The sequence below is a fragment of the Pinus tabuliformis genome, chromosome 1_2 (genome assembly GCF_031772625.1).
Source record: "Pinus tabuliformis cultivar Carrire ecotype Pingquan chromosome 1_2, CPIR1, whole genome shotgun sequence".
In the NCBI taxonomy this organism is placed as follows: domain Eukaryota; kingdom Viridiplantae; phylum Streptophyta; class Pinopsida; order Pinales; family Pinaceae; genus Pinus; species Pinus tabuliformis.
In genome coordinates this window covers 754742982-754887160 of record NC_142298.1, presented here as the reverse complement: position 1 = coordinate 754887160, position 144179 = coordinate 754742982, and positions in this window count along the sequence as shown.

Genomic DNA, 144179 nt, shown 5'->3' with positions numbered 1-144179 from the left:
AAACTATGATAGTCCTTATCCCGTTATGTATAAGGCCATTTTTCTTGTATTTCTCCATAGGACCAAGGGATATGATCGAGGGCTCATCCTCAAGGCAATAAGGCCTCCAGACCCTCGATAGGGGCTATATTTTCTTCATTAACTCTTTACACATGGTTTCACATGTGTTTCCTAAAACCAACATAAATACACATGGAGGCCCTTTATCAATGTTTTTCTATGTGTTCACCGATGCCAGCCACTAAGTATCACTGATGTGTTGATTTTCAATATGCGATAGGCACCATATGTTAAGCATTAGCCCTTAGTTCCCTTAAGCCTTCACAACCACCTACTATCTTGCATCCCGATGGAATTTCATTATGGCACATGAGCCAGCCATTGCAAACCTTTGATCCTTGATTGCCGATAGGCCCCTCTCTTCAGCCCTAGCCCTTGGTTCCTTAACATTTCACAACCGCGTGCTAGCCCACATGTTGGAGCCCTCTAATTGGTGATTTCCAAATGTGGACAATGTGCAAACCATCGCAAACCTTTGATCGCCAATTGCTGAAGTGACGTCATCACATGTCATGTGGCATCTTTTGACCAGTGACATGTGTCACTCAGATATGGCCCATTAGGCCATCCACAAACATAGAAACATCCTACCACTTGTCCCTATGTATCGTGACATCAACTTGATGTAAGCAGACACGTGTCCCTTATCAAAACCAATCAGATCCTGCCACTTGTCTTCGTCGGAGCCCATCACCAGTTGCCATGTGTCCTTATCAGACCCAATTGAATGCCTCCACATGTCGTCCTAGAGGAGAGAGAAAGAGGCCCACCAACCTTTTTGAAATGAATTCCTTTATATTTTCCTTTTTGGCTTTCCTTACTATTTAACACTAGAGGCTAAAATATCTAATTTGCGGGAGTTCTGATATGTGGGACCTACAATTGCGATTGTCAATTCGCCTGGATCACTAACGTGCAATCACCAATATGGCATGCCCTCCGATCTCTGATCATCTGATATGTTGGGACCTCTGATTGATAATATCGCAAGTCGTTAATCAGCGAAATGCATATGTTGTTGTGCTGCAACTTGGAACCTCCGATCGAGGATATGACGGGACCTCTGATCTTCGATATTCCTCACTACACAAGGCCTGATTCATCCTGAACTTGAACAATCCATATCTCTCGAACCACAAGTCCATTTCTGGACTTCTGCATACCATTGGAAATCTCTTCCAAGGCACTTTCCAATGAAATGAGTTTGATTAACCACTAAGCCTATCTTCTTCCTCTAAAGATGGCTCTAAATTCTCTACCTAAATGGAATCACAACCACCAAGGCATGAAGCCCCATGATCAGGCTGAGCCTTATTTGACATCAATGCCAACACTTACACAACCAACCATCTTCACACCAACAAATGTCAACAATCCCCCCTTTGGCATTGATGGAAATACTGTAGACTCCCCCTTGGCTTGGCATGGTCTTCTCTGATCCTAAATTTTTACCCCTTTGACATTAGCGGCAAAGAAAACTTCACTTGCACTCCCCCTAAACCAAAGCATCCTACTCTGCAATGAGTTCCTTTTGTTGAGTAGCTTCCACCTCCTACCAAAATTCAGTCATTTGGAGGGAGGAGTTACAACTCCTATCTGTTGCCTGAGATACTCAAATGGTTCTCTTACAAGTGGCTTGGTAAAGATATCTGCTAGTTGCTCTTTAGGTGGAACATATACAAGTTTAATAGTATTGGCTGCAACTTGTTCTGTCAGGAAATGATACTTGATAGGAATGTGCTTGCTTTTTGAATGGATGACTGGATATTTTGAGATGTTGATTTCACTAGTTTTGTCACACATTATTGGAATGGGATTAGAAAACTCTACTTGTATATCTTTTAAGGTTTTCTTCATCCTTAGAATCCATGTACAACAAGTTGCAACAACAATATATTCTGCTTTAGTAGTCGATAGAGAGATGGAGCCCTGCTTCTTGCTAATGCATGATACCAAGAAGTCACCGAAAAGAAAATATGCACCATAAGTACTCTTCCTGTCATCTAGAATTCCAGCCCAATCTGCATCTGTGTAGGCCTTCAGATTGAAGTCTTTACTCTTGGGATATCACAACCCATACTCTGTTGTAACTTGAAGATTACTGAAAATCCTTTTAACAATGACCACATGACTTTCTCATGGACAAGCCTGAAATCTTGCCACAATTCCCACTGCTTGCATGATATCTAGCCTTGATGTTGTCAGATAGAGCAAGCTTCCTATCATCAATCTGTATTCAATTTGATTTACCTTTGTTGTTGTATCTTCCTTACACATTTTATAGCCTATAGTCATGGGTGTGCTGATAGGTTTGTAGTCCCCCATACCAAATTTCTTCAAAGTTTCCTTGAGGCATTTAGATTGAGATATAAAAAATTCTCGTGGGGACTGAGTAATTTGCAAACCCAAGAAGAAGGACAACTCACCAATAATGGACATTTAAAACTCTGTTTGCATACAATTTTCAAACTGATGCCCCAACTTCTCCACATCACTGCCAAATATGATGTCATCCACATAGACAACAATTATTCGTAGATGATCATCTTCAGATTTTACATAGAGATTGTTTTCAACTGAGCCTTTCTTAAAAACTTATTGTTGGAGATACTTATCGAGCCTTTCATATCGGGATCTAGGGTCTTGTTTCAAACCATACATAGCCTTCTTTAATTTTCATACAAGCCCTTCATCATAGGAGAGTAGAAAACATTCATGTTGCTCAATGTAAACATCTTCTTCTAAGTCTCCATTGAGAAAGGTAAACTTTACATCCATCCGCTAAACTTTGATGTTCTTGTGAATGACAAGGGCAAGGAAGATTCTTATGGCTTCTAGTCAGGCTACTGGTGCAAAGGTTTGTCCAAATTATACAGCTTCTATCTGGGCATACCATTTGCAAACAAACCGATCTTTGTTCCTGATTACTTGACCTTTTTCAGTCAACTTATTCTTCAAAACCCACTATGTTCCAATAACATTTTTATCTTTTGGTCTAGGGACAAGATCCCATGTGTCATTCATTTCAATTTGGTCTAGCTCTTCATTCATCTCTTTCACCCAAAACTTATCTTCACTTTCTTGATCGAGGTTTTTGGGTTCTATTTTTGATAGTAGAGCCAAATTTGCATATCTTGTATTTCTCACAAGTCTCCTTTTGGTATGGACACCATTTCTTTGATCTCCAAGAATCTGACTCTCAGGATGTTACTTTTTCACATACCTAGAAGGCATTCTTGGCATTGAAGATGTGCTTGCTTCCTCACCTTCATTGTCTAAATTTGTTTCATTCAGATCTACGTCCCTCAACTCTGAACTCTCTTCATCATCTAAGTCCAAGTTACTTTCAGAGGGTTCAGGTTGTGAGCCTACTTCATCAACCACTATGTCAATGCAGTCTTCTATCTTCCTTGTCCTCTTGTTGTAGCATCTATGCCCTTTTCTTCGAATACAATATCCAAGTAGTATTCCTTCATTAACGCATGAATCAAGATGCCCAAGTTTATTTTCATTTCTTTTAATGAAGCACTTTCTCCTAAACACCTTGAGGTGTTTAATTGATGTAGGTCTAACCTTCCATAACTCATATGGATTTTTGTCACTGTCAGGCCTGAGATGAGTTTTGTTTGACAAGCATATTGCTACCTGAGATGCTTCTCCCGAGGTGAGCCACCTTCTTCATCTAACATCGCTTTGGACATTTCATGGCTTGAATTGCAGATGGTTTTATCAGGCCTTGACAATCTAGGTAATACTTTTACCGCGCATCTTATGCCATAATCATGCTTCATTTGTTTTTCTCAGGTAACTACTCACCCTTGAGTCATCGAACACATAAACGTTATTATGAGTCCTGACTTCCTTCCCCACTAGTTTTCCATTTTTTATATTCTGGATCTCACAATATTTAGACCAGAAGGTCACATCATAGACGTTGTCACACATCTCACTAACACTTAGGAAGGGTTTGCGGCCTTCGACATACAACACATTCTGTTCATTTTTCTTCTGATCAATATTGACCACTCCGTTTGTTTTGATTCTTGTTGTAACATTGTTGCCAAAGGTGAAATTGCCTCCTCTGTCTCTTTCTTTTAGTGTCAGAAACTTTTTCTTGTCTCTAGTCAAGTGTTTTGAGCAACCACTTCCTACATACCTTTTGTTTTCTTTATCATGCACCTATAAGATGAGCCCACATGGCATGCTCTTTTTGGTATTTTGTTTCTAGCTTCTTTTATCCTTTGTATGTGAGCCTGTCTGTTAGTTTGAGATTTAGACAAGTATTCAAACATGCTTCTACACTCGATGGCCTTGTGCTCGAAATTATTACATTTAAAACATTCAACTTCACTTTGTAGGAGAGTGAAGGCATTCTAATTGCTAAAAGAGGAATCTTCTGACTTAGCAGTCCAGTGTGAATTAAACCTGAGATTTTCATCTCTTTCAACTTTGGCACTTCTACAATTAATAGATTTGTGTCCAAATATATGACACTTGTAGCAGTGACCATAAAATAAGTAGGCACGCCTATTGTCAAAAGCATTATGAGGTTGTTGTAGTAGTTGCAACACCCTCCAAAATTTTGGCTTGCATCCAAATTTCAGAGCCTTCCTTGATTTTTCCTTTGATGGTTACAAACACTCAAGCTCACCCCATGAGCTCTTGCAAAGTGTTTTCATATTTTTGCTTATTTGACCAGCAGTCGTCTTTCGACATGTTGATTGCTTTGTCATGCTTGCGATCATATTCTGGTGAGTTTGAAGGTTTTTCTTTGTGTGTTTGGTTTGTCTTCACTATGTGAACACCTTTTGTACTCACACACAAGGTTGTAAGCACTATCGCAAAAGTGTCCTCACAGTCCTCCGAAGGTCTATCACAAGTGTCGTGCTTTCCTCTCTCAACTCCAAGACAGTCTCAAAAAGGGAATGTTTTATCTGGTTGTCATGGTGTTCTATGTTGTCTCATCGTCAAGTATGCTAAGTGTATGATCAAAATGTCAGTTTGCACAAGTTCACCTGCTTTTGACACTTAGCCATTTTCATGAAAATATGTCCAACCGGACAGCCCTCTTCCACCGGACCCTGACTGCACTGCACTTCGTAGTCTCACACCTCAGTGACCCTGCTCTACTACCTGGAACTGTGCAGTGCTTTAGGCTATCCTCCAAGTTAGTTGCATTGTGCAATCCCGAAGGTGACCAACCTCTTTTCCTCCTAGAATTGCGCAGAGACCGCCTCCATGACAAACCTGAACTACACATTTCTCAAGCACAGTCATCAACCCTCCTTCTCGCCTGCCAGAAGCATACAATTCTCTGAGACTTGGGCCTGCACTATTCTCCAAAATTGCATAGAACTGCCCAGCTAGTCCTCTGCTACCTTGCTCTGCACTATTCCCCAAAATTGCGCAGACATGCCTAGCTGACCCTTTTCTTCCTATCCTACATTGTTCCTAGAAATTGCACAGTCATGCCTTAGCAAGTCCTTTGCAACCCTATTTTTCACTGCTCTCAGAAACTGCACAGAGCTGGCCAATTGTCCCTCTACAACTCTGCTCTATATTCCCTCTGGAAACTGCGTAGAACTGCCCAATTGTACCTCTACAGCCCCACTTTGTATTCCCTATGGAAACTACACATAAGTGTTTCCCTTGAGGTTCCCACCTTGCAATTGACACTAGTTACTTTCACTACGTAATTTTGCCTCCCAGTGGTCACTGGACAATTTTTCCTGATAGTGTAGGTTGTCCTCCCAGAATTCCTCATTATAGCCTGAATTGTTCTCTGCGCTATCTAAGTGAGTTTTCCTCCCTCCCTGTCAATCAGAACAAGAGAATAATGCATCATGCTAGACTAGGAGGTTTTGTATTTGATGTTGTCTTGTCATGAGTGAATTGGAGGAACAGGTACATTAGTAGATGATGGCGAGATGACGAACAAGATGAAGAATGAGCGCACATGCTATGAGACTTGCTTGCATCTTAATGGATATACCAAGCATAGCAAGCAACAAGCGAAAGGAACACATGCATTGAACCATGAAGCAATACCAAGACCATCGAAGACCTAGCAACACTATACCATGCAGAGGAGAACACAAAGCACATCAAGAGTACATCCATCACTCAGCAACATAGTAGCTTGACATGGATACCACAGTCAGCCAATACATGTTGCATCATGAGATGTCTCATCCATATCAGCATTATGGGCCATGTCCATTGTAACCGAATGTAATGTAAAGTGAAGTCTAGTGAATAGTCACAAGGGTAGTCCAAGAGTCACAAGGGTCAAACATCATGCTTGGCTATATATAGCCCTCCCATTGTATGAGCAAGGTTGTTTCACCTTGGCTCCTCCAACAAAGCCTTGAGAGTCTATATTCTATTCTTTGAGGAGCGAGGAGTAGATCCAATGCCCCACTACTGGGACTAGTGATATATGGTGTATAGATGTGTCTTGCGAAATTTTCTTAATTCAGAAGCCTATTAAGGGCAACAGGTTTTCACACATGTTTTGTAGATGTTTCTAAGACTACTCTTTAAACATTTGTAATGCATGTTTGCTTAACCTATACTAAGATAGTAGAACTACATTGATTATTTTAGTGCTTACATTGTTGAAGATGTGTTGAAATGTTTATCATTGTTGTCTCATACGTGTGGACTACTCCGTAGGACATTAGACAAACCATTCTTGTTTATTGGTTATAACGACCGTCACCTCCATATAGACTACTCTTCTGGATGGTGTAGGTGTTTTCCCTTGCACTTTGGTTTTAATGATTACCGCATCTGTTGTGGACTACTCCACTAGATGCTAAACAGACCCTTTTTGGCTTGCATTTGTCTCTCCCTAGATGTTACTACTACCTATCATCTAGAGGCTCACTTTACTCTCTCCCCTTACAGTAAGAGAATCCAGACACAAGTTACATTACACACTCACGAGGCACACTCACCTTTATTTTGAAGATACAGGCATAATACTCTCATGTGCTGAACAACTAGAGCTAAGGAAAATCTCTAAGATAATGGAAACTAGGCCATTGTACCAAATGTGACTCCTACACCAAACGGTGTGAGGTCTAGTTGGGACTTCCTACCAGGGAGATCCCCTAAATTTTGTGGGGTCCAACACCGTTAACATTTTTGGTTCTAGAAGGAGGATCGCTAGGAGTTTATGGTTGAATGTCCTACCAACCCCACTTATCTATCACCTGGTCAAGGTAGTAACATGAACTCCCTCTCCCCTACGCGCAACTCTGAAGTTGGTTATTCCTCACCTCCCAGACCTGAACAAGAAATTTTGTATCATCACATCCACGTTGTACGTCCCATCACCCGTCAATTTTCTAAAGTTTTTGGACTCATTCCATGAGTACACACTCTTCCCTATTCACAGAAGAAGCAAAAGACTACTCCCATAAGGGTGGTAGTCTAATCTATGGAAGAAGAAATCCTCACCATAGTCTCTTTAAGAGCTGGCACAAGCTGTTGAAAATGAAGAGGAATTTCCAGTCTTCCGAATGGGAGAAAAAGATAACCTCTTACTCTTGGGCTCAGGTTCGGGTGCAGGAGGCGCAGAGGAAGGCGTCGGAGGAGGTGGAGGTGGGGACGAACGAATAGATTGAGAGGTAGAATCATTAGATTCAGAAGAAGAGGAGGACTAAGAAGAGGAAAACATGGCTGGCCAAAATCTCGAATGGATGGCCCAGGGCCCATTGGCACTCCCGAGTGTCTTGCACAAGATTCAAATACATGTAGAGAAGTTGTTAATGAAGTATGACCCTGACACGGTAGTGAAGGCAAAAGATCACTTAGAAACATTCTACCTACATCTGCAGACAGTTGAGGTACATTATGACGATGTTTCATGTAGATTGTTTCCATGTACCTTATGTGGCAGAGCAGTTGTATGGTACCACAACCTTCCTGTGAACTCCATTCAGAACTAGGGGGTGTTCAAGAGAATTTTCCTTGAGAATTTTTCTAAAGAAAAAACCCTTGCCATGTTGCTAAAAGAGTTGGGTAATGTGAAGATGGAGCAGAAAGAAAAAGTCAAAGACTCCACCACTATTGACTACTACATGTCTGAAATTTTTTACCAGAATTTTGCATTTCATCGAGAGAGCTTCGAAACCAACACTATTAGAAAATTTCCAAGATGAAATTCCTGTGGCGAAAGACCTGCACACTATTGGAGTCATTGTAGATGACGAAATATCTAAGGACTCCAAAGACATGGGAAGGAGGTCTCAGACTACTGTGAGTAAGGCAAAGGAAAAGGAAGAAAATGAAATTAAGAGCCTTACTCGTCTCGTCAATTCCTTGACAACTGAAGTTTTCGAACTCAAATAATGGAAGAGCCAGACAACTTGACCAAATATGTGCAGAGATCTAACCTTGTGCTAAACCTAATTGCGATCTCAATAGATCATTACTCAAAGTTCCATGATGAACAAAATTCAGGAAAGACTTACCCATGATGGTACCAAGGAATGAGTGCTCTCAATACACAGTTGACTGACCGATTTGCGACTAGTGAGAAGGCTCGACCTGAGGATGAAGATGAAAAAGAAGCTACTGCATCTGATGAAGCTCCAAGTGTTGGGCATATAATCAACACGTATCAATGTGCTCACACTTCTTAGAAGACGACCACTGAGAAGGAGCCTCTGAGCGACCAGCTGATGCCAAAGAAAGACAATTGATACAACTTGAGAAGTTCAAGGGGCCCCACTATGTTTGAGATACTGAAAGAAAAGGTAAGACAACATCTTCTCAAAGCAATTGATCTGTTGGTCAACTCAACACAGAAAAGTCAAAGAAAGTCTAGCAAGATAGCTACAACAAAAATTATGGCCGTGAATAGCAAAGACAAGAGCAACCCACCAGATAACATGAACACAAGTCTATCCCAGAACATCTCGGTGAGTCTGTTGGGTTGTGTTATATTCTTTCCATGACTAGCCACATAGTTAACCGAGGGGTTAGAAGGGGGTCGAGCCCCACCTTCATTGTGCCAATTGTGTAACAAGGGGAGGGGGGTCACAGGGGGTTTGAGGGGTGCAGGTAACCCCACTCTATGGGGTCCGGGGTAGCGCCATAGAAAATTTTGTTTTTGGACCCTATATTAGGTTGGCCGGACCTGCCTATGGTTTTGTGCATGATTTTTCACACATGGTTTTGGACGCGATCGTTTTCGGTCCATGGTTTTGGACGTGATGGTTTTCGGTCCGTGGTATTTGATGCTTTGGCATGTATAAATATGTATTGTAACATTGAAAGGAACATAATGAAAAGTCAAGCTGGTAGTCCCAGTTTTGGGATCCAGGGGAAAATCTCTGTGTATATGTGTTTAATGTGTTATGCTCTCGCATTGTTTATTTTCTGTGTTTCAAAATTCGTATGCAGGTAATTTCCGTACAGGGTTAAAACCTACAGAGTCTTCCCACTCTAGACTACAACATTGTTGAATACATGAAAAATACCCGTGTATACATATCTATGTATGAGTTAACCAAGATCACTGGTCAGCGGGACATTCTTTTGTGTGCATTAGGGCAAATTTTCGGAGACAGTTTTTCCTCATTCAGCAAGAGATCAAGAAAGTCTCCCAACCCACTTGCATTCATGCTCAACGCACTCCTTATGAAGGAATAAAGCTCACTCTGCCTACCGTTTTTGTTGTCATTCGAAATATTTAACTTCAATATCCACAACTGTTTGGTTGATTTTGGTCCGTCAGTCAATGTCATGCCACTCTCCATGGCTAAGAGGATCAATGTTCATTGGAGTAGCACAACTGCACTGATTATCCAACTTGACAAAACATGTGTGCCAATCATTGGTGAACTCCAAGAAGTGATCATCTGGTTATCATCTGATGAACAAGTTCACCAGTGCATTAACATTGTGATTATGAACATCCTAGAAGTGTATGGCTTATTTCTCAACAAATATTGTTCTAGCAAGCTACAAGGATACTTTGCTATGGACTAGTCACACTAATGGCTTCCGTACAAGGGTAGAAACAACTAGATTTGGGTGTTGTCGGAAAGATACATGAAACATAACGTGACTCTGTTGGATGGTTAAAATGAACCATTGGCTTTTGAAGAACTCATGTTCGACAATTTATTTCTGGAAACACAACTAGGGTGTTATCTTACACAGCCAACCCCCACCTGACCATACACACAATCGGGTCTCCTTCCTTGCCCAATTGGTGAAAATGAAACTTGTACCATAGATTGTAACAATAATAGCAGCAGAGATACTAGTACTAGTGTGGCAAGTGGCCCTTGTACAGATAATATGTGAACCTTATACTTCTACGAATCCAAGACACAAGAGGGCTCTGGAGCTGGTTGTTCTTTCATAGAACCATTGCAAAGGAAACATTTAGTCTCAAACTTCTTGGAGTTCAAGTGCATAAACAACACGGTCAAGTATGAAGCCCTCATTTTGGGCTTTAAGAAAGTCATCAGCCTCAATGTTGTTGTGCTAAAAGTGTTTAGTGACTCAAATATTATGGTGCGTCAGGTACGTAACATTATACACTATGTGTCATGTCATCTTAAGAGTTATCAACAAGAGGTATGGCGACTTAAATCTAACTTCCAAGCTTTCAATATTATTTCTATACCAAGAATGTGTAATGTAGCTGCAAATGCTCTAGCGAATACAACTGCTAGGAGGAAACCCTTGAGGGGTATATTTTCTATTGAAATTTTGTATAAGCCATCTATCCTTGATAACATCACTAATTTACATGTTTTTGATGATGACCAACAGATATTGCATTTCATGGTAAACACTGACGTCTTCAAAGACACAGTGATAAATTAAGACGAGCACGAGCAGTCTCTGCAGAACACAACTAATGATAGCAAAGGCAACCTCAGGTGTGGTATCACTCGAAAAGTTGTATGACCTATAGAACCACTTTCAGGGGCTCGTGAATGCGACAACCCACAGTTCCACAATGTTGTATGAACATATCAACTTGCGAATAGACAAATATCTGAAGTTCGTAAATCTCGGTACATGTGGTACACCAGAAGAGAAACAAGATTTTATCTGCCTGTTTAGACAGTATCATGATGTGTTCCCATGGATGTACACTGACTTGAAAACATATGATAGGTGAATAATCCATCATGTCATTCCAATCAAGGAAGGGGCCAAGATGTTTCAGCAGAAGCTAAGGAGAGTGCATCCATCACTTGAGCCCCTCATTAAAAAAGAATTGACTAAGCTGTTCGATGCTCGGATCATTTACAAAGTTCTTCATTCCACGTGGGTTTCAAATTTGTTACCTGTTAGAAAGAAGTCTAGGGAGATCCACCTTTGCATTGATTTGTGAAATCTGAATCGTGCCTCAGACAAAGATAACTACCTAGTGTCATCTATGGATCACATATTGCAGATAATATATGGAGCAGAGATGTTCTCTTTGCTAGATGGTTTCTCAGGATACAATCAGGTTTTGGTAGAAGATCCTGACAGACTAAAGACAACATTTTGTACCAAGGGGGTACGTTCGCTTATCATAGAATGTTGTTTTTGTTGGTAAACGTAGGAGCTACATTTCAGCGTGCAATGGACATCACTTTCAATGGGCTTGTTGAACAGAGCGTAGTGGTCTACCTTGAGGATCTGATCATCTTCTCTGGACAACGATTAGACCACCTCTGTCATCTAAGGAAAATGTTTGAGCAATGTTAGAAGTACAAGATATTCTTGAATCCCAAGAAGATTGTTTTCATAGTGTCTGAGGGTAACCTCCTTGGGCACATCATTGCTAAGAGTGGGATCGAGGTAGATCTGAATAGAGTTCGGACCATCACACATATTCCTTATCTCGTGAACAAGAAAGCTATGCAGTCTTTCCTGGCAAGGTCAACTTCCTCAGAAATTTCATCTCTGATTATGCGCAAATTGTCAAACCCATTCAAGAGATGACCAAGAAAGACGTAGTGTACAGTTGGGAAAAAATGGAAAAGGAAGTGTTTGCTTGGATTAAGCAAGCTACAGCACAGGCACCTACACTGTACAACCAAAACTTCAATAATGATTTCTTGATCTACACGTTTGCTTCCGATAATTCACTCACTAATGTGCTCACTCAGAAAGAAGAGTTCAACAATGAACAACTGATCTCTTTCATGAGCAACCATTGCATTATCTTTGTGCCACACCTAGCAATCAGATCATTGCTTGTTCAATAGGATTTGGGTGAGAGAAGGGCGAACTGGATGACATGATTCAAAGAGTATGACCGTAACATCAAGCTAGTTCACACTATTAAGGGTCGCGATATTTGCAAACTAGCAACGGAGGCAGTACATGTGCAAGAGGAAGAAGGAGAGCTCACTGGCTGGGAGAAAGAAATTGAAATGTATAATGTTGAGCGAGCCACCCCCCCCCCCCCCCCCCCCACAACTTCATATGAAAACTCTTGGTACACAAACATGCGCCAATACCTTGAGCATGGCACCATGCCCTCTCACTTATTTATGTAGAAGAAGAGGGCACTCCGACTAAAAGATCTATCTTAATAGTTGGTGCATGGAGTGCTTTACAAAAAATATCACAATGATGTTTTTCTCAGGTGCCTGGACACATATGATTCGAAATGCGTGTTACATGATCTCCATGATGGACCAACATGGGGTCTTCACGGGAAATACAACATAGCATAAGATCATGCGGACTGGTTTCTACTGGCCTACATTATTCAAATATGCACATGCCTATGCCCACAAGTGTCTGGTCTGTCAAAGATGTACATGAAGAAAACAAAGGTCAGCAGGCCCACTGTAGCCTATTGCAGTGGATGAACCATTCCAATAGTGGGGCCTTGACATCAATGGGGATATTTTCCCACATTTCTCAAAGAATCACCACTACATCTTAACTACTATAGATTACTTCATGAGTGTTATGAAACCAGCTCAAGAAAAGATAGAAAAGATAGATCAATGCCTTAGAATTCAGCCTCTTCGAGGGGGCAACCTCCTTTACATTACATAAATGAACAATTCTTGGATGATTCAAATGACAAAACCTCCTTTCTATATATAGGAGTCTAAGGAGTCACAATATAATCCAGCCGACCTAACAATAATAATATAAAGCCACAAAAATAACAATAGAGGGATTCTATGGGGCACAGTAATAACAATATGGGGGCAATAGGGGCACAACAATATTAATAAGGGGTATAACTACAATAGTAATGGGGTAATCACTAGTATTATAGGGACCCAACATGCCCCTCTCCTTCAAAAAAGTGTTGTCCTCAACGCTTGAGTAGTTCTGGATACTTCTGCATAAAATTCTCATCCTCCCATGTGGAATCTTCAGCGGATAAGTTCTTCCACTTGATAAGATACTCTGAAATTGATCGATTTCGTAGCTGTCGAGTTCTTGTTTCTGTGACTGCTTCCGGTTCCAATATAATTTTTCCTTCCTCGTCAAGTTCTGGCAATATTGTTTGAACTGGGAGCTTGTCGCCTATAACCTTCTTTAAACATGAAACATGGAAAACTGGGTGCAATCGAGAAGCTGCAGGAAGCTCCAATTTGTATGCCATAGTACCAATCTTTTGCAACACCTTGTACGGACCATAATACTTTGGTGATAATTTATTATCCTTCTTAGCTTGCTTGAGGGACATTTGCTTATATGGTTGTAGCCGTAGGAATACCCAATCACCTACATCAAAACTTCTTTCACTGCGATGTTGATCTGCCTGTTGTTTCATTCTATTTTGTGCCAACACGAGGTTATCCTTTAAGAGTTGGAGGACTTGTTGTTGATGTTCGATGTGATGTTCCACTGCCTGAACCTTAGAATTTTCTCTTAAATATGATGTGATGGATGGTGGTTGATACCCATAAAGTGCCATAAATGGGGTCATTTTTGTTGCTGTATGGAAGGAAGTGTTATACCACCATTCAGCCAGAGGCAACCATTTGACCCATTGTGTCTGTTTATCAGATACAAAGCAACGAAGATATCCTTCCAAACATTTGTTTACTATCTCAGTTTGCCCATCAGATTGAGGATGATAAGATGAGCTATGAGCTAACTGAGTACCAAGACAAGAAAATAATTCTGTCCAAAAATTTCCAGTGAAAATGGGATCTCTGTCACTTACAATAATCTTTGGGTTTCCATGTAGCTTTTGAATTGTTTCCATAAATGCAGTAGAAACTGTACTGGCTTTAAATGGATGTGATAATGCACAAAAGTGTGCATACTTGGTAAGTCTGTCAACTACCACCATGATGACACTCTTTCCCTCAGACTTGGGTAAACCTGTGATAAAATCCATTGAAACCTCCTCCCAACGTTGGCTTGGAATGGATAAAGGTTGTAATAGACCCGGTGTCTTAATTGTTTCAACTTTATTTTGTTGGCAAACCAAACATTCCGCCACAAACTTTTGAATATCTGATTTAAGGCCATCCCAAAAAAATTCCTTCTTAACCCTGTGGTAAGTTTTTAAAAATCCTGAGTGCCCTCCTAAGGGAGAAGTGTGCAATTCCATAAGAATCTTTTGTTTTAGCTGGGAATTCTTACAGAGGTATAAGCGATCTTTGTACCATAACGAATCATTTTGCCAGCTAAATGTATCAGACGTACTGGAATCTTGTTGTAGCTTTCGAATAAGTGCCCACACTTCTTCGTCATTCTTCCATTCCTCCCTTGCTTCGTTTATCCAATCTGGTTGGATAATAGAAATGGCGCACAACAATGCTTCCACATCCTCATCCTTTCTTGAGAGTGCATCTGCCACCACATTTTGCTTCCCTTTTTTGTAGATGATTTCAAAGTCATAACCCAACATCTTTGTGACCCACTTTTGTTGCTCTTCAGAGGATAATCTTTGTTCTAAAAAGTATTTAAGGCTATCATGATCCGTTTTTACCTTGAAGTGTCTTCCCATTAGGTAGGGTCGCCATTTCTTAAGTGCATGGAGTATTGCCAACATTTCCTTCTCATAAATAGCTTTGCTTAAAAACTTTCCCTTGATTGGACGACTTTCAAAAGCAATGGGTCTTTCATCTTGCATTAGAACAACACCAATTCCATTTCCTGAAGCATCACATTCCACAATAAAGGTTTTTGTGAAGTCCGGTGTAGCTAAGACCGGTGCTTGGCACATTGCCTCTTTAAGATGTTCAAAGGCCTTTGTTGCTTCCGGAGTCCATGAAAATGCATCTTTCTTCAATAATGTTGTTAGAGGTGCTGCTATTCTCCCATAATTCTTAACAAACTTGCGATAATACCCTGTCAACCCAAGAAATCCTCGCAGATGCTTTATGGATGTGGGGATTTTCCATTCCTTAATGGCTTTAATTTTGCTAGGGTCTACCTTAACTCCTTCATGAGATACAATATGACCCAAATATTCCACCTCCTGGACTCCAAAGAAACATTTGGATCTTTTTGCATATAATTGTTTCTCCTCCAATAGTTGTAGCACCCTGTCAACATGTTCAACATGATCCTTCCAAGACTTGCTGTAGATTAGTATATCATCAAAAAATACTAACACAAATTTTCTAAGGAATGGTTTGAAAATTGAATTCATCAAACCTTGAAATGTTGAAGGTGCATTGGTAAGGCCAAAAGGCATGACCAAAAATTCATAATGACCCTCATGAGTTCTAAATGTTGTTTTCGGAATGTCTTCAATCTTCATTCTGATTTGATGATATCCTGAACGAAGATCCAACTTGGTGAAGTAAATTGATCCATGCAATTCATCCAGTAATTCATCAATGACAGGAATGGGGAACTTATCTTTAATAGTGAGCTTGTTGAGCTCCCTATAATCCGGACACATGCGCCATGATCCATCCTTCTTGTGCACCAATACTACTGGAGCAGAGAAAGAACTTTGACTCGGTTGAATTATACCAGCCTCTAGCATTTCTGCAACCATACGTTCAATTTCACTCTTTTGGACATAGGGATATCTGTACGGCCTGATGTTTGGAGGAACACTTCCTGGAATCAGATGAATAGCATGATCATGATCACGCATAGGTGGGAGACCTTTGGGAGTCTCAAATACCTTGGAATGATTGTCCAAGACTTTTTGGAGATCTGGAGAAATAGATGATTCCAATGTGGAAACATCTAGCGAACATAATTGTGCAATTACACCTCTTTGCTCCTTTTTTAGAAGCTTTGTCATACCATTAGAGCTGATTATCTTTCCTGGTTTCCCTGCAATACCCCTTAATTCAACTTCCTTTCCTTCCGTAGAAAATTTGATGAAAAGTTCTTGAAAATTAAAAGCTATTGTACCCAAGGATTGTAGCCATTGGACTCCTAGTACAACATCAGCACCTCCCATTGGAATGGAAAGCATTGGGCTAGTCAATACATATTCTCCCATGGATAGCTTGATATTATGGCACTTTCCAGAGCAATTTATTGTTCCTCCATTTGCAATCATCACTTGACACTCTGGTGCTGGATATAGGAAGCAATTCAATTCTTTTGCTACCTTACAATGAATAAAATTGTGGGTGCTTCCTGAATCAATCAACACTATTACCTTTTTCTTCTTGATTTGTCCTTCTATCTTGATGGTTTGAGGAGTGGTAATTCCCGCCAATGCATTACAAGATATGGTCGGATTTATTTGTTCTTCATCTAGGCTTTGTTCCTGGAGTATATCCTCTTCTTTTGACCTTTCTTGCTCCTTTTCTTCTTCCTCTTCACAATCTATGTAGAATAATTTCTTCTCAGCACACTTATGACCTTTAGTGTATTTGCTATCACAACTGTAACAAAGCCCTTTTGCTCTTTTTTCTTCCAATTGTTGTGGTGTCAACCTTATAGGTTGTGGAAGACTAGGGGCAACAACACTTCCGTCTTTATAGTTGTGAGTGGTATGCTTCCTGGTTGCCATAATTTTGCTTTCCATTTTTCTTGCTAACCTGAATGCCTTCTCTAATGAATCAGGTTCCCAAAGGCGAACATCATGTTGGATATTATCCTTTAAAGACCCTATGAACACATCAATCCTATGCTCCTCTGGAATATCTTTTACCCTTATGTTCAATTTTTGGAACTCCTCAATGTGCTCCATTATTGAACCCTTTTGTTTGAGACTTATCAATTGGCTAAAAAAAGTGTTGCTTTTTGTATCCTCATAATGTGCTATCAATTCTTCCGTAAAAATTGCCCAAGTGATAAATTGTTTACGAGAGCAAAGCCATTGATACCATACAAACTGATTTGGTTCCAAATATAAAGTTGCCATACGTACCTTTTGTGTGTTTTGCACATTATTGAGATCGAAGAATTGCTCCATCTGTAATATCCATGTGGCGGGATCCTTGCCATCAAACTTCCTCATATCGATTTTTGGAATATGGTGAGTCTTCGATCCAACATTAGAGTCTATGGAATCATGATTAACATTTCTTTTGTTCTCATCATGAGTTTCCTTTAGTACCCTTTCACCCTTAGTGACCATTTCTTGTAGCAACTTATTCATATTTATCTTCAATTCTTCCATCTTATCATCCATGCCATCAATTTTAGCGTCCATGCCATTCACCTTAGCTTCCATGCCATCCATCTTAGCTTCTACGCCTTTCTTTAAACAATCCATCTTATCTTCTACACCTTTCTTTAAACCATCCATCTTAGCTTCTACATCTTTCTTTAAACCATCCATCTTAGATTTTGTTCCTTTTTGTGCAAGGGACAGTTGTTGCACTTGGTCTTGTAATTTTGATATATCATGTTGCATTTCTTCCTCTTCTTCATGAGTCATGCTAGAGCTTTCAGGTTCCTTACTAGGTGTTTGCATTTTCTTTCCTCGGGGCATCAGTTACCGATAATAATGCTCTACTATGCCCTTTGAATTCCTTCAAAATAAATTTTCAAACCAAGCTTAAGCAAAAATTTAAGAAAATCTACACACCTTTTTTCACTTTGTAGGAGCTTGATATTGCCTCTGATGTATCTCTGTACTTTCCAATCATCTAGTTCTGAATTTCTGACCTGTAGTAGCCCTCTGTGTCCTCTTTCCAATGCCACAAGTCTGACCCAAATTGGATTCTCCAAGGAAGAGTTATGTGAAATCTCCCACAGTGACTTGCTTATAGACTAGTTCAGTAGAGTGAAATTGTACGACGTGCCACGAGTCACTGTTTCGACCTTTGGATCTGAAACATGCATACAAGAAACTACAGTCCGTCCTCTTTCTGTACCTTCTTACGAAATTTCAATCCGATCCCCAGAGAGAAAGTTATGACGATTTTCCCTAGGTCACCTGTTTTGAATGTAATTCAGGAGTCTGCAAAAAGACCAACTTCCTCAGATCATATCTCCGCAAATATCTCGCGAAAAGCTCTGAAATTCGGACCCAAGGTTCAGCGCGATTTCTTCTCAAATGGGTTTTTTTTGCGACTTCTGAAACGTCACAAAAAAAAGTTATAGCGAAAATTCCACGATGACCTGTTTGGAGCAGCGAAACCCTAGAATCCAAAGCTCTGATACCAAATGTTATGAAACCAGCTCAAGAAAAGATAGAAAAGATAGATCAACGCCTTAGAATTCAGCCTCTTCGAGGGGGCAACCTCCTTTACATTACATAAATGAACAATTCTTGGATGATTCAAATGACAAAACCTCCTTTCTATATATAGGAGTCTAAGGAGTCACAATATAATCCAGCCGACCTAACAATAATAATATAAAGCCACAAAAATAACAATAGAGGGATTCTATGGGGCACAGTAATAACAATATGGGGGCAAAGGGGCACAACAATATTAATAAGGGGTATAACTACAATAGTAATGGGGTAATCACTAGTATTATAGGGACCCAACAATGAGTTGTATAGAAGCAGTTCCGCTGAAACAAGTGAATGACCAGGAAGTCATGAGCTTCCTAAGACAGAACATCATATTGAGGTTTGACATTCCTATTTCACTTATTTTTGACAAGGAAACATACTTTTCTTCATTAAAAATTTATGAATTTTCATTGAAAAATGGTATTGTGTTAAAGCATTCAGCTAACTACTACCCGTAGAGAAATGGTCTTGCCGAGTCTATTAAAAAAAAACTTATTCACATCATAAAAAAGACAATTTACTCTAAATAGCGAAATTGAAACTCCACTCTGGTGAATTCTCTATGCGCTGACCGAGTCACACCCAAACCCTCTCTGAATACCTCCCCCTACATCCTGGTATATGGAAAACAATCCATCCTCCCATCAAATATCTACTTTCTTGCTCTCCAATTGTCCCAAGAATCCCAAGGCAAGCCATGTCTATTAGTTTAGCATAGGATGGACACATTACACAAGCTACAGGAAGAAAGGGTGAAAGAAAAATAAAATATTATACTTCAATAGAACCGTATCAAGAGATGGTTCGACAGAAAATCTGTAGAGAGTACTAGTTTCGTTGTGTGTGACTTATTCTTGAAGTGGGATAAACCCCGTGAAGACAAAGGAAAACACATGAAGTTTCAATCCTTGTGGATTGTCCCATTCATTGTTCACGAGAAGCTTGGCCAACACATGTATCATTTATAATCACTTCACAGGAAAATTATCACTCTCCCTATCAATAGCCAAGACTTAAAATATTATTTTCAATGATCTGGGGCCGCAACTTGAATTGTGTACATACTCTTTTCATTGTTGTTATGTTCGTTGCTTTGCTATTGTGCTTTGATTTATTTCTTTGTTCTTTTACTTTTCTTTTCTTTTTTTAGTTGTTTTTTTTGTAAATAAGTGTTGTCTTGCACTACATTCTAGCTTCTGAATGTGTATGTGGCTAGAGTTTAAAGAGTCTTGTGAGACCATAGTGCTTGGCCAGTCTCGTGTCCATCTTCTTTGTGCTTGTTTGTAACTTTTGGCTAATGAAGTCTTGATGAAAAATACGATCTGTCTCTAAGGAAATTTTTGGTCAAACCATGAACCTGTGTCAAGTTTGGGAAACCTCATGCCTATACTCAACTTTCTACGATGTGTGTTCAATCTTATCCAACTAGTAGAAACAGAGAGGGGGAAATCTAAACGAGCAAACTTGAATCAGAGGTATTTACATATTTCTTTGAATGAACAACCTATTCTTATCTCAATAAGTCGGGATCACTCTTCTACCCCAAAAATAAATAAGTGCCTATGCATAGTCCTCTTTCAAAAAATAACAAAAGCGAAAGAAGAGAAATGTTTCCTGCGTAGAGAGGTGAAGCAAGCAACTCCACTGGGGTACTGTCTTGGCTCACTGGAAGTGGAGCAATTTTTGTGTTCCTGTGTGACTTCGTTGGGGTATTGTTCAGGCCTACTCACAGTGCGACAACACCAGAGATGAAAACTTATACTCTGAAAATCTTAAGTTCACAGGCCAAATTACCCTTCCTGATTTGAAACATTATGATTTGGCTAAATTTTGTGTTGTGTTCAACTGAGTCAGTACAAGGTGAACATTGTTCTTTCATGGGGTAAGTGGGGAAGCCTAAGAAATTTGCACAATGAATCAATACTCCCCAAAAGTCTAAGGCCCTACACTGAAAATAAACCAAAACAAAGAAGCTGGTATTCAACGAGTGTGTTGCCAAGTGTTGTAGCAGCTGCAACACCTTCCAAAATTTTTTCTTGCATCCAAATTTCAGAGACTTCCTTGGTTTTTTATTTGATGGTTGCAAACACTCGAGCTCACCCAATGATATCTTGTGAAGTCTTTTCCCATTTTTTCTTATTTGACCAAAGGTCATCTTTCGGCATGTTGATTTCTTTGTCATGGTTGTGATCTTATTCTGGCAAGTTTGAAAATTTGTCTCTATGTGTTTGGGTTGTCTTCACTATGTGAACACCCGTTGTACTCACAGAAATTTTCTTAAGAATTGTTATGGTTGTCCAAAGGTTTATCACAAGTGTCACGCTCGTCACTCTCAACTCCAAGACAGTCTCACCGAGGGCATGTTTTCTCTAGTTGTCATGGTGGTCTATTATGTCTCGTCATCAAGTATGATAAGTGTATGATCACAATGTCAATCTGCGCAAGTTCACCTACTTTCGATACTTAGCCATTTTCCTACAAATATATCTGACCGGACAACCCCCTTCTAGTAGACCTCGTCTAAGATATGATACACAGTCTTAGCCCTCATTGAACCTGCTTTGCCGCTTGAAACTGTGCAGTGCTTGAGGTTGTCTGCTAGGTCAGCTGCACTATGCAATCCCGAAGGTGAGAAACATGTATACCTCCCAAAATTGTGCAGAGACTACCTCCATGACCACACTAAAATTTTCATTTCTCAAGCACAATCATCAAACCTCCTTATCGCCTGCTGGAAGCATGCACTACTCTAAGACTTGGGTTTGCACTATTCTCCAAAATTGCATAGAACTACCCAGCTAGTCCTCTGCTTCCTTGTTCTACATTGTTCCCCAAAAATGCGTAGACATGCGTAGCTGACCCTTTGCTGCCTATCCTCCATTGTTCCCAAAAATTGTGTAGTCATGCCTCAGTAGGTCCCTAGTAGCCATGTTTTGCACTAGTCATAGAAACTACACAGAGCTACCTAATTATCCCTTTGTGGCCCCGCTATGTCTTCCCTCTAGAAACTACGTTGAACTGCCCAGTTGTCCCTCTACAACCCTACTTTTTCTTCCCTCTGGGAACTGCAAAGAAGTGTTTCCCCTCAAGTTCCCACCTCGCAGTTGACACAGGTGACTTTCACTGTGCAATTATACCTCATAGTGGTCACTGCGTATTTTTTCCCGATAATGCAAGTTGTCCTCCCGGAATTCCTCATTCTAGCTTGAGCTACACCCTGAACTGTCTCAGTGAGTTGTCCTCCCTCCATGTCACTCGGAACAAAAGAAAAATGAATCATGATAGACTAGGAGGTTTTTGATTTAATGTCATATCATCATGAATGAATTGCAGGAACAGGTACATTGGTAGATCATGGCAAGACGACAAACAGGATGAAGAAGGAGCGCATGTGCTAGAAGACTTTCTTGCAACTGGACAGACCTACCAAGCATATCAAGAAATAAGTGAAAGGAACACATCCATTGAATCATCAAGAAATACCAAGACCATCGAAGGCCCTGAAACACTAAATGCTGAGGAGAAGACAAAACACACAATGAGTACATCCATCATTCAACAACGCACTAGCTTGACATGGACACCACAGTTAGCCAATACATATTAGCAATATCATGTTGAGTTGTGTCCTGAGCTCTCTCGGCCACATCACCGTTATGGGCCATGTCTGCCATAACTGAATTTAATGTAAAGTGAAGTGTAATGAATGCACACAAGAAGTTGAAGAGTCATGTGAGTTGAAAATTCATGGGAATTTTAATAGTCACAAGGGTAGTCCAAGAGTCACAAGGGTCAGGCATCACCCTTGGCTATATATACCCCTCCCATTATATGAGCAAAGACTTTTCACCTTGGCTCCTCCCATATTTCCTTGAGAGTCTATAGTCTATTATTTGAGGAGCGAGGAGTGGCTCCAATGTCCCACTATTGGGAATAGTGATGTATGGTGTACAAATGTGTCTTGGGACTTTTGCTTAATTTAGAAGCCTATTAAGGCTAGTACTTTTTCACACATGTTTTGTAGATGTTTGTAAGACTACTCTTTAAACATTTGTAATGCTAGTTGAACTACTTTGATTATTTTAGTGCTTACATTGTTGAATATGTGTTGTATTGTTTATCACTGTTGTCTCGTCCATGTGGACTAATCCGTAGGACATTAGATAGACCATTCTTGTTTATTGGTTATAATGACCATCACCTCCATGTGGACTACTCTACTGGATGGTCTACATGTTTTCCCTTGCACTTTGGTTTTCAAAACTACCGCATCCACTATGGACTACTCCGTTGGATGTTGGACAAACCAATGTTGGCTCACATGTGTCTCTCCCTCGGTGGTACTACTACCTCTCATATAGAGGCTCACTTTAATATATCCCCTTACAGTAAGACAACCCAGACAGAAGTTACATTATGCACTCACCAGGTATACTCACCTCACTTTTGAAGATACAATCGTAACACTCCCATGTGATAAACAACAAGAGATAAGGAAAATATCTAAGATAATGGCAACTAGACAATCATACCAAATGGGACTCCTACACCAAATGGTGTGAGGTCTAGTTGGGACTTTACACTGGGGAGATCCCCTAAATGTTGTCAGGTCCAACAACGTCAACAGAGGTTTAGTAGAGAAACACCTTGGTCAACTGTCAGTTTTACTCATCCTACATTGATGGTCTCCTCTTTATTCGACTACTCTTTTGTCTTCATGAACACTTTCATGATGATTCCTCCTATGACTATGTGGTACTTCAACTCCTGCAGACCTGAAGTTTATCTCCTTCTTCCCGATAGAATATTCTTGTTCCTTTGAGTAACCCAGTCTGGTTTTGATTCCTGAGGGCCTTTGATAGTTGAGAATATGATTTAGTCTTATAGTCCCTTCAATAAATCTCTCACTTAGACCCTTCTTGGTCTTTTCTTTCTCAAGTTCACATCTTAGAGAGACCACCTCTGCGTCAAGATAGTGACAGTTTTCTTCCCATTCTTGAATCATACCTTGAAGTACCTCTTATTTTCATCTGGCTTCCTCCAACTCAACCTTTAAAGACAAAAAATCATCTTTGCATATTTTTGAGGTCATTTCCCTTTTCATCTTGGGTAGCTCTTATTTCAGCTACTTGTTCTCATCTTCTAGCTTCTCGTGATTTCCTTGTTCTCCTTTTAGCAGAAGAGCTAGACTACCCTTGCTCTTGATAACCTCTTCAATTTCTTCTTTCTGATATGAAAACTCTTGATTATCTAAGTTATACATTCCTTCTTCCTCATGTTGAAACTGTTCCTTCAACTTCTTGTTTTTCTTCCTTGTTTTCTTCAAACTCATTAAGGGCACTGATGAGTTCTCCCTCAAGATCTACCACTCCTTCATCTTCTTCCTCTTTAGAGTCCATAAGACCCTGTTTCTTGAGTCTATTTTGAGGGCCATAAGAAGATACTCATTCGACTCATTTTCCAATGAGTCTTCACAGTCTGATTCCGGGTCCGAATTATCCTCTTTGGTATAGAACCCTTCTTCTTGTAGGGTTTCTTCTTCTGAAATGTCTGAGACTTATTTATAAATTTCAAATATTGTTCTCTTTCAGTCCCCTCTTTGTAAGGGAATTTGGAAGAGAAATGTTGAACTCTTCCACAGTCGAAACACTTAAAGGGAAACCTCCCTTTATATTTACCAGAGCCTCGCTTCAGTTTTTTAGTTAGTTGAGCCAAATACTAATCAAATTCACTGCTAGAGCCATCTTGATGAACTCCATGTTTCTTTCTATTATTAGATACTCTAAATGGAGCTTCCTTTTGTTCATATTTCTCCATTCATACTCTCATCTCATGGGTTGTCAGAGTACCATGTAGCTGATCCATCTTGAGATCCTTTAGGTTGACCATCTCCTCTATAGGTGATATTTTGGCATTAAATCTCAGGGGTAGAGATGTTAATACCTTTTGAATGATCAATTCTTCCTTGACTTCCTCACCAAGTCCTGTAATCATATTAACTACTTCATGAACTCTGAGAGTGTACTCAGCTATGCTTTCATTCTCAGTAATTTTCAAGCTTTTAAACCTCATTCTGAAAGTCTGAAGTTTTGCTTGCCTCACTTGGTCATCTCCTTCATGACACTGATTAAGCTTGTCCCACATCTCAGAGGCAAACATACAATGCATAACCTTCACAAGTTCTGACTGATTGAGACCAGCAAGAATGACATGCTTGGCTATATCATTGCTTAGATGTAGTTTATTGCCATCTGCTTATGTGGGGGGAATATCTGGGACATTGTAATCTACTAGTACTGAGGTCCAAACATCCACCCCGAGGGACATAAGATATGCCTCCATTGTTCCTTTCCAAAAGGCATTATTGCCTCCATCAAAGATCGGTACCCTAATCGACTAAACTTCTTGACTCTCTTGCCTATTCATAATTCCTTAAGGGTCTCCCTTATAGTGGTTAAACTATTACTGAAGGAACTTGGCTTTGATACCAATTGTCAAAATTAAGGAATTATTGAGAGGGGTGTGAATTGGTAATTTAAGAAACTCTTTATTTTCTTTTCTTACTATGATTATAGTTCCTTCTTATGTTCTTTCATATGTGAAAGAATTCATTCATAACGCAGTAAATCTTATAAACTTTCAAAACACATACTCAAACAACAATATCATGACCAACATACATTTGACATAGTGTTTTCATGTGGAAACATAGAGGGAAAAAACCACCAATTTGTTGTTTGTTTGTGAGCACCCACTCACTGAAGGCACCAACCCCCTTTTGTTTAGCAAGCATCAACTTTCCAAGAGGCACCAACCTATTTTATTTAGCAAGCACCAACTTGCCTAGAGTCACCAACCTCTTAAGTTTGTAGATCCCAACCTGTCACTGCCAATGCTTTACTATTTCATACAATGTTCATACTGAAAAAATAGGCATACAAATTACAAGTAAAATACCAACTTAATGGTTGTGTGCAGATTCAACTTCTCCACTCTTATTTCTAAACACTTGTGGCCATCTACCTCTTGCTGCCCACTGCAACACTTACTCTGTTCTCTGCTTTCTCTTCTTAGGGTTCTCTATTGTTTCACCACAACACTACCCTTGCAACACTCTGCTCCAATTCATAGCTCGCTGCTTTCTTCTCTCGCAAGTATGCTCCCACACCTCCATTAGGTAAATGGAGGTTCATAATTTTCATCGTGTGCTTCTCTTGGCTCGATGTAGCCAATGTCATCATCAATTCTACCCATGCATGTACCCCAAGAATGGAACCCCATTCTTCTACTAATTTACACAAACTCCAGTTCAGTCATTGCATTAAACTCATAATGATGGGTGACGATCACTTCTCTATCATACAACTAACTCTCTATGTTATGTAATAACTCTTAGTCCTTACATAATTCATAGAGGCTCCCCATGCTTCTTTATGGTTCATAGAGATCTACCTGTACAATTTCATGGAGTCTCTTTTCTGCATTCAAGACCAGAACTGTCGATTCATACATATTTAATACACCTCTATACTACTGTTCTATCGATGGATTTACATTGCAGAACACTATCGGGGTTTTTTCCAAATTGACACTTTTACACATAAAATCCATAAAAAACAATGAACTGCGACAGTCCTTAGCCCCTTATGTATAAGCCCCTTTTTCCCACTTTTCTCCGTAGGACCGAGGTCTATGACCGACAGCTCATCGTCAAGGTGCTAAGGCCTCTAGACCCTTGATAGCGACTATATTTTCTCCCTGAACCCTTTACACACATTTAACATGTGTTTCATGAAACCAATGCTAAATACACATGGAGGCCCTTTATCGGCATTGTTCTATTTGTTGCACCGATGCCAACCACAAAGGATTGTTGATGTGTCAATTGTCAATAGGTGATATGCACCTTTTGTTAAGCCTTGGCCCTTCATTACCTTAAGCCATCGCGACCACCCACTATCCCGCATCCCAACAAAATTTCATTGTGGGACACGAGCCAACCCTTGCAAACCTCTGATCGTTGATTGCCGAAAGGCCCCTATATTAATTACTATCCCTTGGCTCCTTAACACTTCGTGACTGCATGCTAGCCCCAATGTCATAACCCTCTAATCGGTCATTTACAAATGTGGCCAATGTGCCAACCATCACAAACCTATGATTGCCAATTGCTGAAGTGATGTCATCTCATGCCATGTGGCATCTTCTAACCAGTGACACATGTCACTCAGATATGGCCCATTAGGCCATCCATAAACAAAAAAACATCACGCCATGTGTCCCTCCATATCGTGACGTTATTCTGACATAAGCGGCTACATGTCCCTAATCGGAACCAATCAGATCCTGCCACTTGTCCTCATCAGAGCCCATCACTAGCTACCATGTGCCCTTATTAGAGCCAATCAGATACCTTCCACGTGTCCTCCTGGAGGATAGAGAGAGAGAGGCCCTACAACCTTTGTTTTGCAGTGAAATCCTTTATATTTTCCCTTTTGGCTCTCCCAACAATTTAACACTAGAGCCTCAAATCTCTGATTTGCTGGAGTTCCATTGTGAGGGATTTCTGATTGCGATCACCGATATGACATGCCCATAGATCTCCAATATACGGTATGTCGGGACCTTTGACTGCCAATATTGCAAGTTGTTAATCAACAAAATGAATACGCAGTTATGCTGCAACTTGGAACCTCTGATTGCCGATATGTCGAGACCTCTAATCTTCGATATTCCTCATTACACAATGCCTAAATCATCCTTGACTTCAATATGCCATACCTCTCGAACCACAAATCCATTTCTGGACTTCCACATGCCATTAGAAAGCTCTTCTAAAGAACTTTAGAATGAAAGGAGTTTGATTAGCCGCTAAGCCTATCTTCTATCGTAAAATATGGCTCCAAAGTCTCTATTTTTGGACATTTGATGGTATGAAGGTGGCTAGCTGTGTAAGTGTTGGCATTAATGTCAAACAAGGCTCAGCCTCATGATGGGGCTTCATGCCTTGGTGGTTTTGATTCTAGCTAGGTAGAGACTTCGGAGCCATATTTTAAGGTAGAAGATAGGATTAGCGGCTAATCAAACTCCTTTCATTCTAAAGTCGATATCATAATTGATAAATATATTTGACTTTTTTTTTTTATTTAAGATAAAAATAAATGCTTAATGATAATAATATTTAAAATGAAAAATAACGTTACAATAAATTACATATATTATAGTTAAATGTGTTTGTGTGTTTGTTTGAGGATAATATGGATGTATAATTTAATTGAACTTAAACTATTTAAATTTGTAAATTATAATCCATTATAAGAAAAGAGGAAAACAAATGAAGAATAATTTATATGTAAAACAAAGTTATAGTATTTTAGATAATTTAAATCAATCTAGATCCATATTAAACATGTATTTATCAAACATTTAGAGGATCAAATCTCTCTAGATACAAATCTCCTTTTGAGTGAAAATATTTCAAGTACAAGATTTCAAGAAATGTTTGCACCTTAAAAGATTTGATCTCTCTCAACACTTGATAGAGCAAGGTTTAAAATGGATCTAGTCTAGTTTTATACCATTCAAAACTATTTATTCAAAATTTTTTTTAAGAGTAACCATCCACAGTCACATAGGAATGTTATCAAAATATAATTTAAACTTTATAGATAATTAAATTTAATCCAATAATAATTAAAACCCATTTTACAAGATTCTCATGACTTTTAACTAGAAAATGTTAATAGAGACTCTTATGTGTTTCAAGTGGATAAATGGCTACTTTGAATAAATAAACATGTTTTAGTTGTATTTCCAAGATGTTATCTTATTATATCATTGAAGTGTACTTTGTGGTTGGCATGGTAGGTTCTTTTGTCTAGTATTTGGTTTGAGAAATGGTTGGCTAAGAAGTAAAGTAATTTTATAAAATAAAGTTTTTTTATAATTTTTTATTGAATTTTATTTAAATTTAAAATAAAATATATTGTGCTTGAATTAATTTTGTATACTATAATATTTTGTAAAATTGGATGAGCTTGAGAGAAATATCATGTAAAATATAAGTAATGGATGGAAATGATAAAATTGGATGAGCTTGAGAGAAATATCATGTAAAATATAAGTAATGGATGGAAATGAGGAGATATTATAACATGTTCTGCATAATAACTCCCACATCCTCATTATTATGATCCTTTATTATTATATATTTACATAAGATGGGGGAAAATATTATACAATATTATGTTCCTTCATTATTATATTTTGCATCAAGGTGCGGGTATAAATTATAAAACTTTATTTTCCTTCTTCATTATTATATTTTGCATGAAGGTGTGGTAGATATTATGCAACTTTATGTTCTTTCATTATTATATTTTACATCAAGGTGTGAGTATAAATTATACAACATGTTATGCGCACAATGCATAACCTCATCCCCACATTCTGTATTATTATTTGCATAATAATTTCAACACCACACTTGTTATTTATTATGATTTGCATAATATTCACCTCATTCCCACTCCCACCTTTAGTATTATGTTCCCTCATTATTATGTTTTGCATTATGGTGAGGATGGAGACAAATATTATGAAAAGCATATTATGAGCATAAGGGTGCATACCCCAACCTCATTACGTATTATGATTTCCATAATATCTACTCCCATCGCCACCCTCACTATATTTTTTGCATAATATTTTTCACAACCCCACTCCCACCATTATTATTATGTTTAATATCAAGGTGGGGGTGTTGGGTATATATTATGTAAAACATATTATTAGGGTGGGGATGAAAACCTCCTCGGCGATGATATATTATGATTTGCATAATATCTCCTTCCATCCCCAACCTTACCCTTTTTTATTATGTATTATGATATACATAATATCTTCGGCCACCCTCAATCTCTGGGTAGTGGTTGGAGAGGAATACTATATAAATCACAATACATAATGAGGGAGGGTGAGATTATAGGTTGCCACGGGGAGGAGGAGTGTGGTGAGATTATGAAAATCATAATAGTTCATGAGAGTGATGATCGGGCACTAGAAATATATTATTAAAATGATAACACATAATAAGGGAGGATGGGGTTGGGAGTAGAGAGAGTTATTATATAAATCATAGTAAATAATGTGGCTGAGGTTGGGTTGGAGAATATTATATAAAGCATAATACGTAATGAGGGAGGCTAATATGAGGGAGGGGATGAGGGTAGTCATTGGTGATATTATGAAAATCATAATAAATAATGACAACGAGGGTAGGGGTGTTGCTTAGATGATATGAAAATCATAATAATAATAAGGGTGGGTGAGGTTTGGGGTACGGGGAGATATTATGAAAACCATAATACATAAGGTTTGTGGGTATACACCCCCACCATCATAAACAATTTGTTCAAAGTTATTTTTTTTAAAGAGTATCCATCCATGGTCACATAGGAATGTTATCAAACTATTATTTTAAATTTATAGATAATTAAATTTAGAATGATAATAATTAAAACTCATTTTACAATAATAATAACTATTTGTTCACAATGACAATGCTTCTAATATTAAGTATTCAAATACAGGATCCTCATGGAACTAAAAGGAAGTTTTATTAGACTCTCACAACTTTTAACTAGAAAATGTTAATGAAGAATCTTATGTGTTTCAACTCAACGCAAGGATTTAATGAATAAAACAATAGGTATTAGTTGTTTTTCTAAGATATTATATTATTACATCATTAATGTGTACTTTGTGATTGGCATGATCAGATTTTTTGTCTAGTGTTTGTTTTGAGAAGTGGTTGGTTAGGAAGTAAAGTTATTTTATATGATAAGGTTCTAATATAGTGTTTCAATGAATTTTGTTAAAATTTAAAGTAAAATATATTATGTTTGAATTAATTTTGTATAATATAATATTTTGAAAATTCGGTGAGGTGGAGAGAAATATCATGTAAAAAATAAGAAATGGATGGAGATGGGGAGATATTATAACATGTTTTTCATAATAACTCCCCCACCCTCATTATCATGTTCCTTCATTATTATATCATTATCACGTTCCTTCATTATTATATTTTTCATAACTTGGGGGGAATATTATACAATTTTATGTTCCTTCATTTTTATATTTTCAATCAAGGTGGGGGCATATATTATACAACTCTATGTTCCCTCACTATTATATTTGGCATCAATGTGGGACAAATATTATATAACTTTATGTCCCTTCATTATTATATTTTTCATCAAGGGTGGGGCATATATTCTATTTTATACAACATATTATGATCACAATGAAGACCCCCACTCTCATTATATATTATGATTTTCATAATATCCTCTTAATCCCTTCATTTATATTATTATTTGCATAATAATTGCAACCCCACACTCATTATTTATTATTATTTGCATAATATCCACCTCATCCCCACCCTCACCCTCATTATTATGTTATCTCAATATTATGTTATTTTTTATGGTGAGGATGGAGGCACATATTATGAGCATATGGGTGCATACCATAACCCTCATTATGTATTATGATTTCCATAATATCTACTCCTATCACCAAGGTCACAATATTTTTTGCTTAATATTTTTCATAACCCCACCCTCACCCTCATTATCATGTTTAGTATCAAGGTGGGTGTGTGGGTAGATATTATGTAAAACATATCATGAGGGTGGTGATGAAAACCCTCTCCCTAATGATCTATTATGATTTTCATAATATCTCCCTCCATCCCCAACCTCACCCTTCTTTAATATGTATTATGATATGCATAATATCTTCCCACCCCCACCCTCATTATGAGGGTGGTGGTTGGAGGGAAATACTATATAAATCATAATACATAATGAGGGAGGGTAAGATTATAGGTTGGTTGGGGGAGAATGAGTGTTGTGAGATTATGAAAATCATAATATATAATGAGAGCGATGGTGTGTTTGGTAGGGAGATATTATGAAAATCATAGTACATAACAAGGGAGGCTCAAGTCAAGGGTTGGAAGATATATTATTCATCTCATAATACATGACGTGGGTGGGGATCGATAACCCAACCATCATAACATGTTTTCCATAATATCTTAGGGAATATTATGCAAATCATTATAAATAATTCAAGTGATGATGGGGGTGCTAGAAAGATATTATGAAAATCATAATATATAATAAGAGAGGGTGAGTTTGGGAGTAGAGAGAGATATTATGTAAATAACAATAAATAATGTGGGTGAGGTTATAGGGTAGAATATAATATAAATCATAATACGTAATGAGGAAGGCTAATACTACAGGTTTGACGGGGGGAGAGGTTGTGGGTGGAGGTTGGGGATATTATGCAAATCATAATAAATAATGAGAGTGAGGGTGGGGGTGTTGGTTAGATATTATGAAAGTAATTATAATAATAAGGGAAATAAGGTTGGGGTTAGGGAGAGATATTATGAAAATCATAATATATAATGTGGGTGGGGGTATACATCCCCACGATCATAAACTATTTGTTCAAAGTTAAATTTTTTATAAAGAGTAACCATCCATGATGACAAAGGGAGGCTATCAAAATATGATTTAAAATTTATAGATAATTAAATTTAGACATATAGTAGTTAAAACCCAGTTTACATTAATAATAACTATTTGTTCACAATGACTACGCTTCTAAGATCATGTATTCAAATACGAAATCCACATGAAAATAAAGGAAAATTTTATGAGACTCTTAAGGCATTTTACTCGAAATTTTTAATATAGACTCTTATGTATTTCAACTGGATACGTCAATATGTTTTAATTGTATTTCCAAGATGTTACCTTTTTACATAATTGAAGTGTACTTTGTGATTGGAATATTGGGTTCTTTTGTCTAGTGGTTGGTTTGAGAAGTGGTTGGTTAGGAAGTAAAGTAATCTTATAAGATAAAGTTTTATTATAATTTTTTAATGAATTTTATTTAAATTTAAAGTAAAATATATTATGTTTGAATTAATTTTGTATAATATAATATTTGTAAAATTAGGTGAGGTGGAGAGAAATATCATGTAAAACATAAGCAATGGATGGAAATGGTGAGATATTACAACACGTTTTGTATAATGACTCCCTAATCCTCATTATTATGTTTTTTCATTATTATATTTTGCATAATCTAGGGCCATATATTATACAACTTTATTTTCCTTCATTATTATATTTCGCATCAAGGTGGGTTAGATATTATAAAACTTTGTGTTCCTTCATTATTATATTTTGCATTACGGTGGGGGAAGATATTATATATTATACAACATATTATGAGCACAATGTAGACCCCCACCCTCATTATATATTATGATATTCAGAATATCCACCCCATCCCCTCCTTTTTTCCTCTGGAAAAATCAATATATATTTCATTAATGAGCAGTTTACATATGAGTCTGTTAGAAACAGAGTTTTTCAAAAGCTGTCTGTGCAATACCTCGCAGGGCATGCTTATCAGTTCATTCTATATATGCTATACATCTTAACAAAATACCAAAAATTGCAGTATTGTCTGTAGAGAGCTGTCAAAAAACATAAATATATTTAGTTGTCTATTTGCTGATCCAGGGTTGGGTATCCTGGATCTATGTAAGGCCGATGATAGTATTTTTGCTCCCGCTGATCAATAGCCTCTGTAATCTCCCATAGTCCTCGATCCATCAGCGCTGCCTCCTTGGAAAGTTTGTCGGCACCTTTATTGTGCTCCCTGTAAATATGAGAGATAGAAATATGGTTAAAAGCTGCCTTGAGATCGAGAGCTTCTTGTAGAATAGTGCTGAGAGAGTGCATGTGACATATAGCTGTGCCATTCATCCAATTAACAATGATCTGAGAATCTCCATAAATGTTGATGTTTATGCAATGGTGACTTAATGCAAAGTGTAGAAGATGTCGAAGTGTAATCAATTCAGCGAAGTTGTTTGTGCCAACTCCCAGGCCGGCCTTGATGTTATAATGATGGGTCTCTGATACATAGAGAATGATTCCACCCCCGCAGCTTTGTTGGTTTGCCGCTCCGTCAAAGAATGCCCAAGGCGTGCTTGTGTCGATGAGGGGAGGCGGGGCAGGCTGTCGAGGAGGCGGAGGGGAGGGATCAGGCAGCTCCTTCAGGTCAGCTACAATGCTAGCTTCTAGTAAGGGCCAGTGGATGGGCTGTTCATCAAAGATGGCTCGATTTCGAGCTTTCCAAATAGCCCAGTTGATTATGATGGGAAGGTTTATCAATTTGGATCCTTTGTTTTTCTTTTCCCATTCATTCCAAGCCTTAATGACGTCCTGTCCCTCCCATTCTCCATTGTAATTTATATGCGCACGGAGGTTTCGCCACAGGTCTGCTGTTGCTCGGCATCTCATGAATATGTGATCTGTGGATTCCGAGTCCTCTTTGCAGAGCACACACCTAGTAGGTCCGTGTATAGCCCTCTTCGCCAGCTGTTCACCTGTGGGGACTTTGTGCCTTAGTATGCACCAACTAAACAATTTCGATCGGGGGGAGGCTGTACATTTCCATATATTTTGCCACCAGTTTGAGATTTCTCCAGGTTTTCGGTGTTCAATGAGGTATATATAACCTTCCTTTGGAGTGTATACCCCGTGCTCTGCGCGGTGCCATATCAATTCATCCGGTCCCTCCAAGATGCGGATGTGTGCTTCCATCAAGGCATCTCTGAACTCCTCCCATATGGTATGCCATCTTCTCGGAATGTTTAATTGATCTGCCGATTTCCATGCTTGGTGAAAAATATCAGTTTGTGCCGGGTCAGCTATCTGCGAGATAACCTTTATGTTTTGTGCTGCTAGATGTGCGATTAAATCTTGTGGGAGTGTATGTCTGCCCCCACTGCCGGACCAAGGATCCATCCCAATTCTTGCACTGTTACCGTCCCTGATGCGCCAGACAAGGTTATCCCTGATGAGTGGTAAGGAGTGCAGAAGAGCTTTCCAGATCGATGATATGCCTACTTTGTTCCAAGAAGGCAATCTTGCCCAGTCTAAGATGCTGTGGGGCCATATATACTTATGGTAGGTGATGTTGGTCCATAGGCTGTGGGAGGTAAGGAGAGCCCATCCCATTTTACCAGCCAGAGCTTTTGCAAATATCGGTAGGTCCTTCAGCCCCCACCCTCCCCACTTTTTGGGCAGGGTAATCTTGTGCCATCCGATCCAAGCGAAGATTCGTTTATCTTGATTCCCTGCCCATAGATATCGATTGCATAACTGTTGAAGTTTAGCCAATATGTTTCGGGGGATCCAAGCCATAGCCATCCAGAATACCGGGGTAGCTTCCAGAACAGCTTTTATCAGGATTAATCTCCCTGCCCTAGAGAGATACCTGTGACACCAGCATGATAGTCTTTTTTCGATCTTCGCCACGAGCCATACCCAATCAGCAATCCTCTGATTTGTTGGTTTGAGCCAGTACCCAAGATATTTTAGTCCTCTATCCAGAGGCTGATGGGCATAAGGAAAAGCCCTTCTAGCAGCAAGTGATTCATTTACAGATGTGTCAACCATGGTGATGGTGGATTTTGCTCGGTTTACTTCCATCCCTGTTGCTTTTGAGAACAGATCGAGCAGGCGAGAGAATGCCGTCGTGTCCTGTATACTTCCATCCAATAATATCAAGACATCATCTACAAATAGAAGATGTGTAATATAGCAGATGTCTGATATTTTAAGGCCTCGAATAGAATTCTCCCTGCTAGCAGTAATCAGGAGCCTACTAAGAGCTTCAATTACCAAGAGAAAGAGTAATGGCGAGAGTGGGCAACCCTGACGGAGACCTCTTTCAGAGTGAAAGAAGTGGGAAGCCGATCCATTGATCAATATACTGAAGGTGGGGGAGGTGATGCATGCCATTATCCAGGTTATTAGAGAGTGAGGAAAACCGACTTGAATGAGGATCATTTTGATGTACAGCCAACTAACACGATCAAAAGCCTTGGAGAGATCAATTTTCAGCAAGATGCATTTGAGGTGTTTTGTCCAGATGGAGTGGATTGCTTCCTGAGCGGATCCAATGGCTTCATGTATCTGTCGATTTTCGAGAAAGGCAAATTGTTGAGGAGATATATGCCTGGAGAGTATGGGCTTAATCCGGTTAGCTATGATCTTCGATATGATCTTGTAGAGCACATTACAGAGAGATATGGGACGGAAGTCATCGAAAGATGATGGGTTGTCAGATTTAGGGATGAGGGCAATAAATGTGGAGTTTATGGCATGATAGATGCTTCCTGAAGATCTGCTCTCCTCAACAACTTTGAGAATATCTTCTCCCAGGAGTTCAAAAAATGCAGAGTAAAATTCTATGGTCCATCCATCCGGGCCCGGACTCTTCTCCTTTTTGAACCATTTAATGGTGCTTTCCAGTTCTGCCATGGTGACAGGAGCTTCCAGATCCCCTAGATCTTCTTCTTCTACAAATCTTGGGAATTTGGTGGCCACATTGATGATTTCCGCCAGATTTGCACCCCCAGGGCTCTTGTATAGATTTCTGAAATGAGTGGTGCCCAAGTTGGATAGCTTATTGAATGTATCAGCTTGTCCTCCCTCAGGGAGGGGGAGGTTCCAGATGGTATTTGCCACTTTTCTCCCCTTAGCAAAATTGTGGAAAAATCTGGAATTCTCATCTCCAGCCTTCAGCCAAATAGCTCTGCTGCGGAGTCTGTTAGATTCCTCCCTGCCCTTAAGTATTGTATTCTTCTGATTTTCCAAATCCACCAGTCGGGCCTTGTCATTCTGTGTAAGGAAACCAAGGTTTCTCTCGTCCAGTAGGCCTTTCAATTCATCTTCCACCTTGGTAAGCTGCTCGTCTTCAGTCTTCTTTTTCGCTTTTGCCCAATTGATCACTAAATGTTTTAATTCTGTAAGGTTTTTAACGAATCCCCTTGCCATTGTAGATTCTCTATCAATGGGATGATCCCTCCAGAAGGATGTGATCAGAGCGATGAAACTGGGATCTTGTAGCCACAGATGGTTGAATTTGTATGGCGCTTTTGGCTTCTGTTCTGGTCCTCGAATTTCCAGTGCTATAGGAGAGTGATCTGAGATGCCACCGGTACTAACCCACTGTTTAAATGAGTGCAGCCGGTGGATCAGGGGTTCTTTCATGAGGAATCTATCCAATCTTCTTGCCAAAGCTGCCTCCCCTGTTCTTCTATTTCTCCAAGTAGGCTGCAACTTCTGAACAGGGGTATCAATGAAGTCATGCTGATCCAATAATTGACTCATGTAGTTTGTAATGGGATCGATCTGGGCCGCCTCTCCCCAAGATTCATTAAAGCCCAGGGAGAAGTTCAGGTCTCCCCCGATGATGGTGTGCTCGAGTGATAGAAGATTGCAGCTGAGCAGTTTCCTCCAGAATTCTTCCCTCTGTTGACAAGGTCCGTATATATTGATTATGCGGAGGGGAAGCCCTAGATCGATGGAGATGATGTCTGCTCCTAGGAATCCCTGTCCGCCCCAGGATGATATCAGTTTGATCGAGCTAGGGTTTAAACCGAGCGCCAGACCCCCCGATCTACCCATGGCATCCATAGCTATGAAATGCCATTTAGCCCCTACAGAGGCTAGTGTGCGAGAGCATTGCTCTGCTGGTCCAAGGGTTTCTTGTAGCATAATGATATCCGGATTCTCGACCTCAAAAAGTCGATTTAGGGCAAGCTTTTTTGGGGCGCTTGCCATCCCCCTACAATTGAAGGAGATGATCTTCATGGAGGCCCATCCTTGGGGGGGTTCGTCGCTCTAAGGACCCCTATAATGGTGGCTTGACGCCCAGCAGCAACTTCTGCGCCCGCATGTCTAATGGCTTTATTGAGGTTTGATTTACGGCCCCGGGAGGAGTGATATCCAACATCAAGTGGAACAATACCCAGTCCAGCAATGGATTCTGATGCCCCCGGGCGGGGTGCCCGAGGACGAAGGGAGTAGGGGTGTGATGAATTTGACCGGGGTGATCTGGGCGAGAGAGGAGAAGAGGAGAGTGGCAGGGAAGGTGGAGCAGATGAGATCGAAAGGGGAGGAGGAGGGATATCACAATGTGCCATAGAACATGCAATCGAATCAATGAACACAGGAGAGGTAGATGAGATAGGATGAGAGGTAGTAATATTACCCGTATCCTTTGCTGCTGCTGCCGCTGCCCGCGCCCGAGTCAGTGGAGGTGCAATCGGGTCAATAGAAAGCTCAGTTACTTTTGCAGAAGTTCCTCGGGACTCCATACTGGACTTTGGCGAAAGATGAGTTGTTGGTGGAACAGGATTCCTTGGAGGAAGCGGCGAAGATGGGTATGCCCTGACCGAGTCCGGTTGAGTTTGATGAGTTGCTCTGTTCTGACTGATGATTGATGGGCAATCCTTATAAACATGACCAACTTGGTGACAGTAGTTGCATCTGAAGGGAACGCCTTCATAGTCCAGTATCTGCGTTCGGCTGCAATTCCCCCATCTCAGGTTCATTTTACCCACGAGTCCTTCCCTGGTGTCCAAATGTACCAAAATTCTGGCCATGAGCTGGTCATTTGACTCCTTGTATGATCGGTCATGGTCAAGATATGTTCCCAGAGCATTTCCAATCTTGATGAATGCCTCCTCCTTCCAGTATTGAAGAGGTAGCCCAGGCAAACGAACCCAGATAGGTCCTGCACCGATCTGCTCCCGCTCTGGGTCGAAGAGAGGGTTCCATCTTTTCAGAAGTACTGGTGCCAATTCGATGTGCCAATACTGAGCCAGGACGGTGTTCGTATGCTCCTCTTTCGCGAAATGGAGAGAGAACCAACCTCTGGGATGCCTCTGTACCTCGGGCAACTCCTGGAACATATCGCCCCAAATCTCTTTTACCCACGATTTCAACCGTTCAGCCGTGAAAATTCGTCCCCTCACGTGACCTACCAGGGTCGTTTGGGCCAGTGCCATGGACTCTTCAAAATTGGAGGGATCACCGAATGTGACCGAAATGTCCTTTGCAACTTCTCTGATACACTTAGTCTTTTTTGAACGCGGAGCAGTAGGGTGATCCACTAGCGGATTTGATGACCCGGCCCCCACTGAGGTTTTACATGGATGGGGGTGGATGGCTGGAGTGCCGAAACTGCCCGAGGGCCTGATATCCGCAGTACTCAAGGGAATTTGCCCCGTCTGCCTGCTATCCCGAGGGAGACTTGTTTGATCGGCTTCGGAGGGGATCGATGCATGAGCATCAGGTTTGTGTTGATCGGCCCGAACCCCCGCGGAATCGACGACAGGAATGCTATCAATTGTAGTGATAGGGGGATTAACCTCTGCCCGGGTAATCAATGGAGCGGAGGGTTCAATGCTGTGGGGCGGAGAGGGGAAGTTGATAGCGAAATCATCGGGCAGGTAGGATGATAGGAGGAGAGCGGTACCTGGAGAGAGGGGTGGAGCCTCCAATGCGAGCGATGAGGGCGATTCTTGCAGGGAAACTACCGGATTTGCTTGCTGAACGGCGGGGCTTGGAACAGTATATGCAGGAAGCAATTTAGGGTTTCCAAAAATGGTGAAATCTTCGAGTGGGTCCGCTGAGTAATCGACCAGCTCCATTTCCTCGGTATTCTCCATGCCGGTCAACTGTTGGATAACCGCCGTCCCTGTCAGCTGTCGGGTGCTCAGGCTTCCAGCTCGCCGCTTCCTCCTGTCCGGTTCTTGTGCTGTCCGGTCGGCGAGACTTTCGTGAGCCTGTGTTCCCCGCGACGGGTATCTAAACCCAAACCCGAAGCCCTAAGTCTGGTCGACAATGTGTCCGGTAGCCTGCTCCTCCTGCGGTCTAGATCGCGCCTGCGGCTATGCTAGCCAAACCCTCGACGGTAGCTCCGCGCCATCCTCTAGAACCATAAGGCCCATCCCACCCCATCCCCTCCTTATGTATTATTATTTACATATTAATTTCAACCCCACATTGGTTATTTATTATGGTTTGCATAATATTCACCCCATCACCACCATCACTCTTAATATTATGTTCCCACATTATTATGTTTTGGATTATGGTGAGGGTGGAGGCACATACAATGAAAAACATATTATGATCATAGGGGTGCATCCCTACACCCTTATTATGTATTATGATTTTCATAATATCTACTCCCATCACCACTTTCAGAATATTTTTTGAATAATATTTTCGATAACCTCACCCTCACCCTCATTATTATTTTTAGCATCAAGGTGGAGGCAAATATAGATATTATGCAAAACATATTATGAGGGTGGGGATGCAAACCATCTATTATGATATATTATTATTTGTGTAATATCTTGCTCCATCCCCGATCTCACCCTCCTTTATTATGTATTATGATATGCATAATATCTTCTCACACCCCCACCCTCATTATGAGGGTGTTGGTCAAAGGGGAATATTATGTAAATCGTAATACATAATGAGGGTGGATGAGATCATAGGTTTGTGGGGGTGGTTGGGAGTGGGGGGGAGGAGTGTGGTGAGATTATGCAAATCATAATATATAATGAGAGTGAGTGCAGGATTTGTATGGAGATATTATGAAAATCATAATACATAATAAGGGAGGGTGAGGTTGGGGTTAGAGGGAGATGTTATGCAAAGAACAATACATGATGTGGTCGGGGGTCTACAACCTCACCGTCATAACATTTTTGCATAATTTCTTAGGGAATATTATGCAAGTCATAATATACAATGAGGGTAATGATAGGGGTGCTAGAAAGATATTATAAAAATCCTAACACATAATAAGAGAGGGTGAGGTTGAGAGTAGAAGGAGATATTATATAAATAACTGTAAATAATGTGGGTGAGGTTGGGGGGAGAATATTATATAAATCATAACACATAATGAGGGAGGCTAATATTATGGGATTGGTGGGGGAGGTACGGGAGATGAGAGTTGGGGATATTATGAAAATCATAATAAATAATGGGAGAGAGGGTGGGGGTGTTGGTGAGATATTATGAAAATGATAATAATAATAAGTGAGGGTGAGGTTGTGGGTAGGGTGAGATACTATGCAAATCAAAATGCATAATGTGGGTTGGGGTATACATCCCCACAACCATAAACTACTTGTTGAAAGTTATATATATTTTTAAATAATAATCATCTATGGTCACATAAGAAGGTTATCAGAACATGATTTAAAATTTATAGATAATTAAATTTAAAATAATAATAATTAAAACCAGTTTTACATTAATGATAACTATTTGTTCACAAAGACTGTGCTTCTAAGATTATGTATTCAAATAAGAAATCTTCATGATACTAAAGGAAAATTTTATGAGACTCTCACAACTTTTAACTTGAAAATGTTAATGGAGACTCCTATGTGTTTCAACTTGATACACGACTTCATTGAATAAATCAATAGGTTTTAGTTGTATTTCGGAGAAGTTATCTTATTATATCATTAAAGTGTACTATGTGATTGGCACGCTGGGCTATTTTGTCTAGTGTTTGGTTTGAGAAGTGGTTGGTTAGGAAGTAAAGTAATTTTGTAATCTAAAGTTTTATTATGATTTTCTAATGAATTTTATTTAAACTTAATGTAAAACATGTTATGTTTTAATTAATTTTCTATAATATATATTTTGTAAAATCGTGTGAGGTGGAGAGAAATTTCATGTAAAACATAAGCAATGGATGGAGATGGGGAGATGTTATAACATGTTTTTCATAATAACTCCTCGACCCTAATTATTATGTTCCTTGATTATTATATTTTGTATAAGTTGGGGGAAAACATTATACAACTTTATGTTCTTCATGGTTATATTTTGCATCAAGGTGAAAACATATATTATACAATTTTACTTTCCTTTATTATTATATTTTGCATCAAGCTGGGGAAAATATTATATAACTTTATGTTCCTTCCTTATTATATTTTCCATCAAGGTAGAGGCAAAAATTATATATTATAAAACATATTATGAGCACAATGCAGACATTCACCCTCATTATATACTATGATTGGCATAATATCCACCGCATACCAACCCTCACCCTTAGTATTATGTTCCCTCATTATTATGTTTTGCATGATGGTGAGTGTGGAGGCACATATTATGCAAAACATATGACAATCATAGGGGTGCATACCCCCACCTTCATTATGTATTATTATTTCCATAATATCTACTCCCGTCACCACCCCTAGAATATTTTTTCTTAATATTTTTCATAACCCCACCCTCACCCTCAATAGTATGTTTAGTATCAAGGTGGAGGTGTGGCTAGCTATTTTGTAAAAAATATTATGAGGTTGGGGATGCAAACCCTCTCTGTGATGATATACTATGCTTTTCGTAATATCTTTCCCATCCCAGACCTCGCCCTCCTTTATTACATATTATGATATGCATAATATATTCCCACACCCCCCTCGTTATCATGTTGGTGGTTGGAGGGGAATATTATATAAATCTCAATACATAATGAGGGAGGGTGTGATTATAGGTTGGTCGGGGGAGGAGTCTGGTGAGATTATGAAAATCATAATATATAATGAGAGTGAGGGTGGGGTTGGTAGGGACATATTATGAAAATCATAATACATAATAAGGGAGAGTGAGGTCATGGGTAGGGGGGCGATATTATGCAAATCATAATACATGATGTGGGTGGGGGTCTATAGCCCGACCATCATACCTTGTTTTGCAAAGTATCGTAGGGAACATTATGCAAATCATAACAGATAATGAGACTGATGATGCAAGTGCTAGTGAAATATTATGAAAGTCATAATACATAACGAGGGAGGGTGGGGTTAGGAATAGAGAGAGATATTATATAAATCGCAGTAAATAATGTGGGTGAGATTGGGGGGAGGGGGTTTGGGATATTACAAAAATCATAATAAGTAATGAGAGTGAGGTTAGCGGTGTTGGTGAGAAGTTATGAAATCATAATATTAATAAGGGAGGGTGAGTTTGGTGGTCGGGGATATATGATGCAAATCACAATACATAATGTGGGAGGGTGTATACACTCCCACCATCAAAAACTATTTGCTCCATGTTTTCTTTTTAAGAGTAACCATCCACCATCACATAGGAAGGTTATCAAAATGTGATTTAAAATTTATATGTAATTAAAAATAGAACAACAATAATTAAAACCCATTTAGCATTAATAATAAATATTCATTCAAAATGACAATGCTTCTAAGATTAAGTATTCAAATACCGAAACCTCATGAAACTAAAGGAATTTTTTATCAAACTCTCATGGATTTTAACTCAGAAATGTTAACGGGGACTTTTATGCATTTCAACTAGTGTACTTTGTGATTGGCATGCTCGGATCTTATGTCTAGTGTTTGGTTTGAGAAGTGGTTGCTTAGGAAGTAAAGTAATTTTATAAGATAAGGTTTTATTATAGATTTTTAATGAATTTTATTAAAATTTAAAGTAGAATATATTATGTTTGAATTAATTTTGTATAAGATAATATTTTGTAAAATTGGGTGAGGTGGAGAGAAATATCATATAAAACATAAGCAATGGATAAAGATGAGGAAATATTATAACATGTGTTTGCATAATAACTTCCCCACCCTCATTATTATGTATCTTCACTATAATAGTTTGCATAATTTTTGGCAAATATTATACAATTTTATGTTTCTCATTATTATATTTTACATGAGAATAAGACAGATATTATACAACTTTATTGTCTTTCATTATTATATTGTATATACAATGCTGCATATATTATACAACTTTATATTTCTTCTCTATTTTATTTTACATCAAGTGAAGGCAAATATTATATATTATACCATAATTTTTAGCAAATATTATACAACCTTATATTTCTTCATTATTATATTTTACATCACAATAAAGCCGATATTATACAATTTCATTTTCTTTCATTATTATATTTTGCGCATATCTTATACAACTTTCTATTTCTTCTCTATTTGATTTTACATCAAAGTGAGGGCAAATAGTATATATTATACCACATATTATAAGCACAATGCAGACCCCACACTCGTTATATATTATTATTAGTATAATATCCTCCCTATCCTTTGATTATCCTTTCATTATTTTCATAATAATTACAACCCGACACCCACGCTCAGTGTTTAGTATAATATCCTCAACCTACTGTTTCACAATTCTGGTGCTGATTCCGACTTATATCTCGGTCCATCTTCATTCGCATTGCCCAGCCTTTGGTTTTCATTGTTAATCCTAGCAAGAGGGAATCCCTAGACTCCTCCTTAGCAAAATTCTAAGTGTAGCCACCTCGTTACTCTGGTTCACTTCCATGTTCTATGTGAAAATGGCACTTAATCTACCCGTGCACTCTCCCTAATTGTCACTCTACAAGCCAAACCCTAGGCACTTGGGTCTGGCATACTCACACCAAGTGACTTCAGCAATGACCGGAAGTTGAGACTTGAGATGGGCCCTCGAATTTCAACGGCTACAATCTAAGCAATGAAACAATGGTGCAAATGACGTGAGTTGCCCCTTCATGTGAGCCTCACTTTGACATCCCTAGTGGCCCTCCTCATCTAATCAATGACAGATTTAAAATTACAAATCCACTAATATGGTGGATTGTGGAGAGGGGGTCTACTCTCTTCACTCCAATGCGATGTCCCACAAACAAATCGAATGACAAGGGTTTGAAAAATGAGATCGACGGCTTACACGGAGGAAACGACCATGGTGTGGGGCTTCTACAGTCTTCATTCCAACGCGATATCCCACAAACAAATCGAATGACAAGGGTTTGAAAAATGAGATCGATGGCTTACACGGGGGAAACGCCAATGATTTAAGAAAGGACGGGGGTGGAGGGTTCACACTTGCAGTTGCACGTGCCCTAGACGTAGTCTTAACCCTCTTTTCAATGGAATCGTCTCTTTTGAATGGAGTCGTCTAACGAGGCGGAGGGGACTGTCAAAAGTGGTTGGAATCCAGGTAAAAAAATTCAAAATTTTTTGTAGAGACAGTGTTGGAATCATGTTTTTATGGTGGAAATGGATTCAGCACCATCAAAAATGTTTAACACACCTTAAATTTTGAAATTTAAAAACTATAATTTACATTTACAAAAATCCTTGCCGCATTTTCTCTAAATATAACCGGAATTTCCATAACTTTCTAGGCAACTCCTCCGCCTAACGGCTACACACTGTAAGAGTTCTGACACGTTCGACATACTTTTAACTCTGGAACTTTGCGCGATACTCATGCGTCAACCTTGAATTCCGTATAAATAATTCCGGCGCCATCTCTCCGCTTTGGAAATTGAAATTGTGGCATTTAATGCTGGGATTTTCTTCCTTTGATTTTCAACAAATGATATGGACCAATCCCAAATCTTCTCCAAGAGCCATGGCCTCGAATTATCAGCTCCCAACGAATCTTTTCTCAGCAGGGTTTTCCTTCTACTCACAAGATTATTTTTATTACATTGTAGGTTAGAATATTCAACAATATTTGACATAGAGACCCACCATTTATTCTCCAAGGAAAGGATATTCACATAAACGAATAAAACACGCTTTCCTGCCGCTCAGAGACGACCAAATCACACAGAGAGTATATATGCAAAAACATGAGTTTACGACTCTTCCTATTAACCAAAAAAGCATATTTACACGAAGGATTCATATGGGCTCTCAGCCTGAGTTCTCTTGGCGGTACCGCCCCTTGATGTCAGTGTTTCTAATTCCAAATCCTGTCCTAACCTACTATACACAGGCATATATCTAATCATTGGACATAATATATGCTAATAGATTGAATATATTTTTTGGTGATCCATCCCTATATATTTAATTGTTGGACATAATATCTTTTAACAATTCAGTTGGGAAGTTGTTATTTTTTTATAAAGGTTCATTTGACTATAAAACATCACTTCATCAAAACAACCTAATAACCTTAACAACCCACCCATATTCTTTTTAGGGTATGGACACTTGTAATTACATAAAATTTCTTAATTTTATACCAATAAATATTAGACAAAATATCTCGGTGTTGGAAGATCTTATCACCCTCTTGGATCTAGGTAAAAATGGTTTCTTGGTAGTTGATGGCCCTACATAAATCATAATCTCCATACATAAGTTAATTCAATTTTTGGAAAATCTTATCACCCCCTTGGGTCTAGGTAAAATAGGTAAAAATAGTTTCCTAATGGTTGATGATCATGCATAAATCATAATCCCCATACATAAGTTAATTCAATTTTTTAGTGGTTGATGATCCTGCATAAATCATAATCCCCATACATAAGTTAATTCAATTTTTTTTGTAGGATGACGGAGGATCTCTTCCACACCTACTACTCATTGGGCTCCATTTTCACGAGGCTTGTTGTGTGGTTTCTTAATTATTTACATTTCTTCATTTTCAAATTGATATTGAAATATTAGATGGCATACATTTAATACTTATTATATTATGAAAGAATATTTAGTTTTGAAAAAAGGATAACACATCTACAATAACACCTCAGAATACTCACTCACAACTTGTAATACACATGGAACACATCACATGGAAGCATTACTTCCAATACTCCTACACATGGAAACATTACTTCCAACACTCTACACCAGGTGAAAAATATAATATATTATTAAACAATTTAGTTATTATTTGTATTTCATAAAGGGATTTTCCAAAAGCATATTTATAATTTGCTAAGAGTTTATCAAATTTTAATTGTAATCAGTTAATCAAATTTCAATTATAATTAATTCAAGATTAAATATCATGAAATTTAATCAATTTAGAGTTGAATTAAATAACATTGATTAATTAGCATTGCAAAAATGATATATTTTACCTAAAAGATTTCCCTTAAAAAATTTACCCAAAAATACACAACAAAATATAAATAAGATATCAATTGAATTCATAATAAATAAATAAGAAAAAAAAAATTATAAAAAGATATCCATTGAACTCATAATAGATAAATGAATCCACATAAACTAAAAAATGGCTCCATTTTCACATTAACATTTTCAATTACTTGAGCATGTCCTTTGAAAAAATGTATTGTGTATATGGAATAAATCTAGTTAAATGTTTGCGCATTAATTTCAATGTTTGTTTCATTGAATATTTATTTCAGTGTCTACTTATTGCTTTATATGTTTGTTGTATTGATTTTTATATATTATCTTCATTTTAATATTCTGTAATTGTTTTCATATCCATTACATTGATTTCAATATATTACCTTCATTTCCATGTTCATGTATGGGTTTCTATGTATGTGGCATTGATTTCATCCATCAACGAAGATGATAGGGTGCATTGGTTTCAATGACAATAGCACTAAAAATGAATGAGGCAAGAAAATTGATTAATCTCTCTTATCAAGTGAAATGGCAAACATATTTCAAAAAAACATATTATAATATTGTAAGAGATATTTTAGATATGATAAATTGAAGTCTAATATATTATTTTATTGCAATGTTATATATATATATATATATATATATATATATATATATATATATATATATATATATATATATATATATATAGCTTTAAAAACATGTAAATGAGTGAAATATAATTGAGTATGAGATTGTATAAAGAAATTGTTAATATTGCAAGTTAAGAGAGACAAGGTATGCATATTATTATTTGAATGGTTTTCAAAATCAAATTACTTTTTGATTTTTGTGTCAAGTTGTCTGTTTTCTTGAGAGATGACTATAAGGTTAAACTTTGGCTTGTGAAACCGCAACCGATGGCATCTAAACCGTAAGAATCACCTCTAGATCACACTAGCCCTTAAAATGACTAGATTTTTGTCCAAGGAGATTCAAACTTGTGAACTTCACATCACATACTGACTTAACAATACACCCCATCACCATCTGTTCTACGCCCAGTGGACTAAATTATATTCTCATATGATCGGGTCTTAGTAAATGGAAAAACTAATATGTATGGATATGGATAAAAGAAGATATCATCATTTAAGGTTTTGATGCATATAGTTTTGAAGTGGCGTTCTTGATAATACTATATATATTATGCATAGTACTTAGTAAATTTAAAGTGATTAGATTTATCAATGGCTATTATCTATAATTTTCATGGGACTGCCTACTTTTAGAACTCATCTAGATCCATCTTAATTTTAGATTTACCAAATGTTAAGAGGCATCAAATCCATCAAAGTGAAAACTTTTCCTTGAAATTTTCACTCTAGAAAATTGTTTCTACCTCAAGATATTTAATTTCTTTTGATGCTTAGTAGATCCAGGTGAAGATAAATCTAAGTTGGTTGTATTTAAATGCATTTTTTTAACACAATATGTAGAAAATATATCATTTTTTCAGTTCCCAATTTCAAACTAACATAAATCTCTCTTAAACATTAATAATAACTAATTTAAAATTTAAAATCAACTATCAATATATATATATATATATATATATATATATATATATATATATATATATATATATATATATATATATATATATATTATTTAACATCAACCATCTCATTAGAACATCTTAGATTAGGCCCATGGGCTTTGGATTGACGGTGAATGGGTGCATTGTTAAGGCACTCCATGTGATAGGTCATTGGTTCAAATCCCCCATGGGTGTTACCTACCAAAAAAAAAAATTATCTTAGATTAGATTGAAGATCTACGAAAGGATACAAGTAATCTATTGAATATTATCAAACATCTATATAACAGTGTAGCATCAAACTCAATGTAGTTGATACAAACATATAAAACACCTTGATATTACAAGGAGACGATGTTCACGATATGATCACATTCTATTGCCTTCAATGACAACAATTATTGGAGGTGTTTTTCCAGTTGTGAGCAGCAGCGATAAGTGGTGGTTGAGATCCCTGCGGGATGACACTACTACATGTAGGGGGGTTTTAAGACAACATTTAAAATAATATTTGAGTCAATTGTCTTAACTTAAGACAAAAAGAAACTTGTGTATTGTCTTAAATATTGTCTTTAAGCGGGTGTCTCAAAATATAATGTCTCAAAAATTTGTCTCTATAAAGACAATATAGAACACATATTATTATTGTCTCTATAAAGACAAGAATTATTGTCTATTAAGAGACAATTTCATTTGTCTCTCTAGAGACAATTTCATTTGTCTTTGTAGAGACACTTTCATTTTTGTCTCTTTAGAGACAATTACATTTTTGTCTTTTTAGAGACAATAGCTGAGATTAAAAACATATTGTCTCTATAGAGACTATATGTCCATAATTCAAACTATTGTCTCTCTAGAGACAATATAAAAAATATTTAAAAAATAAATAAATAAAATCATTTTAAATGTTCTTTCAAAGTAGTTTCAACATTCAAAGTTCCCAAATAGTGATTTTAATTACCTTAAATCTTTTTTGTTTATGGATACCAATAGAATAAAAAATAAATAAATCCATTATTTTTAACACTAACAACAAAGTAATTTTAAATCTAAATGAAAAAACAATTCTCGAAAGCAACATTGAAAATAATAAGGAAACACACGTATATTTTCTGAAAATGCATTCACGTCATTTGAACATGCAGGATCCTCAGTTGGAACTTCATTTTAAGACATATTATGAGTCGAAAAAGAAATGTTCTATATTTCTCCATCCTACAAGAGGGTTTACTCTCTAACATAGAAATTCAAAGCTTCAATCACATTAAATGGTGGAAACTAAATTCATATCTAGTTGTTAAGCCACAATTTCAATACCCTTGTATAATTGGAATTGGCTTCCTTGATAACAAAGAATTGCAATAATGTATATGACTTTGAATTTACAATTGACTGGAAATTTTGTCTTCATGAAGGTTTTACAAAAGATGAAAAATTGACACAGGTACTGGCAACATGATATATGCCAATTCTCAATCTATTGGTGGCCTACATAATTATCTTCTCCACTATTGGCTTTCACAATTTGAGTTGGCTCCATCTCCTGTTTGCAGCCCGAGAATTGCTACAATTGGTATCCAAATTGGTGGTGATATAGTTCCCGAGGAAGCTTCATATCCAATGAATCTAATTCAGGTAATGAACTATTATGATCAACTTCATAGCAAGCTGAAGTTGCAGAGAAGTCTCTATCACTAGCTTTTTTCTAGGCAGTTAATCATTTCTTGGAGGCACACCAAACCACCCATCCTTCTTCCTGTTAAGAATAAAATAATAAATTCTTGTAAGGCAAGTTTTATACCATTGCTCAACCATTTCCAAGAGAGCTACTTACTGAAATAAAATAAAATAAATGTAGTGCGTACCTGAAATAGAAATGTGTGCACTCTTAGTATTTCTTCATTATCACTTGCCTTGCCTTGCCTGATTCCTGGAGCACCTGCAAATGCAATAGTAGAGTCATTTTATTTTATTTATAATAAAAACCCCTACCATCTTTATAATAATTAATAATTGAAATAAAATTAAAATTCTGCAAACTTATTAAACTCTCAATATAAAAATGGCTCAAAAACAAAATCAATATACTCTTTAATATAAACATAAATTTTAATGATGATACCATCTCTATTTTTGGTTGGTAGCACTGTTTGTTCCCAATCAAAGCCCAAAAATGTCGTGAATACTAGTGAAAATACTAGGTAAGTTTCAAACCCTTTTAAAATGAAAGTACATCACCTATTTTTCTCTGCAGTGGGATGGGAAGTATTTGAAAACTCTTATTAGAAGAGTGAATAGAATCTCTGACTAAAACTTGCAGAATCTCAATCAACATTAATACTCAACAATCATATGGGATTTTCCCTAAATGAGGAGATAGGGGAGAGAGAAGTGAAGTCTTCCACCTAGCCAGATGACGTGAGATCAAGTGGTGATTGAACTGGAAAACATCAAATAGAGAAGAGGCAAGTTGGTTCAAAACATAATAAATGTCCTCCTTCCCAACGAACTACTCAACTGGATGGTACTTTGGCTATTGCAGTAAATCACAGAGAGAACTCTCCCACAAATGCCATTACTTATTACAATAATGAGTTGGGAAGCATGAGAAAATGAGTTCAATGAAGAGAGGTTGAGCAAAATGAATCTTCATTCAAAAGGGTTGGTGGTTTGCATTCCCCTGGAGTGTTGGTAGTGCCGAGTATCACCAATCTGGTCTACTAGCAATTGCCCCAAAAGGTGCAAAGACAGGCCGATAGATTTTTTAAATTGTTAAAATAATATGAGGAATGCATTTGTAAATATGTATGCCATATATATTGACAAATTTAAATTTTAGTGGTGTATAACTGTTTAGTCTTATGTATTGTGGTCTTATGCATACAAGTGATGGCTTCAAGGTGGTTGCCCTGGGGTAACTAGTTTAGCATTCTACATGCCTCTTTTGAATGAAAATGCAATATAATATAAATATACACATAAATATAAAATAGATGCTCTTGTGACACTCTACTTATGAGGTTTTTTGGTAAATGACACTCCCACTCTGCTGCGTGTTCTGGCAACGTATGTTGAAAGAAATTTAATAGAAGAGTGAATTAGAGATATATCATAAGATCTATACCTTCAAGTAACATAAACGATATGGGTATGCTGAAGGATAAATCCTTTAACCACAGTGAAGGAAAAACATGATGACAAATTGCCCAATCAAGAATTTTAAGGAGCAGTTTGCAACAATTAATAAATCTATCATATGGGAAGATGCATCTTCGAAGCTACAAATATCCAAACATTGCATATGGTGGGAACAACAGTAGTAGTTATAAACCCAAACGAAGTAGAAATATTTTCAGGAAATTAAGGAGACATTAATACACAAGGGTGTATATGCAAGGACTCAGATTTTAGGCCTCCTAAATGAATGTTGTGGAGAAAAACGAGTTTTTATTTGGAAGAAGCTAACCTTACTGGCCAACTCTTAAAATTTGAAATGGTTATTGAGGAATAATAGAGGCAGATGTTAAGATTTGAAATGGCTATTGAAGAATAATAGATGAAGAGTTTCTAACACTCTATGCCTTCCTATGAATAGAAAAATTATGTGGAAAGGCATTGTGAAAGCAACCAAGGTGAGGAAATCTTGATGGTAGTAATTCATGCAACAATGAATAGATAGTTTATAAAGATGGGCAGTGAGCACCATGAACGTCTGTGTCGGTAACAGTTGGATAAAGAGAATGGCAGAGCGAATTAAAGCCATATATCATATGAATATCCGGCTTTGAGTGGCATGAAGAGTTGGTTATGCTGCCAAAAAATATTGACAAATTTCCAACCCAAAATTCAAGGAGCAGTTTGTAGCAATTAATCAATCTATCACAGATGACGGATAAAGTAAAAAAAATAGACAAATTGCAGACTCAGAGTTCAAGGAGCAGTTGGGAGCAATTAATCAGTCTATCACAGATGACGATACATCTTCTAACCTGCAAGTATCCCAAAGGAGTAGCCAGTGAGAACAACAGTAGCAAGTGCAAAAACAGATGGAGCAGATGCATTTTCAGCAAACTTGGGAGAAATTAATACACAAGAGTTATATGAAAGGACTCAGTTGTTGGCCCTCCCCAGTAAATGTTGTGTAGAAAAATCATTAGAGTGGACTTGCTTCATTTCTTGGTTGTTATATTGATCACGTTGCAGTGATCTTACCCACAATAATACTCTATCTGCAGCTATGGAATCTGGAACCGTATTTTGATGTATGGATGCAGATTTTTGGGTTGTTTTATGGAGCAACAAATAGTACATAGATTTTTTGGGTTGTTTTCTAATTGGTTTGTGACGTCTTTTTCACTTCTGAAGCAATAGATCCATAATTCCAGCATTAACTTATAGATTATGGAAAAATGTAACATTGAAAAGAGTTGAGAATACATACACAGTTTCCTTCTCAGGTGGGGTTGCCAAAGGTGGTTTCGGGTACTTTTCCTCCAATATCTGGGTTATAACATCGGAGTCTGGAATCCACTTATAATCAATCTTGATGACAGGAACTTTTCCTTCAGGGTTCATCTGCAAAAACCTGTGCACCAACATCTTCAACTTAGCTCCCCCTAATTTCCCACATAAACATAGGCACAGTCTCACACTCGTAATCGGTTTTAACCATAGCCATAAAGAAATGGCCTACAATGAAAATGAAAAATAATATATGGGCTTCGGAACCAGAAAATTACCAGTCAGGTTTGTTACTGGTATCAATGAACTTCATGTTGCATGGGACCTGTTTTTCCTCGAGAGTAAGCAAAACCCTCTGGCTGAAGGGACCTGCTCAAAGATGTGTTCAATACATTAAGCTTTACTTCATACATTAAAATGCCTGAAATGCACCAATAGATGACAAATTGTTTGACAAATAAAGATGAAATAAAAGCCAGGAAATGCAACATTGAATCGTTCTGCTAAAAAAGGGGAAAATGATAGGAAAATTACTTACAGTCCCCAAGGGACCTATGCAAAGATGTGTTCAATACATTAAGCTTTACTTCATACATTAAAATGCCCGAAATGCATCAATACACCACAAATTGTTTGACAAATAAAGATTAAATAAAAACTGAAGAAAAAAGGAAATGCAAGATTGAATAGTTCTGCTAAAACAAGGGAACATGACAGGAAAAATTATTTACAGTCCCCAAGCTTGTTAGGTGCACCTGTGGCAGCCTTAACATAGACTTCCAGTGCTTCAGCCATGCTCACAATTCGTGTACTGCCAATCTTCCTCCTCTGAAGCAAGACCCTAGATCTAACCCCTTTCTCGCCAAACAAATGGGTACCCGAGACCATAATTAAAGGCTCTACGATACAACACCAGTGATTCCAGAGAGTCGCAGCATAGATTTTTTGCTACAAAAAGAGATGAAGTGGAAGCTACACTAAGCATGGATATCATAGTGATCAGGACCAAGTGTCGTAAAATGCTCAAAAATGAAAGTGCTCAGAACTGGTTCAAACCTGAACAACTGGATAAATCTCATCCTCCTGATTCTGGCGCCATGAACGGTTTGAAAAATGGTCTCCGTATGAGGAAGTTATGCCAAAAACAAAATCGCCCAATAACCCTTAAAGTTTCAAATACTTTTCATCCTCCTGATTCCGGTGCCGTGAACGGTTTGAAAAATGGTCTTCGTATGAGGAAGTTATACCAAAAACAAAATCGCCCAATAACCCTTAAAGTTTCAAATATTTTTCAGTGTAAAATTTTTATGCAATTCTGAGTATTGAACAAGCGACCTCCATTCTAATAATGCTCAACCTTACCATTCCACTATTAACATGGGACTTGAAAAGATTGCCGAGGAAATTTTATTTAAAAGGTGTAAATGCGTTGGGCGGAAAATTAAAGGGAGCCAACCCCTAAGGGCCAGCCCCCTACACATAGAACCGTAACCTATTAACCGTGGCCTTAACCTTCCAAACCAGCGGTCAAACAAAAGTTAATGAATAAACGTTTGTTGCATGGTCACATAAATATGGCAGAGAATCCGGTTGTAACTAACCGTTTACCAAAGGTCTAGCACGAAATTCAAGAAAAACCACCGAAGTCCATTAAAACCGATCACATGGCATTAAACACAACTGACAGTCATCCAACAGTTAAGGTTCAGTTGGTGGCATAGTTGGCGGAGGCTCCAAAATTGGCGAGCCCGCCATAATTGACGGCGTTATCCGGACTCCAACTAAAGTTAGCTGGAGTGTTTCTAGGAACACTGGCAGTTCCTTAATGAGGCCATAACTTTGGCTAGGAAAGTCCTTTTTGGACAATTTTTTTTTATATTTTGGGTCTCTTCGACCTTTTGAATCCATTGGCATAGGTTTTACAGCCAACAGAGGTCGTTTACAGGTGTTTTTGCTTCGGGAAAGTTCCAGGAGCCACAAGGCACTGTTTAGTGTTGGAGTTGCATTGGGTTGTGTGCAGCCATTGAGGGTGAAACGAGAGTCTAAATAGACTAATTTTTGCCTTCTGAAGCCTTTGGAACAATCCAGAGAAGCTGAAGAAGCCATCTTCAAGGAAATTTTCATCTAGGGAGATTTTGGAGCTCAGGGCCACCAGGTGTTGGAGGCTATTGTAGGAGCTACCAGTATTCATTCTCAGCAAAAAAACAGTCGTTCCTAATTGTAATGAACCTTATGAATCAAATGAAGGTGTTTTCAGAACCATTTGGAGACTTCTAAAGGCTGAGATGCTGAAGGGAAGTTTTAGGCAGCCCAGAACCAACTATGAAGGAAGGCCTAGATCGGGGATGCAATGCTCATTTTGAGCAAATGAACAGTCATTTGTTTATGAAAGATATGTGTTGGAGATAGTAGCAGAGGTTTCAAAGATATTTGAAGCATTCTGAAGGAGTTTGTGCCATTAACAAGCTTAGGGAAGCTTAGTGCACCTACTGAAGGAATCAAGTCCAAGGGAGCCTAGATCTACCTGCACAAAGAGGACATCCATGACAGGGACGTATATGGTTTTTCTAAACCCATAGGTTCAGTCAGTAACCTATTGGAGTTGAGTGTGGAACTTGTAAAATAATTCAAGCCATAATCCCAAAGAGCCAAGTCTAGTTGACTGGAGCTCATAGGAGACGTAGCCCATGAGAATGGAGTGAAATCCTTATTAAATTTGTTGTTATGTGTCATGTTTATTTGCTGCCTTATATGTATGATATATATGTTTAATATCAACTAAAACAAATCAATTTAAAACACATAAACAGAAGAAAAGACATACACCTCTTTCAAGCTAAAATTCTGCATAACGTCAAGTTCAAGCAAGGTCTATTTTTAATTGAATCTGAGTGTTTACTTCTTATTTCTTTAGGCAGAGTTTGTAGAGGGCCAAGTAGCTTTTGGATCTCATCCTCTCTTTAGAGGTGACATATCCAGTAAATGCCCCTACAGTCTATCTCTGTATTAGAAATAAGAAGTTCACATATTTGCAGATTTAAATTTGGAGTATTTGTGCACTCATTTACATAAATGAAAATGGATACCTTGCACCCTTTTTCAAGTACATTCCATTTTCAGATCACATAGCCATCTCTGACTTCTATAAATAGACCTCACTCTCATAGGTTTCCATCCTCTCCATTTTTATGACACTCATTAGTGGAAGATCACTCTGCACTGCAAATCCCCATATATGAAACGAAAATAACAAATGAATTCATTGTCTAATCTAATTCCCATCACATAAATGCTAAAATAAGAAACACCGGGTTCCTTCTAGAGACTTGTTGACGTGTTTGTCTCTCAGAGACCCTCATATGCGCTATAATGTAGCTCGCAAGAATGTTGGAAAGAAATCCAATCGTGCACCATAAGTTTTATGTCCAGTGCCATAAATTCCACAAAACATTCAAATGGACTCTCTCGGAACCTCGACTTAAAAGGTGGGCACAGATGTCAAGTGGAGAGTGGCTTAAAAATTTGTGCATAGATGTCAGACAGACATTAAAAGGGTAGACGATTGACTGATTCAAAAGAAGGCATGTCGGCCTAATTATGTTAAACACCATGGATTACAGCATTACCAAAGCTGGTAGCTTGGTTCACAAAGCCCCAAACATGAGGATTAGACTGTATAGTGGCTAGCTGAGGATTACACTGTATGGCTTTAATGTCACTACATTCATATATCTATTATGTTAAACACCATGGATTACAGCATTACCAAAGCTAGTAGCCTGGTTCACAAAGCCCCAAACATGAGGATTAGATTATATAGTGGCTAGTTGAGGATTAGACTGTATGGCTTTAATGTCGCTACATTCATATATTTAGTTGACCATGGAGGGGAGAATAGAGTTGGAGTTATTGGTCTAACAACGCTGGTACAAGGAATTATTGAGGCAGGGGAGTCTGGATTTTCTTCTGGCCGAAAGCCTCTTTAGGTGGATTACTCTAGCTGTTATCACTCAGAAATTTCCTGGCTATGAAAGAAAATTACCAAGGTAACATGAAACTAATATTTCAGATTAGAAGCTAACCCTTCCAACCTAGAGAGGCACTACAACAACTAGTTTTTAATAAATACAAGGGCTAGATCTTCTGGTTTAAAAAGATGGTGGTAGGGGAGTGTGTGAATCCATTGGGAATGGAATCAATATTTAAGGATATCAATTAAAATTTTCAAAGACTCGTTGATATGAACAAGTGTTTTCAAAGGCAGGATAGTTAGCGATCTATCGAACATTAAATTGTTATAGTATGATGGTGGGAAGAGAAATACAACTCAATTATAACAAAACATCTAACACAGGACAAATTTTGTCATAATATCATAAACACTGGTGCAAATATTTGAATCCAAAAATATAGAGCATCGACTGTTGAGTTCCATATATGTAACTGTGCATTCAAATATAGAAGATCAACACATCATGATTAACAGAGAAAGGAATCATTCACTAAGAAACAGACTGAAGATGGCCAAAACGAGAATCTTTTAAACAAATATTCAAGTACTTTTTCTTGAAAATATTTTTTTGCTTGAAAATATCCAGAAAAAAATAATTTACAAAGTATTAAAATATATATAGCTAGCTAGCTGGTAGCCTAGTTCACAAAGCCCCAAACATGAGGATTCATTATCACCTATTTTTCTCTGCAGTGGGATGGAAAGTCTTTGAAAACTCTTCTTAGAAGAGTGAACAGAATCTCTGACTAAAACTTGCATAATCTCAATCAACATTAATACTCAACAAGCATATGGGATTTTCCCTAAATGAGGAGATAGGGGAGAGAGAAATGAATTCTTCCACCTAGCCAGAAGACGTGAGATCAAGTGGTGATGGAACTGGAAAACATCAAACAGACAAGAGGCAAGTTTTTTCAAAACATAATAAATGTCCTCCTTCTGCAGTAAATAAATTTTGAAAAATACAAAACAAAAATACTCTAGTACTTTTAACTCGATAATTTTGCAGCAGAAATACTCTGCAAAAAAATCAAGCAAACAACAAAGATTTAACCCTCCAAAAATCAATACAATGAATACCTCTGCCAGATGCAACACTCTAGACGTGTGACCTGTAAATCTCTCTTATCTTAACCATATATGGATATTTCCATAAGGTCAGCTGGTTCTAGCTAAATCAATGTGAGCAGATAATACTCCTGTGCTCATTCCTGAAGGAGAAAAATCTGCTTAACAGATATGCATCAGATACATGATAAAAGCACCAGCCGCATATTTACGCTTTGTCCTCTTTAAGGTATCAGGAGCTCCAAAGACTTGCCAAAACCTAAGAGTCTCATCTCCTGTAGCCAATGCAACAGTGTACCCATTTGGACTCTGAAAATACAAAACAAAAGAAAGACTGTCAGCAAAAAGGCTAAGACTGTCAGCACAAACCCATTTAGCGATAGATCAATAGAATGAATACCTCTCCCTATTTGAATTGCAAGGAATGTAAAAATTTATTCCTACAACAAAATCATTATGGTAAAGAGTATATTCGCTACTCTTACCTGAGAATATTACCCTTTCCATGTTAGAGCTGTACATGTCCGTAACGGCATCTCCATGTACAAATCACAAACCTCTTGATACACTAAAAATGAATTCATGAATAGTTAGAGAAATGGTATAAAGAAGGAAAAGCAGTTATGTTAAACAAGAGAGGCTTACACTATCTTCTTTATTTATAATATTTTGAATGCAAGAAATTATTCTTATACTGTAGATAATACCCATGTACTCATACCTAAAGCAGAAAATCTGCTTAACGAATCTGCTTGAAATACATGTTTAAAGCACCATCCGCATATTTACTCTTGGTACTCTTTAAGGTATCAAGAGCTCCAAAGACTTACCAAATACAAAGGAAAGGTTGTCATTGTGTCAACACAAAAACAAAGGAAAGACTGTCAGCACAAAAACAAAGACTTTCAACACAAAATCCATTTAGCGTTAGATCAATACAATGAATACCTCTGCCAGATGCAGCACTCTAGATGTGTGACCTGTAAAGCTATCTTATCTTAACCATATATGGATATTTCCATAAGGTCAGCTGGTTCTAGCTAAATCAATGTGAGCAGATAATACCCCTGTGCTCATTCCTGAAGGAGGACAATCTGCTTAACGGATATGCATGAGATACATGTTAAAAGCACCAGCCGCATCTTTACGCTTTGTCCTCTTTAAGGTATCAGGAGCTCCAAAGACTTGCCAAAACCTAAGAGTCTCATCTCCTGCAGCCAATGCAACAGTGTACCCATCTGGACTCTGAAAATACAAAACAAAAGAAAGATTGTCAGCAAAAAGGCTAAGACTGTCAGCACAAACCCATTTAGCGATAGATCAATAGAATGAATACCTCTGCCTATTTGAATTGCAAGGAATGTAACAATTTATTCCTACAACAAAATCATTATGGTACAAAGTATATTCGCTACTCTTACCTAAGAAGATTACCCTTTCCATGTCAGAGTTGTACATGTCCAGAATGGCATCTCCATGTACAAATCACAAACCTCTTGATACACTAAAAATGAATTCATGAATGGTTAGAGAAATGGTATAAAGAAGGAAAAACAGTTATGTTAAACAAGAGAGGCTTATAGTGTCTTCTTTATTTATAATATTTTGAATGCAAGAAATTATTCTTATATTGTAGATAATACCCATGTGCTCATACCTGAAGCAGTAAATCTGCTTAACGAATCTGCTTGAAATACATGTTTAGCGCGCCATTTGCATCTTTACTCTTGGTACTCTTTAAGGTATCAAGAGCTCCAAAGACTTACAAATAGGAGTCGAAGCTGCCAAAAATGTCGAGGAGAAGTGCCGCCAGAAATCGAGAGACCATGTAGCTGTCATACATGGCCATGTTGGTTTTCCATCCATGTACTATGTATGAGGGAGGTACTATCGAATGTATTAAATGCTCCATATTGGGTGCCCCATGCTATGGCCATAGCTGCATATGATAAGTCACTAAGCCAATGATTGGCTTAGTGACTTGTTTTTAAGGATTGCCCTTCTTTACACCATGTTGTACCTGATTTTGGTAATGAAGCTAAGAAAATGTCGTCATGGAGCGGTTGTAATTCCCTTTGCATGACCTTCACTACTGGGAGTGTGTGGAAATTTATCCAAAACCCTGCACACTTCTGGGTCGTCACCCCACAATACGCAATGAGATCAGTCGACGATGAATTTTTTAATTCCATAGTCGATTCTTCTTCTACCGCTACGATGATCTCGGCCTCCTCTTGCTACTGCCACTCACAATTGGAGAAGGACTCTACTAGTGTCTTCATAATGATTTTGGAGACATGCATGTCACGGACGTGTCAGTTAATTCTAACATATTCACAACAAACATTATAAAACGGCAAGCAAAACAAACATGATAAATATGCAAGTACATGTTTTTTTTCATATCTTACTATTTTACATGATAAGGATGTCGATAATTTCCATAAAGATGATTGGGTCACTCTGAATATGCTTCATATCACCACAAACATTATAAAAAGGGAAGCACCTTATTTTTGGGTTTTTGTGTAAGAAAATACCAACCACAACTGTGGCTGAGCAGGGATTTGATGTGTAAAAGATCTTTGCCACTCTAATATTAATATTTTGGGATGGGATGTGTCATAAATAAAATTACCATTTAAAAAAAAATGATATAATTAGCAATTTTATTAAATATTGCAAAATAGATGTGGTAAGTATAAATTTGAGAAGAATAGTGATATATAAAAATTTATTGAAGATAAAAATTAGTAAATAAAATGTCACTTAAAATGAGAAGACAAAGAGGGCTCACTTACATTATGCCAATTTGACATATCCTATAACTTTTCCAACATAGATTGTCTCTTAATCTTCAAAGATGGTCTTTCAAGTTCCAATAGCAAATATTTGATAGATTTTGGAAACATACACGTAGTAGATGACATCAAATAAGCTATATAAAGTGATCTTAATTCATGAACAATATGATGACTATTTTTCCAAATCTAACTTTGTATCACAACCTCACAAATTTTAGACATCATCACGTATTAGATGAAACTGAGCGAGACATCAACTCTGAAATATTCATAACTTTTGGTGTAAAGTTAGCAACTGTTATGGGAATCTCTAGTAATGTGAAATTGATGATGTTCAATATCTCCAATGTTTCCTCTTAGAATATCATCTCTAAAAATTGTAAAGAAACATTTTGAATTACAAAATAACGGTTAGTTTTATTTATTTTATTTTATTGTTGGATAAAATCTGATTCGGTGATCATCTTTCATTGATTTTGAATTTATGACAACTTTGCCCTTTTTTTACAAAAAAATTATTTCTTTCTAACAAATAGTTCTTCCTTTTCCGACAATTTTGTAAATTCTTTTATGTTGACGGGGGAGTATTGTCATCTATGTAACATTACAACCCTTCAATTTTAAACATGATTTTCATCCAATTGAATGAAAACATTACTAATGTGATTGGTAAACATTTGAGTAAGTCATTGGAAATGAGTGATTCACGTGAACTCTAGAACATCTGGACTCTTGTCAACCTCAGGATCTTCAGTTTACCAATGCCTATAACAAGCATCCACTACTTTTGATGTTCTTCATAAACATGCAATCCATTGTTGAAAGCTCTTGTATTCTTTCCATGAATTTCTCGAGGCGGAGGAATGAAACGAGGAAGGAATTCAAACACCTCGGGTAGTGCACTCGAGAAGAAAGATGTTTAATCCAATCCATGCCTTGTAGAGACTTTACCTAGGGAATTTTATCAAGACCAATACTTCCATTTGTTCTAGATGTTGACCAATAGAAACTGACTACAAATAATTGAAATTTATTCAAAATGAAATCTTGTAGGGAATTTTGATCCAGGTGATCACTTCTTGAAGTATAAAAGATACTGACTGGAATTCCTATCCAATCCAATGATGTAGCTTAGTGGTAAATTAGTCTATCCAATTATGTGAAACGAGCCTATAACACTAATAGAGTGCTTGTCCAATGTTGTTTTCTTTGCATCTCCTCTCTGTCGAATGCTAAAATCTCCCATCATCTACTCCTGGGGTGAGTGTAAGTGGATACTTATAGTAATGTAAGACATGTTGTGAGTTCCTCCTAGGAATGTAAGAAGCCATTTATGAGATTCATTGAAATCCAACTCTTATGGATTCTGCTTCAAATGTGCACAGAAAAAGTGTAGGTTCATAAGTGTAAGAGCTGAAGAATAACCATAAGCAACCTCTTCCTTTCATAGTTATGTCTATGTATGCAATATGGGCCACATTGCAGACACGTAAAATGGAACATATTTGCAAAATTATAGGTGCACTTGGTATGCCTAGATTCTGAATTAAGTGCAGGATTGGTTTAGAGAATTAGTGGCTTTATTTTGTTATTTTAGGGACAGTCGTAGAACTCATGTTTTCTGTATTTCTAAATTAATTTGGGAATTCTGAGTAGTGAATAATTCCCACCTGGAAATGTGTGTGAATGACTAGAAGTGGGAAGAACAAATTCCGAGAAATTGAATTCATAGTGCTATGCTCTATTTGTTTATGAGTGCCCAGATTTCGCTTAGCAACTAGTGGTTTGATAATGCATTTTAGGATTTCAATGCAATAAGCTTAAATTGGAACAATAAATTTCATATTTGCAAATTTCAGAAAGCCTCCAATAGATCAAGAGAGTCACCTCTCAATTTTAGTGTTTTTGTTGATTTTTATGTTTTGCTGATTCCTGTGCGGTCTTGATCATTCCTTTGGCATATAAGAGAGTTTATTTTATAAGATAACATTACCAAACATAGGTTGGGATAGATAAATCTTGTCACTTATCACATTTTCATATCTATATAGATTATTAAGGAAAGTATTCTAATAGGAAGTAAATTCAGAGCAACTTAGTATCACAAATCTGTATGCAAACAAAAAAATGATGCTCGGAATGTTTAGAGGACCCTGAAATCTCATAATTGATTTCAAATATTACCTTTATGGACAGAATAAAAGAGAACAAGAAGATGACTAATAAAAATAAAAATAAAAAATAAAAAACCCTGGAAGTAGTCTAACGAGTATAGCAATGTTCCCTTTTCTAATTTTTCCTCATTTTGTTTTTGGTTCCTGCCTCTTTTTCCTTGCCTCTTGATATTCCTATACCTCTAGAAAGGGAAACTTGAGTCTTGAATGAATTTTTAAGAGACACGATAAATTTGTCTACATAGTGTTGACTCGTAACTTTTGCTTCTTATATCACCTCACAACCAAATGAAGCTTTTCAGAAGTGGTGTTGAGAATTTTTTTGACCACCTTGTGATCTAACACATCTTCATTGTACATATTCAACTAATTCACCATGTTTGTTACTCAAGTCATGTACTAATCTATCAACTCCAATTCCTCCACTACTATACTTTCAAAATCTCCTCTCAAGGCTTGTAGTTTCACTATTTTTACTTTGGTGGCACCCTTACAATATCCTAAGTAGTTTTAGAGAACTTCACAAGAGAAGTCTTTGGGAAGATGGTTTCATCCAATGCATTTTGAATAATATACAATGCATTGCCATATATCATTATATGTTTTCAAGCATTCATCAAGGTCTATTAGGTTGCCTGATTTGTCCCTTCTTAATATCAACAAAGTAAACATTTTTATTGATCAAATTTCATATTTTTTCCCTGCAAAAGAAGGAATTGGGGAAAAACATTGGCTACATGAAGTCATTTCTACACGATGGATATAACTTCATACCAAAAAAATCGCACACTTTTGCTTGAAAAAATAAAAACTTCGACCCAATAGAAATAAAAACATTTTATCTTATCCAAATAAATGGATGGCTTCTACAATTAATATATAATATTTATATAGATTGCCTGAATCGATACAGTCATGGTGGCAATCTATTTGGAAGCTCAAGGCTTCTCCCCGGTCCAAACTCTTCTTCTGGTGTGCACTCAATGGCAATGTACCCACGGGAGAACATCTCGTCCGCAGAGCAATATGTGGCCCATCATGGTGTATTTTCTGCAAAAATGCATCAGAGACACAGGATCATATTTTCCTTCTATGCCCTGTCATAATCAACCTGTGGATCAACATATGTAACCTACTGGGTATTGCTGCAAATTGGAAAGGGAATGATATAAGGAGCGCGTGGGATTCTTGGTCGCTCTGCCATTCGGGAACCAAATTACAAAACCTGCCACCCGTGGCTACTTGGTATATTTGGCTTGCCCGGAATCGGGCTATATTTGAGGATCGATTAATATCATGGAGCAGGGTAGAAGCCTCCATTATTGCAGCATATCATGAGCTCCCAGACCCTCCTCCCCCGCGACTGAGAACCATTCAACCAATGCCCACCTTTGATAGAACCATCCCGTGGGCTTTTTTCGACGGAGCAGCAAATCTGGATGGGTGTGGTGGGGGTTTTGTACTGCACCTAAATGACCACCATCGATACCTTGCCAAAATGGGCTTTGGCAATGGATCAAATAATTTCGCGGAACTCTCTGCTGTCCACGGTCTTCTCCATTTTGCATTATCACATCAGCATACCAGCATCAATATATTTTGGGGACTCTTTGGTGGTTATTAACTGGATCAACAATATCACACAATGTCATACACACACACTCAATAACTTGTTACATGATACACTCATCCTCAAAGCAGCATTTAACCATTGCTCATGTTTGCATATTTACAGAGAGCATAACAGCGAGGCTGACAAATTATCCAAAGAGGCCACGACTCTTCCCCGAGGCGAGTGGATAATAGTGGAGCAGAATGGTGCAGAGGAGTATCAGTTTTATCACAGGCCATTCATAGAACAAAGAGAACAAAGGGACAACAGTCCCATCAGCTGATAGGCAATGGCGATTTTGTTTATATTTGATAATAGAAATACAGAGAACATGGATAATATGTATATAAACAGAATCCTCTTTTGGATATTATGCACAGACAGATGAATGTAAACAGAACAGTTTGGTCGATACCTACAGAACAACACTATGAAAAGTTGATTTTTGTATGAACATGCAAGTAATGCCTCGGCATCTGCTATATGTAATTTTCAAACATTAATGAAAGTTACTGATTTTTCCAGTGGAAAAAATATATAATATTTATATACTTCAAATAAATAGATTCCATTACAAATATTACATAATATTTTCCTACTCTAAATAAACCTATAAAATCTACGAATTCATGGAAATAATTACTTTTAATTTTGCATTGATGGATTAACTCACATGAATTATTACCTCAATGCTGCAAAAAAAAATCCTTCTTAATTCGTAATTTGTGCACATAACATGCTTTATTTTCAAAGTGATGTTCTATAATTTTTCTTCATTAAAATAATATTAATGATACATGCAAGTATTCCACAGGTGAGGAATGAGAAGGGCCACCTCCTCTCAAAACAATAGTCATGCACCTAAGCTTTTGTGTTCCTTTATTGAATAAAATGACAAAAAATATTTAATTGTGATTTTTTTATATACTCATTATGAATATGTGTTAATATATATTCATTGCAGAATGTATATGTGTTATAGACACCTTATTTCGATGGCGCATGTGACTTAGAAGTTGTCTAGTTGAAAAAGGGATTTAATTGATATAACTGGGTAGTTAAAAAAAATTAAAAATCAATTTTATATATATGTTTGGATGATTATTAACATTTATTTTATAATTGATTCATTAATTATTATTTTTTTGGTTTGAGTTATAGGGATTTGAACCTTGATTTCATGGTTTATATAATACTTGAACTTTCATTTCACATTTTACATAATACTTTAGAACATGATTATTCCAAATTTATTGAAAAAATTATTTTCTGTTCAACATATGTTAATAAAATTAATAAAGATTTATAATTTTGGTGATTTATAAAATTTGGAAATCCAACTATTTTTGTAATAAATATTTTAAAGTAATATTTGTATTTGTGTATATTTAGAAAACTCTAACAAAAGTGTGTTTAGTCTTCAAACTTTTAGGTGTAATAAAGATAACAGATTCCTACATCCCAAAATGTTTTGAGAATTGTCCAATCTCCATTGTCACTAAAAAGTTAAAGGCAGTTGGTTCATATTTTAGAAAAGTTTATTTTCTTCTTTATGTTAGTCAAAACAAAAAAGTAATTTTAGTTTCAATTTTGTAAATAAATATGGACCATTTTCTTGTAGTATTTTAGCTCCGCTTGATTTTCAAACTCTCTTTTGCACCAAAAACTCTTTAAAAACAAATGTAATAATATTTTTAATATTACCAGTGTATTGCAAGATGGCATCTTCATGTATTTCCTAAAGATTTAGTCATACCTTGGCATCTTTGAACTAAAAAAATGGATTTGCACCTTGATAAATTTGATCCCTCTCGGCACCTAATAGATCCAAAGTTAAGATAAATTAAATTGGTTTATATATATATATATATATATATATATATATATATATATATATATATATATATATTAAGTTAAGATAAATATAAGCTAGTTTTAAAAAAATTTATATCACCAATCTTAAAAAATAACTACTTCAAAAAAAAAAAAAATTAAACATTAGTGTCTATACAATCCAAGTTTCTAAAAAAAATCAAATTCAAAATATATTTATATATTTAGAAATATAATTTAAATAATAAAAAATTACACTTGAAACAACCATTAAATTACCAATTAAAAAAAAAAAAAATTACCCTCTCACATTCTGCAAGTAAAAATATAACAATCAGACTACACTTAAAATTAAAAATAAAATCGAATCAAATAAACACTTCAAAAAATATTTCCTATACCTTTCTTGTGCGGAGTTTAACCTCTTGAATCTGCCTTTGCTAGCTACTCTTCCTTCACCAACATCAATTGAAACTTCAAATGTATGGTTTCTCCATCTTCAATGAGAGTTTGCAAGGGTGATAGATTGTCTTCTTTGATCCTATGAACTCTGTGCTCAAATTCAGCACCCGTACTCAAAAAACATTTCCTATCTCAACATAAAGTTTTATCCTAAGGGGTGGCTTTGATATTATATTTAAAGATAATGTTTTAATGGATGGAGGAATTAGGAGTTCAAAATATGAAAACAACTTCAAAATGTTAAAGAATAAAATATTTAAAAATGTCAATCCAAATCCATTATGGTTATCTATATTTTTAATAATAGTATGTTCTGGTGTCATCACCTGCAAAAGTCTAATAATAAGTTACAATGCTTTTGTCTAAATTACCTTTTACTGGCCTATTCGTCTCAACCCATTATGCACTCGTGCTGGGAACATACAAAACATACAAAATCTAAGTATCGCCAAATCTCACAGAGAAACTATCTTACGACTAGACATGAAAATATGCTCACTTAATAGATCACATAATAAATAGAAGAGGTATTTACAGATGTTTTGGGGGAAACGATACTAAAAGATGTGTTATTCTCTCAACAATAAAACTTTTCTTATTTGCTTTTCTCACTTATTTAGATAGAAAGAACCAAAACTGCAGTGAGCTGGAATATGATTATCATGCTAAGGACGAGGTCCACCCTACACAACAAACATGCATTTCTTCCATGTCGAAAATTGTGAAGAAGCAGAGTCATGGGTATTAATCTTGCACAAGGCACTGACTCTTGAATTCCTAAGGGCTTGCTCCAATCTTTGATTACTATCCCTCAGTGCATCTAAGGCAAAAGATAGTTTCCTTATCACTTCTCGTTTCTCTTTGTTTCATTCAAGCAATTGAATATCTTGTTCCTTGTTTTTCTCAGTGATAATATGAACTCACTCTACAGTTCTTCTATTTTCACATTTTGTTTTGATACTAGTTTTCCTGCATCTTCAAATATAATTTCAGCATTCCTCTTTTTATCCTTAAGACTTTGGATTATTGCTTCAGCTTCTTGGTTTCACTGTTGTATCTCATTCATCAACATCACATTGCTTCATGCCATACTCGTAGCTTTCCCATTGACAAATCCAATGATTATTGATGCTTAGCCTCTCTCGGCATCAATTTATCTAGTATACTCGTGAAAATATAGGGTACAACAATGTAATTGTCTATTACTTAACTATATGAAACTGAAGGTTGTAACCGAATAACTAGTTATGATAGTAAATTGAAGATTGTAACCGAATAACTAGTTATAATAGTAAATTCAAGGTTGTAATTGAATAACTAGTTATCATAATTAAAACAATGGGATCTAATGGTGGAACAACTCTCAATCGTCTATCAATGGATCTGACGGTGCAGAAGAGTACATAGTGGAAACTGGGGGAGTTCTTCTCAAAGGGAAATGCCTTACGGCGTAAAAATCATGTAAGTGGCTACATAAATATTTTGATCCTAAATTAAAGTGAGTAAAAGAAATGAAAGGGAATAATCATGTTTCCACATAATTTTGGGTGATAATTAAAGTATATTGAAAGAATAATTTCAGTCAAAGTGGTAAGAGAGTTAGTGATGAAGTTTTCAAAAGGTCCAAATAATTATGTTGATACAATAAGTCATATGAATGTCAAAATTGCATGGTTAAAACAAGTTGAATTCAATGAGTCAATGTCTAAGCTGAAGTCGAGTTGAGAAGATAAGAATGTTTATGCTAAAAAACCAAGGCTACATGTTTGGTGGTACCTAACACCCTAGAAATTATCATAAATCAATAGTTTGTTGATGTAAATAATTACAATCAATTTGAGAGTTTAAAGCCCAAACTCCAGTGAAGTGAAGTCAGTCCAAGTTGATATCTATCAAATCCTGACAATGGTTTTTCAATTAAGCTGTCAAAACCAACGTCATAGGTGTCTTGTTTGTCTTTCACAACCCACAAAGAAACATATTTTGTAGGAATGTAATTTTGAAATGAATAAATATGATTATAGGTGTCTTATTGGATAGAGATGCCCCTCCTACAAGAAACAACTTTTTACAAGTATTGCAATGGAATATTCAGATGAATAATTATGCAAGATGATGACAATAAAAGAAGACAAATGCAGAGAGAAAAGGATGCATACTTCGTGAAGATGGAGAAAAAGAGAGAGGATATGTGGTATAAATTCTTAAGTAAAAGAATAAATAACAACAACTTCCAGTTGTGGTTCGGTAAAAGTTGTGGAAAATTTTCAATAGTTGTGATTGAGGGTAGAGTTGTGAAGAGAAGTGACTAGGTACAAAAGCTTAGCAGAGAAGAGGTATCTTAGAAGGTTCTAGTGGAATTAACTAGGAGGACCAAAATACCAAGAGTAAAGGAGCTTGGTGAGGTATTCTGCAATAGGGGGAGAAGGCATGATACTAAAAAGACTATTTTCCACTGACAATGAACATCGAGAAGCTTATAGAGGAAAAGCGAAAGGTGACTAACAATAATCATATAAAGGGTTTAGAAGGAAGACCAAGTCTAAGGAAGGAACTTGGTGAGGTATTGTGTAGTAGGGGAAAAAGGCATGACACTAACAAGACTCTTTTCCACTAACAATGAGATTGGAAAAGCTTATAGAGGAAAATATAAAGGTAACTAATGATAATAAGTCAAAGGGCTTAGAAGGAAGAAAAAAAAAAAGTAAAAAAATACATGAACTCCATAAGAGAAGAAGGAAACATAGAAAGTTGAAGTAAATGGACTTATATGTGTGAAGGGAAAGGAATAATAAGTAGTATAAAAAGACAAGGACAATGGAAAGGACACAGAAGAAATGAAAAGAATGCAGTGGAAGATAGACATAGTAAATAAATAGAAATGTGGTGGGACAATGAAGAAAATGAAGAAATGTATAATTAAAAGTCGTGTTTTTTTAGATATAATAAATCCATTAAGCATAATATCCTTAGAAGTTTATTGGTCCTCCTCGATAATGTTTTAAATCAAAGAAAATTTTGTTAGTTATATAAGAAAATGAAAAGTTGAAATTATACGTGCTTGGTTCAAATGTTGATATAAGACTCATGAGGAAAAATGTGCTCCCAAAAAATTCATGATACTCTAGAAAACACTTTGTAGTGAATGTTTGTTGTTAGAAAGAAACCACCTATCATGATGTATTGTTTATGGTTATAAGGACTGATTTTGGGGTTCCAAAACTATAACAAATTTCCACATATTTTCACAGCATGTTAAAAAAATAAAAATATTTTGAAACATAATAATTGATTTATAGGAAATTTAAATAACTTAACTAAACAAAAACAAGAATACATGGTTACGGATGCTTGGTTATGATGCTCGCCCTAGGACCATATGAGTGAATATGCTACCCTACCAATTAGGAAAGCCTATCTGACTTCCTAGCTTAGGGAACCCCCACAATTTCCCTATCCATTCAAGACCAAGTCCAAATCCCAGCCATAATGTGTCTAATATCCCTAGATCAACACCCCTCTAATATCCAATGCCAAAATCCACCTTGCAATGACAACCATCCAAATCTCTACACTCCCAAGCACCAAGCCCCAAAATCAACCCAAATTGCCAAAACCAAATCAACCCCAATGTCCTCTGCAAGTTTCTTCCCCAAAGTTTCACAGAAGAATGCCCCTGACCTTCCCCCTATTTCCCACACTTATCTTCCCCCCTAACCTTTCGAATATCTCTCTTCAATAAACTCCCGACCTCCTTGCATTATGAAGGCCCCCATAGATGCCTTGAGTCACAACACCTATTCTCTTATCCTTAAATTAATTCGAGGGGACAATCATGTCAAAGGCATAGAAAGGATAAAATAATAAACTAATAATATATGTTAATGGTAGGAAAACCTATGGATTCATATGAATCCTATGAATTTAAATATTACATAAATCATGTTTTTATCTATAAACTGCAGTGGATATTCCACTAGATAGTTCGTCACAACATATCTGATAATATTATATTAAATATCCGAGATTCTACACTATTACATCTTTATTAAACTTAAAGATATGTAGATTTAACTGTAATTAATGCATGCATGTGAATGGAAATTATGCAAAAAATTAGAGAATGACAAAATAAGCCCACACACACACAAATAAGACAATATATACTCTTTGGGAAACCCTTTAGGGAGAAAACCTAGCTAGAAGGTGATGTTGCTTCACTCTCTTTCTTTATATGGAAATATGGTTGCAAGTACAACAAAGTAATGCTTGTGGCCTGTGGGATGCTATAGTGCATAGATCCTCTCTGTGTGCTCTACCTCCTATCTCTCCTGGCTATATTTTCTCAGCGATGGAACAAAATTCTCTCGAAAGGATTGAATGCCTCTTCCTCCTAGTGGCTCGATTCTAACATCTCCCGATAGCCTACGAGTGGTTAATTTTGACTACATCAACTCTTAACTACAGTTACAATATAGACTCTTATAGATTATTTTACATCATAATCATGTGGATAGCCCCTTTTCCATGAATAATGGGTGTTGGCACGACATCCTCCCGAACTATAGGTGTGAAAACATGAAGGTTAACTTCTAAGTGGCATAACGTTTTCATACAGACTTTGATTGACGTGCTTCTTATGCAATTGGAAAGATCTTTGTGTGTTGAATAACATGAAATGGTGTAGCGCTAAAGAGACAAAGTTTTAACCCCAAAAATTGTCGTTTGATGCCTAAAAATTCTCCCATAAGGTTTCAGACTTCGTTTTGCCAAACTGGGCCTCGTAAGTAAAAATGTCCTCGTGAGCTGATTCCTCTAATTTTTCCACTCCAAATTCATCAAGATCGATTACAAACAACATAATGATCCAATCCGGGTGATGTTGAAATATAATTTATTAATTATAAGTCATGATTAAGGGTTAATTAATCACTAATCAAGCTTAACTATTAGTGAAGCTTAAGGCTAACCATAGTTTTGATCATTAATCAAGCTCAAGGTTAATCATAGTTTATTCATTAATCAAGCTTAAACACTAATTAATCATTTAGCATAATAGGCTATAGAATACTAACATTATTCATGCGAGGTGTGGATATGTTGCTAGCATACACATACCTCATACATATACTAATATTTTTTATAAGAAGAAAGCACCAAATTCAATCACTTAGAAAGTATGTTAATAACATAATGTAAGCTAATAGGATCAAGGGGAAACTACATAGATTCATCATTTAGAAACTTTTGTCCCAAAGTTATAGTCAATATTATACAAGTAATGAAGAAGCAATATGACAATAAGGCATAACACAATAAGGAGAAGGATGTAGTAACCAAAATTTAAGTAAATCAAACAAGGATATCACTTCCTATCGAGAGTCCCCAACTAACTTATAGCTTTCTATCCTCTTGTTGATTGTGCTAGATAATGCTAATGTTAGTATGAAAATTATTATCAAGTGTACGAAAAATACTCCACTTAAGTCACTCACGACAAGTGACCCTAAAAACAAAATATGGTTGTTTATGCTTTAAATCTGTAATGGAAAAAGAAGAAAAACCCCGCAGCAAAAGATCATATGTATCCCAAAACATATAACAACAAAAATTAAAGTGTAGAAACTCAATGGATCATATAAATAAATAAAAATTTATAAATGTAAATGAGACACCCATTGAGGAGATTTTATAAACTTGAGTTTATAGATCCCCCTCCATGGGATGGGTATTTTTGATATCCTTGTGCTTCAGCAATCTGTTTGTCTCTCTCAACTTGCAATGGGAAAAAAACTAACAAAATAGCTTGAAAAAGTGGGATCTCAAATGTGATGAGACAATAGTGGTGACAATGAGAATGATTGAGGCGAAAAATGAACAGAAAACCCTCTTATTTATAACAAAGTATTGAGCTAAATTAGGAATTGGAAAATAATAAAATATTATTGACCAAATCAAAATCTATCCATTGGGAACACCTTATATATTTTTTGAGAGGGAAAAGATATTCAAAATGATCAAATATATTTATTTAGAAAGTGGTTGAAGTAATTACCAAATAAAAATGATGTATTAATCACTTTGTGAGAATTAAGGAATATATGAATTTGAAATAATGATTTAACAATTATCTCAAAAGGAAAATATGGAATAGATAAGGAATATAAATAAATAGTGATTTATTTAATTATTCCAAGGTGATAAAGTCGAAAGTGATTAATAAATAATTATCAAATTATGATTTAATACTGATTTCTAAAAAAAATTAAATAAATAATGATTTATTTAATTATTCTCATGGGTTTTTTATTTTTAATAAAAATAATTTAATAAAAATGGTTTACTAAATTATTTCCTATGGTGAAAGTGCAATTACCATGGTAAAATTAATCCTACATGGTGTATTTCTAACCACCTAGTAAGAAATGTCTAGGTGATCATTTTTTGGGTGATAACAGATTGCCCCGCAAGGTAAGAGTGTCTGAAGTAAATCATATGACCGAAATATGTTGTAGGTTGCACTTTCATGAGACAATGAAGGGGAGTCATAGAGGGAGAGGGAGAGAGTTAAAGTGATGCAAGGAAGGATTGAAAATGGAGGGGGTGACAGCTACTAAGCTAATATAAGTCTCCTTTTATTTTGGAGTACATAATCTCAAATGAAGTGGGGAGGCATACCCACACCTGCGGAGATAACTGAGTAAAAAAAATAATGGTGTGCCCAGCAATGTGGGTCTGAGCAACAAATTACATGATACGTGATACATGATATGCTGACATCAATAGGTTATAAAGTGATATGCTGTAGAATGAGTACCATATACATAATGTTCTTAGAAAACAAAGGCCATGACTGAATACAATAAGATCTGTTGATTTAAGTACATGATACATAATTCCACTCAAGTTGATATGGTGAGCGCAGATCATAACCGAAGAAGCCCTACTGAACAGGAAAGGGCTATGAAGATCTGAATGGATTATTTGAAGGAGACAAGGATATTGTGGTTGTTGCAAGTGATTGAAACTAAACTAGTCAAATCAATGGAACTGCATCTGAGTCTCGATGATAATCTGTTGTCATCCTATAATGTGGGGGGTTCCCTGAAGGGCCACCCCCTCGTGAGGTTTGAAACATCTCAAAATACCCAGGAGATGCTAGTACAATCTACTAGATCACTAGACCATCAAGTGTACGAATCTCAATCATGTGATAATGAGCTGGAGTCGAGCACGAAAGAAACACCCAAGTCAAAGGGAAATGATGGTTCCCTATGATTGATTTGAGGCACTGAAAAATGATGAAAGTTGGAACCAAGATACACCACCATCTAAAACACTCCCCTGGATTAAATTTGTTGAATTTGATAGAAGAGGGACCCCAGAGTTGACGCAATGAGCATTCCTCAATAAAGGAATGAGAATAATAGTAATGTGACTGATAGACTAACACCAGGGATGAGGATGGAAGCATACAAGATGAGTGGTGGAATAATGACTTCCTTTGTCATAACATAGTATGCATGGTTGACCTGGTAGCAATAGACTCAATTCCAAACGGGATGGTTAACTACTCAGATAGAACCTTTTTCAAAGGAAGATTAGTGTAGCTTGAGGCTAAATATGAGCAGAATGGGATGAATGCAATGAAAATATGGATGATACACTATAACAATGCTCAATGGGACTCTGAATAGACACCATGGATGCAAGGATGACTTATCTTTGATTCTCTAAACAAGGGTAACTTGATGATGATGTCACATGGGAGAAGCTCGAAAGGGACCATAAAAACATGATTAAATAATGTTTACTCATGATGAAACTCGACACATAAGTTAACAAGTGCAGAGGTAAAGTCTCACCAGAGTAAAAGTGACTCATATGAAGAGATGCGTTTTTATAGGTGGAAAAGTGAGACCTCATGGAAAAAATGGCTTCTTGGTGAAGTTTCAAATTCCCAAAAACAAAGGCAGACCCATTATAAAGCTCGGTGAGAACTTTCCAAAGGTGTTGATGGTTCGTCAAACTAAGCTATGGTTTGCTTGTAATGGTCAATGAAAAAACTACGATGTTTCCTATAAAAGGGCTTCTTTCCCCCAAATCCAATTCATTTGCATAAGGATCTTTTGGAGAATTGGGAGAGGAGGAGAAGGCCCTAAATATTAGAGAGCTCGCAGAAAACAAATTGACCATAGGAATTTGGATCTCCAACTTTCAGGTAGGTATGCTAACCTTACTCATCATTCCGAGTCGATTATGCTCTCAAATTATGGCCTCAGTTGACTGGGGGAAACCCTATCTTTTCTTCACAATTGCAACACACATGTTCGTCCTTTTCTATTTGCACTCTAGGGTGCATGAAAAGGACTAAAAGGTGCACCCAATACAGTTTTTGGTGGAAAAATTGCTTTATGGACCTAAGGGAAAGATAGTACTAGGGGCTTCGAGGGAGCTAAGGCTAAGACCTGGAAAATAATTTGATGGCTCTAAACTGAAAAAATTTGATGGTTTTTAGTAGTTATGGTAGAGCTGAAATTGGTGTGGAGAGAATGAGATTTTGATGTTCTTTATACTGAGATTCAGGGGAAGCAGGTTATCAAAGGGGCTCTACCATGACATGGGTTACCTAATTTTTTGGAGAACCCGTTGATGAGAGTGGGGGAGCTCCTTTTATCCCATATTGTGAGCTAGTGGGATCTAGATCAGGAGACCTTCGTGATATAGGGGCATAGGATCGAGATCACGATTTGGGACATATATCTTTTAATAGGATTTTTACCATTATGGGTGGTGGGAGAGATTCATCTAGTGCTACCTTGTGGGAGGCATATTGGAGAGTTTTTGGATTTTCATTGTATACCTAGTACTCGGGTAAAGGACACAACTATTCAAATGCAAGACTTAGAGAGGATGGAGACACGAGCTACTACCGCAACACTACTGTATATCTTGGGTGTATTCATTCCTTCCACCACATTTATAGAGGGAAGATTATGTTGGTGAAGATTGTGTTGGGAGGGACCTATGATGGGTGGGACTAGCTGTTGATGGCGTCATTGAAACGTTAGTTTATTCTATGTAAGCAATGGGCCAATGATAACTTTTCATTTGGGACAGTTTTATGCTCATTCTTCTTTGAGAAGATTCGCACAATCTTTACACATGTATATGTTTGTGATGGGGGCCCACAGGAGTCCAGGATGTGTCATTGGGGGGTAGCTACTATGAAGAGGTGGCAGAGGGGGAGTCATACGGGTGTTCTGACCTAATTTCTTCTCTCATTAGGATCATATGCCATTGTACATATATGATTATCCATATAGTGGAATGAAATTTTAGGGAGATCCTAACCTACCACTACCACCAAGATGAGAATGGAGGTTAGATAGTAAGTGGTAGTTGCTATAGTTTGGTTGCACTTATAGCTTAAAAAATATGTGTATGTGGTAAACATTGTAAACTTTGAAACGGGAACTATAAACTCAAAATGGGAACTCTGGCCAAAAAACGCCAAAAAAACATCAAAAACAATGCTAAAAACAAAAAGTGTGTATACTGGAACGATGGTTTATTTTTTTAGGGACAATTTTGAACATGTTTTAAAAATATCAATGAAAACAAAATTTTCATGCAAAATATAGCTTGAAAACGAAAAAGTGATTATACTGGAACGATGATTTTTTTTTTTAGGGTCAATCTTCAAAATTAAAAAAAAATGCTAGTAAATTGATCCAACAACATAAAAATGACTCATAACTTCTCATTTAACACCATATGGAAACCAAAAATTTTATTTCAAGATACGATGCATACATCAGTTAGATAAACTGTCTTAAACAATTATTCAAAATCACTCATATTTTCTTGCACATCATCAGAATTCACATCTTCAGATGAGTGACTGGATGCTGATGAAGATGTTCCATATTCTTCTCTTTCATCAACTAGTGCCCCATCTGAGTCCACATGCATGCCCATCATTTCAGGTTTCAAAATTCTTCTAGATCTACGACTGGTTTCAGTAGACTCCCATCTCAACACTGTTCCTTTTGGTAACAACCTTTTCAGAATCTCTATCGTCTTGAAGTGAAGAGTTCCCCTCTTTGTTAAATTGAAGTCATAAACAAGTATGTCAACATCCTCCAATTTCAATATGTCTATGCGGAAATGATTTATATTCATACCCTTTATTTTTCTCTTTCCGCCATTTTTTTTGTTAACTACCATCTCTTACTTATACACACCATTGAATGGGTGTGTATTTGTGGTATACCAATGTACTTCAACACTTGTAACATCTTCATTTTTTGTAAAGACCTTTATAACTTTAGCAACCCATAATGGATAGCCATTGAGATCTCCATCTGCTAGCACTGTGATCATGCAACCCTCCTTAATATCCTATACTAAATCCCTGTAAAGGTCTTCCATGGCTTCACATTGTGCACAAGATCTTCTGGAACCAATATACATCTCTCTTTCTTCTGCTTGTGAAGAATTAATGATACCTTGAGATTGTTGATGTTGAACAATGTTTATTTCCTCATGTGCATTCGACACATTTTGTGGCCAAATAAATGGATTTTCCAAAGGTATATCTTCATTTGTTCTTGTTGAAATGATATCACTTTGATTATTGAAAAATGACTCCCACCAAACTGAATCAACAATGTCAAAGTACTCATATGTATATCTAATACATTTTTTAATTTCTTATAGGCAATCAGAATAATTTATATCTCTGTTTTGTTTGTGTGCATTATGAACTTCACCAATTGATTGTAATAACAATATTTTTGATGCAAATATTGGATGATATGGAATGAACTTCAAAAATTGCAAACCTGATGACCATACCCATTCTGTAGTAGTTGAATACTTCTTGCCCCATATTAGTGTTTTCCCATCAATTTTTTTGATACGAAATTTATGTTGGAAGGTAATGTCATTAAGTTGTTCAATGCATTTCCCCTCACCATATGATCCCATAATAAACCTTCGCATGTCAATAGTTTCTTCCAGCACATCAAAAGTAGGCTCTGGCATGTATGATTTCTTAATAAATTCAATTAATGATGGCAAGCTCCTAGCTTCCTTCCTCCTCAATGTGATTGAAAAACAACTGAACATCTAATCAATATGGTCATGTGTGTGCCCAACAAGAAGGAAACCAACCTTTACCTTCCGAAAAATTCTCAATTCAACAAGCATGTTTAGATATCCAAAAACAACCTGATTTTTGTTTTCACGACAAGTGTTGTCCAATTGTAGATACAAAACTTCAGGAAGATTACTAGACCAATGAGAAAGCACATCATGAATTATGGTTATGGTCAGATTTGCATCATTATGAATATTTGCAGCTGTGAAGTACACCTTTGGAAACATTTTCCCATTAAAGACCATACAATTGACCAAGTGATACTGAGTAAAATTTTCCTCCTGTAAATTTTTGGGTGTGCGAACAAAATGTGGTAAAACTGTTTTCTTCAGGTCCATACCATCAATTATCAAACCCAAATATTTATTCGGATTATCATAACACTTCTTTCGATGCTTTTACAACTTTTTCCATTCATTTTTTTGTTGTTCGCGATGCTCCTGAAGTTATTTGACAATTGAATCTACACAACATAAAAGAAAGCCATTAAGAAATATGTTTTCATACTTGATGAATATAGAATTTTAAAATTTAAAGTTATGAATGCCTACCTCTTTCTGACCCTTCACATTTTTCCCTTTTTTATTTAAGAGAAGCACATGTACTGCAAATCCCCATCCTTGTCTTCTTAGGAATACGGACATTGTTGAATTCTTTCTTCCATATCTTCACAAAATATTGATATGTAATAAACTGGCCATGTCCCTCAACACCTTCTGCATATTCTTTGTATAAGTTGTAGATTTCGCATCTCGAAAAATTATCTGGAATATGTATTGTCTCTCTATTTGGCATACACTCTCCATGCTTTGAAAATAAATCTTTCATCCATGACATTGCAATGTTTGATAATGGCCCAAACTGTCTTTTATGATGTACTTCAGAATAAAATGTGGGATCCTTTTCCAAATTTTCTTGAATTCTCGAGAGACAAAAATTCCCAATCGAATGAAACATTTTGAAAGCTTTTCTACAGATAAATAAAGTCTTAATATGATAATAATAACCTGACAATGTAGATTGCATGCACCCAACTAAATATGAATTTTGCATGCTTTTATTCATTGACAAATATCTCTTCCTGCTCTCTAATGCAAATTTGAAATCCATATGTTTCAAGCAATATTTTTGGAAACATTCACTTGAAATGAGTGCGCTTATAGAACTTCTTCTCGACAGATATTCTGCTCTACCCCTTGTATAACTAGAACATCTTGCATTGATATGAAAAGATTTGCTCCTACTCCTCGATACAATATTTCTTGGCAACATCTCCATCATTAGATCATCATTTGTATAAGGATTTTCATCATCATTAAGAGGAATGTTATCCACACTATGATCAACTGTGCTTTTCAAATAATGACTTGGAGGATATTCTTCATCTTCCCCTTCTTCAGTGCTACTTTCATAGTCCATAGAATTCGGACTCAATGGAAAATTTGACTTGATGTTTATTGGATATTCTTCCTCATGTGAATTTTCAGTGCTACTCTCATAGTCCATAGAATTAGGACTAAGTGTATCATCCTGTCCTTCATCACTGCTACCTTTATACTCATTAGAATTAGGACTAACTGGACACCGTTGCACTCCATACTTTTGAAATTCATCATCCTGCTCTTCATTAAAGCTGCTCTCATAGTCCTTAGAATTAGGACTAACTGGACACCATGACACTCCATACTTTTGAAATTCATCATCACGCACTTCATCGCTGTTGCTCTCATAGTCCTTAGAATTAGGACTAAGTGGACACTTTGACACTCCATTCTTTTCAAATTCGTTATCACACTCTTCATCATTTCTACTCTCATAGTCCTCAGAATTAGGACTAAGTGGACACTATGACAATCCATTCTTTTGAAATTCATCATCATGCTCTTCAACACTGTTGCTCTCATAGTCCTTAGAATTAGGACTAAGTGGACACCGTGACACTCCATTCTTTTGAAGTTCACCATTTTGCTCTTCATCACTACTGCTTTCATAGTCCATAGAATTAGGACTAAGTGGACACCGTGAGACTCCATTCTTTTGAAATTTGTCATCAAGCTCATCATCACTACTGCTTTCATAGTCCTTCGAATTCGGACTAAGTGGAATCTGTGACTCTTTATTTATTTTAAATTCTCTATCCTCTCTTTCATCAGTGTTTCTCTCATAGTCCTTAGGATCAGGACTAAGTGGAAGAATTGACTTTCTATTCATAGTGGAAGAATTCCTGCTATATTCATCCATATGAATAGAGTTGTTACGCGGTGAAGATGTTGATGCTGTATAAATCGAAACTTCACTATCAGGACAATCCATCCCTTTCAAATAGAAGATGTTGAATGATACAAATGGAGAGTCTCCTAAAGATATTATATAGCTTAGAGAATGAAATTTTCCCTCAAAAAATTTCCCCCCAAAAAATTTCGCGAAAATATTTCCCTCCAAAAATTTTCCTCCCAAAAAATTTTGCGAAAATATTTTCCTCCTAAAAGTTTGTGAGATTCATTTCACTTCATTATTTTATTCTGCAATTTAATGAAAAATGTAAAATTAATTTTTTTATGAAATAAATCATTAAAGTTAAAATTCTAAACTACAACTTCTACCTAAATTATTTTAATAGTCAAAGTATATAATATTTACAAACAATTGAATGTTTTTTTTCATTTTTATAATACATTCTGAAACAAGTTAATCCCACATTCACCCCACTGTAAAACAATTCCATGCTGTTCGCTTTATCATATTTTCATTCATCACCATAAAAAATTAACATGTTAAAATTTATTAAAACTAATTAATCCCACATTCACCGTACAGTAAAACATCTCCGTAATTTCACCTATATATTCCATTATCACTATTACTCACGTTACATCAAGGTTTTCTGAGGTTCGTTGAAATACTTGGAGCGAATTTGTGGAGCAGTTACATTGGAATCAACAACATATTCAACGAAGAATTCTCGCAATTAAAAGGTCAGTTAAATTTTTTCCCTTGAAATTTCTCATATTAAATTAGTTTAACGAAGTATATTTTTTTTTCTAAACTTAAAATTTTTTTTCAACCAAATTAACAAATATTTCCACCATGAGCATGGTGGGCCCAGGGAAACCCCATCCTGCAATCGGCCGGCCACCAGATTTTTTTCTAAACTTAAAATTTTTTGTCAACCAAATTAACAAATATTTCCGCCGTGAGCATGGTGGGCCCAGGGCAACCCCATCCTGCAATCGGCTGGCCACCCACTCCCTCTGCACACCCTTCCGGCCCCCTCCCCAAACTCAGCCACCCCTTTCCCCCTCACCCCTCAACCCCCCTCCCGCCCCACAACCCCTATCCCACCCCACCTCCCTATCCCCCACGACCCCCTCGCTCCTACCCGCCCCCCCTACCTCACCTCCCCAGACCCACCCACCTGCCCCCCTACCCAACTCCCCTTTCCCCCCTCTACCTGGCCCTCCCCTAACCCCCTCCCCCCCCTCCTCCCTCGCTCCCTCACCCTACCCCTCCCCCTCACCCCTCATCCCCCCCCCCCTCTCACCTCACCCCTCATTCCCCTTCCCCTCATCCCTCATTTCCCCCTCCCTCACCGCTCATCCCGCCCCTTCACCTCACCCCTCGTTCCCCTCCCCCTCACCCCTCATCCCTCCCTACCCCTCACCCTCCCCCCTCATCCCCCCCCCTCTCCCTGCCCCTCCCCCCTCGTCCCCCACCTTCCTCCCCCTCCCCTCTCCCTACCCCTCCCCCTCCCCCCTAGTCCCCCCGTCCCTCCCCCTCTCCCCTCGTCCCCAGCCTCCCCCTCCCCCTCTGCTGCCCCTCCACCTCCTGCTCCCTCCCTCCCTCACCCCTCCCCCTCCACCGCCTCCCGCTCCCTCCCCCGCCCCTTCCCCTCCCTCCCGCTCCCTCCATCCCCCTCCCTCACCTACCTCCCAACCTCCGCCCCCTAGGACGGCCACTTGGGCACGCCGGCGGACTGCGAGGGTGGCGCGGGGTGGGGCACGGCCGCCCACCTCGTGCCACCCCGGCGAGCTGCCAGCACGCCCAAGTGGCCGTCCAAGGGGGCGGAGGTCGAGAGGCGGGAGGCGAGGGAGGGGAGGCGGCGGACGGGGAGGTGGGGGGTGCGAGGCAGTGGAGGGGGAGGGGGAGGGAGGGGGAGGTGGGGGAGGGAGGGAGAGGGAGAGGGGGAGGGCGAGGGGCGGCCGAGGGAGGGGGGCCGAGGGGGGAGGGGGAGAGGGGAGGGGCGGGTGGGGAAGGGAAGGGGATGGAGGGGCGGAACGAGGGGGAGGGGGACGGGGAGGGAGAGGGGGGACAAGGGGCGGGGGGGAGAGGGGGAGGTGTAGGGACGAGGGGGGGGATGAGGGGTGGGGGGAGAGGGGGGGGGGGGGACGAGGGGTAGGAAGGGTAGGGGGAGGGAAACGAGGGGTGAGGTGAGGGGGAGGGGTAGGGTCAGGGAGCCGCGGGCATGGGAGGGGAGGAGGGGAATGAGACGTGAGGGGGAGGGCTGGGTAGAGGGGGGGAAAGGGGAGTGAGGGGGAGGGGTAGGGAGAGGGGGGGATGAGGAGTGAGGGGTAGGGAGGGTAGCGTGCGGGGTGAGAGTGAGGGTAGGGGAGGTGAGGGTGCCGGGTCGGGGGCGGTGGGGGCGAAGGGGAGTCGAGTGGGTGGGTCGGGGGGGTAGGAGGGGTGAGGGGGAGGGCCGGGTAGAGGGGGGGAAAGGGGAGTCGGGTGGGTCTTGGGGGGGGGGGGGTGAGGTAGGGGGTAGGGGAGGGGGGGTTGGTGGGAGGGGCATGTTAAGGGGGGGGTTAAGGAGTAGAGGGAAGGGGGGTAAGGGTGGGGTGGGGTGGCCATCCGATTGTGGGGAGGGGTGGTTCGGTTGGGGGCGAGGGGGTTAGGGGGAATAGGTGGAAGGGGGTTAAGGGTGGGGTGGGGTGGCCATCTGATTGCGGGGTGGGGTGGCTTGGTTGGGGGGGGGGGGGGGGAAGGGGGTAGGCTGTTGGGGGTTGGAGAGGGGGAAAGGGGGTGAAGTGGCGTGGGGGTTGTGGGCTGGCAGGGGGGGTAGGGGATGGAGGGGAAGTGGTTGGGGGTGGGGTGGCATGGGGGTAGGGGGGAGGTGTGGAAAGGGTGTAAGGGTGCGGTTGGATGGCCGTCTGATTGCGGGGTGGGGTGGCGTGGGTCAGTTGAGGGGGAAGAGGGGTAGGAGGGTGTGTGGGGTAAGGGGTGGAGAAATCGCCCGCCACTCCGCGGATGGACGGGGTGGTGTCAGTCGGCTTCTGCCATTTCTTAGTGTTAATATTTTTTTAATTTCAATTATCTGATTATACAAATAAAAAATTTAGGATATATTTTCGTTGTGGATTTAAGTTAATATGTTTTTGTTGTTTACTAATTTATGTGTTTCTATTTTTCAGGAAAATGGCATCAAAGAAGATTTATGTGAATATGTCTAGACCAAAGACACTTAAAGGTGCATCTTCAAAAAACATTGGTGAACGAACTCTACCTGAGCTCATGGCTATAAATCTTTCAACTGCCTCAAATGATAAGAAGATGATTTCAAACTGGAAGAATTCAAAAGAGGTGAAATTCCCATCAAGAATCTGGTATGTGAAAAAAATAGAAAGCAAAATGTGAACATATATCTATATATTTATATACCAAATGAAAATGGAATTTTTGAGCTAATGGGAAGAGTCATAGATATGTGTTCGGTACCGGACACTGAAGTTGTTTACATACTTACAAAAGCTCCCAAGTCACATGAAAGGATTAAATATCGACTAACATATTCATTGTATGACACGAAAGAGGTATCTACAAAGTTGTGTAAACAAATCGTAAATGAGATGAAACAAAAAATCGTAAGTATTGTTATTTATATTTGTATTTTGTTTTCTTGAAAGTGTCTCGCTATATTTTGTTCATTTTGTTTTTATTGACATATGATATTTTGTTGGCATAATTTTTTTGAAAGTTGTTCCATTAGGTTGGGAGGCATTCATTTCATAGAGCATGATATCATGAAAGTTTTCAGCAGTTTTTACTCAGTGTTAGAAGAAGATATGGAAAACAAGCAAAATGTAGTAATTGATGATGCTACAAAACTACATCCAAAGGATTAGAAAAAAAAGGCCTCTAGTGGATAAATCTAGCAAGGGTAAACAAGTTACTTTTGAGGGCAATGAAGTTGAAACTGACAGTGAAGCATATGTTACCATTACTGATGATGACATTGGAACTGGGAAGAGCCATAAAAGACCAAAAGTAACAACGCCCAAAAATAAATCTATTGAGAATGTTATGACGAAGAAAAGTAAAGTTGAAGATTTTGAAGTAGTCATTACCAGCAGTCAAGAAACTAGTGAAAATTCAAAAGAAAGCAGAGAAATCATTACACCAGGAGCTGATTTAGAGGATGGCATTATCAAAACAAAACAAAATGCCATTCGACAGAATTTAAAAAGAAAAACTTAATTGATGGTGGTTGTACATTTCAGCTTAATGTCATACAAACCTATAAGGCAAGTGAAGGACAATGTCAATATCAAGTCAGAAAGCCACACCATCTGCATGTTCACAACTTGAATACATTGATGAGGTATAATCCATATGCTCATGTGGTTAATAATGTGCTTCTTGTTGATCCAGTTCAAGTTCCTAATAAAGAAGCATTTGATAAGTCAAAATGTTTTGAATACAATTATTATGTGCTTGGGGGAACCATTCTATAGAAGCTCAAAGACAATTGATGGAGGAATATCCAAATAACCCACATTTTGAAACAATGAAATGTATCATTTATGCTAGTTTATCGGATACAAAAGCAAAGTTAGTGGCATGGGATCATAATTCAGATAATGAATATAGGATGTCTATGACTTTCATCCAAAGGGTTAGATTTATTCATAGTGAATTTCAAGAAAAATGTGGTGGAGATAGGATAAATGTTACTGCAGATTTCCGAAGCAAATGTTGTATGGAAATAGGCTATCAAATTGAAGAGAAAACCAATTCAAAAAGTGGAAAACACAACCTTCCTAGTGAAATATTCAGAGGTGTTGATAACATTTTCCAATTGGCATTTAGAACTGGAGATGTTTTGAACTTGATTGATGAGATTTTTAGCATGTGGGAAAACATTGTCATTAAAAACCAGAAGGTCAAAAAGTCTAAGCCATTGATATTTGGCGGCAGTAAAGTAGGCCTTGACTTGAAGCAGCTTCCAGAAGATATAACTATCACACCTTGGAGAGCAATGCAAGGAGTGAAAGATGAAAAAATTGTCAAAATAATATTATCTCGTGTGAAGTCAGGGGAATTATCATTGGAGGAAATGTCCAAGGAATTTCAAAAGTAAGTTTGTTGAATTATTTTTATTTATTTCTAGATTATAATTTTCTTTTAAATAAAACATGTTGTTCTTGGTAGTATTTGTTATACATATCATTATATTGACTTTTTGTTACTTTATCTATGTAGTCACAAAGTTTACATGAAACTTCAAGAACAAATGGTTAGATTGTTGAATGAAGATAGTTGGAATGATGTCGTACGCAACTGTCCAGATTCAAGTTCTACATCAACATTAAAAGCTTTTTATCTTGCATTTAAAAAGGTATCTTGATTTACACATTCATTTGTGTACTATTTTTAATTTATAACTTACACATATATTTGTTTATTTTATAAAAGATGAAGAAGGATGATAATGGAGCGCCAACTAGCTTCAGAACTTTTATTGAAAAAATAAAGACCGAAAAACTGAGGAAGCAATGTGTTAAGAATGTTGAACTTGATCCAACTCTTACTCATTTGATTTGGAATGGGCTAGACACTGTTCAATATCAAGTAATACAAGGCGACTATGAAGACATTGCTAAACTCATACCTAAAAGGGAGTATGCCCTAGTTATGGCAGATATTCCCCATGGTTTCAGTATTTCAAATATTGACTATGATAGTGACCCTTATACTTATCAAGCTCTTAGTAAAGTGGTTGCAGGATTTGTAGAAGTCACGTCATCACCATTATGGAGATTTGTGACATTTCATTTAGACACACAATTGGCAATGATATTGTCAAGCTTCAAAGGGAAAACAAATTCAAGGATGCAGCTTACATGGTAAGACGTTTAAAATGTATATTTGATTAATGTTGAAAAATTCATTTATGTACAAGTTGATTGAACTTTTACTATTTCATGTTACAGGAAAAAGTCAAATCTTCTTAACCGTGATGATCAAGTATTTATAAATGATTGTGAGTTCATTCATATTGATAGTTGGGCAAAAGATGATAGCTATATGTCTATGATTTTTAATCGGGTGGACGGAAAGAGTCATAGCCAAATATTGAGTTATGATGCTGTTGTGAGAAAACTAACATATGAAGACAAAGAAGCAAAATAAGAGATAGTTAACATTTATAAAAAACCACAATTATTGATTAACTATCTTATAGACATATGTTCAAATGAAGGAGATTGGGTTCTGGATTTATTTTCTGGCTCAGGTAAGTTTTATTATATAGAATTGAATTTCAATATGTTATTTTTTTAATTAATATGTCATTGTACTAATTTACTTCATTATTTCTTTTGTGCTTGATAATTAGGTACAACACTAGCATGTTGCCTTCAAAAAGGAAGAAATTGCATTGCAATTGAAAAAGATCCATTACAATGCAATTTCATTTAGCAAAGAATTAATGCTCTTCAATTTCTTCTAAATGCAATGCAAGAAATTGGGTTGAAGAAAGGGGACTTTAGTGAATCACGTGTGGCAAAAAAGGCAAAGGAACCTCAACCACCATTACATGGGATGTTTGGAAAGACATACATTGGGAGATTGGCAGACATGAAAGATCCATTAGAAGATGAAAATGAGCAAAAGGAAGCAAAAAATATTGAGGAAGAAAACAATGATGAAACTCTAGAGGACGAAGAGTTTGGATTACGTGACATTGTTGATTAAATTTAAGTTATGCTTGGAAATCAAGCTCATTTTTTGTAACTATTAAGTAGTTATACTTGCAATGTTTTGACTTTGACATTTTATGAGAAGAATATACACTCAATTAAGGTTGTTATGCGTTCAATATTTGTAATATGTGATTTTCACATTAATTTTTAAGTTAACCATTATTTTTTGAAAAAAAAAGTGATTATTATTATTTTTTTGACATGAAATTCATTAAAAAAACTATTATTTAACTATTTTTGTATAAAAATTGTGATTTTCGCATGTCAATTGTAGCAAAAAATTATCGAAACGTGTAGTTTTTTAATTATATTTATGTTAAAAATGGCTATTTTTATGTCAATTGTTAGAAAATATTGTTTTTAGAAACAATTATTTCTTGTGGATTGAAAAATTAATTAACAATGTATAAATATGTAAAATATCGAAAATTCAAAATATCAACCTTCTTCTTTAAATATACGAAACAATAAAAACCTCACTACAAAAAAAATAAAAATAATAAAAAAAAAGATGAAGAAAAAGACTACTTCAAAAATTATTAAGTTTACAAAATAATTATTTACATTTTATACATTAGAAAATTAAAAAAGTTAAAAAAAAAAAAAAATTTAAAAAGGGCCTGGTGCAGAATTACCACGTTTTTAAATCAGCGTAAAAAACACTACCATTATAAAATGCAATGTACATAAAAAAATTTATAGTGCCAAAAACTAAGCTTTAAAAAACACGTGTGTTCTACATAACCCCTTTTCGAAATCGGATCACTTTTTTGCTATCTCTACAAAACGGGTAACAGTATGGGATCCCATTTCAAAGTTTACATTGTTGGTACTTATTTTCAATATTGTGACATGCAGATATAGCACCAATGAGGCCGAAAGAATATATGGGACAATTTGTAGCACTTTGGGCCACAGATCAGATAAGATCGACATCACAATAGAGAGAATATAGTGATGCATTTATGGAGGACCTCCATTACAGGTTCGACTTGCTATTAATTAGTGTGAGAAAGCATGGGTGGCATGAGCTAGAAGATCAATATATATATGCATGTACCAATCTTCCCTCAGAGTGGCAAACTATCACCAGGTGTGTAGAGATGGTTGGTCTAGTAGTGGTGTGTGCCCCCATTTTTGTATGTAACATGCAATGGGCATTTCAGATGTATTTAGAATAATGGACTCCAAATATTATATGTTGGGTATTACGATACATAATATGGTTATGCATGCTTTTGTGCCGATGTGGTTCACCATTTGTTTATTCTTTATATTTCCTCTTGTATATGCATGTGATATATGCCAATTTGGAATAGCATTTGCAATGCTAGCTACATATTTATTTTGTGATCTAGGAACATGATTGAATGTAGTGGATTCAAATTCATGTGCCAAAAGCTAACTTGTAGATATTTTCTAAATAGGAAAATATTATGCACATGATAGACGCCATTCAATTGCATGAGAAGTAGCAAGGAATAAAGACAAACATGAAGGTGAAGGGCGTGATGATCAAGGGAGTCAACTAATAAACCTATCACTGCATCATATTCTACCTAGCAGTTGGTGGAAGATCCAATGAAGACATTGTTGGAGTGGTTTAATGAATACAAAGGGGTGAAAATGTCCCAAGTTGTCAAGGATAGATTCCTAGAGAAGCAAATTGCACCATCGGCATAACTGATATGTGGTGTGGATGATGGATCCATCTAAAAGGCACAAGAAGAAAAAAGATGAGATTATGGGGGATGCAAGCTACAAAAATGTAGAAAAGGAAAAAGGACATGCATTTCAGTGGGAAATGTTATGGGTAAAATTTCTTCAGGTAAAGTGCATTATGATGGTTGGAAAAAATTTCTCCTTCTAGACTTTCTAAAAGGTATGCCACCTTTCCCAGACACTTATCAATGATTTAAGGACCAAGCCAAAATGGTTCAAACTTTCCATGCCCTAGGACATCATGAGCTTGGTTATAGATAAGAACAAGGTTGCTTTCATGAAAGGTATGAGGGTGAATTTTACGGTCATATTGAGCTTTGGTGCACTTTTTTCCCACCTAGATGGTTTGCAATGAAACATGACAATCTTCATTGGTGTGCTCAAGAATGACGAGTCTTTGATCTAAGGGTTGGGTGCTTGGGAGGAGTTCAACAAAAAGGTGGAGGGAGGGGATTTCACACTCAATCGGTAAGACTTCCTCTTATCCAAAAACATGGTGGGAAGGAGGGAACCCAGTGGCAGTTTTGACCAAAGAGCTATAGGCCCATAATGCAGGAAATAGCATGAGATGCTAATTGGTATTGTGTTTATTTACCGTGTGCTGAAGTATAGTTTTAAGGATTTTATTCATAGATTCAACTTGGAAATTGCCTTGGGGGTAATAAGACGATGAATATTGGTGTTAAAAACCCAACAATGAAGATAACTAATGCCAAATCTCATCCTTAAAGTGTCGGCCATGGTCAAAAACAAATTTCTTCGAAACCCCCAATCGAGCGATAACATGGTTAAAGAAAAACAAGGTTGCAGTGGTTGTGGTTTTATTAAACATGGGCATGGATTTAGCCCATTTAGTGAAATAGTCAATGACCACAATAGTATACTTATGGTTATTAGCATATGGAGGTCAACACTCCATGGTCCATCTACAGAAAGGGTCGGTGACAATGATAGGATGGAGGGTAGTAGGTGGAGCTCAAGCCTTAAGAGGAATATAATTGAAAATTGGCACAGTGTTTGACTTCCTCAAAGAAATTTCTAAAGAGAGAAGGCCAAAAGTATCAAGCATGCATGATTTTTTGGGTAGTGACGATTGTAGAGAGATGACCACCACAAGAGCCACCATGACAGGCCTTGAGCACTGAATCGACTTCATCATGGGTGAGACAACGACGAAGGAGAGTGTCGACACCATGACGATAAAGATTATCACTGATGAGGAGATAGTGATGGGCTTGATGTCGAATCCATTGTCGATCATCACGATTGAGATGGGGGGTGAAATTTTAGGTTCAAAACAAGGTAAGGATGTCGCCATACCAAGGATCATCTGAGGTTATAGAGAACAAGTGTTCATTTGGAGGGTCATTATTTACCAATGGATTTGGGACACTAGTAGGAAATTTAGAAATGAATTCAGTAAGGGCTAAGCCTTACCTACTCTTGGGCATGACAAATTCCAAATCAAATTCTTAGAGGATAATGATTCAGTGGGCATACTTACCATTCATGATTCATAGACTCAACAAGAAGGCCATGGGGTTGGAATTATTCACAAGCTTGGCGATACGCATGAGGATATCATGATGTTATTTATAAAAATATAACACAACATCTAGGGCAAACTTTTCTTCTTATGAATAAGACAACGGGGGATCATTAAGGTTCTTACTTACATAGTAGATGACATTCTCATTTCCAGAACCATCTTCCTATATTAGGATCTTGAAAACTGAATAGGTGGAAGCTGAGATGTACAAGATGAAATCCCTCTCAAAGTTAGCTCGGCTGATCAAGGGAGCGGTAGTGAGAGCATGTTTGAGGGAATTGAAAGACTGTTGAGCTTGGTCATCCCAAATAAATGGAACGTTAGATCGAATGAGTCTAAGAAACCCATGAGAAGTTGTGGCATAATCATGAACAAACCGACAAAGAAGGTTTGCTTTGTAACTCGTGAAGGGTGCAAGAAGGAGAAAGTTCAAGAATGGCTTAAAATTTGAGAGGATGAAGGTTGATACCATATTTTGACACTATGAAGCCTAAAATCTGACCAACAGGAACACAAAAGGCACACTTAAGGGGATTGATATGAATTTTATACTTGCGATGTTATAAGAATATGGTACACAAATCATCAAGTTATTGTGACCTGATATTGGAACGAACAGTGAGATCATATAGATGTACGCGAGGATAATGTGGGGCAGGTCATGAAAATAATAGGGCATGGCACAATAAAAAGTGGCCCCAACATTCTTTAAACTAAAAGGCATGACTCGATAACAAAAGGTTCCCCATGGACTGGAAAAATAAGTTTTGAGTTCATTGGCAAAGCGGATACGAATCTGATTCTACCCTAAGAATCCATCCATAAAGGAAAGGACCTCATATCTTGAACACTCACTAATGATTTGGTCTATGAAATGTGTGGGGAAATTGTCTTTAGGACAAGCTTTGTTCAAATCACGAAAGTTCATACAGATAAGAATCATGCCATGTTTCCATAGAAAAGGAACAGGATTTGAAACCTATGTGGTGTATTCAATGGGATAAATCAAACCAGCCTGCTTGATCTTATCAATTTCATCTTTAATAGTACCATGTTTAGAAGGATGGATAGGCCTTTTATTTTCGCAGACAGGAATGGCATCGGGCCATATGTTGATATGGTGTTCAAAAATGGCAAGATAGAGTTTGGGAATCACAGAATAGGACTATGTGAAAATATTACAGACTTTTTTGAATAACTTAGTTTAAGCGTCAATTTCTTTCGGGGACGCATTATGCCCACAAGGTGTTATTTTCTTCAAGCCCTAGTTTATTTTATATTTTAATTTTCATGTTAGGGAATATGTTAGCCATATTACCTTCTTCGAAAGCATTTGGTGTAGGAATCAGATTTTTGAACTAGTCAACCTCACCATGGATGAAGTCTTTGGATTCAACAACATATTGATCATGGGTTTGTTGTGGAAGGAAGTATGCACGATGGTGCATATCATCCCAAGGATAATTAGGGGTGGTTATGGCTTCGGTGATGTATTCTTCATAATGAAATATGGGAGGACAGGAGGAAGAAGGACCACATGATGAAGAGGAACTACCTGAGGCATATTGATGAGAGACAAGGTTCACATGTGTTACAGATCCATTTGGGAAAATCACTCCCATCAATTAGATCAGTACCATTAGGGCTCATCAAACCCTAATTCAGTTTCTACATGCCCTAGACAAGTCACCATTTTGAATGCCTCCTTCCCTGAGAGTTTCTTGGCCTGAAACCCTCCAAAAATGCCTCCTTGAGGGACTAGCGCAGCCTTGGATAGGGGTAAGTGTGCTTCAGTGCAGGTAGGCCCATGTTAGGGTGCTCTGTAGAGAACCTAGGCCCACTTTGACTCACGTTGGGCGAGATTGAGTGAAATTGACATAGGGTTCTGGGAATATTCTTATCTTTTGGAGTCATCTAGAATATTCCCACACTTATCATCTCCTATGAGCTCAAAATTGGATAGGGAATGAGTTAAGTAACCTCCTATCCTCTCATCCCTTCCTCCATGGAAACTAAATCTAAGTTTGGAAGGACATTCAATACCTTCATTTATGACAAAACCTCCTCCATTTGCTTATAAATTGAGCACTCATCTAAGTGATCAAGGGCCAGACTTTGAGAATTTGTAAGGAGATACTATTGGTGTGAGAATTGAGAGTATAATCAAGTGTTTTTATGCTACTGGAGAGCTGTGCTATTGATTGATGTTGGTTGGAACCCAAGCTAGAAGAGTGACAATGGATCGGACTTCATGGTTGTAATTCTTCCTTCTACTTAATAAAGTTGTTTACACATTTTTCTATATCCTTATCTTGATATATGATGTTTATATGTGTGAATGTATTTGATTCCATTTACTTATAGTCGATAGGTCTCTTACTTTGATTGGTTCTCTATCTTCTGTTTATGCTTGTAGGTACTTTTTCAGCGAGTTAAGTTCGAGAAGGAGCGACAAGAGTCAAACAAAGGAGACAAAATGAAAGCGAAAGAACAAGTAGGTCCTTTGATTCCCTTTGTCTTATTTATCGTTTATAGAAAAAGGATAAACGTTTTAAATCTGTTGTTCTAGGTATAGCTACCTACCTAGGGAATTAGTATTATCTGTAGATACCAAATTCCTCATAACAAATTGGCGACTCCGTCGGGGAACGACCATCATTCTGGGTAGTTTACCTTCATCTTAGTACACTCCAGTAGACCTTACTTGCTTCCATTCATCTTCTTTCAGCCTTTTGAAGTGTTTTTTTGGTGAAAATTGTGCTTATAAGCCCCTAGGATGGCCTCTCTGGCACCAACGCAGGCTTGGTCTAGAGACAGAGCACTGCAGAGCACCCTTGGCTTGAGGAAAGTGCTCTAAAGTGCACTGTCTCCCATTCAAGGCTGCGTTGATCCTCCTTAGGACAAAAATACCTCCCTTGAGTTGATTTTTTGCCAAAATTCTTTTTGTTTTTGTTTGCTGAAAGGTCAATGATTCTTGTGTCTTTGAAATCAATTTGTCTTTCCTTTTCCAACCCTACTTTGTCTTTGATTGTTTAGTGTTTCTTTAACGATTTCTTTATCACTATCAATTCATTGTCAAAGTTAGTTTATAGTTGATTAATATCTGTTCAAAAGAAAGTGTTGTAAAAGTCTTCTTTTCTTTCGAAACAGAACTGTCATAAAGTCTTCGTTCTTGCAAAAAGATTGATTGATTGTATGTGCATTAGTTTCCTTTTTTTCATCACAACATTAAGGGAATTGAAAAGAAAAACTTGCATTGTGCATTAAAAGAGTTTGTGTTTGCTCGTAGGAATAGTTTAGGGAAATTGCATTAGATGTGTTCTTTGTTCTTTGATTACAAGAATCCAATTGCTCTATCCCTACTAACTAAGGTTGTCATCGTTAAAATTGAATGAAAAGGATGCTTATCATATTAGTTGCATTCTAGGAATTGAAAATACATCACGTGGTGAACCTTGAAAGGAAAATTCTTAATCAAGATCAATTTAAAATTAACATCAATTAACCTAATGGAGCATTGTCATCTAACGTAAAACTTTTAGAGGTTTCAGGCTAGAGGCGTGTTCTAGCATCGTAAAACATAGCAGCTGTGGCTAACTTATCTGCAATACAATTCGAGTGCGATACCTCATTCCACGTACATGAGTATATCATAGCTCGTCCACGTACCTTCGGGTATATAGGGAAATGTTACAGTAAGTAAAGTATATGGGAATTCTCTCACTGTGCGGTTTCACATTAGACAACACTAATACGGATTGGGCTTCCACATACTTTCAGGTATATATGGGAGGAAAACACTAGGTTTCTATCCATCCTTAGGTAACCGAATCGACAGCCTTGTACACTGTGATACACCGAACACAACATTCGGGGAGATTTCCTACCCTTACTTCTTAGTTCACCTGGAGGTATTCTGCAGTTCACAGTTTCTTGGTAAACCTTTTTTCCTAGCTTACTCCTTTTTTGTTTATATATTTTTTGTAAAAAAATCAATCAACAATCATGGAGGAAAATCAAACCCTACCCCATCATTCGCAGAGAGCAGCAAGTAAACCTCCTTTACTGCCTAAAGCTACACTTATTCAGTCTAAGCGGTCTCGTTTGACTGGATCCAGTACTTCACAAGTCTCTGGTTCTTCATTTGAATTACCAGAAACACCTATACCAGTAAGTACTGTGACCCCAGTTACTCCTACAGTTACTCGTACATCTATTACTGAAGTGGAATCTCCACAATTACCTGAGGAAACTAGAATTGAATCTAGTGAAACGGTAACCCAAGTTGTTCAACAACAAGTTGATTCTCAATCCGAAGTTGTTCAACAAGGAATTACTTCTAAACCTGAATCTATTCAACCAGAAGTGGATCCTGAAGCCATCATTGTTCAATCAAAAGTTACTCCTGAACTAGAAGTTCTCACGAAGTCCAACCTGAACTTGTTCTTTTACCAAACATTTGGATCTTGAGGTTGCACAATTAGAAATTGTTACCTTATCGGAAGAAGATCGACTGGTACATCCTCAGACATTTGTAACTGTCGAGACTTCCTATTTACCTCAACAAAAAATACTAGAAATCTATTACGGACCAGACTGTGAAATTCTTCCACTTGGTTTGATTTCGATAGAAGAGAAACTTGAGGTAGAATCACCCAGAACTCCATTCCATTTTGGAACTGGACTTTATCTATATCCTCATACTCCTCATTTCACTGCTCCTTTTGATCCTAATTACTTTTAGACACCCATCGATTCGTTAGGAAACTTATTTTGACATTTGACTATGGTAGAGTCAACATCCCAGAACGTACCATCTGTTATGGCTATGACAGAATCTTCTGTCGCAACCTCTTCGATGTTTACTATGACACCTGAGTCACACTTGTATGGTGTTTCATCCGTATCATTGGGTTAACAATCCTTATCGGGAACCCGCTCAGGTGTTGCTTCTAGCCCTTGGTCTTCACCAATGTCCTCTACCGAATTTTATCTGGTTCCTCATTTATGGGTACTGAATAGTTGGACCCATCAATTTCACATCAAGCTGGTTCATCTGATTACCATCCTATGTATCCTCTTTACATTGAACTACCCCCATATGGAGAACAATATGAAAATTCTCCTTATCCTCCATTTTTTGTGGGGCAACCATATGTCGGTATGCCATTGTCTTTAGGTCAGCCTGGAATGATTTCTGTCAGTGGCAGCCAGCCATGCCCATTCAACCTAGGCTTGTGTATCCATCACAACCTATGAAATCTATCTCATCCATACCTACAACACCTGTTGTTACAGCTGTACCATAGTCACAAGCTCAAATTGTTGTATCTCAACCTATGCAAGCTGGCCCTTCAACCTCAGATCCCCAAGTTTCAGGTATACAGATCCAGCCTTCTCAGGCAGTTTTACAACAACCACTTATGTCTAGAGTCCAACAACTTCAGGCTAGTTTACCTTTTGCTGGAATGACTTAGAATTACACTGGTTTAGTGTATTCACAACCTGGTCAACCTTACATTGGTGGGCAACAACAACCGTTAAATCAACAACCATTGTACCAACAACAACAACAGTTGATTCAACAGCCTTGGCAACCCCAATATCAACAACAACAATTCCAGCAATACCAACCTCAACATGGACTTGGTCAACAAGCTTATGCTGGCTTTGGTCAGCAACAAGTTTATCCAGATCCTGGTGAGCAAGCATATGCTGGGATTGGAAAATAGAAAATGTATCCCGGTGCTCAACAACAACCTTATGCAAGATTTTCTCAACAAACTCACCCTTATCAAGGCTACCAACAATAGATGCCTTATGCTGGTATGCAAAGGCCTATTTCCCAGGAAATCCCATCTTACCCTGGATATGCTCAACCTGACCTCAATAGAAAGTTGCCTTTTGTTGCGATACTTGAATTCCCATATCTAAACCAGCTCACTAATGACCCAATTCATTATGCACCTTGGTGGTTGGTGATTCCTCATAAGTTACCTTCTGATATTCCAAAATTCAATGGAAACCCTAGAGAAGACTCGTCCAACCATGTCATGACTTTTCATTTATGGTGTTCATCAAACTCCTTGAACGATGATTCTATTAGACTATGTATTTTCTAGAGAACGCTTATTGGTCCGGCTGTGAAGTGGTACATTAATTTACCACGAGCTTCTTTTGATAACTTCACTGCCTTAGCTACCATGTTTTTAACCAACTTCTAGTTATCCATATGATATGAGACTGGAACGGAACTATTAACCAACTTTAAACAGACTACTGCTACTCATATCTATTATCATATTCATTAGTGGAGTCGTCATCATCGAATGGTTAAAACATATGTTTCTGATCAACTTCTGGCTGAGTGGTTTATAAAACCATTGCTGCCATATATCAGTGAGGATGTGGCAAAAGGTGGAGTTGTCACTGAAGAGCAAGTAATTGCTGGTGCCCAATATTTGGACTTGATTTATACATAGTTTGGCACTCTCTATGACAAAATCCCGAATGCACCCCGACCAGCTTTCAGTGTTCCTCCTCCACCATCGAGTAAGGACTCTCATGCCAGTGACGATGTGATTGGTTCTTCGAGCACATAAATGGTAGGTAGACCATTTGGTCAAACACTTGCCATTTGCAATCAAAATATAAATGCACCTGATAACACTCTTACTTCGGAAATCAATGTCGTGTCATCTGATAAGGGCAAGAATGAAAAGAAACCAAGAAGTAAGAAGAAGGGGAAAAATAAGAAGAAACAAAATAACTCCCCTCAAGAGAAATCATCGATTCCTCTCCTTCGACTAGGAAACCTCATTACCCGTGTTTGACCTGTAACGATGAGAATTTTACACAAGATTGTCCTTACCAATCCGAAGTCTCAAAGCTTCTAAAGACTTCTAATACATCCACGGTATTGACTGATCATTTTCCAAAGCTAGAGACAAATATGGTTGCTACAGACCATGCTTCCACTTCCCAAGTGCTTATGATATCCGCCTCTAAGCCTAAAATTGAAGTTTTGGTGTCAACATGAAGTAAAGATTATGGAAATCAACCGTTGTCATTGAATAACTAGGTTGATCAACCTAACTCCTCGACTTCGACTTCGACTGATCCTATTCCACCACCTATTGCACCAGAGTTAACAATAAAACCTCCCAAGGGATTTGTCCATAAATCAACATTTAACCCTCGAGCTCAAGCTGCACAGAACTATAACAAAGTAGAATATTTGGCTCAGTCACCTTCTGCTATGTCAATGCTCGAGGTGCTTCAGAACTATCCCTCCCAAAAGCAGGCTTTGTTTTCAACACTTGGTGGAATTGATCCAACTGATTCCAATCTTGTGGTTTTCAACCATGCGGGTTATAGGCCACAATTACCAGCAAAATTAGCATTCCTGATTCAAGTAAATGCCTTGAATAAACTTGTTCATCGAACCATAATTGACGAGGGGGCATCTACTTGTATTATGTCTATGAATTGCTGGAAAACACTTGTCTCACTGCCTTTCTCACGTTCACCAACAACGTTAAAAGCCTTTGACAGACGCACATATATGCCTTGTGGAATATTGAGTAATCTGCAAATCAAACTAGGAGGAAAAACAGTAACTATTGAAGTTGAGGTTGTTGATGGACCCCTTGACTACAACATTTTACTATCAAGACTGTGGGTTTATGCTATGGCTATTGTGGTTTCAACGTACTTTCATACGATTGCATTCCCCCATAAAGGTGGAATCATAGTTATCAACCAACTCGCCTTCTTCACCTCTAGTTCACAGGCTACTAGAAGCATTCCATTGGTACATGAACCCCCGCTATCTCTTCAAAGAATTGGTGTAGTTATCTTTAAAGATTCTTCCCTAATGAGTACTTTTTCACTACCACCATCATCAAATTTGGTGGAAGTGGCAAAAGTTGAGACTTGCAACATGATATCTTCCACTTCATCTGACTTAAGGAAGATCACCAGTAGCTTTGAAGTTGATAGTAGTAATGAAATCATGCCACTAAGCCTTATTGATCTAGCATAGCAATAAATCATTATGGCTTGTGCAGCGAACCCAAATCCATTTTCGTCAATTGTATGGGTATATCGTTCATCAGAATATCGTACTTCCTCTGATCCTTTTTGACGTATATTTTCTACACAGGGGCTTCACTGGGGGAGCAATATCATACCACGTGGGTTCATATTGGGGGATATATATTGAGGAAAAAATGACATGATATATTGGGGGATGTATAAGGGGTAAAGGGTTTTTATATTGGAAAATATAAAAAATGGAGCTCAAAGTTAATGAAAAAATGAATACCTACAATATCTAGTGAAAGTAGGGGTTTTTTAAATTGGGAAGTTGTATTGGGTTCATATTGGTAGGGGGTTAAATAATGTAAACTTTAGAGGCATTTTCCAATATGTAGTCAAATTAAGGGTATTGTTTAATATGCCACGAACGCATGTGATATGTCAGAGGTTCATTGAGTGAATCCCCCGTGATTTTCTACTGATGAAGGAATCATCCAATCAATGGTGATGGAAGAAGAACCATGCAAAGATTATCATCATCATTCCCATCTTCTAGATCATAAAGAATATTATTCAAATGAACTTAATCACCCTTCAGTTGTCGATTTCCTTTCGAATTCTGTTTTCATAGATACAGTAGATTTCAAGCGAAACCTGTCAAATATAGAAGAAACTATTTCTATCAATATTTGAACCAAACCTAACATTGCACAAAAAATTTATGTTGGCAAATCTTGTTCTCCATCAGAATTTGATATTTACAGTGCTCTTTTTCGTGAATTTCGAGATATATTTGCATGGTCATATGAGGAGATGCCAGGCATTGACTCTAGTATAGTTGAACATGAAATCAAAATGTATCCTAATGTCAAACCAGTGCAAAAGCGCCTCCATCCTGTTCATCCAAAGAAGGATGATGCTATTAAAATAGAAGTTGAAAAGCTTTTGCATGCTAGTTTCATTGACCCTGATCCTCTTACTGATTGGGTTTCCAATATTGTTCATGTCATGAAGAAACAAGGGACAATACGAGTGTGTGTCGATTATAGGGATGTTAATCAGGCTTGTCCAAAAGACAATTATCCTACTCCCTTTATTGACTAGATTATTGATGAATGTGCCGGATGCGAAATATTCTCATTGATGGATGGTTTTTCCGGCTATAATTAGATCAATATCCGCCCAGAGGACCAATCTAAAACTGATTTTATTTGTCCATGGAGCACATTCGCTTATAGGAAACTCCATTTTGGTTTGAAGAATGTAGGGGAAACATTTTAGAGGGTAATGAACTATGCCTTCCATGACATCAAACATTGTTCAACCATACCTTTATGATTTACCTACTCATTCACGAAAATGGACTAATCACCTACAGCATTTCAGAGTTATATTTTTACGGTGCCGACACTACAAAATACGACTCAATCCAAACAAATGTGTGTTTTGTGTTGGTTCTGGTCGTTTTCTTGGATTCTTAGTGTCTAAGGAGGGAATTCGACTTGATCCACTTAAGGTTCAGGCAATTCTTGATTTTCCTCCACCTTCAAATCTACTATAGTTACAGAGACTCCAAGGGAAGGCTAAATTTCTGAGGAGGTTCATTCCCAATTACGTTAAAATGGCTAAAGGATTTACTCGTTTATTGAAAAAGGGGATACCCTTCCATTGGGACCAGGTTGCACAAGCTTCCTTTGATGCTCTTAAAGATACCTTGATTAGAGCCTCATTAATGTATTCCCCGAATTATCAAAATGACTATTTCTTGTATCTCGCCGCTACAGACACAACCATTGGAATGGTTTAAGTTGAAGAAGAAGATGGGATTGAACATCTGATATATTATTTGATCCGCAATCTCAATGATACAAAAGTTAATTACTCTTACGTAGAAAAGTTAGCTCTGGTTGCTATTCAAGCTGTATAGAGATTTCGCCACTACATCCTACTCCGAAAGACCACTGTCATTTTGGATTGCAACCCTATGACATATATTTTGTCACGTCAATTGCTGGGGGTAAATACTCCAAATGGATTGTCATTTTGCAGGAGTTTGATTTGGAATTCATCAAATCTAAATCAAAGAAATCTCTAGTCTTTTCTGAGACTCTTTGTGACCTTCCCTCGAATATCTTTGATTCAACATTAAAACCATCAATTCTGGATGAGTCTGTGTTCCTGATTTCGTCATCTGACACGTGGTATGGAGATATACTGATTTATCTCCAGACCCAAAAATTCTGGCCTAATACCTCTCGCTCACAACAGCGACATATCCAATACCAAGCCAAAGATTATCGGATCATTGGTGACACTCTTTATCGTCGTGGTATCGATACGATTTAACGAAGATGCCTCACTCATGAGGAAGCTAAGAAAGTTTTGAGTGATTTCCATTCAAGTGCTTGTGGTGGACAATTATCTAGTTATGCTACCACATAGACAATTCTCCGTGTTGGTTACTCCTGGCCTTCCATATTCAAAGATTGCATAATTTCTATCAGAAGCTGTCACACACACTAGATCTATGACCGTAAAGCTAGATTACCACCTGCACCATTGCATCCTGTCATCGTTGTTGGACCATTTTCCAAATGGGGCGTTGACTTCATGATATGTAACCCCACCTTGGCGGGGGGCATGGGTACATTATAGCTGTCGTTGACTATTTTACAAAATGGGTTGAGGCGATGCCAACATTAAAAAACAACAGCGAAATGGTTGCTCTTTCCTTTTTCAACCACATGTTTGCCCGATTTGCTGTACCACAGGCTATAGTTACAGATCATGGGTCTCATTTTCGCAATCACATGATGGCTGAGCTAACTACTAAGTTAGGACTTTCACATGATAGTTCTACTCCTTATTATTCACAAGCAAATGGACAAGTTGAGGCCATCAACAAATTCCTAAAGAAAATGCTTCAAAGAATGATGGGGTTTCATAAATGAAACCAGCATTTAATCCTGTACTCTACATTGTGGGCATATCCAACCTCGGTGAGAAATGCAAATGGATTCACACCCTTTCAATTGGTGTATGGTCTGGAGGAAATCATGCCGATACAATGCAAAATTTCATCTATCAAACTCGCGATTGACATGTTACCCGACACTTCTGAAGAAGAAGCGCATTTCTTGGAACTCATCCATCTGGATGAAACCCATCGTGAAGCCGCATTGGCTAATGAAGCACATAAGAAATGAATCAAGATGCAATATGACAGAAATGTCAAGCCTCGCGTTTTCTCAGAAGGAGACCTGGTCTTGCTTTACAATCAGGAAGCTAATAAACTAGGAGCAAGAAAATTTGAACCGCTTTGGATGGGTCCTTATATTGTCAAGTGTTTTTTGGCAAAAGGTGCCTACGAATTGGTGGATTATGATAGAATTCCATTGTCGCAGCCCCGAAATGGGTTGTAGCTCAAATGTTACTGTGCTTTATTGAGTGTAGTAAAAATCATTGTATATATTCTTTAATTGCATGTGTGTGTGTGTTACAGTGTGTCTTTTAGAGTTTTTATGTGGTTAAGTAATCCGCTTTACATTTGTTGTAGATGCTGGAACCTTTGGAACCATTTTTTGGTTATTCGATGGTGCTAGTCATAGTACGCAAAACCTATCTTCTGCAACATGGGCCATTTTCACTCCAAGTGGCGAGTTAGTGAGTTTTCAAGGGATTTGTATCAGTCAATCGATGAAAAATATCGCTGAGTATAGCGCGTTGATCGAACTTCTCTCTGATGCCATTTCACTTGGCACTCGTCGAATCATCGTTAGGTCGGACTCATAACTCGTCGTAGTGCAACTAACAAATGTTTATATCGTCCGAAACCCAACAATTCTTCATATGTTCCTTAGAGTTCGTATTTTGGAAAGACATTTTGAGTACATTCAATATCAACATATTTCCAGAAAATTTAACACATTAACCAACTCATTAGCAAACTATGTGTTAAATAGACATTTGCGACACATGTAAAAGTAAATTTTCAATTCACATCATTAGTTGAATAGGATATAACGATATATATAAAAACTTTAAAAGTAAAAATAGATAGATGTTTTAAAATTTTCTACAAAATTTGTGTCCAAGTATTGTTTGGTCATCTAACCTGAAAACTCAAAATGCATGGAAAAACATCTTTAGTAGACCTAGTGATGCTCTTGATAATAGGTCACAGCCTGAGCTATCATGCGCAAGAGGCGCATCCAACGACTTGGAACACCAATAGTATGGCGATGCAACCTCATAGGTAACTCCTTGATCCGAACATCCAAAATACCAAGGTATTGACCCTTCTATCCAAATCCAAATCCTGGAGAACTGCTCTCCCAACATTTCTCCGTGCTGGCCCACCTACCTCCTATCATGCCTCATAGGTCAAACAGTACCCACATATGCATGCATGAGAATGATTTTACTTTAGTCTTGGAACATAAAAACACAAAAACATGTAGAAACTTAAAAATAAAAAAAAACATTTTGGTCAAAAACAGTTTACCTATAGCACCCCATTAAGCGCCCACTGGTATACTCAACTCTGGATCTCCACGAAATTTCATCCCTGAGTATGGATGCTCCTCGATGATAATGTGTTGTCAATCGAGCCAACTGAAGAATGGTGGTAAATGTAATCGATGACTAACCAACATGTCTAGCCATCAATTCGACCCATCGCTGCATCGGGGATCTCTAGGACCAGCTACACCCAGTGTTACATGCTAGGGTTGCATCAATGGAATTATTTCTAAGGTAAAAATGATTAAGAGTGATCCATAGCTAAATTTATTGGTCTTACCGCTCTTTACCTTTGTCATCTTCTCTTTCAGTGAAGAAAGTACTGCCTCACACCAGTTGAATAAAGTTGGCTCAAGACACTCAAGTGCATATTGAACATATGATCTATTCGCCAGATGAAGTTTCACACTGCCTGCCAACTTTGTGATGGTGAAAAGGATTGTTTTCAAAGGAAAATCACAGATATCCTTGATTATTATCTTTCTGTCCTTGCTAGGCTATGTACCTGGCTGACAAAATTGTCAAACATAGTCCCTCATTGACTCCCCTCCACGAGAAGCACCTGAAAGAGATATGGGGGCACCACGTATCTAAAACCTTGTAAGGAAGTAAGCATCATTGATCACAATAGGGACAAATTTGTTTCTTATGTGAAAATCCTGATCTGTCGGATCCCATGCATGAACTAGGAACTACAATAGTTTTGATTGTTGCCTCATGCCAAACAACTTGAAGTATTTGAGAAACCCACCATTTTTTAGGGCCTTAATTGTACCCGAATCATTTAGGGCAACCATGTCTTGTTCTTCATGCTCTCTTTCTCACCAAGTAATAGACATTCTGATTCGATGAAAGCCTGAAATCAAACCATAAGCTTAGTTAGGATCCTTTTCATGCAAAAAAATGAAGAAATTTTGGGTCAATTTGGTGAAACAAGTTTGGGAAACTCGCCCAGCGCAGCCCAAGAAAGGAGACACTACACTGTAGTGCATAATCCCTTCTATCTAGGTGCTCCCTAGCGTAGTTTTCGACATGCAAGCCTGCGTTGGTCCCAGGGCGAAAAATTCAAACCCCAGGGGCCCTAAAAACCCTAAAAACTTGCATGAAACAGTAAAATAATGATATGAAAAGAAAGAGGAGGGGTAGATCTCCTACCTGGTCTAGATGGCACGAGAAATGATTTGAAGAATCTCTCGCAATCAACTGATGAAGATCAAGGTAAAAAACAGGGTTAGAGCACAAACTGAATGGTAAATTTCAAATGGTGAAAATAACATGGTAAATTCTTGTTTTTATGTTTATTTCATGAGCATTAAATGAGTAAACTTTAGTATTTACCTATTTTTACCAATGAAACAGGTATGTTTAATCCATTTGGTGTTTCTTTGAACATATTCACTGCTGACTTACAAAATTTGACGTGCATGATTGTGAATTGTACTTTGACCACAGAGCATACTTTTATCTCTTTTTCGAGTTCTGTTAAACATCAAAAAAGGAACCTCTTTGGGGTCCTCTTTAAGCTCTTTTCAGACTCTCGAAATATAAAAATATTGTCGAGCAATTGTCCTTTTCAGCTTGTTAATGGATTGGAAACAACATCTACTCAGTATAAGTTTAACCCTTTTTCAGGTTGAGATAGATTATTTACGAAAAAGGAACACATTGACTGAACATGGTCAATAGGTTCTCTCTTGTATTGTTTTACGCTTTTTCGGACTTGAAAGACAAATATATGAAAAATAACTTGTGGAGTTTCCTTTTTGACCATTTTCAAACTCGATAAACATGAAAATGATCGAGTTATCATTGTCGTTAGACTTGTTAAAACATCAAATAGTGACAAACTTGTCCATCATGACAAGACCGAGTTTCACCTTCGCTAGACTCGTTAAAACATCACATAGCGATGGATTCACCTGAAGGGTGGAATTATACAACAAGCATATGTTATCCTCCTCAAGCTTGATAAAAATAAAGAGGTATTGGTCAGCAATGACTGGGGAAAATGGGAAAAGGGGTAAACCACTTTATGGCAGCAGGTCGCTCTTGAACATGACACTTTCACTTCATCATTGTGACTATTTGGGTTGGGTTATCTGCTTGATGGTCATCATACCTTGGTCTATCATACCATCCATTACTTTTGTTTTGGGTCAATGCTGCCAATCCATTCAGTGTCACCGACATGTTCAAGAGAAGTCACTCAGTTTAAAATTCATCCTTTGCAATACTCATAAACCTTCATTTTCATGACCGCCATTCCTGAACCTTGTGTCATTAGTCAAATTTTGTCTCCAAAATCATTACACTCATTTCGTGTTGTTGATGTGGGATACATCAAGGCCCTCCTGCGACGAGTCGTTTCTTTTCGACCTCAGCACATTATCCAAGAAGTTGACTTAGAAACACCCTTCCAGTACCTTGAGGCTTGCATACATCAATGGAAGGTTTCTCGCTTCTAACGATAGGTTGACATCACTGGCCTTCGACTGAAAGACTTTGTATGGTGTTTGACATCAAAACATCCATTCACACCATGCAAAATGTACTACAGTACCTTAAGGATCATTATCATTATCGATGATTTATCTCATGTCTGTTAACGGCTTACATCATTGGCTGGTAATCAGACATCGTCTTCCCATGTTCGACTTCATTTCACATATTCGCATGGTTAGACTCATACTTGAGTGAACGATTGAACAAGATAGAAGACTCTGGATCTAGTTTCATCCATTTGGGCTACGATTTCAAGAAAGTACCAAATCATTTGTACAATGGATTTACATTGATGGTAATTACGATCATGGGTCTATATTTGTAGATGACTGTCTATGTACTTGTAATGAAAGTTTATATGTTGAGCATGGGTATGCCTTCCCTCAGCGATTCATGAGAAAAAATGAAAATATCATGATATTATGTATTGTAATTGATGTAGGTCACCAACCACTTCGGAACCTCCTCGTCACATCGTAAAGCATATCACTCGACATCATTATTTTTGACTTCATGCTTTAGGGGGTAGCTATTACAGATCCACTTGCGCACATCACTCCCATTATTTAGATCAGAACCATTAGGGCTCATCAAACCCTAATTCAGTTGCTACATGCCCTAAACAAGTCACCATTTTGAATGCCTCCTTCCTTGAGAGTTTCTTGGCCTGAAACCCTCCAGAAATTCCTCCTTGAGGGACCAGCGCAGCCTTGGACAAGGGTAAGTGCACTTCAGTGCAGGTAGGCCCATGTTAGGGTGCTCTACAGAGCACCTAGGCCCACTTTGACCTGGGCTGGGCCAGATTAAGTGAAATTCACATAGTGTTCTAGGAATATTCTTATCTTTTGGAGCCATCTAGAATATTCCCACACTTATCAACTCGTATGAGCTCGAAATTGGATAGAGAATGAGTTAAGAAACCTCCTATCCTCTCATCCCTTCCTCCATGGAAGCTAAATCTAAGTTTGTAAGGCCATTCAATACCCTCATTTATGACAAAACCTCCTCCATTTGCCTATAAATTGAGCACTCATCTAAGTGATCAGGGGATGGACTTTGAGAATTTGTAAGGAGATATTATTGGTGTGAGAATTGAGAGTATAATCAAGTGTTTTTATGTTTCTAGAATGTTGTGCTATTGATGTGATGTTGGTTGGAACCTAAGCTGGAAGAGTGACAATGGATGAGACTTGATGGTTGTAATTCTTCCTTCTACTTAATAAATATGTTTACACCTTTTTCCATGTGCTTATCTTGATATATGATGTTTATATGTGTGAATGTATCTTATTCCATTTACTTATGTTTGATAGATCTCTTTCTTTGATTGGTTCTCTATCTTCTATTTATTCTTGTAGGTACTTTTTGAGAGAGTTAGGTTTAAGAAGGAGCAACGGGATCCATACAAAGGAGACAAAAGGAAAGCGAAAGAACAAGTAGGTCCTTTAATTCCCTTTGCATTATTTATCGTTTATAGAAAAATGATAAGTGCTTTAAATCTATTGTTCTAGGTATAGCTACCTTCCTAGGGAATTAGTATTTATCCATAGATACCAAATTCCTCAGAACAACATGTGCATCGTTAAAATGGTTGGGGGGATGACCAATAGATGTAACATCTACTGATGTTGAGATAGAAGTGACTTCCAAAATATGAAACTCCTAAAGAGTCTGAATATATCGATCCTATAGATGAGAATAGGTAGAGAATAGGAGTGGAACTATCCTTCATCCAGACATCATGAGGAGGGATCACAATGGGTGGTCGAGACACCTCCTATCCTCGTGAGGCATTGGGGTTACGAACTGTAGGTAAAGGGGACATAGAGCCACTACGAGCAACATTAAACTCGCAAAGCACTTCAAGTGTATCACAAAAGTCTTCAAGATGGGGATAGTGATGAGAATAATGTTCATACTTATCACACAAAGCGTAAGGGTTGCTTTTGAGTAAGGTTTTTTTTTTCTTGGAAGACTCAGGTAAGGTAACATGAACCTCAAGCATGTTAGGTTCGGGAAAAGTATCAGTGACCACATTCTTAATATGAGGGAGCTCAAGACAATTATTGATGGCATGCCCAACAACATCACACAAAGCACATGGAGGAGCAGGCTTTGTCAGTTTAGGAGGGTTGGGATTTGGTTGAGGTATCTTGACTATGTTTCCCTTTTTCTAGGTTTTGTCCCCCTCAGCAAATGCTTTCGGAATAAGAGTGGCTTCTTATTAAGGGTTCTATGGAACATAAGCAAAGGAAGGGGAGGGAACAATAGGTTGAACCAGAGTTAAAGTTGTATAAGGTTTGAGTTGATGGGATGAGTGTTTACTCGAGGATCAATATACCATACTAGGATCCCCAAGGTGATGTTAGGAAGACTTAATTTAGCCATGACAAGGCCACGATAGGGATAGAAAAGATTCATGGTGGCATGAACAAGAAAGGTATCCGACTAGAGGGGTAATAACCTAGGGAAACTTCTTTTGGATGGTTAAGACCATGGGAAATAGTTCCTTGTTGGAAAGGACCAAGAGAGATATGAGTGGAAGGAAACTAGCATGTAGAAATTGTACCTGAAAGGCGGTTTGAGTCTTGAGAAAGAGGTTATGGAGGAGTTGGTTGCTAGGAAGGCATACCAAACTGCTTGGTTGCATCCCATGACACTTGGATCATGCAAACATTAGAAGAGATAGTATTATAAGGAGTAGGTGGTGGGCCATAATAAGCCCCAAGCAGCAGGAAATTTTTATAGACCCCCAGGGAAACATCAGTTAAGGAAGGGGTGGTCTTATTTCTAGTCATTGATGAAATAGTGGTTTGAGGAGAGGTATAAGACTGAGGGTCATAGTAAGTCAAACGATTGATAGTGGTGATATTTCCATTCTGAGGAAAGCACATCATATGAAAGATAGTGGATGTGAGAGCAGAAATGGCATAGGTGTAACTATGACCCAACAAGATTTTATAATTTAAAGGGGCATCAATGACTTCAATGTCGATCAAGACCATCTTTCCAACAACAGTGATGGGATAGTTTTGATATAAATCGAGAGGATGTGAGTGGTGACTATCCTAAGCATGAAGAGTGATAGTGGATAGGGATGGGTCAGGGGAACCAAGTTTCTTCCAAACACTAGAGACCATCACATAGGTGGAGGCTCCTTTGTCTATTATACACCACCGTACAGTGGTGTCTTTTATGGAGACTATTATTTGAAAGGTAACAGATGAAGGAAGGGGGGGATGTTCTTATTTATTAACATCAAATACAATCATATGATTGTTAGAGGGATCCACAATGCACAAAGCATATAGTCGAGCTTTCCATTGAGATGGTCATATCGTAAGGACTTCCAACATTGACATGGGAGCAGGGGACTCTGCCAAGTCATCTACTATGCTATAAGTGTGGGTGGATTTAGGAAAAGTAACATTTTGATGTAATGGACCTTTGGGGATCTTGGGGGGAACCTCTACCTTAGGCAGAGGGATCTATAAGGTATCATTTGGTGATTACAGAGGCTCAATGGAAACTTTGGGCTGAGAATCAGTTCTTGACTTCGTAGGAGATTGGTCATATTGGCACGATCGAGTTTGGAGGTTTGTTTGTTTGGTGTTGAATTCTTCGAAATTCATTATGAGGATATGGTATTTTTTCTGGTCAAATTATGATGGTTGAGGGGCTTCAGTACTCTATGTGGGTTAGACAACCACATAACCTTGATGAGGAAATGGATTTGTAAGAAGAACCTATTGGGATGAACCAAGAGAGGAAGGAAGTGAAGCCATGGGTGTTAGTACTCTAGAATTAGTTGCTTGAGCTTCCTAGGCCTAACGCATGTGAGGTAAAAGAGTACATTCATCAATATAATGGCCAAAAAATCCATGAGAGGCACAAGTTTTATTGGTTCTAAGAACCTTATTTTGCGTGGGTTATCCGCCTTGTTTCTAGGTTGCGTGATTAGGTTGGCCACTCTTAGGGGCATTAGGTTTTCTATCTTGATTCCCTGGTTACCTTGAGGTTTCTAGTTTTGGTTACCTCTCCACTTGTTCCTTCTCTTGTGGTTAGGGGGATTGGTAATACTCTGTTGATCATACACATGATTTTGTGGAGGTGGTTGTTGTTGTGGTAGAGGAGGCAGAAGCATGGGAGGTTGAGGCACTAGTGCCAGTGGGGCTGGAGCATTGGGCAGTGCATAAGGACAGTAAGGATTCCTTTTTATTTTGATATCATTAGTTTTTAGAGTTCTTTCCTTAGAGAGATAACTTCTCCTGCAATGCTTACAAATTTTTTTTATCAATTTTTCATATGTTTCTTTTGAGGTGTCGATTTTAGATACATATGGAATGAGGGGATCCTTGACAAATTCTATGATAATCCCTTAAGCCCTCACTTCCCCTTTCATAAACTTTGCAAGTGCTTCAGCATCTTCTTTTGATGGTTTGGTGATAGATCCTTTGACATGATCGATAACCTCATTTTTTATGAGATTCAGATCTTTCCTCTTCTTCCATGCAAGATAGTTTGAAGCCCCGACCAATTTGTTTCTTTCCTTGTAAAAAGACATTTAGACGTATTTAGACATAAATATACTTACTTGTGAAGATGATTCTTCCACTCATTGTCTTCTTGTATTCTATGATGATATAGATGATAAAGAACTTTTCCTTGATGAAGATATATCTCTTCAAGAGTGATCCTTGACTTCACAAAGAAGGAGATCACTTTATATCCTTTGATGGAGATGTCCTTGTTGATGATGATCAATGATGACTTCTTGATCATTTCTTGGATGATATTCTATAATGTTAAGGTCCTTGCTTCAATAAGAGGAAGTTGCCTTAGAATTTTTGAAGATGATGAGAACATCCTTGATCTTGCTCCTCTAGTAATAAACTTGATGTACAAGTCCTTCAACTTGAGTAGGGTCTTTGAGGTCTCTTAAGATGACTTGAGGATTCCAGGAATTCTTGTTGGTGTAGAATATCTTCTTCGATCTAGGGTTTTCATGAATGTTTATAGATCTTGACTCCAAGATGATATTCTTATACTTTCTTTCATGTCCTTTTGGAGATTTGATCCTTGAGTGTCACTTGATAAGATTCCCTTCCTTGAATTTGACACCTTAGCTATGGTACCATGTTGATAAATCTAAGGCATCAAGATTAGGTGATTTTTCTTCTATGATAATTGCTTGTGAATTCGTTTTACTTCATTATATTATGATATTCTATTTAGATATATTATTATAATGGTATTCTTCATAAAATTACTATCAATGCATAAAAAACAAAGAGACAAGAGACACAAAATATAGGTGATCAACCAGGGTCGAAACCTCTCCCACTTGAGCGGAAAATACAAACAATTTTTTCTTCTTATAGAGACTTCAATTGATGAATACCAAGACAAATACCATTGACCTATTTGCCTCTCTAATACCAAGTCACAAAGATTCCTTGATGAGTTCCCTTTTTCTTTGAGTCAACGACAGTCAAACTTCTCGATTCTTCCTCCTTCTTAGCTTCCTCTTAGAGTTTCAATTCCTAGGAACAAACCTATGACTTTTGGCCCTAATTCAAAAACCCTAGTTGTAGTGCTTGAGAGATATATTGTCTCTCAAACGTATTTTCTTTGAGATGGAAACTATTGCTCCTTAACTTGGCTTGATTCTTCACTTGTCTTTTTCCTTGGATTGACCTTCGATAGTGACTTCAATAACTCGGCTCCTACTGTAGCAAACAACACCTATACTTCATATCTGTGGAGTATACTCAACACAAAACAGACCCAAAAAAAATACCAAAGACTTTGTTCTTCCTTTCCTTCTCTTTGCTGGTTATGAGTCTCCTTCCGAAGTGATCCTCATGCTTCTTATTTCAAACTTGTTCTTCACCAAAAAACTGAGTTCCAAATGGAGGTCGAGCTGTCTATTCATAGTGGTTGCCCATTAAATAAGTCGAATTCTCCTTTTCCATAGGCCAACATGCCATTTGGTGTAGGTTTAATATTCCATCTTGAGGACGAATTCTTGGAGGAGCTTGAGCTTGGTCTTTGAGGGAATTTTTACTCTTTCATTGATTCATATAAAAATGTAACATGCCCAAGAAGGGTCTTCCATACATAACAATTACTCAATAGAATTTTATGACTTGATGAAAAAATGAAAAGGCTCACAATGGGAACCTTAACTAAAATAAAATTCCTTGATCATGAAAGCCATGATTCAAGAATTACAAAAGTAATTTTATATTCTTCTTTACTTCAATTACACATGTCACTATGAAGACCAAATCTAGTTACACATTTTAACAATGGCAAGTCATTGAGTCTTAAAAAAAAACATTAATTGATGTCTTTGTTTCTTTATCTTAAGAATACAAAGCTTGAAACTCATCAAACAAAGTTCTCCTGTGTTAAAAAAAAAAGATAATTAAAACAAATTGACTTTATAGTATTTCATGGTATTGATTTACATAATTGTTTATCGAGATGACATAATCTATAGTAGGATATCAAACTTATTTTGATGAAAGTACTTTAGTCTATTGCAGTTTCCCAGTTTCATAAGGAGCATACTCTCCATTTAACACTAGTAACTTCCCAGCAGTAAGGTCAGTAACATAACCAGTGTTTTACCCATAAGAATATCCATAAGCAGCATCCCTGTATTTGATTGATGAAGTTTTTGATACAAAAGTGCAAAAGTAATGGTCCATAAGGATCCTACCTATATTTGATTGATGAAGTTTTTGATACAGAACTACAAAAGTAACTAGAGGTGGATGGCATAGATGAAAAACCTTGAACAAACCAGATAATATTGTCTTTTACCTTCAATAAGTGAGATTATTTTAGTTAGTACTCTTTTGAGTGTGATTTTGAACAAATATTTTTGAATGATATAAAATGAATTTTAGTTACCATTTATAGAAATTCATTTTTAATTTTAAACATTTAATTATTATCCATTTAAATTTATTTTAATTATTATATATCTAAAAATTCAAGAGAGAGATTGGGACAAAGTCTTTTACTGTAAAACTCTCTTTTATTGTACATATTATTATGGTCATATGTTTCAAAAACTAGTGATATAACTCGTTGGGGGCCACCAGAAAGAAAAAAATGAATGTAGATCAGATTTTTCCTATAACAAATAATTGAGATTTTAAGCTATGAAATGTGGGAAAGGGAAACTTGTGAAACTAAAAATTAGATATTCATATAAATATCCACTCATTTGAAGATAAATACTGAGGGAATAAATCTATGGGAGAGAAAAGCAGATTTTTAAGCTCTTGGAAAAAAAAAAAAAAACATATTTTCTTACTTTTTTTTTGAAAAAGTGGAAACAACCTAGGCTAAGGGGATAAGCAAGCCCCTGAAAGGTAGGATGCTTCGAGAGAAACATATGCTAACAATCATTTATATGAGATATGATTTGGGAATCAAAAAGAGGTTGCTGAAGAAAAGTACAAGCTTCTAGCTCAGGGGGAACCATAATATTTGGTTCATGGTTGGGAGGAACAACATTTCTTAGATTTCATTTTCCAACCAAAATATCGGTTAGAAGTTTGCAGTTGTTATTATTTCTTTTATACTGATATCTTGTATTTACCTTAAGATTTCGAATTAGGATGGATGATTTCATATATTGTTTCTTATGATTGAATTATGAGTAGCAACTACATGCAGTAATGTATAGAAGTAATGTAGTTGCATGAGTCTGTAGTAGCATAAATATTTAAAAGAAAAATAGATAGCATTGAATTTTTAAGCTTCCAAGTAGTCATAGGTAAGTAGCATAATATATTTTTTGTGATTCTAAGTAATCTGATTAGTGTACCACTATGAAACTTGACCGTGATGAGATATAAATATTTCTTCTCTGAGAACAGTATTAGAATGCATATTAGTGTAGAGTCAAAATTCGTAGTGGGGTTCTTAGAGGAAATTGAACTTGAGATAGTCGGTCTCTAGTACCGATTATGGTAGTGTCATGTTGCCTATACATATGATCATGGAGTACTAATGGTATTGAGCGCATGGATACTCAATGTGGGAAGATAGTAGGCAAAATCAAATTTGCGGAGGTCTATAGGAAAAGTTACACCTGTAAGTTAATTGTGTATATAAAAAAACAAGTAAACAATTAGCATGTGAAGGAGGGAGTTGTCTTATGAAGCTTCCTTTAATTTACAAGGAGATAATAAAAGCAATGGTTGGATGGAAGTATTAGACTAGTAAAGGGAGAAGAATATTAAAAGGAGAGATTGTTCAGGGAACTGTGCTCCTATAGTAGTTGCCTTAGAGTCTACCAGTATATTCGAACTAAACCATACCTAGTTAACTAGAGAACTGTACCAGACACTTATCTGAAAATAAGTATTGAAAAGGACTAGTGTGGGTAGTAAACATAGAACAAATAAAAGTTTTAAAGAGAAAAAAAAGACATTCAGGGAGTAAGTAGGTTTCTGTGTTGGAAAAGGCATAATCAATCTATTTTACATGAAAAAGGGCATCATTGGAGAGTGATCCCATTCTTAGGTGAAACCATTTAGTGTGGAAGGCATGCCAGGCTGTGGCGACTGCCTTGCTAATATCTATATACACTATAACATGAATTTTTACCTAAAAATTGACTCTACTAAAATCTAATTTAAATCATCTACTAGAAAGAAAATCATAACCATCATACATTTCAATAAGTTGAAAAACATCAAATCAAAACTAAGTGGAGTGAGAAGACAGTTACGTTCTTGGGCTGAATTTAATAGGAGAATGTTGTTATTGACAGAACTGTAGAACAATCCCCACAAACAAGGATCCACACTTTATAACCCAGCGAAATGCATCTGATTAGATAAATTGCTAGAACTAAATATATACACAGTGTTCAAAATAAATCAGATGAAATCTTACACCAGCAAAGGGTTGTTTTAATTATAATAAAATAAACAACTAGACTACCAGCATGCAGATACAGTAGTGCTAACATACAAGTATCATATTAGAATCATGGTGCCAATTCATGTTATTGGTTACAAAAATTATAACTCGAGGGGAGGACCCCGTCACTATCCATAGAAAGAAAAAAGAGACTTGACATTAGATTACAGTTATGAGCGCTCTGGCCATTCCTTGGAAATTACAGAGACACTGCGAAAAATAGAAGTTTAGCAACCATATCGTGAATAGGAGTCTAATACTGCACTCAAAATAACCAAAGTCCAAATTCAACCAGGAAGGCCACAATTGTGAAATAGGGGACCAACCTGGGAGGAGGCGTAGGCCAATCTAAGAGCATAGAAGCCAAAGTAGAGGGGATCAATAAGCAGCTCTGGAGGGAGAAGAAAACTCCACCTACATATACCATCCAACCTATTGTCATTTCAAAAAGAAGAGTGGCGCAACAATTAAGCATAGAATTAAAGAAACAAGAAAACAAATATGAGGACAGATCTGGTGATTACGTCTGTGAATTCTACAAAGGAAACCATTTTATGTTTCTAGGAATAGTTTGGGTCGCACCTCACCAATGAACAAAGGGTATAAGCTACACAAACCAAGCACTGGGTGAATAACCTGGCCAACCAACTCCAACAGTAACCCAAAAAGGAAAAAAAGATGAAACCTTGAAGTTAAATTAGGCCATTGAACTAAAGGAACACAACTGTAAGCTAGAGATTCAAAAGGAGGATGAATCACTTGAGGGTAGAATCCCAATGAATAGAAAGCCACCCATTTCCTCTCCTAGTCGCCAAGCAAAGACAGGGTCACACCTGCAAAAGCAGTAACTCATTTTTAGAAAGAAGAACCAGAATCAGCAAATTAAACAAAATAGAAAGACCCAATACACAAAAGAAAAGAAACCCACAATTACCTGAGAATGAAGTCGAACTAGAAACCCTTCGGAGTACTATGGGCCACGAAAAGATTAAGGAAATTTTACTTAATATGCTCCATGAAATCTAAGTGTTGGGGAGAGAAATGGGTTGAAATGCTGCCACCATAGAGAAATTCTTGAAGGGTTAAATAACAGGGAGGCCTAAAACCCCAAACTACCCATATATTAGCTAACCAAGGGAAATGAGGCAAAGAAGAACCCAAACAATAGAGTGTAGATCTAGGGTAGGGTGGATCTAGGGAAAATCATCTGAAAGTTGGAGGAGAGGTAGTCGCCACGAAAACAGGGCTAGAAACACCAGGCAGATGCAGCTTGTGACAACGAAACCAGGGGATGGATACACTAGGAAATTGTAGATAGTGACCACTCATTAGCAATGGGACAAAACTCTCTTTGGCATTGCCTCATTACCAAATGAATGAATGAGGCAAAAAGAGTCTCTAGATGAGGGGAAATTATTTAGGGTTAAGCAAGTGCAAGGATAATGGTCGATTAACCCGAATCTCAGATCTGTAGTTGGATAGTTGCAATATAACCAAGGTATGTCAGGAGCACATGGGCAAGGATGTGGTGGTAGCCAAGCATAGGGCCACCGTCTCATCTTCACATGGCCAATTACCAATACAACCTGGAAGGTCATACAACCCATACGTCATGGAACCCACCTAGGAAATTCCATCCCCACTAACATATAATAACTAGGTATAATGTAATGTAACATGGGATGTAAATGTGTACGTGAAAAATGGAAATACATTAGAGTTTGTGAATAAACACATAACATAGCGCTTAAGGTGCCAAAATATCATAACGTGCCCAACAAATATAAAACAAGCCAACATAGTAGAAAGGCCAATGAATATATAACAAGTCAATGGATATAAAGTTCCAAATGAATGTAAATCCTTTGGATACAAAGTACGAACAAAATGTAAAGCATTTATGGTTATAACGATAACAATGTATCATTAATATCAATTCCAATGTAATTGATAAGGATGGAACGATGACTCTAACATTCTTAATGCCATTCAGTAATAATAGATGTGGAGTTAAGTTCTTGTTATAGTTAAAAAAAAATGTGGTGAAATGAATTATTGAAGTAGGATATTTTACAAGTGATATCATAGCCCAGATACTACACTCGGCCTTCAAAGAATCATCTGTTAGGAATATATGTGTGTGTGTGTGTGTGTGTGCATAGTAGCAAAAAATAGACCATGTAAGTGGTTAATAAGGTACCCATGATCAAAACACTACAAGATGACGAAAGACATGCCTTTGATGAATAGGGAGGGTGAAGAGTTATATATTAAATTAGGGGAAGGAAGTACTTCACTTCCCTTCGAGTTGGTGGATCTGGTGAAGAGTGTGCAACAGGAAATATTATAGTTAAGAAGCAGTAATGAACAATTACTGAGAGCTAGTGCAGAACAAGAGAAGATGATTTGAGAATGGATGGAGAAATCTAGTCACAAAAGTGCGGAGCTAGAAGGAAAAAAGGGGAAACAGAACCGGAAAAATCAAAAAGTGGGGGGGAAGTCAGATCGGACATCCCCAAAGGCACAAAAGGGGAAAAATAAGGTTGAGTTACATGAGTAATTCAGGAAGATAAAACCCCCTGACTTTGATGGGGAAAAGGAGGAAGATATAGAGGCCTAGTTTCTAAACATGATCAAATATTATTAGGTGTATGAATATGAAAGCAGTTTGAAGGATCAATTGGCCATTTACCAGCTGCAAGGGAAAGCTACCTAGTGGTGGGAAGAGATCAAAAGCGTACATCAATTAAAAGAGAATACTGTATCCTAGGAATAATTTCAAAAGCATTTTAAGGCCCGTTATTTAAGTGAACGTTATTATGATGACCGTGCCAAAGAATTCCATGAGCTGAAGCTAGGACAACTGTCCATGGATGAATTTGTGACAAAGTTCAATAATTTGTTGCACTATGTACCGTATATTAAGGAGGAAAAGGCCAAAATATAGTAGTTTTTGAACTGTTTACCAATTTCATATAAGGAGCGTATTGAGTTTGATCAACCAAAAACCATGGACGAAACGGTAAGGAAATCTAGGTTGTGTTACCAACAGTTTAGGAATAGAAATGATAATGGAAAGGCTTGTCAGAATAAGACTAAAAATAATCCAGCAGGGAGTTTCAAGAAGAAAAAGCCTCATTACCTGAAAAATTTCGGCAAAGATCACCAAAAGAAGAAGGTGGGCCAAGGGAATGTCACTCTCCCAACGCATTCCTTCATAGGATCGAAGCTTGTGGAGTTAAATAGTAAGAGGAATGGTGGCACTAAGGAGCGGGATCCGTTAAAGTGTTGCATTTGTGGGGATCCACATTTACTTAGAGACTGCCCACATAACCCCAGATTGGTCTAGAAAAATCGAACCATTCAGGAAGCATCAACTGTTAATGACATAGCTCGGAAAATTCCTAGAATTAGCACGACACTAGAAGACAGGCAAGATGAGTACCAGTATTGAAATTGAAGGTAATATCCTGAACCATATTGTTTCTGTATTAATAGATCCGGGAGCTAGTTTGAGTTATATTAGCCCACAAATGGTAGAAAAATGTAAACTAAAAACTGAAAAATTTAGGAATGCCCAACTGGTCCAATTAGCGACCAGTACGAAGAGACAAGTCACCATTCAAATAGTTTTGTATTAATCTAAATGGTTATTTGACAACAATAGATTTAAATATTCTTCCTTTGGGATTGTACGACATACTAATAGGCATGAATTGGTTAGAGAAGTAGGGTGTTGTCATAAACTGTCTAGAAAAAACAGTTCAATGTGTAGATCCAAAGGAACTGAATTGCTTAATCAAAGGGAAACCAAAAACTGTGTTAGTCCTGAGATCACAGCATTAAAGTTAAAAAGGAGTGTTAGGAAAGGATGCCAACTGTATTTGGTGCAAATAGAAACTAATGAGCAGCTGAAAGAGAACAAAACATTGAGCATTCTACCTATGATTAAAGAATTTCAAGATGTCTTTCCAGAGGAAATTCCTAGACTACATCCGCATAGAGACATAGATTTTACCATTGACTTGGTAGCGGGGCAGCTCCAGTGTCTAGATCACGCTATATAATGAGTACCCCAGAATTAGTGGAATTAAAAATGTAGTTACAGGAATTACTTGATAAAGGGTATATACGACCTAATGTCTCCCCTTGGGGGGCACCAGTACGCTTTGTTAAGAAAAAGGATGGTACTCTGAGAATGTGTATTGATTACCGTCAATTAAATAAGTTAACAGTTAAGAACAAATATCCACTACCACAAATAGATGATTTGTTCGATTAGGTGAGAGGGGAAAGCATCTTCTCAAAGATCGACCTGAGAATTGGTTACCACCAGTTACGAATCAAGGATAAAGACATATACAAGACAAATTTCAAAACTAGATATGGTCATTATGAGTTTGTGTTGTTGTCGTTCGCCCTAACAAATGCACCAGTAATGTTTATGTGTTGGATGAATAACATACTCTATCCCTATTTGGATAAATTCGTATTAGTGTTTATAGATAACATACTGATTTATTCCAAAAGTGAGGAAGAACATAAAGAACACTTGAGAATAGTACTCCAAACCTTAAGGGAGCATCGATTGTATGCCAAACTCAGCAAGTGTGAATTTTACAAGGATAGAATTCAGTATTTGGGGCATATTATTTCCAAGGAAGGATTAGTTGTGGATCCAGAGAAAATCAAAGCTATTATGAACTGGTCGATACCCAAAGGTGTATCAGCAATGCGTTCCTTTATGGGGATTGCAAGTTACTACCGTCGATTTGTAGAAGCTTTTTCTAGAATGGCACATCCCATCACCTCCTTGCAGAAAAAGGGGGTCAAGTTTGAATGGACAGGCAAGTGCCAAGAAAGCTTTGATAGGCTGAAGCTATTGCTGAAGACAGCCTCCATACTTAAAATTACAGATCTAGACAAACCATTCACAGTATGTGGGATGCGTATTTGGCGGGGCTGGGGGGAGTGATGATGCAGGATAAGGCAATGATAGCTTACAAGTACATAAAACTGAAAGTACATGAGTATAATTATGCCATGTACGACTTGGAATTGGCAAAAGTAATACATGCACTTAAAACATGGAGGTATTACCTTTTGGAAGGAAGTTTACCTTGGTGACTGATCACCTCAATCTAAAATACTTTTTTCCAGTCAGCCAGATCTGAATGCCAGACAAGCAAGGTGGTTGGCATTCCTTAGTGACTTTGATTTTGAAATCAAGCACATTCAAGGGAAGGAGAATAAGTTAGCGGATGCCTTGAGTAGGCATGCACATCTAGTACTGGGAGTGACTCTCAGTAAAGCTAATATAGAAATTGTGGAACAAATTAAACATGCTATACTCAATACCCTCAGTGTCAGGAACTTCTACAGAAAATGTAGCAAAATGGTTACCTCGATATGTGAAAACTACGGAAAAATTACTTACATATAAAAATAGGATATATGTACCCAATAAGGGTATATTGAAGAAGACAATATTAGATGAGTGCTAGAAGAAACCCTATGCAGGCCATCCAGGATACCAGAAAATGTTGACTACACTAAGAAAAAAATTATTTTGGCCAGGCATGAAAAGAGATGTGGCAGAATATTTAAATAAATGCATGGAATGCCAATAGGTTAAAGTGGAACATCAACATCCTACAGGATTGTTGAATCCTTTACCCATACCAGAGTGGAAATGGGAAACCATTTTTATATATTTCCCTGAATAAAGCATCAGCATGACTCTATTATGGTAGTATTAGATGTATTGATGAAGGTCGCTCATTTTATACCTGTACAGTCCACTTTTGGGACCACTCAAATAGCTAGTGTTTTTATGCAGGATATCTTTTGATTGCACAGAGTGCTGAAAGCTATTATATCAAATGGAGACCCAAAGTTTACTTCCAAGTTCTAGAAGGCACTCTTTGGGGGACTAGGTACACAACTGAAATTCAGTACAACATATCACCCACAAATAGATGGCCAAATAGAAAGAACAAATTAGATCCTTGAAGATATTTTGAGAATGTATGTCATGCACTAGCCTATGAAATGGGAAGATTTTCTTCATTTAGTATAGTTTTCCTATAACAACAGCTACCAAGCTAACATTAAAATGAGTCCTTTTGAAGCCTTATATGGAAAAAAATTCCATACACCTCTTAGTTGGAACCAACCAGAGGATAAGATATGAGTAGGATCGGATGCATTACAGGAAATGGATCATTGGATGAGGATAATCCGCCAAAATGTCAAAGTAGCTCAAGACCAACAGAAGATCTATGTAGACAAGAAAAGGGTGCATAAAGAATTCAAAGTGGGGGATCATGTACTTTTACGGGTAAAACCTAGAAGAGTACACTATGAACTGGAACCTGTCCTAAACTGCCCCTACGTTACTGTGGATCTTTCGAGATCCTAGATTTAGTTGGACCTATAGCTTATCAGCTAGCTATACTTGCTCATATTAAAGTGCATAACGTATTTCATTTATCATTGTTAAAAAAATATGTCCACGACAATTCTCATGTGGTTTATTGGAATGTGATACAGGTGGAACCCAAAGGACACTTCTTGCCTGAGCCACTCCAAATTATGGATCGGAGAGAGACCATGCTCCGAAATCGAGTGATCACTCAAGTTAAAGTACAACTGAAGTACTTTACTCCTAAGGAGGCTACATGGGAGTAGGAGGATTCTATGAAGGAAGCATACCCAAGTTTTTTTCATTAAAAATAGTTGGACATGTAATAACAAATGGAACACCGAGGATGATGTTATTTTGAGAGGGGGAAATTGTAACACCCTATTTTTTATGTAAATATTGTTATGGTCATATGTTTCAAAAACTAGTGTTATAACTAGTTGGGGGCCACCAAAAAGAAAAGAATGAATGTAGATTAGATTATTCTTATAATAAATAATTGAGATTTTAAGCTGGGAAATATGGGAAAGGGAAGCTTGTGAATATGAAAATTAGATATTCAGATAATTATCCACTTAGTTGAAGATAAATACTAAGGGAATAAATCTATGGGAGAGAAAAGAAGATTTCTAAGCTATTGGAGAATAAACAGATTTTCTTACTTTTTTTAGAAAAGGGGGAAACAACCTAGGCTAAGGGGATAAGAAGACCCCTGAAAGGCAGGATGCTGCCACAGAAATATCTGCTGACAATCATGTATATGAGACATGATTTGGGAATCAACAAGAGGTTGTTGAAGAAAGGTACAAGCTTCTAGCTTAAGGGGAACAAGAAGATTTGATTCCTGGTTAGGAGTAACAACATTTCCCACATTTCATTTTCCAGCCAAAATATCAGTTAGAAGTTTGCAGCTGTTATTATTTATTTTATACCGATATCTTGTATTTACCTTAAGATTTTGAATTAGCATGGATGATTTCATATATTGTTTCTTATGGTTGATTTATTAGTAGAAACTACATGCAGTAATGTATAGAAGTAAGGTAACTACATGGGTCTGTAGTAGCACAGATATTTTTGAGAAAAATAGATAAGTGGATTTTTAAACTTTCCAAACGGTTATAGGTAAGTAGTATAATATATTTGTTGTGATTTTAATTAATCCGATTAGTGTAGCATTACCAAACTCGATAGTGAGGAGATATAAATATTTCTTCTCTCAGAACAATATTAGAATGCATATTAGTGTAGAGTCAAAATGCGTAGTGGGGTTCTTAGAGGAAATTGAACTTGAGATAGTGAGTCTCTAGTACTGGTTATGGTAGTGTTATGTTGCCTATACATAGGATCATGGAGTACTAATAGTACTGAGTGCATGGATACTCAGTGTGGGAATCTAGTAGCCAAAATCTAATTTGTGGAGGTTTATAGGCGAAGTTACACTTGTAAGTTAATTGTGTATAAAAAAACAAGTAAGCAATTAGCATGAGAAGGAGGGAGTTGTCTTATGAAGCTTCCTTTAATTTACAAGGAGATAATAATAACAATAACTGGATGGAAGTATCAAACTAGTAAAGGGAGAATAATATTACAAGTAGAGGCTGTTCGGGGAATTGCGCTCCAACAGTAGTTTCCTTAGAGTCTACTAGTATATTCGAACTAAACCATACCAAGTTAACTAGAGAACTGTATCAGACACCTATCTGAAAATAAGTATTGACAAGGACTACTAGGTAATAGACACAGACCAAATAAAATTTTTAAAGAGAAAAAAAATTTAGTGAATAAGTAGGTTTCTCTGTTGAAAAAGGCATAATCAATCTATTTTACAGGCAAAAGGGCAGCATTAGAGAGTGATCCCATTCTCGTCTGAAACTATTCAACTTGCAAGCCATGCCAGAGCATGGTGACTGCTTTGCTAATATTTATATACACTAGAACATGAATTTTTACCTAAAAATTGACTCTACTTAAACTCTAATTTAAATAATCTACTAGAAAGAAAATCATAACCACCATACATTTCCATAAGTTGACAGACATCAAATCAAAACTAAGTGGAGTCAGAAGATAGTTACATTCCTGTGCTAAATTTATTAGGAGAATGTTGTTATTGACAGAATTATAGAGCAGTCCCTACAGACAAGGATCCACAATCTATAAGCCAACGAAATGCATATGACTGGATAAATTGCTAGAACTATATATATACATAGTATTCAAAATAAATCAGAAAAAATGTTACACAAAAAAAGGGATGTTGTAATTATAATAAAATAAACAACCAGACTTCCAACACATAGATACAATAGTGCTAACATAAAAGTTTCATATTAGAATCATGGTTCCAATTCATGTTATTGTTACAAAAATTATAACCTGATGGGATGACCCCGTCACTGTCCATAGAAAAAAAAAAGACTTGACATTAGATTACAGTTATGAGTGATCTGGCCATTCCTTATCAATTATAGAGACACTATGAAAATTAGAATTTTAGTAAGAATATCGCGAATTGGAGTCTAAGATTGCACTCAAAATAATGAGAAGTCCAAATCCGACATGGAAAGCCACAATTTTGAAATAGGGGACCAACCTGGGAGGAGGCGAAGGTCAATCCTGTAGCATAGAAGCCAAAGTAGAGGGGATCGACATGGCACTGTGGAGGGAGAAGAAAACTCCACCTGCATACACCAACAAACCTATTTTCATTGCAAAAAGAAGAGTGTCTCAACAATTAAGCAGAAAATTAAAGAAGAAAGAAAATAAATATGAAGATAGATCTAGTGATTATCTCTGTGAACCCTACAAAGGAAGCAATTTTATGCACAACACATTTTTTTTTATTTGATACTATTATAAGAGATGAGGATGTCAATAATTTCCATAAAAGTGGTTGGGGCACTCCGAATATGCTCGACATCACCGCAAACATATTATAACATTGTAAAAAGGCATGCACAATTTTTTATATTTCTTTTCATGGTTGAACATGTATTTGATGCATAAAAGATCTTCGTCAGTCATTAAAGTGAGAATACTTTGGAATATGTATAAATAAATGTGTGGTGTCATAAAGAGAATCAAAAAAATATTTAATGATATAAAAATCACGTAAGTGGTTATGTAGACTTGATCATAAATCAAAATAATTTGCTATGATGGATAAAGAAATGAATATGTAGAAATATGCTTTCACATGATTTTGGTGATTTTGGATGATAATTAAAGTATATTGAAATAATAATTTTAGTTAAAGTGGTAAGAGAGTTAGTGATGAAATTTTCAAAAGATCAAAATAATTATTTTGGGTGATAATTAAAGTATATTGAAAGAATAATTTGAGTCAAAGTAGTAATAGAGTTAGTGATGAAGTTTTCTAAAAGTCAAAATAATTATGTTGATATAAGTCGTCATATGAACATCAAAATTATATGGCTAAAACAAGTTGAATTCAATGAATCAATGTCTAAGTTGAAGTCAAGTTGAGAAGCTAAGAATATCTATAGGTGAAATCATGAAGACGGGTTACACTTTCGAGCCAAATGTGGTGATGAAATTTCAATTTTTTTTTTTTTTATCTAATTGCAGCCCTCAAAATTCATATAAAAATTGTGAATTTTGATTTCGAGTAAGAAGACAATATTTGGAGAATTATGTTGTTCTCTTAATGATATTTTTTGCAAAAAAAATATAGTGTTGTATAATCTCTCAATTTTCCATTAAATGAAATATATGCCCTTGCAAATTTTCGCAAAACATAAGAGGTATGAGTGTGTTCATGTTACTTAGTCTAAAGTGTGTATTTTTTAATATATATATATTGTAAAGTAATGGACCGCTACAATGATATAGCTATGCCCACCCATCGAGTGAGGGTTACATGTCATGAAATCAATACTCCATTTCACAAAAAGACCTACACCATTAACAGGATGCATAAGTGCGGGTGGAGCATGGTTCTTACGATAAAAAATCTCGCTTGAATGACCCTTTTAGACAACGAGAATACAATCGTGAAAAATGGTAGGCCAAAAGTAATCATCACGTAGGATCTTCTGTGCGGTAGAATAACTCGATAAATGACTGCCAAATGCCCCTAAGTGGCACTCATTAAGGACTTTCTCGACATCCTCATTGGTGAGGCACCATCAAAAAACAGTATCGATACCATGACGATAGAGGGTGTTGCCAATTATTATGTAATCTTTGGCTTGATATCGAATACATTGTTGTTCAGAGCAACATGTATTAGACGAGAAAATTCGGCTCTAGAGATACTCAAGAATGTATCCATACCAAATTTTAGATGACAAAATCAGAAACAATGACTCATTTGGGATTGAATTTTCAGACGTGGATTCAAAACCATGAGTGGGAAGGTCAAAAATCATCTCAGCAAAAAACAAGAAGTTCCTTTACTTGGATTTGATGAATTCCATGTTAAAATCCTGTAGGATGGCAATCCATTTTGAATACTTCCCCCCAAACAATTGACATGAAAAAATGTATGTCATAGGGTTTCAATTCGGAATGACCATAGCTTTCCAGAGAGATATATAATGGTGGAATATTTGGACAACCTGAACAACTACCAAAGCTAACTTCTCAATGTGAGTGTACTTGAATTTAGTATCATTGAGATTTTGAATCAAGTAGTAAATGGGATGTGCAATCCCTACATCATCCTCTTAGACCAATACCATTGCGATGGTAGTAACTATAGAGACGAGATACGGGAAATAATCATGCTCATAATCTGGGGGATATAACAAAGGTGCCTGAATTAGTACATCTTTCAAGCCATCAAACGTTGTTTGAGAAGTGTCACGTCCCAATGAAAGGGAACCCCTTCCTGTAACATGTGAGTGAATCATTTGGCCAACTCAACGTAGTTAGGGACAAACCTCTATAGAAATTTATCCTTCCCTTGAGTTGTTGGAGCTAAAGGAGGGCAGAAGGTGCAGGCAAATCTATGATTGCCTGAACTTTCAAAGGATCAATACAAATTCCTTGTTATGAAACCAAAAAATTGAGAAGTCTACCAGAGCTAATGCAAAACACACATTTATAACTATGTAAACTTTGAAACGGGAACTATAAACTCAAAACGGGAACTCTGGCCAAAAAACCCCGAAAAAACATAAAAAATAGTGCTAAAAATGAAAAGTGTGTATACTGGAACGATGATTTTATTTTTTAGGGGTCAATTTTGAACATGTTTTAAAAATGGCAGTGACTACGAAATTTTCGTGCAAAATATAGCTTCAAAACGAAAGTGATGATACTGGAACAATGATTTTTTTTTTAGGGTCAATTTTCAAACTTTTTAAAAAATGCTAGTAAAACCAAATTTTTATGTGCCAAACAAAGTTGTTTATGAAGAAAAAACACATTAATGTTTTTGGTAGAATATCATTTTTCTTTCCTAAGTATAAATTCAACATGTTTTCAACCATAACATGCTAGATACAAAAGAAACTGAAATTTTTTCAACTATAAAATTAAAAAACCATGACATTATGAACAAATTACATCACTAAATGAATTCACAAGTTATTATTTGTATATTGAATAAAACATACATTATATCTCTAATTTAATATTGCATTGTAGATATTTTAAACAATAAAAATTACCATAATTAAAACATATAATCCAACAACATAAAAATGTCTCACAACTTCTCATTTAACACCATATGGAAATCATCAATTTTATTTCAAGATACGATGCATACATCAGTTATATAAATTGTCTTAAATAATTATTCAAAATCACTCATATTTTCTTGCACAACATCAGAGTTCACATCTTCAGATGAGTGACTTGATGCTGACGAAGATGTTCCATATTCTTCTCTTTCATCAACTAGTGCCCCATCTGAGTCCACATGCATGCCCAACATTTCAGGTTTCAAAATTTTTCTAGATCTATGACTGGTTTCAACAGACTCCCATCTCAACACTATTCCTTCTGGTAACAACCTTTTCAGAATCTCTATCATCTTGAAGTGAAGAGTTCCTCTCTTTGTTAAATTGAAGTCATAAACAAGTATGTTAACATCCTCCAATTTTAATATGTCTGTGCGGCGACAATTTATATTTGTACTCTTTCTTTTTCTCTTTCCGCCATTTTTTTGTCAACTACCATCTCTGGCTTATACACACCATTGAATGGGTGTGTATTTGTGGCATACTAATGTACTTCAACACTTATAACATCCTCATTTTCTGTAAAGACCTTTATAACCTTAGCAACCCAGAATGGATAGCCATTGGGATCTCCATCTGCTAGCACTGCAATCATGCAACCCTCCTTAATATCCTGTACTGAACCCCTGTAAAGGTCTTCCATGCCTTCACGTTGTGCACGAGATCTTCTGGAACCAATATACATCTCTCTTTCCTCTGCCTGTGAAGAATTAATAATACCTTGAGATTGTTGTTGCTCAACAATGTTTATTTCCTCATGTTCATTCAATACATTTTGTGGCAAAATAAATTAATTTTTCAAAGGTATATCTTCGTTTGTTGTTGTTGAAATGATATCACTTTGATTATTGAAAAATGACTCCCACCAAACTAAATCAGCAATGTCAAAGTACTCATATGTATATCTAATACATTTTTTAATTTCTTCCAGGCAATCAGAATAATTTATATCTCTATTTTGTCTGTGTGCATTCTGAAATTCACCAACTGATTGTAATAACAATATTTTTGATGCAAATATTGGATGATCTGGAATGAACTTCAAAAATTGCAAACCTGATGATGGTGCCCATTCTACAATAGTTGAATGCTTCTTGCCCCATATTAGTGTTTTACCATCAATTTTTTTGATACGAAATTGATGTTGGAAGCTAATGTCATTAAGTTGTTCAATGCATTTCCCCTCACCATATGATCCCAGAATAAACCTTCGCATGTCAACAGTTTCTTCCAACACATCAAAAGTAGGCTCTGGCATGTATGATTTCTTAAGACATTCAATTAGTGATGGCAAGCTCCCAACTTGCTTCCTCTTCAATATGAATGAAAAACGACTGAACATCTAATCAATATGGTCATGAGTGTGCCCAACAAGAAGTAAACCAACCTTTACCTTTTGAAAAATTATCAATTCAACAAGCATGTTTAGATATCCAAAAACAACCTGATTTTTGTTTTCACGGCAAGTGTTGTCCAAATATAGATACAGAACTTCAAGAAGATTACCAGACCAATGATAAATCACATCATGAATTATGGTTATGGTCAGATTGGCATCATTATGAATATTTGGAGCTGTGAAGTACACCCTTGGCAACATTTTCCCATTGAATACCATACAACCAACCAAGTGAAACTGAATAAAATTTTCCTCCTATAAATTTTTGGGTGTGCGAACAAAATGTGGTAAAAGTGTTTTCTTCTGGTCCATACCATCAATTATCAAACCAAAATATTTATTTGGATTATCATAACACTTCTTTCGATGTTTTTACAACTTCTTCCTTTCGTTTGTTTGTTGTTCGCGATGCTCCTGAAGTTCTTTGACAATTAAATCTACACAACATAAAAGAAATTCATTAAGAAATATGTTTTTATAGTTGATGACTTACAATTTTAAAAGTTAAAGTTATGAATGCTTACCTCTTTCTAACCCTTCACATTTTTCCCTTTTTGATTTAAGAGAAGCACATGTACTACAAATCCCCATCCTTGTCTTCTTAGGAATACGGACATTGTTGAATTCTTTCTTCCATACTTTCACAAAATATTGATATGTAATAAACCTGCCATGTCCCTCAGCAGCTTCTGCATATTCTTTGTATAAGTTGTAGATTTCTCGTCTTGAAAAATTATCTAGAATATGTATTGTCTCTCTATTTGGCATACACTCTCCATGCTTTGAAAAGAAATCTTTCATCCATGACATTGTAGTATTTGATAATGGCCCAAACTGTCTTTTATGATGTACTTCTGAATAAAATGTGGGATCCTTTTCCAAATTTTCTTGAATTCTTGAGAGACAAAAATTTCCAATCGAATGAAACATTTTGAAAGCTTTTCTACAAATAAATAAAGTCCTAATATGATAATCATAACCTGACAATGTAGATTGCATGCACCCAACTAAATATGAATTTTGTATGCTTTTATTCATTGACAAATATCTCTTCCTGCTTTCTAATGCAAATTTGAAATCCATATGTTTCAAGCAATCTTTTTGGCAACATTCACTAGAAATGAGAGCACTAATAGAACTTCTTCTCGTCAGATATTCTGCTCTACCCCTTGTATAACTAGAATAGCTTGCATTGATATGAAAAGGTTTACTCCTACTCCTCGATACAATATTTCTTGGCAACATCTCCATCATTGGATCATCATTTGTATAAGGATTTTCATCATCATTAAGAGGAATGTTATCCACACTATGATCAGCTCTGCTTTTCAAATATTGACTTGGAGGATATTCTTCATCTTCTCCTTCTTTAGTGCTACTGTCATAGTCCTTAGAATTCGAATTGAATGGAAAATTTGACTGGTTGTTTAATTCATATTCTTCCTCATGTGCATTGTCAGTGCTACTCTCATAGTCCATAGAATTAGGACTACGTCGAAAATGTGACTGTTTACTTATGGAAGATGCTATATCCTGTCCTTTGTCACTGATACCTTTATACTCATTAGAATTAGGACTAAGTGCATCATCCTTTCCTTCATCACTGCTGCTCTCATAGTCCTTAGAATTAGGACTAAGAGGACATTGTGATACTCCATTCTTTTGAAATTCATCATCACGCTCTTCATGACTATTGCTCTCATAGTCCTTAGAATTGGGACTAAGTGGACACCATGACACTCCAATCTTTTGAAATTCATCCCGCTCTTCATCACTACTGCTCTCGTAGTCCTTAGAATTAGGACTAACTGGACACTGTGACACTCCATACTTTTGAAATTCATCATCATGCTCTTCATCACTACTGCTCTCATAGTCCTTAGAATTAGGACTAAGTGGACACTTTGACACTCCATTCTTTTGAAATTCATTATCACGCTCTTCATCACTGCTGCTCTCATAGTCCTTAGAATTAGGACTAAGTGGACACCGTGACACTCCATTCTTTTGAAATTCGCCATCATGCTCTTCAAAACTGCTGCTCTCATAGTCCTTAGAATTAAGACTAAGTGGACACCGTGACACTCCATTCTTTTGAACTTCACCATCATGCTCTTCAAAACTGCTGCTCTCATAGTCCTTAGAATTGGGACTAAGTGGACATCGTGACACTCCATTCTTTTGAACTTCACCATCATGCTCTTCATCATTGTTGCTTTCATAGTCCTTAGAATTAGGACTAAGTGGAATCTGTGACTCTTTATTTAATTGAAATTCTCCATCCCCTCTTTCATCAATGTTGCGCTCATAGTCCTTAGAATCAGAACTAAGTGGAAGAATTGACTTTCAATTCATAGTGGAAGAATTCCCGCTATATTCATCAATCTGAATAGAGTTGTTACGCGATGAAGATGTTGATGGTGTATAAATCGAAACTTCACTATTAGAACAATCCATCCCTTTCAAGTAGAAAATGTTGAATGATACAAATGGAGAGTCTCCTAAATATATTATATAGCTTAAAGAATGAAATTTTCCCTCGAAAAAGTTTCACAAAAATATTTCCCTCCAAAAAATTTTGCGAAAATATTTCCCTCCAAAAAGTTTGTTAGATTTATTTACTTTCATTATTTTATTCTACAATTATTGAAAAATGTAAACTAATTTTTTTTATGAAATAAATCATTAAAATTAAAATTGTAAACTATAACTTCTGCATTAATTATTTTAATAGTTAAAGTATATAATATTTACTAAACAATTGAATTTTTTTTTAATTTTTATAATATATTGTAAAATAAATTAATACCACATTCAACTCGTTGTAAAACAATTCTATAATATTCACTTTATAATATTTTAAAACAAATTATCCCACATTAACCATACGGTAAAACATCTCCATAATTTCACCTATATATTAAAATTCATTATCACTATTACTCACATCACATTCACGTTTTTTGAAGTTCGTTGAAAGACTCGTGAATTTGTGGAGTAGCTACATTGCTATCAACAACATATTCAACGAAGAATTCTCACAATTGAAAGGTAAGTTAAATTTTTTTCCTTGAAAAATTTCATATTAAATTACTTTAATGAAGAAGATTTTTTTTTTTAAATTAATAATTTTTCTGAGCCAAAATAACAATTGCGTCCATTGTGAGCATGGTGGGCTTGATCAAACTCAATTGCCTAATAGTCGTGGGTGGGCTGCTATGGTGTCGCAGGGTAGGCGGGGAGGTCGGGCGAGCGGGTGGGGTGTGAGGGAGGGGGGGGGCGGTAGGGGGTGTGGGGGTGGCCTGGTGGCTCTCCCATCTGTCGCAGGGGTTGGGCAATTGTGAGGGCGGGAGGGGGGGGGGGGGGGTAGGGGGTGTGGGGAGGTCCGGTGGCTCGCCCATCTGTCGCAGGGGTTGGGCGATTCTGAGAATCACCCAATCCCCGCGGTGGTCGGTCGAGCTGTCGAGCTGGGCGCCACAGCCCAACTCACCCCCTATCACCTTCCCCCCTTCCCGACACCCTCATCCCCTTCACCCACACCCCGCGCCCCTGCCCCCTTAACCCCCCCTCCACATTCTGCCCCCACATCGACCCCTCACCCACCCCCTGACCCGCACGCTCTCCTCGCCCCACCTTCCCCTCACCCACTCCTCCCTCCCCTCCCCTCATGCCTCTCCACCCTCCCCTCCCTTTAACCCACTCCTCTCTCGCTCCCCTTCCCCTCACACCTCACCCACTCCTCTCCCCCCTCCACCCTCCCCTTCCCCTCACGCCTCACCCACTCCCCTCCTCCTCACCACCCTCCCCCACCTTCCCCTCCTCACCACCCTCCCTGCCCCTCCCCTTCCCTCACACCTCACCCAGTCCCCTAACCCACTCCCCTCCACCACCCTCCCCTTCCCCTCATGCCTCACCCACTCCCCTCCCCCTCCTTCCCTCCCCGTACCCCTGCCCCCCACCACCCTCCCCGCTCCCCCCCTCCCCGCTCCCCCTCCCCTCCCCACCCTCCCCGCTCCCCCTCCCCCTCCTTCCCTCCCGTACCCCTGCCCCACCACCCTCCCCGCTCCCCCCCTCCCCTCCCCCCCCGTACCCCCCACCACCCCCTCCCCGCTCCCCCCTCCCGTCCCCCTCCCCTCCCCTTCTCCCCCCACCCACCACCCTCCCCTCACGCCTCCCATCTCCCCCTCCTCACCCACCCCTCTCCCTACTCCGCCTCCCCTCTTGCCCCCTCACCCACTCCCTCCCCTCCCCACCCACAGGCCTCCCCTCACCCCCACACCTCCCCCTACCTGCCCACCCCTCATCACCCCCACCCCGCCCACTGCTTATTAGCCCTGCCCATGCCCACGCCTCCGCCACCACCCCCGCCCACCGCTCACTCCCCCTACCTGCCCACCCCTCATCACCCCACCCCGCCCACTGCTTATTAGCCCTGCCCACGCCCACGGCCTCCGCCACCACCCCCGCCCACCGCTCACTGCCCCCGCCCACACCCACGGCCTCCGCCTCTGCCCCCCGCCCGTGCCCGCCCCGCCCACCGCTCACCACCCCTGCCCCGTTGACTGCTCACCGCCCCCGCCCATCGCTCTCCGCCTTCGCCCTTGCCCATGGCCTCCGCACCCCATCCCCCGCCCATGACCTCTGCCTCTTCCCCCCGTCCACGGCCTCTGCCTCCCATCCCCCACCCTTGCCCAAGGCCTCCGCCCCCCATCCCTCGCCCCCACCCACAACCTCCGCCTCCCATCCCCCGCCCTTGCCCACGGCCTTTGCCTCCCATTCCCCGCCTTCGCCCACAGCCTTTGCCTCCGCCCCCTCCACCCGACTAGTGGCCAGGCGATTCTGGGAATCGCCCGGCCACCAGTCGAGTGGGGGGGCGAGTCGCCAAGGTGGTGGCGGCCTCGGCCGCGCCACCCTAGCCGGCTGCCCCCCCACCTAACTGGTGGCCGAGCGATTCCCAGAATCGCCCGACCACCAGTCGAGCGGGGAGAGCGAGCCGCCGACCGACGCCGACGCCACCCCGGCGGCCCGCCCCCCGACTAGTGGCCGGGCGATTCCGGAATCGCCCGGCGCCACCCGGCGGCCCGCCCCCCCGGCCACCAGTCAGGTGGGGGGGGCGGGTCGTGGACGGGGGGTGGGGGGTGAAGGCCATGGGCGGGGGCAAAGGCGGAGGCAGTGGGCATTGGGCGGGGTGGGGGCTGTGGGCTATGGGTGGAGGGGGAGGCCCATGGGCGGGGGGTGGTGGGAGGCCCGTGGGTGGGGCCAGGGCGAGGGTAGGGTGGGGGCCGTGGGCAGTGGGCGGAGGGGGAGGCCCATGGGTGGGGGGCGATGGGAGGCCCGTGGGTGGGGGCGGGTGTGGGAGGCCTGTGGGCGGGGGGGGGTGTGGGGCCGTGGGTGGTGCGGTGGGGTAGGGGAGGCCCGTGGGCGGGGGGCAGGGTGGGAGAGGCTCGTGGGCGTGGGCGGGTGTGGGAGGCCCGTGGGTGGTGGCGGGTGGGGGGCGGGGGGAGGGGAGGGGAGGGGGGGGGAGGGAGAAGGGGGGGGGAGGGGAGGCATGAGGTTGGGGAGGGGGGGGGTTAGGGTAGGGAGGGTAGTGGAGAAGGGGCGAGTAGTGGAGAGGGGGCGGGTTAGGAGGTAGGGTAGAGGTGGCGAGTGGGGATGGGGGCGTTAGGGTAGGGCGGGTATGGGAAGCCCATCTGCAGGTGGGGAAGGGGAGCGGGAGGGTGGAGGGGGAGGTAGGGGAGAGGTGGCATGTGGGGAAGGGGGCGTTAGGGTAGGGCGGGTAAGGGAGGCCCGTGGGCAGGTGCCGAAGGGGAGGGTAGGGGTAAGGGGGCAGGGGAGGGGGGGGGGCGTTTAGGGTAGGACAGGTAGGGGAGAGGGGGCGGGTGGGGAAGGGTTCATAGGTGAGGGGGGGGAGGGCTGGGTTAGGGGTGGGGGGTTGGTGGGATAGGGTAGGGAGAGGGGACAGGTGGGGAAGGGGGCGTAGGTGAGGGGGGACGGGAGGAGGGGGAGGGTAGGGTGCATGGGATAGGGACGGAGAAGAGGGTGGGGAAGGGGGCGTGGGTGTGGGAGAGGAGAGGGGTAGGTGAGGGAGGGGAGTGTGGGTTGGGGGGAGGGGGAGGCGGAGGGGTTGGGGAAGGTGGAGAAGGGCGTGGGGAGGGCGAGTGAGGGGGAGGATTGGTTAGGAGGGGGTGAGGGTGTGAGTGAAGACGGTTGACGTGGGGGTGGAAGGGGGCCAGGTGCGGGTGAGGATGGGGAGGTTGCCCCCCCCCCCCCCCCCCCCCACACGTTCGTCTCCACCCACTACCCGCCCATCCACACACACGCACCCCTCTCGCCCACACCCACCCGGCCCGCCCGCCAACTCTGCCCGCCCTCACCCGCCTGGCTGCCCACCCCACCCTGCCGTCCCTCAACCAACCTCCCGTCCACCCACTGACCCGCCCGCCCACCCACCCGTTAGGGGTGGCTGGGCGATTCTGATTATACAAATAAGAAATTTATGATATATTTTTGTTGTTAATTTAAGTTAATATGTTTTTGTTATTTACTAATTTATGTATTTCTATTTTTCAGGAAAATGGCATCAAATAAAATTTCTGTGAATCTTTCTGGACCAAAGACTCTTAAAGGTGCATCTTCAAGAAACATTGGTGAACAAACTCCACTTGAGCTCATGACTACAAATCTTTCAAGTGCCTCAAGTGATAAGAAGATGATTTCAAACTGGAAGAATTCAAAAGAGGTGAAATTTCCATCAAGAATCTAGTATGTGAAAGAAAAAGAAAGCACAAATGTGAATATATATATCTATATATTGATATACCGAATGATAATGGAATTTTTGAGGTGATGGGAAGAGTCATAGATATGTGTTTGGTACCAGACACTGAAGTTGTTTACATACTTACAAAAGCTCCCAAGTCACATGAAAGTATTAAATACCGACTATCATATTCATTGTATGACATGAGAGAGGTATCTACAAAGTTTTGTAAACAAATCGTAAATGAGATGACACAAAACATCGTAAGTATTGTTATTTATATTTGTATTTTGCGTTCTTGAAAGTGTCTCGCTATATTTTTTTAACTTTGTTTTTATTGACATATGATATTTTGTTTGGCAAAATTTTGTTGAAAGTTGTTCAATTGGGTTGGGAGGCATTTATTTCATAGAGCATGATATCATGAAAGTTGTCATCAATTTTTACTCAGTTTCAGAAGAAGATATGGAAAACAAGCAAAATTTAGTAATTGATGATGCTACAAAACTACATCCAAAGAATCAGAAAAAAAGGCCTTTGGTGGATAAATCTAGCAAGGGTAAACAAGCTACTTTTGGGACGATGAAGTTGAAACTGACAGTGAAGCATATGTTGCCATTACTAAAGATGACATTGGAACTGAGAAGAGCCGTAAAAGACCAAAAGTAAAAATGCCCAAGAATAAATTTGTTGAGAATGTTATGACGAAGAAAAGTAAAGTTGAAGATTTTGATGTAGTCATTACCAGTAGTCAAGAACCTAGTGAAACTTCAAAATAAAGCAGAGAAATCATTACACCAGGAGCTTATTTAGATGATGGCATTATCAAAACAAAACAAAAAGCCATTCGACAGAATTTGACAAAGAGAAACTTAATTGATGGTGGTCGTACATTTCAGCTTAATGTCAGACAAACCTATAAGGCAAGTGAAGGACAATGTCAATATCAAGTCAGAAAGACACATCATCTGCATGTTCACAACTTGAAGACATTGATGAGGTACAATCCATATGCTCATGTGGTTAGTTATGTGCTTCTTGTTGATCCACTTCAAGTTCCCAACAAAGAAGCATTTGATAAGTCAAAATGTTTTGAATACAATTATTATGTGCTTGGGGGGAACCATTTTGTAGAAGCTTAAAGACAATTGATGGAGGAATATCCTAATAACCCACGTTTTGAAACAATGAAATGTATCATTTATGCTGGTTTATCAGATACAGAAGCAAAGTTAGTGGTATGGGATCATAATTCAGATAATGAATATAGGATGTCTATGACTTTCATCCAAAGGGTTAGATTTATTCATAGTGAATTTCAAGAAAAATGTGGTGGGGATAGGATAAATGTTACTGCAGATTTCCGAAATGAATGTTTTATGGAAATAAGCTATCAAATTGAAGAGAAAACCAATTCAAAAGGTGGAAAAGGCAACAAAAATAGTGATTTATTCAGAGGTGTTGATAACATTTTCCAATTGGCATTTAGAACTAGAGATGTTTGGAAGTTGATTGATGAGTTTTTTAGCATGTGGGAAGACATTTCCATTAAAAACCAAAGGGTCAAAAAGTCTAAACCATTGATATGTAGCAACAATAAATCAACTCCGAAAATGAAGCAGCTTCCAGACGATATGACTATCACACCTTGGAGGGCGATGCAAGGAGTGAAAGATGAAAAAATTGTCAAAACAATATTATCTCGTGTGAAGTCAGGGGAATTATCATTGGAGGAAATGTCTGAAGAATTTCAAAAGTAAGTTTGTTGAATTATTTTTATTTATTTCTAGATTATATTTATCTTTTAAATAAAACATGTTGTTCTTGGTAGTATTTGTTATACAAATCATTATATTAACTTTTTGTTACTTTATCTATGCAGTCACAAAGTTTACATGAAAATTCAAGAACAAATGGTTAGATTGTTGAATGAAGATAGTTGGGATGATGTTGTACGCAACTATCCAAATTCAAGTTCTACATCAACATTAAAAGCTTTTTATCTTGCATTTAAAAAGGTATCTTGATTTATACGTTCATTTTTATTCATCTGTGTACTATTTTTAATTTATAACTTACACATATATTTGTTTATTTATAAAAGATGAGGAAGGATGATAATGGAGCGCGAGATAGTATCAAAACCTTTATTGAAAAAATAAAGATCGAAAGACTGAGGAAGCAACGTATTAAGAATGTTGAACTTGATCCAACTCTTAATCATTTCATTTGGAATGGGCTAGACATCATTCAATATCAAGTAATACAAGGCGACTGTGAAGACATTGCTAAACTCATACATAAAAGGGATTATGCCCTAGTCATTGCAGATATTCCCATGGTTTCAATATTCCAAACATTGACTATGATAGTGACCCTTATACTTATCAAGCTCTTAGTAAAGTGGTTGCGGGATTTGTAGAAGTCACGTCATCACTATTATGGAGATTTGTGACATTTCATTCAGACACACAATTGGCAATGATATTGTCAAGCTTCAAAAGGAAAACAAATTCAAGGATACAGCTTACATGGTAAGACGTTTAAAATGTATATTTGATTAATGTTGAAAAATTCATTTATGTACAAGTTAATTGAACTTTTTACTATTTCATGTTACAGGCAAAAGTCAAATCTTCTTAAAAATGAAGATCAACAATTCATAAATGATTGTGAGTTCATTCATATTAGTAGTTGGGCAAAAGATGATAGCCATATGTCTATGATTTTTAATCGGGTAGACGAAGAGAGTCATAGCCAAATACTGAGTTATGATGTTGTTGTGAGAAAACTAACATATGAAGACAAAGAAGCAAAAGGAGAGATAGTTAACATTTATGAAAAACCACAATTATTGATTAACTATCTTATATACATATGTTCAAATGAAGGAGATTGGGTTCTGGATTTATTTTCTGGCTCAGGTAAGTTTTATTATATGGAATTGAATTTCAATATGTTATTTTTCAATTAATATGTCATTGTACTAATTTAGTTCATTATTTCTTTTGTGCTTGATAATTAGGTACAACACTAGCATGTTGCCTTCAAAAAGGAAGAAATTGCATTGCAATTGAAAAAGATCCAGTACAGTGCAATTTCATTCAGCAAAGAATCAATTCTCTTCAATTTCTTTCAGATGCAATGCAAGAAATTGGGTTGAAGAAAGGGGACTTTAGTGAATCATGTGTGGCAAAAAAGGCAAAGGAACCCCAACCACCATTACATGGAATGTTTGGAAAGACATACATTGGGAGATTCACAGACATCAAAGATCCATTAGAAGAGGAAGATGAGCAAAAGGAAATAGAAAATATTGTGGAAGAAGACAATGATGAAACTCTAGAGGACGAAGAGTTTGGATTACGTGACATTGTTGATTAAATTTAAGCTATGCTTGGAAATCAAGCTTTGCAATGTTTTGACTTTGACATTTTATGGGAAGAATAAACACTCAATTAGGGTTGTTATGCGTTCAATATTTGTAATATGTGATTTTCGCATTGATTTTTAAGTTCATCATTATTTTTTGAGAAAAAAAGTGATTATTATTATTTTTTTGGCATGAAATTCATTATTAAAAAAAAAGAAAAACAAACTATTATTTAACCATTTTTAGTTAAAATTTTCATATAAAAATTGTGATTTTGACATGTCAATTCTAGCAAAAAATTATCAAAACATGTAGTTTTTTTGTTATATTTATGTTAAAAATGGTTATTTTTATGTCCATTGTTAAAAAATATTGTTTTTTAGAAACAATTATTTCATGTGGATTGAAAAATTAATTAAGGATGTATAAATATGTAGAATATCGAAAATTCAAAATATCGACCTTCTAATTTAAAAATGCAAAACAATAAAAACCTCACTACAAAAAAATAAAAATAATAAATAAATAAATATAATAAAATAAAAAACAAGAAAATATGAAGAAAATGACCACTTCAAAAATTATCAAATTTACAAAATAATTATTTACATTTTATACATTAGAAAATTTAAAGCCAAAAAACAGGTCTTTTAAAAAAAGGGTCTGATGCAGAATACCCACTTTTTCAAATCAACATGAAAATCACTACCATTCTAAAATGTAATGTACATAAAAAAAATTAAAGTGCCAAAAACTATGCTCTAAAAAAACATGTGTGTTCTACATCACCCCTTTTCAAAATTAGGTCACTTTTTTGCTATCTCTATGAAACGGGTAATAGTATCAGTTCCCATTTCAAAGTTTAAATTGATTTATGAGCATTTATTTGAATATTGTAATGCCTATATCGTAAGAAAATGGCTCAAAGATGCATTGGGTGATAAGCCCGCTGTTTCGAGTGAGCAGGGAGATCGTCCAGATAAGGTTGCATGATGTGTTTGATATCATGAAAGGCGTAGTTCATCACCCTTTGAAATGTGGCCCCAACATTCTTCAACCCGAAAGGGAGTTTCTGGTATGCAAATGTGCCCATGTACAAATAAATGAAGTTTTAGGTTGATCCTCTAGGAGAATGTTGATCTAAGTATAACCGAAAAATCCATCCATGAATGAATCGATTTCACAACCATCACAGTCATCAAAAAATTGGTCGATGAACGAGGGGGGATAATTATCCTTTGGACAAGCACAATTTATGTCCTAATAATCGATACACACACGAATTGTTCCCTATTTCTTCATGACAAGAACAATATTTGACACCCAATCAATGAAAGGATCGAGATAGATGAAACCAACACGTAGAAGTTTTTCAACCTCAGATTTCATCATGGAAGCCTTCTTGGGATGGACCGGACGAAGGTGTTGTCAGAATGTTTTAGCATCGGGATACGTTTTTATTTTGTGAACCACAATGTTTGGATCAATCCTCGACATTTATTCATAAGACCAAGAAAATACACCTCGAAACTCGTGAAATAGAGTTTTATAAGTCTTAATCTCATCTAGAGAGAAACACACTTCAATATGTAAATTCTCAACAAAGCTGAGTTTAATCGAGTTATCAAGAGGGATGGTCTCTTTAATAGTTGATAGGTTCTTCTCTTAATCGACTACATGAATGGAAACAAAATTCGTAGAGAGCTCAATGATATTGGGTTGAAAAAAACCATAAGGATTATCCTTAATGGGATCTGATAAGGAGGAAGGATGGTGATGATCGTCCCACGACACATCATCTCACATCATGATATCCATGACGCTATCATCAAGCGTGATGGGGCTAAGAGGCATATGGTCACCAAAACTATTGATGTTAGTTTTGTCTGGTACTATCCAAGGATCAGTTGGAATAGTAGAAGAGGATATCATATTGATATATGCAACCAAAGAGGAGCTGTCGAGAAGTGAAGGAGGAGGAAGCGAAAAGGTTCCCATGAGAGAGGAATCCTTAAGAAATCTAACCCTAACATGCTGGTATGGATGTAGAGTTTCCCCTATGAGAGGGACACTTCCAGTAACTAGAGAATTAGAGGTGAAAAATGTGAGTTGATCGATGGCTACTATGTCGCCTTTATGAGGAAAGGCGATCATCTGGAAATAGATCGAAATGACAATAGTCATGGCATAAACCTAGGTGAGACCCAATAGAATATGATAATTGAGTTTCATGTAATAACTTTGACTTTTATGGATACGGATTTACCTCCCAATTCTACTTGTAAGGAATTCAAAATCCCACAAGGTTTATATGTTCTTCTGTCAAAATATTTCAAGGTGGTGGGCGACTGACTCAATTGAGGAGAACCAAATACCTTCTAGAAAGAGAAGGACATGATGTAGGTTGAGGCTCCCTCATCCACAATAGAACAATGAATTTTTTTATCGTAGACGATAACATGGATAATAAATGATAATTGAGTTGGAAGTTTAGGTGTATAGTTATCATGATTGAAATTAACTAGGTTGGAATCTGAAGGATCGATGCACCCAATCACAGAAAGCAAAGTCTTTTTCTAGGCAGGATAATTTTGAGGCACCTCGAGAGTAGACATAGTTGATGTACACTGAGCCAAGTCCTCAACTACCCTATAATTCTAAGTAGCTCTCGCATGATGGTTGAAAGTAGATTTATTCATAACACCTTTCGGAGGCTTAATAGTTAATTCCGTAAGAATTGTAAGAGGAGCGGGATTCGATGGAGATTCAGTGAAATTGGTAAGTTTATTTGTAGCCTGACCATTCAAGGGATTCACATTACCATAGTATTTATTATGGGTGGCCACCATAATATCGGTTTTTGATTTAGAAAAAGAAAAAATCAAAACTGAGTTAGAGGAAGTAGGGACTTGAGCAACCAAATGAGTCTCCTAATTTGAAAACGGATTTGTTAGCACAGTGGGTGAAGTTTAATACTTCAAAATTGGTTCACTTCCACTCGATAGGGACAGTCATGAATGAAGTATTCCTCATTACAAATCAAGCTTGGGTAATGAGGTTTCCCTTTCTCATCAGAATATTGATTGTTTTGTTTATCCTGCAGAGGAGAATCTTTCTTCTTCTTACCTTTGCCTTTCTTCTTGCTTCGTGATTACCATTGAGATTTACCTTTATGAGAATGAACAACATTAATTGTTGAAGTAGAAGCCACAAGAGTATTGGATGGAGGACTTTTGGAAGTTGCGGTAAGATTAGTACCAGATGGATCACTCACTGACTGCGAACTGACAGAACCAATCATGCCATCAGCAGCATGAGATTCTTTATCAGGAGATTGAGGAATAGTGTTCAAAGGTCACAAAGCTTTTGGTATCTTATCATAAAGCATGCCAGATTGGGTGTAAACGAGATCCAAGTACTAGGCACGAGAAATTACTTGCTCTTCAATTATAACTCCACCCTTAGATATGTCTTCTGTTATAGGGGCCAACAGAGACTTAGTAACCCATTCCACTAACAGTTGATCTAGAACATATGTCTTAACCAATTGACGGTGATGTCTCTAGTCATGAACATAATAAGAAATGTGAGTGGAATCAGATTATTTGAAGTTGGTCAAAAGTTTCATTCCAGTTTTGTATCTCATGGGAAACTAGAAATGTGTGAGGAAGGTAGTATCCAAGGCACTGAAATTAGTAAACGAAGCTCTCATTAATTCGTATACCATTTAGTTGTGTACCAGTAAGAGTACGCTGGAAAATACATAATTGAATCAAATCATCATTAAGGGAGTTCGATGAACACCATAAATGATAAGTGATGACATGTGTCAATGGGTCTTCTCTAGGATTCCCATTGAATTTTGGGATATCATAAGGCAATTTCATAGGAATAATCAACCACCAAGGCAAATGAGAAATAGGATAGTTGGTGAGAAGAGTCAAATCTGGCAATTTGAGAGTTTCCACAAATGGAAACTGCATGTTAAAATATGGTGGAGGATAACCTAGATAAGATGGAATAGCCTGAGAAACATGTATCTGCACTCCATGATAGGGAGGGTTCTGATAAACAAGAACCTAGGCACTAGAATAAGGATGATTTTGATAACTAAAATATGCATAACCTTGTTGCCTAGCTCCAGGATAACCTTAAAAATACTAAATAGGCTACGTTTGGACTTGATGGCCTTGATATGGCACTTGATTAATACCCTAATAAGGTTGATACTATTGCCCCATGGGATTTTGCATCATCCAAACATAAGGTGGATTTGGTGGAGGTTGTGTCATATATGAGTAATTTTTCCTACTGGAATTTGAGGAACACCATGTCCAAGCAATTGAGATTGTAAGGTACTTTCTAAAGGCTGGGTAAGCAGAACCTGGGGGGTACCAGATACCAATGAAATAGATTGAGTCAGTTACAACTTGTAAATGTTGGCTAACGTGAATTTTAGCTTGTATAGGTACAAATTGATAAGTAAGAGTTTGAGATGTAGACGACATAGGTTGAACATTCAAAAATGAATCAACAATTGAATTAGGTTGTACGAGCAAAGTATGTTTCCAAACATTAGTAGCAATTCCAGGATATGGAGGATTTAGATAAGGCTAAGTACTAATTTGAGGTATACCAACAATAGGTTTCCCCCATGCTAAAGGAGGAGGGGATCATATAAGAAATGGCCTCCCTTGCAGAGGGTAGCCAACATTAGAAGAGTTAGGCTTTTGAAGGTAACCAAGCCCATTAATATAAGGGCCACCTATTTTTCAACTCTAGTTGTAGGTGGAGGAGAAGGAGTAGGTTGTATAGTACTCATTAACGAAGTGTCGGATGAAATTCCAAAAATAGTTAACAAGGGATAGGTCCATTGACTATATGCTACACCAGAGAAGGTACGAGATAATGACTGATGACCAAGTGGGATGGACGGGACACCATACAGATGTTCATTTGTTGATGTCGCAAACATGGATGAAGAAGAAGCACTAGTTATCTTAGCCATAATGGTGGACACAGAATGGAAACCATAGCAGATTCAGTCATGGTTAAATATCCCAAAGAAGATATACGTGAGAAAATCATGGGTGAACGATAAGAATCAAGTAAAAGAGTTTGTGCTGGAGTTTGAAGAGGAGAGAGAGGACGGGCTTGATAAAAATGAATTCCACTCCAATGAATAGGAGTAGAGGGACGAGGTTCTTCCTGTGGGATCTCTTTGATACTCACAAGACCATGTGGAAGAGGTCCACTGTTGGGCCCAAGATATATAGTTTGTGGTTGTTTGTAAGATAGAGTAAGAGAAGAGGTAAGTCCTGAAGTAACAGGTGAATATGGCTGAGGTACCTGAGGTTGAATAACCTCAGGTGATAAAGTCTCTAATTCAATAATGTCGAGTTCAATAACCTCAAGCATCAATGTCTCAGGTGCTTCAGTTTCAACTGTGTCAAATTCACTAGCAAATGATGAAGTAATCTCAGGCCCAGTACTCAAACAGAAAGATCATTCTCATAGATTAGATTTAGGAGGAGGACCAGAAGTAGTTCCTGAAGTTCCTGATTCGGTAGTTTTCATTATCTTACGCTTCTTACAATGACCAGGAGTAGCCTTTGGTGAAAGAGGAGGTTTATTTTCATTCTACGTGAATGAGGAGAGAAGGGGTCTGTTCTTCCAGGTTGGATTAATAAATTTTCATAATTAACACAAAATAAATAAAAAAGAAGGTAATACTAGGCATAAAGGTTTACCAAGTAACCATGAATTTCAATATACACTTGGTGAACCAAGGACTTAACGTATGTGCAGGAAATATCCTCAAATGTTTTGTTTGGTGTATCACAATATACAAGGCAGCCAACTCAGTTACCTATGACGAGCATAGAAACCTATGGTCGACTTCTAAAATATACTTGACGGTACATGGAAGTGTAGTTTGTAGTAGTGTTGTCTAATGCGTAACCTTCCGTTAAGAGAGTTCCTATATATTTTTCATGCGTGGAGTGCTATCCAATATACCTGAAGGCATGTAGAGTACGATCTGATACACTTACATACATGGAACGTTATATTACCCCTGGGATACAACGTTGGAAAATAATGAAAACTCTTACGTTTAATGATTCTAGAACATGTCTCTAGCCTAGACCTCTAAATGTTTGCGTTAATGTTACAAATGCTCCTTAGGTTGATTCAAAATATTTTAAAGTTTATCTTTTATTAAGTTTCAATTTCATGGCTCACCGTGAATTTCACTTGAATATCCTAAAATGAAAGGTAGCATGAAGAAATTAAAACTTTCACTTTCAATAAGAATCAATCTAAAGGAATAAAGAGACAAAGAATATGCATATAAAATAACTAAGTGCAATTCCATAAAATGTAACTATTTCAATTCAAACTTACTCAAAAAACCCTATATGATAATGCAAAGATGTTTTTCTTTTCAATTTCCTCTTAATTTTCAAAATGATATAAAACTAAGTTGCATGTCTAATCATTGATA